General features: G+C 52.6%; 7 protein-coding genes and 1 non-coding gene across 35 annotated transcripts in view; 4 read left to right on the forward strand and 4 right to left on the reverse strand.

Moving 5' to 3' along the window:
• Positions 1-3,987: 3,987 nt before the first annotated feature.
• PPP1R13L (protein phosphatase 1 regulatory subunit 13 like) lies at positions 3,988-29,728 on the reverse strand. Of its 9 annotated transcripts, none has more exons than XM_078360137.1 (14): positions 29,676-29,728; positions 29,067-29,292; positions 22,443-22,518; positions 22,188-22,330; positions 20,705-21,212; positions 20,500-20,598; positions 20,330-20,421; positions 19,547-20,015; positions 15,713-16,173; positions 10,731-10,862; positions 10,516-10,649; positions 10,253-10,419; positions 6,467-6,666; positions 3,988-4,578 (listed from the first exon to the last, which is right to left on the reverse strand). In XM_078360137.1, the coding sequence occupies exons 3-14, from the start codon at positions 22,495-22,497 to the stop codon at positions 4,540-4,542; spliced, it is 2,499 nt and encodes an 832-aa protein (XP_078216263.1). In that variant the 5' UTR covers positions 22,498-22,518; positions 29,067-29,292; positions 29,676-29,728; the 3' UTR covers positions 3,988-4,539. The 9 variants fall into 9 exon arrangements, with proteins under 9 accessions (XP_078216263.1, XP_078216262.1, XP_035142908.1 ...); XM_078360136.1 differs by lacking the exons at positions 29,067-29,292; positions 29,676-29,728 and adding exons at positions 27,387-27,470; positions 28,374-28,485; XM_035287017.3 differs by lacking the exons at positions 29,067-29,292; positions 29,676-29,728 and adding exons at positions 27,387-27,470; positions 28,374-28,485 and having other exon boundaries at positions 22,443-22,521.
• A 298-nt stretch (positions 29,729-30,026) lies between these two features.
• On the forward strand, positions 30,027-32,862 carry POLR1G (RNA polymerase I subunit G). Its single transcript, XM_003735606.5, is given in 4 exon segments — positions 30,027-30,101; positions 30,473-30,614; positions 31,486-32,774; positions 32,777-32,862. Coding segments are annotated over 4 exon segments (1,539 nt in total). The 5' UTR covers positions 30,027-30,079.
• Positions 32,863-32,976: 114 nt separating this feature from the next.
• ERCC1 (ERCC excision repair 1, endonuclease non-catalytic subunit) lies at positions 32,977-74,069 on the reverse strand. Of its 12 annotated transcripts, none has more exons than XM_078360150.1 (10): positions 73,998-74,069; positions 48,594-48,705; positions 45,622-45,837; positions 44,807-44,910; positions 43,453-43,552; positions 40,021-40,097; positions 38,382-38,481; positions 36,562-36,633; positions 35,977-36,045; positions 32,977-33,092 (listed from the first exon to the last, which is right to left on the reverse strand). In XM_078360150.1, the coding sequence occupies exons 2-10, from the start codon at positions 48,696-48,698 to the stop codon at positions 33,039-33,041; spliced, it is 897 nt and encodes a 298-aa protein (XP_078216276.1). In that variant the 5' UTR covers positions 48,699-48,705; positions 73,998-74,069; the 3' UTR covers positions 32,977-33,038. The 12 variants fall into 12 exon arrangements, with proteins under 12 accessions (XP_078216276.1, XP_078216274.1, XP_078216273.1 ...); XM_078360148.1 differs by lacking the exon at positions 73,998-74,069 and adding an exon at positions 49,126-49,229; XM_078360147.1 differs by lacking the exon at positions 73,998-74,069 and adding an exon at positions 48,900-48,980.
• A 14,536-nt stretch (positions 74,070-88,605) lies between these two features.
• On the forward strand, positions 88,606-95,778 carry FOSB (FosB proto-oncogene, AP-1 transcription factor subunit). 4 transcript variants are annotated; one of them, XM_054249628.2, is made up of 5 exons: positions 88,606-89,315; positions 91,249-91,569; positions 91,810-91,917; positions 93,152-93,307; positions 93,448-95,778. In XM_054249628.2, exons 1-5 carry the CDS (start codon positions 89,190-89,192, stop codon positions 93,448-93,450), a joined length of 714 nt encoding a protein of 237 aa, XP_054105603.1. In that variant the 5' UTR covers positions 88,606-89,189; the 3' UTR covers positions 93,451-95,778. The 4 variants fall into 4 exon arrangements, with proteins under 4 accessions (XP_054105603.1, XP_035142925.2, XP_054105602.1 ...); XM_035287034.3 differs by having other exon boundaries at positions 93,152-95,778; XM_054249627.2 differs by having other exon boundaries at positions 91,366-91,569; positions 93,152-95,778.
• Positions 95,779-99,443: 3,665 nt separating this feature from the next.
• On the reverse strand, positions 99,444-99,530 carry TRNASTOP-UCA (transfer RNA opal suppressor (anticodon UCA)). Its single transcript has one exon. It is a non-coding gene; the product is annotated as a tRNA-Sec (tRNA).
• A 4,800-nt stretch (positions 99,531-104,330) lies between these two features.
• Positions 104,331-118,072, reverse strand: RTN2 (reticulon 2). Of its 2 annotated transcripts, XM_003735607.6 has the most exons (10): positions 117,859-118,072; positions 116,178-116,222; positions 115,606-116,088; positions 115,246-115,500; positions 108,552-108,759; positions 107,883-108,021; positions 107,671-107,740; positions 107,503-107,549; positions 105,101-105,159; positions 104,331-104,813 (listed from the first exon to the last, which is right to left on the reverse strand). In XM_003735607.6, exons 1-10 carry the CDS (start codon positions 117,890-117,892, stop codon positions 104,732-104,734), a joined length of 1,422 nt encoding a protein of 473 aa, XP_003735655.4. In that variant the 5' UTR covers positions 117,893-118,072; the 3' UTR covers positions 104,331-104,731. The 2 variants fall into 2 exon arrangements, with proteins under 2 accessions (XP_003735655.4, XP_035140577.2); XM_035284686.3 differs by lacking the exons at positions 115,246-115,500; positions 115,606-116,088; positions 116,178-116,222; positions 117,859-118,072 and adding an exon at positions 113,962-114,041.
• A 1,674-nt stretch (positions 118,073-119,746) lies between these two features.
• PPM1N (protein phosphatase, Mg2+/Mn2+ dependent 1N (putative)) lies at positions 119,747-124,950 on the forward strand. Of its 2 annotated transcripts, none has more exons than XM_002762242.7 (5): positions 119,747-120,693; positions 121,234-121,351; positions 121,723-121,828; positions 121,917-121,977; positions 123,846-124,950. In XM_002762242.7, exons 1-5 carry the CDS (start codon positions 119,758-119,760, stop codon positions 123,912-123,914), a joined length of 1,290 nt encoding a protein of 429 aa, XP_002762288.2. In that variant the 5' UTR covers positions 119,747-119,757; the 3' UTR covers positions 123,915-124,950. The 2 variants fall into 2 exon arrangements, with proteins under 2 accessions (XP_002762288.2, XP_035140578.1); XM_035284687.3 differs by having other exon boundaries at positions 119,747-120,534.
• A 4,822-nt stretch (positions 124,951-129,772) lies between these two features.
• VASP (vasodilator stimulated phosphoprotein) overlaps positions 129,773-136,748 on the forward strand; it is a 20,378-nt gene continuing 13,402 nt past the window's right edge. For all 4 annotated transcript variants that reach the window (XM_035284733.3, XM_035284735.3, XM_035284734.3 and 1 more), the window contains exon 1: positions 129,773-130,070. In XM_035284733.3, coding sequence (XP_035140624.1) covers positions 130,066-130,070 — 5 coding nt within the window. In that variant the 5' untranslated portion in view covers positions 129,773-130,065. The remainder of the gene's footprint in view (positions 130,071-136,748) is intronic.

The raw sequence follows: 136,748 nt of genomic DNA on the forward strand, positions 1-136,748 counted from the left end.
TTGAGTAGAGCCAGAAAACAATGAGAAGAAATCAACCAGCAAGAGGGGATGGATGAGAGAAGTGAGAAAGGTGCTGTGGGGGAGAGACCATCGTACACAAATCTCTAGGCCAGAGGAACGCTGAGGCCTGTGAGCGCTGAAAGGAAGCCTGTGTGGCTGGAGCTCAGAGTTGAGAACAGGGAGCAGAGAAGGGGCAGCTTGAGCGGAGGGCAGGGTCAGATCCAAAATCTCTTTGATATATTTATTTATTTATGAGACTAGGTCTCATGCTGTCACCCAGGCTGGAATGCAGTGGCGCCATCTCAGCTCACGGCAACCTCGGCCTCCCCGGTTCAATTCTCTGGCCTCAGCCTCCCAAGTAGCTGGGATGACAGGTGTGCACCACTACTGCGCAGCTAATTTTTGTGTTTTTAGTAGAGATGAGGTTTCACCATGTTGGCCAGGCTGCTTTTGTACTCCTGACCTCAAATAATCCACCCGCCTCAGCCTCCCAAAGTGTTGGGATTACAGGTGTCAGCCACCGTGCCCGACCATATTTTTGGAGACAGAGTCTTGCTCTGTCTCAGCCTGGAGTGTGGTGGTACGAATTTGGTTCATTGCCACCTCGACCTCCAGGGCTCAAATGATCCTCCCCACCTCAGCCTCCTGAGTAGCTGGGATTACAGGCACAGGACACCATGCCTGGCTAATTTTTAAAAATCTTTTGTAGGCCGGGCGCAGTGGCTCACGCCTATAATCCCAGCACTTTGGGAGGCTGAGGCGGGTGGATCACGAGGTCAAGAGATCGAGACCATCCTGGTCAATGAGGTGAAACACCGTCTCTACTAAAAATACAAAAATTAGCTGGGCATGGTGGTGCACGACTGTAGTCCCAGCTACTCGGGAGGCTGAGGCAGGAGAATTGCTTGAACCCAGGAGGCGGAGGTTGCGATGAGCCAAGATCGAGCCATTGCACTCCAGTCTGGGTAACAACAGCGAAACTCCGTCTCAAAAAAAATCTTTTGTAGAGGTGTGCTCTCTCACTATGTTCTCCAGGCTGCTTGTCCTTAGCTCAAGCAATTCTCCCACCTCAGCCTCCCAAAGTGCTGGATTACAGGCATGAGCCACTGTGCCTGACTTTATTTATTTATTTATTTTTTGAGATGGAGTTTCGCTCTTGTAACCCAGGCTGGAGTGCAATGGCATGATCTCCGCTCACCGCAACCTCCGCCTTCTGGGTTCAAGCGATTCTCCTGCCTCAGCCTCCCGAGTAGCTGGGACTACAGTTGCGCACCACCATGCCCAGCTAATTTTTGTATTTTCAGTAGAGACGGGGTTTCACTTTGTTGACCAGGATGGTCTCGATCTCTTGACCTCATGATCCACCCACCTCGGCCTGCCAAAGTGCTGGGATTATAGGCATGAGCCACTGTGCCCGGCTGACTTTATTTATTTATTTATTTTTAATTTTTATTTTTCTATCTCCTACAAGAAAAAAATATATTTTGTTACTGACAGGGTCTGGCTGTGTTGCCCAGGCCACTTGGGCTCAAGCCATCCTGCTGCCTCAGCCTCCAAAGTGCTGGGATTATCAGCGTGAGCCACCTCATCTGGCCCAGGTCTAAAATCTTCACTGTTGCCTACGAAGTCCTCTCTAACTAGCTTACCCCTCATCACCCCTGTACCATCCCACCCTTGCACTCTAATCTCCTTCTCTCTTTCCCCCAGCTCATTTTGTTTCAGCCCTGCTGGCCTCCTTGCTGTTTCTAAAACACAAGCACATCCCACCTCAGGGCATTTGCACTGGCTATTTTTCTGCCTAGAATGCTGTTTCTGCTGATAGCCAGGTAGCTGATACACTCACCCCACTCAGGCCTTTGCTTAAATGTCAACTTCTCGGCCAGGCACAGTGGCTCATGCCTGTAATCCTAGCATTTTGGGAGGCTGAGGTGGCAGGATCACATGAAGTCAGGAGTTCAAGACTGGCCTGAGCAACATGGTGAAACACCCACAAAAATTAGCCGTAGGTGGTGGTGCGCGCCTGTAACCCCAGCTACTCCACCGGCTGAGACAGAATTGTTTGAACCTGGGAAGCGGAGGTTGCAGTGAGCCAAGATCGCACCACTCCACTCTAGCCTGGGCAACAGAGCAAGATTTCATTTGGAGAAAAAATAAAGAAAAACCACACCCGTGGTCCCAGCTACTCAGGAAGCCAAGGTGGAAGGATGGTTTGAGCTCAGGAGGTGGAGCTGTAATGAGCTGTGATTGTGCCACTGCATTCCAACCTGGGCCGCAGAATAGACTCTGTCTCAAAAGAATTTTTAAAGAGTGAAAACTAAATAAATCTCTGCACTTCATGACTCATCAAGAGAGAGATAAAATGATTCAAATAAAATATATTGCTATGATGACTGGTTCCAAATGGCTAACATTGTTTAGGACCAATTTTTGGTTTGTCAAATTCAAATCCTGTGACTGTGACCTTATATGGCAAAGCGACGCCGTAAGTGTGCTGATTTTAAGGATCTGAAAATGGGAAGATAATCCTGGAGTATCCAGGTCGACCCTAAATCTCGTCTCCGATGTTCTTATAAGAGGGAGATTGGACAGGAAGACAGAGGGGCCATGTGACTTCCGCTTAAGCCCGAGGCTAGCTGCCAGCTTTGAAGGTTGGGGAAGGGTTCCGAGCCAAGGAACGCAAGGAATGCAAAGAATTCGGCTCTAGAAACTAAAAAAGACAAGGAAATGATTCTCCTGTGGAGCCTCCCAGGAGAACACAGTGCAACCTAGCAGGCTGGGCCCTCCCACTCCCACCAACCCCTCCTTTCATTCCTTTGCTCCTCTAGCGATCACCTTTATTCTTTTTTGAGACAAGTCTTGCTCTGTCGCCCAGGCTGGAGTGCAGTGGCATGATTTCAGCTCATGCAACCTCTGCCTCCTGGGTTCAAGAGATTCTCCTGCCTCAGCCTCCCAAGTAGCTGGGACTACAGACACCCACCACCACACCCAGTTAATTTTTGTGGTTTTTAGTAGAGATGAGGTTTCATCATGTTGGCCAGGCTGGTCTCAAACTCCTGGCCTCCAGTGATCCACCAGCCTTGACCTCCCAAAGTGCTGGGGTTACAGGTGTGAGCCACCGAGCCAGGCCTCTTAACCTACAATTGCAACACACACAAGTGAACAGCCCACCACGAGTTAGAACAAGCAGACAACAAACTATAGGGATAGATGCCTCCAAACTTCAGGGGATAGAATCACCAGGCATATACTAGAAACTAGAGGACACAAAAGAAGAATCCGAAACATAAAATAAAGGATTAGACTTGTGTGAAGAGAATCCCTTAGGAAGAAACAAAAAAGAATCCCTTAGAAAGGGCTGCTTTCAGGCCAGGTACGGTGGCTCATGGCCTGTAATCCCAGCACTTTGGAAGGCCAAGGTGGGCGGATCACCTGAGGTCAGGAGTTTGAGACCAGCCTGGTCAACATGATGAAACCCCATCTCTACTGAAAATACAAAAATTAGCAGGGTATGGTGGTGGGTGCCTGTAATCCCAGCTACTCAGGAGGCTGAAGCAGGAGAATTGCTTGAACCTGGGAAGCAGAGATTGCAGTGAGCTGGGATTGTGCTATTGTACCCTAGCCTGGCAACAGAGCAAGATAAAAAAGGATGAAGATGAAGATGAAGATGAAGATGAAGATGAAGATGAAGAAGGAGAAGGATGAGGAGAGGAGGAAGAAGGAAGAAGGAAGAAGAATGAGAAGAAGGAAGAAGAATGAGGAGGAGGAAGAGGAGGGGGAAGAAGAGGAGGAAAGGAGGAGGGAGAGGAGGGGGGAGGGGGAGATGGAGGAGAAGAGGAGGAGGAGGAGGAGGAGGAGGAGGAGGAGGAGGAGGAGGAGGAGGAGGAGAAGGAGAAGGAGAAAGGGCTACTTTCACTGCTTTGCCAAAAATAGTAACCACAATGAGGAGCATGTATTGAGTCAAAACAGAATCAAAGAGAAGAAAGTCAATTTCTGTGCAACCTACTTTTATTTATAAAGGAAAGTTTCCCTATTTTGTTTATAAACAGTAAACCAGTGCTGTATGAAGGCACTTAACTGGGGAGAGGTGGGGCAGGGATCCTGGTGGAAGCCAATGTTTCCCACCTAGACCCTAAGACTGCTGGGACAGCTGGAGGCAGCGGTGACTCCCAGGCATATCCAGGGGTGTGGTCGCCCATCCCAGGCTCTGCTGGGCAGGTGGCTGGCTTGCTGGGGGAGGTGGTGGTGGGGTAGGCATCAGAGGCACCTTGGACGGGATCTGATTTGGCAAAACGGAGTGGTTTCCTGTCCCCAGTGATTTCCAGCCCTTCCTGGATCTCCCAAGGCCAAGGCAGATTCCTAAATTTAAGGCTGGGGTTCTCCTTCTTCCCTGGACTTCCGGGAGAACAGAGAACCGGTGGCGAGGACCACCACCAGCAGGGCGAGGAGTGCAGATAAAAGAAGCAGAAAACGGAGCGGGAGGTCTGCAGCGAAGGCAGGAATGCTTGTTTCTGTCAGGCTCAGAAACCTCCTTCTATCCTGCTAGACTTTATTCCTTTGAGGCTTCACCCTGGGGAAGAGCTGGGGAGACACAGGATCTTCAGACATCAGGAGCTCCCACCTCCCCATCACACACCCAAATCTACCACCTGTCTCAATCTTCTCACCCCTTCCTAAGGGGACTCTCTCAGCATCTCCCAAACTGCTCCAGAATCCAAGTTCTATGTCACCTCCAAGAACCAGATGGAAACTTCCAATCAGAGCCTCCATTGATGACATGGGATATTCCCAGTCTCTCCTACTGCCACAAGGAGAAGCCTACCTCTCTCTAACACCTTGGTTGTCTTTTTGGGTCCCACCTCCATATTAAAAAAAAAAAAAACCCTCAGGGCTGGGCATGGCGGCTCACGACTGTAATCCCAGCACTTTGGGATGCCGAGGTGGGCAGATGACCTGAGCTCAGGAGTTCAAGATAGCCTGGTCAACAAATTTTTTGTCTTTTTGTCTATTAAAAAGACAAAAAATTAGCCTGGCCTGGTGGGGCATGCCTGTAATCCCAGCAACTAGGGAGGCTGAGGCAGGAGAATCACTTGAATCTGGAAGGCAGAGGTTGCAGGGAGCTGAGATCACGCCATCGCACTCCAGCCTGGGCAACAGAGCCGAGGCTGTGTCTCAAAAAACAAAAATCAGCTGGTTGCAGCGGCTCACGCCTGTAATCCCAGCACTTTGGGAGGCCAAGGCAGGTGGATCACCTGAGGTCAGGAGTTCGAGACCAGCCTGGTTAATGTGGTAAAACTCCATCTCTACTAAAAATATAAAAAAATTAGCTGGGCATGGTGGCACGTGCCTGTATTCCCAGCTATTTGGGAGGCTGAGGCAGGAGAACTGCTTGAACCAAGGAGGCAGAGGTTGCTGTGAGCCGAGATTACACCACTGCACTCCAGCCTGGGCAACAAAGTGAGACTCCATCTCAAAAAAAAAAAAAAAAAATCTGGCATGGCAAGGTGGCTCATGCCTGTAATCCCAGCACTTTGGGAGGCAGAGGTGGGTGGACCACCTGAGGTCAGGAGTCCAAGACCACCCTGACCAACATGGAGAAACCCCGTCTGTACTAAATAAATACAAAATTAGCCAGGTGTGGTTAGCAGGCAGGTCACCTGATGTCAGGAGTTCAAAACCAGCCTGGCCAACATGGCAAAATCCCGTCTCTACTAAAAATACAAAAATTAGCTGGGCATGGTGGTGGATGGCTGTAATCCCAGCTACCCGGGAGGCTGAGGCAGGAGAATTGCTTGAGCCTGTGAGGTGGAGGTTGCAGTGAGCAAAGTTGGCGCCACTGCACACCGGCCTGGGCGACAGAGCGAGATTCTGTCTCAGAAAAAAATAAATAAATTATTAAAATAAAAAATAAAATAAAGGCCTCCTCCTCACCTACTCCCCTAACTATAACGAACCCTCCCTTACCCCCATATTACTATTAAATATAATGTAATTTTTTTACATTAAATATCTTTTTTTTTTTTTTTTTTGAGACGGAGTTTCGCTCTTGTTACCCAGGCTGGAGTGCAATGGTGCGATCTCGGCTCCCCGCAACCTCCACCTCCTGGGTTCAGGCAATTCTCCTGCCTCAGCCTCCTGAGTAGCTGGGATTACAGGCACGCGCCACCATGCCCAGCTAATGTTTTATATCTTTAGTAGAGACGGGGTTTCACCATGTTGACCAGGATGGTCTCGATCTCTTGACCTCGTGATCCACCCGCCTCAGCCTCCCAAAGTGCTGGGATTACAGGCACGAGCCACAGCGCCTGGCCCACATTAAATATCTTTTCCTCTCCTCCCATGACCAATAACGGACTTTGCTGACCTCCCTCACCCATTTTGTTCTTCTCGCCCCCTCTTTTTCCTGTGGGATCATCCTATTCTCTAAACAACCGTCAGGAGGTTCCCACGACACCTCCCCTGGGCTCACCCCAAAGTAGTTCCGCGGCACGTAGCCCTCCTGGCCGTGCAGAGAGGCCCACCACCAGTCGGTCTCCTCCGGCCCGTCCCTCCGCAGCACAGTGACCGACTCGCCCTCGCGGAAGGACAGCTCATCCCCGAACTCGGCGCTGTAGTCCCAGAGGGCGTACACCGCCCCACCGTTCATCAGCCCCATACTCTGCTCCACATCTGAAACATGACACAGAAGGGAAGGTGAGAGCCCAGCCCGGGGGCCCAGGAGCAGGGGCCATGTGGGGACCCGGACAGGCCCTGCAATTTGGTGCCTGTCCCAGCAGGGGGCTGAACACCCTGAAACGCTGTGTGTGCCCATGGCTGCAGATGGGAACCGGAGCTGGAGTCAGATGCTGGGACTGGCAGTCTGGAGCATTTCGAGGACACTGGGGGAGGCATCCAGATGGGCCACTCACTCCTGAGACAGTCAGTGGCCCCCATTTCCTTTTCTTTTTTCTTTGTTTCAGACTGAGTCTCACTCTGTTGCCCAGGCTGGAGTGCAGTGGCGTGATCTCGGCTCACTGCAACCTCTGCCTCCCAGGTTCAAGCTATTCTCCTGCCTCAGCCTCCCAAGTAGCTGGAATTACAGGCGCCTGCCACCACACCTGGCTAATTTTTATATTTTTAATAGAGCCAGGGTTTCACAATGTTGGCCAGGCTGGTCTCGAACTCCTGACCTCAGGTGATCTGCCTGCGTCAGCCTCCTACAGTGCTGGGATTACAAGTAGGATTCCTTCTTGTACATTGCTGAATCTCCCTGTCAACCCTAGAGGTCCAGTCTTTTGCCCTGCCCTGGAGCTTAGCTTATGTGGTACAGTCCCTGTGGAAGATTCCACCTTCCTTGAATGATATGGTTCTACTCTCCACCTTTAAGTAGGCTCATCTGCTTCTTTCTTTCTTTCTTTCTTTCTTTCTTTCTTTCTTTCTTTCTTTCTTTCTCTCTCTCTCTCTTTCTTTTCTTTCTTTCTTTCTTTCTTTCCTTTCTTTCTTTTTTTGAGACAAGGTCTCACTCTACCGCTCAGGCTGTGGGAGTGCAGTGGTGAGATCAAGCTCACTGCAGCCTCGATTTTTCAGATTCAAGCAATCCTCCTGCCTCAGACTCTTCCTGAATCTTTATTTTATTATTATTATCAAATATTTTGTAGGTCAGGTGCAGTGGCTCACATCTGTAATCACAGCACTTCAGGAGGCCAAGGCAGGCAGATCACCTGAGGTCAGTTCAAGACCAGCCTGGCTAACACGGTGAAACCCTGTCTCTACTAATAAAACAAAAAAAAAAATTAGCCAGGCGTGGTATCATGTGCCTTGTAATCCCAGCTACTTGGGAGCCTGAGGCAGGAGAATCGCCTTCACCCAGGAGGCAAACATTGCAGTGAGCTATTGTGCCATTGCACTCCAGCCTGGGTAACAGGGTGAGATTCTGTCTGACAAATAAATAAATAAATATAAATTTTTCGTGGAGGTCAGGCATGGTGGCTCGCACCTGTAATCTTAGCACTTTGGAAGGCCAAGGCGGGCAGACTGCCTGAGCTCCGGAGTTCGGGATCAGCCTGGGCAACATGGCAAAACCCTGTCTCTACTAAAAAATATAAAAAATAGCCGGACAGGGTGGTGAGCACCTACAGTCCTAGCTACTCGAGAGGCTGAGGCAGAATTGCTTACACCCAGGAGGCAGAAGTTGCTGAGGTCGCGCCACTGCACTCCAGCTTGGGCGACAGATCGAGACTCTGTCTCAAAAATAATAAATACATGTTTTGTAAAGACAGGGAAGGGAGGTGGTCTCCCTATGTTGCCTTGGCTGAACTCCTAGTCTCAAGCCATCCTAACGTCTAGGCCTCCCAGACTGCTGGGATTACAGGCATGAGCCACTGTGCCGAGTTCATTGCCCCCTTTCTAGATGGTGCTGTCCAACTCCATTGCCTTCCGCCAAGTAATGGAGCCTCCAAAGAGGATGTAATGTCATCTCTCGATGGTAGAACCCACCTGAACCTCCTCCCAATTTCAGCGTGTAATCTCCATCAAGAACTTAGTCCCTGGGCTGGCCAGCCATGTTGGCTCACACCTGTAATCCCAGCACTCTGGGAGGCTGAGAAGGGAGGATCACTTGAGCCCAGGACTTTGAAAACAGCCTGAGCAACATAGGGAAATCCCATCTCTAGGAAAGAAAGAACTTAGCCCCCTTTCTAAAGGGTGCAGTAGGTCACCACGCTCCTCCTCTGCAGGGGACAGTGGTTCAGTTCCCTTCGTTCTAGTTTCTCCTGCTTTCATGCCCAAGTGTGTTGTCCAACTTTTTTTTTTTTTTTGAGACGGAGTTTCGCTCCCGTTACCCAGGCTGGAGTGCAATGGCGTGATCTCAGCTCACTGCAACCTCCGCCTCCTGGGTTCAGACAATTCTCCTGCCTCAGTCTCCTGAGTAGCTGGGATTACAGGCACGCGCCACCATGCCCAGCTAATTTTTTGTATTTTTAGTAGAGATGGGGTTTCACCGTGTTGATCAGGATGGTCTGGATCTCTTGACCTCGTGATCCACCTGCCTCGGCCTCCCACAGTGCTGGGATTACAGGTGTGAGCCACCGCACCCAGCCTTTTTTTTTTTTTTTTTTTGAGACAGGCTGGAGTGCAGTGGCGTGATCTTGGCTCACTGAAACCTCTGCCTCCAGGGTCCAAGTGATTCCCCTGCCTCAACTTCTCGAGTAGCTGGGATTACAGGCGTGCGCCACTACGCCCAGCTAATTTTTTTATTTTTAGTAGAGATGGGGTTTTACCACATTGGTCAGGCTGGTCTTGAACTCCTGACCTCGTGATCTGCCTGCCTCGGCCTCCCAAAGCGCTGTGATGACAGGTGTGAGCCACCGCGCCTGGCCAGTGTTCAATCTTTACTTCACTTTCCCAACCTCACATGTCTGAGGCAGGCAGACCAGGACAACTCACATCTCACAGGTTCCACCTACCCATGACAAAGGTATAATGACCCACACCCTGTCCCATGGTTCCCCCTTCAGGGAATGGTCTGTACCTCTCCAGGTGGTACAGTTCCTGCCTGCCCCAGCTCACTTTAAAGGCAGGCATTCCCCCACTCCTCTCACTCATTTTCTGTTGTAGGTGGCACAGCTCAATGTCCTGTAGCCTGACCAAGCTCACCTTTCAAATATATACTCTGTCTCACCCCCAAGTCCCAGCTCTCACTCCAACTCTGTGAATTTCCTCACCCAAACTGAGATACAACTTGCTCCTCCAGGTGTGAATATACCCTGTGCACAATCCCCCAGGTGCAGCCTACTTTGCCCCTCCCTTCAGGGAACCAGGTGCTGTAACCGGTCCCCTGGAGAGATGGGTACAGCCTCTTGTCTTCCTACAGGCCGCTTTCCAGCAGCTGTAGCCTGCTTACCTACCAGGCCCGTGGCAATACCTCTCCAAGTGCCAGAGCCCACCTGCCCAGAGCTCTACACCAGGTAGATGAAAACGTCCAGCTTCCCACCCCTGCAGATGCCAAAGGTGAGCAAACCAATCTCTACATCCAGGCTCCTCCCCAAAGATGCCCAGTTCTCATGGCACAGCCTCTATCTCCCCTTCTCCCTTAGGGGGGCACAGTCCCCCACCCCTTCAGGCGGTCCATCCCTGCTCCCCCTCCTCCTCTGCAATCCTGCCACCGGGTTGATACGGCCTCCACATCCTCCTCTCCCAAGTGGGGGGTGGTTGCGCCCCTCCCCGCGCCTGCGCACCCACCAGGTAGGCACCCAGGCGCCACAGCCCTGCCTCGCACCTGCCAGGTAGGTGGCGCAGTCAGTATAACCCTCGCGGTACGGATCGCACTTCTCGAAGGCGGTGGCGCCGTCGCTGAGCGTGGTGGCGAAGATCGCAGCGCCATGCTGCACCAGCGCCATGCAGATGACTGTGTCGTTGCACGACGCTGCGCAGTGCAAGGGTGTCCTAGGCGTGGGGGTGGGGGGTTGCGGGGAGCGATGCGTGAGAGGCCCGCGCGTCCGCCCACGGGGGACCCAGCCCACCGCGCGGGTCGGGGCTCACCAGCCGTGGCTGTCGGGGGAGTTGACGTTGGCACCCGCGGTGATGAGGAAGTCCACAATAGAGTAGTTGGCACCGCAGATGGCGTTGTGCAGGGCGGTGATGCCCTCCTCGTTGGGCTGGCTTGGGTCATTCATCTAAGTGCACCGGAGGAGGGGCAAGTCTCAGTCCTGCGGCTGGCATCCTGGCGCACCCACCTCCCGCTCAGCAGCACTCACCTCCTTCACCGCCTGCTGTACCACTTCCAGCTCCCCGCTCAGCGCCGCGTCCAGGAGCAGCACCAGAGGGTTGAGGCGCGCGCGGCGGGCCTTGCGCGGGGAGCCCGCCTTCCGCAGCACCGAGCGCATCTCCTGGGGGACAGGGCGTGGAGTTCAGTAACTTGGAGGGATTGTTAGTATATCCATGACCTAGAGGTGGAAACAGAGGTCCAGGGACCGTGACACCCATCTAAACAGGAGTAGGGCTGGGATTCACTCGGAGTGGTGGGGGAGGAGGTGCCTCCGTCCTCCTCCTAGAGCCTCCAGTTCCCTGCCATAGACAGGGAATCCTGTGATTTGAGAAACTTGAGCCATGACACTTGAGAGAAAGCTGGGGGCCCATGGGATTGGTGGCAAAGTAATTCTGTAAGTTCAAAACAATGATTGTGGAACCAGTTATTCAATTCACACACAAGCTCACGTTTCTTTTGTCAATAATACATGCAATAAGGCACGCCCGGCAAAACGTTTCCAGTTGTGTTAATTCCAGATGTTTGGAATTTGAGTATTGTATTATTCCTTGTGCTTTCTTTTTTTTTTTTTGGTCTCCCTTTGCAGGCTGGAGTGCAGTGCAGTGGCATTAACTTGGCTCATTACAACCTCCACTTCCCAGGTTCAAGCGATTCTCCAGCCTCCGCCTCCAGAGTAGCTGGGATTACAGGTCTGTGCCACCATACCTGTCTGATTTTTGTATTTTTAGTAGAGACAGGTCTCACCATGTCGCCCAGGATGGTCTTGAACTCCTGGGCTCAGGTGATCCACCCATCTCAGCCTCCCAAAGTGCTAAAATTACAGGTGGGAGCCACTGTGCCCAGCCTCATGTACCTTCTTATTTTTAATTTTCCTCCTATAAGATTCATTTATTCTGGTCTGGGCAAGGTGGCTCACTGCTCTGATTCCAGCACTTTGGGAGGCTGAGGTGGGAGGATCACTTGAGCCCAGGAGTTTAAGAACAGCCTAGGCAATACAGTGAGACCCAGTCTCTACAAAAAATAAAAGTATAGCCTGATATGGTGGCATACACCTGTGCTCCCAGCTACTTGGGAGGCTGAGGCAGGAGGACTGCTTGAACGGAATGACATTGCACTGTAGCCTGGGCAACAAGTGAGACCCAGTCTCAAAAGAAAAAAAAAATGCATTTATTTATTCCAAGTGTGTGAATGCATAGCATTTGTGATTCTGGTCTTTGCTCTTTCCAGAGTTCCCGTGATTTTAAGATTCTGGAATTCAGAGATCCCAACAGGCAATGAATCCAAAATTCCCAGATGCTCGATTACACCAACATGTCGTGACTGTAGAAATGCTAGGTTGTGCTATTTCAAACCGCTGAGGGGTCAGGACTCTGCAATCCCGAGATTCTATGATTGAGAACTTTCGTATTTTTCCATTAGAATTTCATTTCAAAAGACTAGAAGGAAATGGCTGGGCACAGTAGCTCATGCCTGTAATCCCAGCACTTTGGAAGGCTCAGGAGGGTGGATCACCTGAGGTCAGGAGTTCAAGACCAGCCCAGCTAACAAGGTGAAACCCCGTCTATACTAAAAATACAAAAATTAGCTGGGCACAGTGGCACACACCTGTAATCCCAGCTACTCAGGAGGCTGAGGCATGAGAATCACTTGAACCCAGGAGGTGGAAGTTACAGTGAGCTGAGGTGGCGCCTCTGCACTCCAGCCTGGACGACAGAGCGACTCCATCTCAAAAAATGACAACAAACTAGAAGGAAATACTCAAAATGTCAGTGATGGTGCTCTGTGAGTGCTGTGATTTTGTCCTTTCTTCTATTTTTATTTATATTCCCCAAGCTCTCTGTGGTGCTGGTGTGTTTCATTACAGTGGAAAGTGTTAATTTAAAATATAATTCTCAGCTGGGCACAGTGGCTCTTGCCTGGTTTGAGACCAGTGTGGGCAACATAGTGAGACCCGTCTCTACAAAAAATGTTAAAAATTATCTGGGATCCAGAACATGTCTGGTCCTAAATTTTAAAAATTAAAAAAAAAAGAGGCCAGAGGCAGTGGCTCAAGCCTATAATCCCAGCACTTTGGGAGGCCGAGGCGGGTGGATCACAAGGTCAAGAGATCGAGACCATCCTGGTCAACATGGTGAAACCCCGTCTCTACTAAAAATACAAAAATTAGCTCGGCATGGTGGCGCGTGCCTGTAATCCCAGCTACTCGAGAGGCTGGGGCAGGAGAATTGCCTGAACCCAGGAGGTGGAGGCTGCAGTGAGCCATGATCTTGCCACTGCACTCCAGCCTGGGCAACAGAGTGAGACTCTGTCTCGATAATAATAATAATAATGCCCAGAACTTAAAGTATAATTTTTTTAAAAAAACCTCCACTACAACATATCAGTGCATGAATTTGTGATTTTATAATTCAAAATATGAACATCTTTAATTGTCAAATTTGGTAACTTCAACAATTGGTAGTAATCATTCCATGATATTATAATTTTTTTTTTTTTAAATGAGATGGAGCCTGACTCTGTCGCCCAGGCTGTAGTACAGTGGCTCAATCGCAGCTTGCTGCAACCTCCACCTCCCTGGGTCAAGCAATTCTACCGCTTCAGCCTCCTGAGTATCTGGGACTACAGGTGCACACTGCCACGCCTAGCTAATTTCTTTTGTATTTTAGTAGAGACAGGGTTTCACCATGTTGCCCAGGCTGGTCTGGAACTCCTGAGCTCAGGCAATCCACCCACCTCGGCCACCCAAAGTGCTAGGATTACAGGCGTGAGCCATCATGCCGGGCAACTCTTTTTTTTTTTTTTGAGATGGAGTTTCGCTCTTGTTACCCAGGCTGGAGTGCAATGGCACGATCTCGGCTCACCACAACCTCCGCCTCCTGGGTTCAGGCAATTCTCCTGCCTCAGCCTCCTGAGTAGCTGGGATTACAGGCACGCGCCACCATGCCCAGATAATTTTTTGTATCTTTAGTAGAGACGGGGTTTCACCATGTTGACCAGGATGGTCTCGATCTCTTGACCTCGTCATCCACCCGCCTCGGCCTCCTAAAGTGCTGGGATTACAGGCATTAGCCACCGCGCCCGGCACTCTTTTTTTTTTTTTTTTAAAGAGATTATTTTATTTTATTTTGACACAGAGTTTCTCTCTGTTGCCCAGGCTGGAGTGCAGTGGTGTAATCTCGGCTCACTGCAACCTCCGCCTCCCAGGTTCACGCAATTCTCTTGCTTCAGCCTCCCAGGTAGGTGGGACTATGGGTGCACACTGCCACGGCCGCACGGCTGGCTAATTTCTTTCTTTCTTTTTTTTTTTTTTTGAGACGGAGTTTCACTCTTGTTACCCAGGCTGGAGTGCAATGGCGCGATCTCGGCTCACTGCAACCTCCGCCTCCTGGGTTCAGGCAATTCTGCCTCAGCTTCCCAAGTAGCTGGGATTACAGGCGCGCACCACAACGCCCAGCTAATTTTTTGTATTTTTAGTAGAGACGGGGTTTCACCATGTTGACCAGGATGGTCTCGATCTCTTGACCTCGTGATCCACCTGCCTCGGCCTCCCAAAGTGCTGGGATTACAGGCGTGAGCCACCGCGTCCAGCCCAGCTAATTTCTTTTGTATCTTAGCAGAGACAGGGTTTCACCATGTTAGCCAGGCTGGTTTCAAACTCCTGACCTCAAGTGATCCACCCTCCTTTGCCTCCCAAAGTGCTGGGATTATAGGCATGTGCCACCATGCTTGGGTAATTTTTGTATTTTTGGTAGAGACAGGGTTTCACCATGTTGGCCAGGGTGGTCTTCAACTCCTGACCTTGTGATCCATTCGCCTCAGCCTCCCAAATTTCTGGGATTACAGGCATGAGCCACCGTGCCCAGCCAAGATTAAATACATTGATATAGTGCATAATACCTGGCACATAACTGTTAACTGCTATTACTATTGTCTCCACTGGAACAGGGGATGGTCTCCCGCTGATCTTGGTCACACCCGGCCTGACACTCACTTTTTAAGAGAGAGCGAGGCCAGGCACAGTGGCTCACGTCTGTAATTCCAGCACTTTGCGAGGCTGAGGGGGATGGATCACTTGAGGTCAGGAGTTTGAGACCAGCCTGGCCAACACGGTGAAATGCCATCTCTACTAAAAATACCAAAATTAGCTGGGCATGGTGGTGCATGCTTGTAATCCCAGCTACTTGGGAAACTAAGGCAGGAGGATCTTGAACCTGGGAGGCAGAGGTTGCAATGAGCTGAGATCAAAACACTGCACTCCAGCCTGGGTGGTGGAGCAAGACTCTGCCTGAAAAAAAAATAGAGGAGAAAGCAGAGCAGACACAAGAGACTGTGTCCAGAGACAGAGAGGGAGAGAAGAGAGGGTGACTTCCCTGAGTCACGCAAAGACTTCAGTCCCAGAATGCACTCATTGTTGTGCCAAGACTCAGTCACGTCCAGGTGTAAGACTCGAGATTGCTAAAGGAATGCCCGGGGCAGGGCACAGGCACAGGTTATTGGAGAGAAGGAGCAGAGAAAATCTCCATGTGGCCAAGACTCCCGCAGGCCCTCCAGATACTCACACACAGCTATGCCTAGATTAAAGACTACATTTCCCAGCATCCCTTGCAGCGGGGCTCCTGGCCAGTGAGAGGGAGCAGAGTCATGTGTGGAACTCCCAGGTTCTGCCTGAAATGGGAAAGGGCACTTTCTCTTCTTCCTTCTCTCTTCCTGGCTGGAGGGCAGACTTAGTGACAGCCATTTAGGACCATGAGGGTAGACACACCCCTGAGAGATGGCAGAGCCCCAGGTAGAGAGAGCCTGGGTCCTGACTCCAGTGAGCTGCCTACAGTCCTGGGCTACAAACTCCTGGACTTTTACTCAAAAGAGGAGAAAACTTCGATCTCATCTAAGCCACTGTATTTGGGGGGCTCTTTGCTACAGCCCCCGAATCCACTTAGCAAACATACCCCGGTTTCCTCCTGTATTACTTACCATGTTCTGTGGATGCTCTGGTGGGCTGCTCTGGGGCGGGGTGGGGGGTGGGATGGGAGCTGGTGGGGCAGGAGCAGGGGGACCTGCCCTGGCCTCAGATCCCTCAGTGATGGGGGACAGCTCTGGCTCCAGCCCCCCAGGCCCTGGCCCCCCATGGCGATGAAAGAGGCGGCTGATGATCTGCTGGTACTGTTTCTTGTGGGTAGGGGGCAAGGCCACGGCAGGGGCCTGCTCCATGGAGCCCCTGCGTTTGAGGGGCCGGGGAATCTCAGCCAGCACCCGGGCCACCTCCTCCAGCTCGGGCACTGACTGTGCCTCGGGTGGCAGTGCTGGCTGCAGCCTCGTGGGGCTGAGGGGCCTTGCAACAGTGCCTTCATCCACATCGCCCGCCTCCAGTGCTGGGGTCAGCAGCCCTTCTATCTCCGGCTCAGGCTCCAGCTCGGTGGGGGGCTTGGGGGGTCCTAGCCGGAACAAGAACCCCATCAGAGAACAGGTCCCCAGGGAGACACCCAAGACTTCCTCTCTACAACTTCCAGGATATATGACCAGTACCTGATTTTCTGTGTGACCTCAGGGAAGTTCCTTGCCCTCTTTGGGCTACACTTTCCTTGGGCTGTGAATAATAAACAATTATGATGCCTCCTATTTATTGAGCAGTTCATATGTGTATGTGCCAGGCACTTTACATGCCTAACTTACTGTAATCTCACTACTGCCTTGTGAGGTAGATAGAGTGTCATCTCCATATTACTGAAAGGGAATCTGGGCCTCAGAGAGGATGAGTCAGTTGCCCGAAGCCATGCAGTTGGGACTTGAACTCAGTTCTGGCTGACTCTAGAATCTACTTCTACCAACCATGGTAGATGTGACTTTCCTCTCCTGACATCTCAGGCCGAAAACTCCAGCAGGAAGTAGAACCCTGGTGTTTAATGATTTCCTCTCTGTCTTATTCACTCTGGCAGTAAAGCAGGTGGAAATAAATATATGCAGTATTGGATGAGTGAAGCGGCTCACGCCTGTGATTTCGGGACTTTGGGAGGCTGAGGCAGCAGATATCTTGAGGTGAGTCTGAGACCAGCCTGCCAACATTGTGAAACCCCGTCTCTACTAAAAATTGTTTAAAAATTAGCTGGGCATGGTGGCACATGCCTGTAATCCCAGCTATTCAGGAGGCTGAGGCACAGGCATAGATTAAACCCAGGAGGCGGAGGTTGCAGTGAGCCGGAAAAAAAAGAAATACACACACACACACACACACGTACACATTATATATATTTATATATAATGTGTATATATACATATAAATAACACACACACATAGCTGGGCACAGTGGGTCATGCCTGTAATCCCAGTACTTTTGGACTGAAATGGGTGGGTCACCTGAGGTCAGGGGTTCACGACCAGCCTGGCCAATGTGACAAAACTCCATCTCTACTAAAAACACGAAAAATTAGTCAGATGTGGTGGCACATGCCTGTAATCCCAGCTACTTGGGAAGCTGAGGCAGGAAAATCGCTTGAACCTAGGAGGTAGAGGTTGCAGTGAGCTGAGGTCGTGCCATTGCACTGCAGCCTGGACAACAAGAAACTTCATCTCAAAACACACATACACGCAGACACACACACACAATTTCATTGAATCCCAATCCCAATTCTATAGGGTAGATATTACTAATCTCTTTTCACAGATGGGAAAACAGAGATTCAGACAAGTTAAGTAATTTATCCTCAGTCACACAGCAAGTCAGCAGTGAAAAGAGACTCAAGCCCATCTACTTAACCTACTGATCTCGCACCCCAAAATATTAATAAATTATTATAAGTAATATGGTAGTTATTTATTTGAGACTGGATCTCACTCTGTCACCAGGCTGGAGTGCAGTGGCGCTATCAGCTCATTGCAGCCCAGGTCTCCCAGGCTCAAATGATCCTCCCACCTCAGACTCCTGAGTGGAGTCTGAGGAGTAGGGGACTACAGGCACCCACTACTATGCCTGGCAGGTTTTTTGTACTTTTATTTTTAGTATTTTTTTTAATTTCCTGGAGTTACTGCTTTGTTCATGAGGTCTGAGATTTTTAGTATTTTGTTTGTTTTTTGAGATGGAGTCTCACTCTTTCACCATGATGGAGTGCAGTGGTGCAATCTGGGCTCACTACAACCTCCATCTCCTGGGTTCAAGTGATACTCCTGCCTCAGCCTCCCGAGTGGCTAGGACTACAGGCTTGCGCCACCATGCCCAGGTAATTTTTGTATTTCTAGTAGAGATGGGGTTTCCCCAGGTTGGCCAGGATGGTCTCAATCTCTTGACCTCGTGATCTACCCAACTCTGTCTACCAAAGCGCTGGCATTGCAGGCATGAGCCACCTGCAATGCCACCGGCCTTGCAAAGACTATTTTATAAAAGTTTCAGTATGTTGCCCAGGCTGGTCTTGAACTCCTGAGCTCAACAGTCCTACCTGTGTTAGCCTCCCAAAGTGGCATAAGATTACAAGCATGAGCCACAGCGCCTGGCTAATATAGTAGCTAGTCATAGCTTCCACTACCTATCAGATCCTATTTATTTACTTATTTTTGAGACAGAGTCTCATTCTGTCACTTGGGCTGGAGTGCAGAGGCACGATCTTGGCTCACTGCAACCTCCGCCTCCCTGGTTCAAGGGAGTCTCCTGCCTCAGCCTCCTGAGTAGCTGGGACTACAGTCGTGAGCCACCATGCCCAGCTAATTTATTTTCCTTTTCGTGTGTGTGTTTTTGGTAGAGATGGGATTTTGCCATGTTGGCCAGGCTGGTCTCAAACTCCTAGCCTCAAGTGCTCTGCTCACCTCGACCTCTCAAAGTGGTGAGATTACAGGTATAAACCGCGGCACCTGGCCCATCAGATGCTATTTTAGGACTCTGTATGCATTTAAGAGTATATGTCAATAAGATAGATCCTATCATTATTTGCCTTTTTTTTTTTTTTTTTTTTTGACACAGAGTCTCTCTCTTGTTACCCAGGCTGGAGTGCAATGGCGCAATCTCGGCTCACCGCAACCTCCGCCTCCTGGGTTCAGGCAATTCTCCTGCCTCAGCCTCCTGAGTAGCTGTGATTACAGACACGCGCCACCGTGCCCAGCTAATTTTTTTTGTATTTTTAGTAGAGACGGGGTTTCACCATGTTGACCAGGATGGTCTCGATCTCTTGACCTCGTGATCCGCCCTCCTCAGCCTCCCAAAGTGCTGGGATTACAGGCTTGAGCCACCGTGCCTGGCCTTTTTTTTTTTTTTTTTGAGACGGAGTCTGGCTCTGTTACCCAGGCTGGAATGCAGTGGTGAGATATTGGCTCATTGCAACATCTACCTCCTGGGTTCAAGGGACTCTCCTGCCTCAGCCTATTGAGTAGCTGGGACTACAGGCACCTGCCACCACACCTGGCTAATTTTTGTATTTTTAGTGAGACAGCGTTTCACCACATTGGCCAGGCTAATGTCAAACTCCTGACCTTGTGATCCACCTGCCTCAGCCTCCCAAAGTCCTGGGATTAGAGGCATGAGCCATGTGCCCAGCCCATTGTTTGCCTTTTACACTCAAGAAAATTGAGGCCCAAAGAGGTTAAGTGACTTGCCCAAGGTCATACAGTGTGGAACCAGGCAGTCTGGCTTCAGGGTCCACACTTAACCTTTGCGCTATCCCCTGGTTCCTACCCAAAATCAAGCTTGCCTGGCCTAGTTTGCTGCAGGACAGTCCCTGGAAAGAGGCACTTGGCTGTGATCTCCCCGCCTCCCCAGGGCTGGGCTGGTCCTCCTGTTTGTTCTCCCTTCACTCAGCCCTCCAGAGCCCTCATTGCTGACTTACCTTCGTTCACAGGGGGCCATGTCTGTTGAGGAGGCTGGGGGGCTGGGGTAGGGGGTTGTGGCTGAGGCTGTGGGGGCAGCTGGGGTTGTGGTTGTGGCTGGGGCTGTGGTTGTGGCTGGGGCTGTGGTTGTGGCTGGGGCTGGGGAGGCAGCTTAGGTGGGGGTGTTCGGGTAAAGAGGGGGGACCCAGGGAGCATGGCGCGGCTGGCCCCTTGCTCCCAGAAGGCATTCTGCAGCTTGAAGATCATGCTGAGGGGGATGGGACGCTGGCGTGGGGCCGCACGGGGCTGAGGGCTGGAGGGGGGCATGGGGATGCGGCTGACGGGCTGCCAGCTGCGAGGCAAAGTGCCCGACGGCCCCGGCCCCGCGGAGCCCAGCGAGCGGCGGTAGCTGCCTGTGTCTGAACGCCGGTCGCTGGCCAGAGGGGAGACCTTGTAATTGCGTGGAAGGGTGGCGCTGGTGAGGTTGTCCTGGGGAAGAGGGAAAGGAGAAGGGGATTGGGTGAGAGACGGAGGGTGGAGGGAAAGTAAGGACAAAACGTGAGAAGAGAGAAGAGGTGAGGGAAGCCCTGGGAGTGAGGGAGACGAAACGGTGAGGAAGGGGCAGAAACCCAGCACAGTGAAGGGAGAGCGTGGGAAAGGGCGCCCAGACCCAGATGGCAGCCACAAGCAGGAGGTGGGAAAGGGCGCCCAGACCCAGATGGCAGCCACAAGCAGGAGACTGGCCGTGACCCTGCTCCCCAACCTTGCCCAGCCCCTCCTCCCCAAGCCTCTCGCCTCCTCACCTTGCCGGTGCCCCCTAGTCCGTCCAGGCTGCTCTCCCTCCAAGGCAACAGCTGCAGGCCCGGCGAGGCGGGCCGTGCAAAGACATCCAGGCCTGTGGGGCCGGTATCGTTAGGGTCTGGGGGGCCACCTCTGCTCCGGGTCCTCCACTCCCGGGGCCTCCACCACTCACGTTCATAGCTAGCTGTCTGCGAAGACTTCTTCTCATACGCCACGTCCAGGTCAGACTCGTTCCAGGCTTTCGGGGGCCGCCGGCGCAGCGTCAGGTCGTCTGGGGAGTTTTCAGTGAAGATGAGACGGGACGGGTGGCAAGCCCTGGATCCCGCCCGCTTCGGCCCGCCAGTCGGCCACCGCCCCCCCCCCGCCCCCGGGTTCACCTTGCGCGCGCAGAGGCGGGGCAAAGGCGCTACCACCCGCGCCTAGCAGGGAGCTCCCGAAGGCAGGCGTGTCGTAGGCGGTGGCAGCGGGGCGCGGTGACGGCCCGCGCTCGGGGAAGAAGGCCTGGGGCCCCTCCGCCAGGGGGCTGCCGCGGGGGGAGCCTGAGCGGCCCAGGAAGTCGAAAGGTGTAGGGGGACCCTGCTGGCGGAGTGGGCCGGGCCCAGGCCGCGGGGAGGGCGCACGGCCAAGAGAGCTGCCTGAGCCATCGAAGGCGCGGGGCCGGGGCGAGGGCGCGCGGTCCAGGCTGCCGTAGGCATCCGGCTGCAGGTAGAGCGGGGTGCGCGGCGACGACGGACGGCCCTTGGGGGACAGTGGTCTGTAGGGGTGCAGGGTTGGGGCACTCTCTGATCGTCCGAACGGGGCGTCTGCGCCTTCGGTGGCCGCCTTCCGGGGGGACCCTCGGCTGCCGAAGGGCTCAGGGATCGGGCTGGAGCTGTACCTGGGCGGCTGTGGGGAGGCCAGGACATTGACAGCTCAAAGGAGACATTCGTGGAAGGGTTGATGTGTGTGTGTGGGGGGGTGTCAAGAGAGGTCACCGGAAGTCAACCTAGAAGAGGCCGACCGGCGATGGAAATCCAGGCAGAGAGCGCAAGTGAGGAATGGTGGGAAGGCAGCCTGAACCAGGGCCGTGGCTAGCCCGGTTACTCTGTATCGCCTTTATGCTGCTTAGCTTAACACCCCTTTCCTCCTGAGGGTCCTGATAGATGTCTACCTCCACTGGTCCCCTCTTCTCTTTTTCTCTTTCTTTCTTTTCTCTCTCTCTTCCTCTTTTTCTCTCCCTTTCCTTCCTTCCTTTCTTCCTTTCCTCCCTTCTTCCTTCCCTCCCTCCCTCCCTCCCTCCCTCCCTCCTTCCTTCCTTCTTTCTTTCTTTCCAGAGTCTTGCTCTGTCACCCAGGCTGGAGCACAGTGGCATGATCTCAGTTCATTGCAACCTCCGCCTCCCGGGTTCAAGCAATTCTCCTGCCTCAGCCTCCTGAGTAGCTGGGACTACAGGTGCCACCACCACACCTGGCTAATTTTTGTAATTTCAGTAGAGATGGGGTTTCACCATGTTAGCTAGGATGGTCTCCATCTCCTGACCTCAAATGATCCGCCTGCCTCAGCCTCCCAAAGTGCTGAGATAACAGGCGTGAACCACTGTGCCTGGCGAAATTTTTTTAAAAAGTATTTGTAGAGGCTGGTCTCGAACTCTTAGGCTCAAGCAATTCTCTTGCCTTGGCCTTCCAAAGTGCTGGGAGTCCAGGCCTGAGCTATCCCACTCCAAAGTGCTGGGATTCCAGGCCTGTCCCCTTTTTTTCAAGTTCCCTTGAAGAGCCCACAGCCTGCATAACTGCATGGGGCAGTCTTGTCTGAAATCCAGGTCTCTGATGTGGGGCGCAGAGAGAAGCTGGCTTTGGAGGTCAAGGTGGGGGACCGGCTTACCCTAGAAGGGGCTCCGGCCTGCAAGCCAGGAGGCGCGGGAGAGTCTGACCACAGCGACTCCAGCTGCTTGGTCAGTTCATCCACCTTGGCCGCCGCCGTATCCAGCTCCATCTGCTTCAGATCCATGTGCTTCATGGCCAGCGCTGGGGAGTCGGAAGTGGAGGTAAGTACCAGGCTTCCTGGCAGGGGCCAGCCTCAACATCCCCCGCCGCCTAGGGCCCCCATCCGCCAGCCCCGCCCCCTACCCCAGCTCACACTGGAAGTTCAGGTCCAGAAAGTCCCGCGCGCTCTGGAATGCCTCGCTGTCCATGGTGCCAGCCGGAGCGGGCGCCTGCTTGGTGGGAGGGAGGGAGCTGGCTAAGACCCCGCCCCTCTAGACCCCGCCCTCAGGGAGCCGGGCACCCTCGGGAGCTGGACAACGCCTTTACTTGGTTCCTCCCCCAGGAAGCCCTATACCCTTCACCTGGCTGGGAAGTCCAAACTCCGCCAGAGCCAAGTCCATGTGCCATGGAGAAGTCCAAACCCGGTCTAAAGACTCCGGAAGATTCACTGTCTCTCTTTTTCTCTCTTTTTACCTGGTCTAAAGGCTCTGGATAATTTACTTCTCTCTCTTTTTTTTTTTTTAAGACGGAGTCTCTCGCTCTGTCGCCCAGGCTGGAGTGCAGTGCTGCGATCTTGGCTCACTGTAACCTCTGCCTCCTGGGTTCAAGGGATTCTCCTGCCTCAGCCTTCCGAGTAGCTAAAACTACAAGTGTGCGCCACCACACCCGGCTAATTTTTGCATTTTTAGTAGACACGGGGTTTCACCATGTTGGCCAGGCTGGTCCTGAATTCCTGACCTCAGGTGATTCACCCACCTCAGCCTCCCAATGTTCTGGGATTACAGGCGTGAGCCACCACGCCCGGCCGTGTCCATCTCTTTATCTCGGTCCTAAGAAGACCTGAATCATTCCTTCAATAATCATCTATTAATCACCCACAATGTGCCAGGAGACACAGGATGAAATCACTATGAGCTACTGAGTGTTTACTAGGGGCCAGGTGGCACTGTGCTAGATCTGTGTGTGTTTTTTTTTTTTTTTTTTTGCTTGTTTGTTCGTTTTGTTTTTGAGATGGAGTCTCACTCTGTCACCAGGCTGGAGTGCAATGACACGATCTCAGCTCACTGCAACCTTCCACTCTCTGGTTCAAGCGATTCTCCTGTCTCAGCCTCCCGAATAGCTGGGATTACACCCATGCACCACCCTGCCCGGCTAATCTTTGTATTTTTAGTAGAGACGGGGTTTCACTATGTTGGCCAGGATGGTCTCCATCTCCTGACCTCGTGATCCGCCCTTGTTAGCCTCCCAAAGTGCTGGGATTACCGCGCCCGGCCGTGTTTTTGTTTTGTTTTTTAATAATAAATCCTGCTGTCTGCTGTGTACTAGACCCCATGCCTACTGCTTGGGGTATAAGACAGTAAAAACAATAACCAGCCAGGTGCAGTGGCTCACACCTGTTACCCCAGCACTTTGCAAGGCCGGGGCAGACAGGTTGCTTGAGGCCACGAGTTAGGGACCAGCCTGGCCAACACGGTGAAATCCCATCTCTACAAAAAATACAAAAGTTAGCTGGGCATGGTGGCATGTGTCTGTAATCCCAGCTGCTCAGGAAGCTGAGGCACAAGCCAGATCTGGGCGCGGTGACTCACTCCCAGCACTCTGGGAGGCCGAGGTGGGCAGATCACCTGAGGTGGGAAGTCTGAGACCAGCCTGACTAACATGGTGAAACCCTGTCTTTACTAAAAATACAAAATTAGCAGGGTGTAGTGGCACACACCTGTAATCCCAGCTACTTGGGAGGCTGAGGCAGAAGAATGACTTGAATGGGGGAGGCAGAGGTTGCAGTGAGCCGAGATCGCACCATTGGACTCTAGCCGGGGCAACAAGAGCAAAACTCCGTCTCAAAAAAAAAAAAAAAAAAAAAGTATGTCTCAGAAACATGTATTCAAGGTCACCCTGCAAGAAGTCGGTAGTAATGGGTTTCACACCTGGGTCCAAGTTATTCTGGGTCATCTCCACCAGATTAGAGGGGTCCCAGAGGGAAGTGACTGCTCAGCTTCCTCTCCCTAGGGTCCCCATCCAGTAGAGGTCTGGCTCTCACTGATCCATCGTTAGCAAGAGGAAAAGGGAAGCGGCTGGGGCGGAGGGGTAGCTGTGGTCACTGGCCCAGTGGGAGGGAGCTAGGCCACCAGGAACCAGTCAGGCCGGCACCATCCCTATCCCATGCTAGCCACCACGCCCGCCAGCTCTTCCACCTCCCTGCTGCATCCACCGCTTAGCTCTGGCGGTACAGGCAGCCAGGCAGGCTGGGGCATGCTGATACCCGCCTCTGTTTGGAAAGTTGAAGGAGCAAAACCTGTTCGGGCTGGTGGCTCATTTGGATGAACAGGGAGTGTGTGACCTTGGGTGTTGAGTCCTCTCTACTCCTTGGGCCTCAGTCTCCCCAATAGTGAAAGAAGGCAAATCAGTTTTTTTTTTTTTTTTTGAGATAGGGTCTCACTCTGTCACCCAGGCTGCAATTGTGACCCATTGCTGCCTCTCAACCTCCCAACTCAACTGATCCTCCCACCTCAGCCTCCTGAGTCACTGAGACTGCAGGTACAGGCTTGCACCACCACAGCCGGCTATTTTTTAAAAATTTTTCTGTAGAGCCAGGGGTCTCACTTTGTTGCTCAGGCTGGTCTTGAACTTCTGGACTCAAGCAATCTTCCTGCCTCAGCCTCGCAAAGTGCTGAGATCACAGGCAGGAGCCAACACACCTGGCCAAACCAGCTATTCTGAGAGGTCCCTTTAATCTATGAGCCCTAGACTCTGAAACTGTAAGAACTTTAGCAGTGTAACTAAAGTTCTACAGAGCCTAAATCCCTCAACTAAAGAGTCTATTGTTGGAAAGTTCTGAGTCCAAGAGTCTACCTTTGGAACATTCTAGAATTCTCCAATTTGTCTAACCCAGAATTCTGTCTTTCTGCATCACATTCTACCTATCCCAGGATTGCACCGCTCTGGAAATCTAGATGGATGGTATAGTGGGGCCGGTAAAAGCCTGGGTAACAAGTCAGACTTTAAGATGTTAAAGCTGAGGGCCGGGTGTGGTAGCTTCTGCCTGTGATCCTTCACTTTGGGAGGCTGAGGTGTGAGGATCGCTTGAGGCCAGGAGTTTAAGAACAACCTGGACAATACAGTGAGGCTCTGTTTCTTAAACAACAACAAAAAAATCAAATCTGGCAGCACCACTATCCAACCCTGAAAATAGTACCTCAGTTTTTTAATCTGTAAAATGGGGATAAATAACAGTTCACTTCATGGAACTATTGTAAGAATCCACCTGGTCAGAAGGTGCAGGAAGAATTCAGGGCTCTGAGAATTAAGGACTTTAGGAAGAAGAGACTACAGAAATCAAAACTCGAGCATTTAGAATTTCGGAGATACACAACAAATACTTTGTTAAGTGTTAAAACAGATAAATGGCTCCCTACTCCTAGCCTCATGCCACCCTCCCCGTCTCAATCGCCCAAAGTGTTGGGATCACAGGCGTGAGCTACGGCGCCACGATCCTCAAATTTCCAAGATTCTCAGATTCCATGCTGACACCCTCTGGCTCTAAGGAAATGCCAACCCCGGGTGTGGGACTGTTCTGGGAACAGGCGGTCGGAACGTCGTGGCCGCCAGGGGGCGCCCAGTTCACGCCCCGAACCCCTCCGGGTGGGCGGACTGCGCCTGAGCTCAGGCCCGGGGAATGCGCAGCGGGCCCGGGCAGGTGCCTCACATCCCGCGGCGAGGGAGCGGGGCCGGGCGGGGTACAAGGGCGGGGCGCGGGGGTGGCGCGGACCGGGTGTCTTTTCCCAGGCCTCTGCCCCTGACCTCCGCCTCTGAGTCCTCTCCCCTGGTCTCCTCCCTCCGCTGCACCCCTGGCTCTGCTTCCCTGGCCTCCTCTGCACCCCAGCCAGGTTCTTTAGGGCAAAGGATCCTGTGGACTTCCTGGAGGAGTCATCTTTAGTAGCAACCGTGTCAGAGAGCCAGACTGAGCTGGGAACACCCAGGTCGAGCTTCGACAGCCCTTTCCGGTCACATTGAATCTGGGAGAGGCTCCCCTGTCTCGGGGACTCGGTTTCCTCCTTTGTGGCCGTCTATGGAATGCGCTAAGGCTGTTCCCGCTCCAAGCCTCTACCTGGGCTTTTTATTTAGCTTCTCGGTGCCTCAGTTTCCTCATGTGTACCATAGGAAGAATACCTTCACCTCAAAGGGGTATGAGGATTGAGTGACATAATTTATAAGCGGTAATTAGAATAATGCAGTGCGTGAAATACAGTTCACACATACAGGATCGTCATTACCAGATGTCCTTGGCTGTTCATTATCATAACACAGGGTCTGGCAGCAGAGCGAGAGGTCAAGGCTCAACGTGATTTTTTTTCTTTCTGCCCTAAACGGGCCCTTTCAACTGTTTCTGAGATCCTAAAAGTCCTGAGTTCTGACACCCAGGGCCTCAACTTCCTGAGCCCTTGCTTCTCAGTCCTAAATTCTCCCTATACATTCCTGAGTTCACTCAGTGATCACCCTCTGTCACTTAGGGACGGGTCAGGGATGTGTGTGTGGGGGGGGGCGGGGAACCAGACGGATGGGGAGGGCAGGGGGTGGGCAGAGCCCTGGAAGATTCCAGACAGAAGCTGGCAAAAGCCCAGGGTGTGGGCAATATCCACTCTCCAGCCTCCGTTTCTCCACTCATAAGGAGGAGTCCTTCCCTGGGGTCAGCAAACTTCATTCAAAGCGAGAACTCTCCATCGCTGGAGACTCCTCTAGACAATGACAGCCTTCCCAGCTACCTACCAGCCCTGGCCTTGGCACACCCAGAGCCCTGTCTTGGCAGCCACGGTTATTATTTTTAATTTCATTTCAGGCTATCATCAAATGTCCTTCAAGCCCAGACACTGGGAAGCACCCTTCTCTCATCAGATGCCTGCCTCCCCCATTCTGTTTTTAATCCCCGCTCTTAGGACGCATGGGGGTGGAGAGAAGGGGGAGACAGAGGGAGGTGCCTGGTCCTGCCCTCCCCCAGCCTCAAGGACAGACAGACACCTCCAGAATTAGCCTCTGTCCCTCCCTTATCTCCCACAATACCTCAGGTCAGACAGATGGGAGCGGAGGTGACATTTCTCACCTCAGGGTCAGAGCAAGGATCCCAGAGGCAGAAGGTTAGGCAGAAAATCTGGCGGAGGTGGATGGAATCCCGTCCCCCAGAGAGCTGCAGAAAAAGGAGGAGGCTGAATCCTGACCGCACAAACTCTGCTGCCTGTGTGAGCTCCAAGCCTCAGTTTACCCCTTCCTCTCCGACTAATGGTTAAATGCCAAGCTATGTAAACTTCCCAGAATCCAGCTACCGCTTTCCAGAATTCTGCCCGAGGTTCTGGAACTACCTCTGCAAACCCAGCTGTTTCCCATCAATATAAGGCAATAGGGGAGCCCACCTCCGCCAGGGGGTGCCCTGGGGCGGATGTCCCTTCTCTGGTTAGGCAGGTCTGACGCCCAGGTTAATGACATGTTGGGGTTCGCTCAGCGGCACAGAGGAGGTTGGAGACCTGCCTCGGTTTTCCCTCCTCCCCCGCCCCCATCCAGGAGCCGGAATGTCGGGGGAGAGCCGGGACACAGCCTCCGGAGGGACCCTGGGTACCAGTCCTTCTCCACTTCAGGAACCCAGGCTCCACTATCCCTGTCCCACCCTTAATTCTGCTCAGAGACCTGGAAGATAGGTCAAGACAGCAGCTTGAGGGTGGTAGGGTGGTCACCCATTCCTGAGCCCCACCAGTCTGAGCCTCCCATTTCTGACCAAGACTCGGGGATTCGAACTCCTATACTACCCGAAAACTCGGCTTCCTAGAGCCCCACAGTTCAAGGGACTCAAGAATCCCAGCTCCGGCGTCTCCCCGGGATGAAGGGGTCGAATCCCTCCATTCCGATAATTCAAGCATCCGAACCCGCCTTCTTCCCTCCAGTAAAACAGGCATCAGAGTTTCGTCCTAAGCATCCAGGCGTCTGCGCACCCCAAATTCCGCCCTGGGACCTGGCGTCCGAGTCCCTCCCAATTCTCCCAGGGACGCGGGTGTTGGGCTCTTTCAGGGCCTCTGGTCCCCAGGAGGGTGAAACTCACGGATCCGGGGCAGATCCTGGCACCGGGGGGCTTCCTCCGGCTCGGGCTCCGGCTTTGGGGAGCGGAGAACGGGGCGGGGCAGGAGCCGGGAACAGGTTAGACGACGTGACTCGGGCTGGAGGGAGGCGGGTCCCTGAGGGGAGGTGTGAGCCGAGGTCGCCTCGAGCACCTTGGGACTTGTAGTCCCGGAGGGGCAGGACGTAGACCGAGAAGATCCTATTTGGATTCACCCAGAGTCCATTTCACAGACAAGTAGGGCGAGTCCCAGAAGCCAACAGCGACCTGGCCACGGAGATACAGAAGAGCCGAGACGCCTGCCTCACTGTGGCTGCAGTAGACTGATTCCTGAGCCCTTGCCCCACCCCTTCAGATGCAGTTTTCCCTGTCCTGATCAGTTTTCTCTCCGGTCTCTGAGCCTGAATCTCCCCGTCGATAAAAAGTGCGGGTTGGAGCTTTACAGGATCCCAGCAAAAGTTCAGTCTTAGTTTAGACTTCAATCCCCAGCAGCCTCCGCGACCGACGTCGGGCGAGTCTCCCCCTCTGGTCCTCTGGGAATTGTAGTCCCGGAGCCTGCAGGGGCTGCACCCGAGTGTCGCTCTCGCCCACGCGAAGGAAACCGTCTGGAGATCCCCAGTGGGGGAAACATTTCCCCTTCCCCTTGGCCCTCCCTCCGCTCTGGAAAGCCTCTCCTACCTGGGGAGAAGGGGTGGCCCAATTCTGGAGTAGGATCCTAAATCTTAGCAGAGGGGGCGGGAAGCAGCGCTGACACACCGGCCAGGAATGCAGTCGGGTCACCCTGTCTAGCCATCGTCCCAACCGCCGTGGCTCCAACCGCCGCCCCACGCAGGGCGGCTCCAGTGGGAAGGGGCGTGGGTGCTTCCCCCAAATCTGAGTCCACGTGCCGCTGTTTACACGCGCCCTGGGGCAGGGAGGAGTCCCTGATCAGGTCCCTTCCTGAAAGTCATTGAGGTTTCCCACGCACAAGACTAAACTCCTGAGGGCATCTACAAGTCCCATTTGATCCACAAGCGCTACCTCGTGCCCTACACCACCCCACGCGTGTCGGGCTCCCAGGTCCGAAGCTCCGCCCTCGAGAACCACAAGCTCCTCCCCCTGTGTTTCCCGCTACCCCGGAGTCCAGAAGCCCCGCCCCAGGCTGGAACTTCGTGCCTTCCGGAAGAATTGCTCTCATTTCTCTATTTTCCCGCTTCTCCCAGTCAAGTTTTGAATTTCTGAGGCATCTGGGCCTCTCCAGAAGGGATATAAAAGAGAAAACACAGCCCTGCTAACTAGGATTCTTACCTGTCTCTTTAAGAATTTCAGACCAATCGACCTTCCTGTCTCTTTAAGACTTCGGAAAAGCAGCGTGACTGCCCCTTTAAGGAGGCGTTGCAACAAACCATATTGGACAGACGGTGGGGGGACCTGTCAGGACCTGACGGGCCTCGAGCTCCAGAGAAACAGCGAAATCAGCGGCTTTCAGGAATAAATTTCTCTAAAAAAGACTTCTTCCTCGGTTTTCCGCCCTGCACAATTGGAAAATTTCCCAGTTTTTCCTGCAGAACGGAGGTCGAGCGATGCCTCCCCCCGCGCTCTCGCACCAGTTGGGCTCTCCCGGATGAGGCCCTACCCCTTTGGATCCACGTGGTCTGCAACAGGTTCGGAGCATCCCGGGCTGCCGGGTCGTCTGTGGTGTGGGTCCCGGGATGGAGGAGCCCCAGGCCGGTGGTGAGCGTGCAGGTCGACGGGGTTCGGAGGGTGCGCTGGTGGGAGGAGAAAGGGGCGCCTGGGAGGGTTCGGGTGGAAAAGGAGGCGTCCTCTGGGAGCAGGACTTGCGGAGAGCCTGCATCTCCCAGTGGACGAACGGCAGTTCGGACGGAAAGGTGTCTTGCGGGGGGCTACCGGTGGAGAGTCGGGCGCCCCCTGGGATTGCATCGTTGGCGTTGAGGTCGCCCGGGGGGGTCAGATGGGCAGAGAAGAGAAACCGGGTTGAGGGGATTGGAGCGCTCACGGCGTTAAGACCAGTGGACCCATGGGTGCGTCCTGCAAGATTGGACCAACAAGGAGGTGTCAGATCCCCATTTCCCCTTCTGCTGCAGGTGCTGCTCGGTTCTCTTGTCCCTCCAACTTTACCGCGACGCCCCCAGCCTCAGAATCCCCTCGTTTCTCTTTGGAGGCGCTCACGGGTCCAGATACAGAGCTGTGGCTTATTCAGGCCCCTGCAGACTTTGCCCCAGACTGGTGAGTGGTCTTGTTGATGGAAAAGAGGGTCCCGATCCAGGCCAGAAGAGCGGGTTCTTTAATTTGTCATAGGAAAAAATTCAAGACGAGTCACAGAGCACAGTGAAAACAAGTTCAGTGGAAACTACTCCTTTACAGAGTAGGGTGTCCTCAGAAAGCAGAAGAAACCCACAGCCCTTTGTTAAGTGTCTCTACCTATAAGAAACTATAATTAAACTTGGGAGTGTGCAGATAAGCTCACTAAAGGTAGGGGTTATTGGTGTTATCCATGACCATTAATCCTGCAACCTAAGCTTGCTCATTTGTTATCTTTAAGTAACGTGGGCTGCATTCTTAGGACATTTGGACATTCTGCAGGTTTGGTGGGATATGTTTTATATGGCCATAAATATTCTGTAACTATAATTGGTGGTCAGTTTGGGATGTGGTTATTTTCAGGCCATCAGCATGAACTTTGTAAATGCCTAACTACTCACTTTAAGATTGAGTCATTCTAGTCATGTTTTATTAAAAACCAGAGGCAGGTCGGGCACAGTGGCTCATGCCTGTAATCTCAGCACTTTGGGAGACTGAGGCAGGTGGATCACTCGAGGTCAGGAATTTAAGACCAGCCTGGCCAACGTGGTGAAATCCTGTGTCTATTAAAAATACAAAAATTTGCCAGATGTGGTGGCAGGCGCTTGGGAGGTTGAGGCAGGAGAATGGCTTGGACTCAGGAGGTGGAGGTTGCAGTGAGCTGAGATTGTGCCACTGCACTCCATCCTGGGTGACAGAGCAAGATTCTGTCTCAAAACGAAACAAAAAAAGAACAAAAAAAAGTTTGCCTCTCCTCTTCCACCTAAGCCTTTTTCCTCCCTGATTCTCTCTGTAGCTTCAATGGGCGGCATGTGCCTCTCTCTGGCTCCCAGATCGTCAAGGGCAAGTTGGCAGGCAAGCGGCACCGCTATCGCGTCCTCAGCAGCTGTCCCCAGGCTGGAGAAGCAACCCTGCTGGCCCCCTCAACAGAGGCAGGAGGTGAACTCACCTGTGCCCCAGCCCCCCAGGGCAGCCTAAGGATCCTTGAGGGTCCCCAGCAATCCCTGTCAGGGAGCCCTCTGCAGCCCATTCCAGCCAGCCCCCCACCACAGATCCCCCCTGGCCTGAGGCCTCGGTTCTGTGCCTTTGGGGGTAACCCACCAGTCACAGGGCGTAGGTCAGCCTTGATCCCCAGTTCGCTCACCTCTGGGAGGAAGAAAAAGGAGATGCAGGTGACAGAGGCCCCAGTCACTCAGGAGGCAGTGAATGGGCACGGGACCCTGGAGGTGGACATGGCTTTGGGGTCCCCAGAAATGGATGTGCGGAAGAAGAAGAAGAAGAAGAATCGGCAGCTGGAAGACCCAGAGGTGGCAGGGCCTGTGGAGACAGAGCCCACAGCAGAGACTTCGCAGCCTCTGGGAGTGCTGTTCCCATCTACCACCAAGAAGAGGAAGAAGAAGCCCAAAGGGACAGAAACCTTTGAGCCAGAAGAAAAGACAGCAGAGCTGGAATGGATTAACACTGAGCTTCTGGAAGAGACAGCCCTGTCCCCGACCAAAAAGAGAAAGAGGCAAAAGGGGACGAAAGGAATGGAGCCAGAGGAGAGGGTGACAGTTGACTCTCAGCTGCAGGTGAAGGTAGAGCCACTGGAGGAGGCCGTCCCTCTGCCACCTACGAAGAAGAGGAAGAAAGAAAAGGGACAGACGACAATGATGGAGCCGGGGATGGAGGCAACGGAGCCAGCGGAGCCAGAGAAGAGCCCTCTGAAGCTCCCAGGGGGGATGACGGAGCCTCAACGGCCAGATGGGGCTGAGCCTCAGGCCCAGGCAGCTCTGGCAGCTCCCAAGAAGAAGAGGAAGAAAGAACAACGGCAAAATGCCACAGTGGAGCCAGAGCCAGAGGTGGTGGAGCCTGAGCTGCCGGATGAGCCTCAGGCAGCTCCCACATCCAGCAAGAAGAAGAAGAAGAAGAAAGAGAGAGGTCATACGGTCACTGAGCCAAGGACTGAGCTGACTGAGCCACCAGAGCCTGAGCTGCCAGGGGAGGGAGAGCCTGAGGCCAGGGCAGCTCCGGAATCCACCAAGAAGAGGAAGAATCGGAGTCGGGAAAGCCACGTGCCAGAGACAGTGCCCCAGGAGGAGACGCCGGGCCACGGCTGAACTCAGAGTCTGGGGAGGAGGCTCCTGCAGGCCGGGACAAGAAGCTGAAGCAGCAGCAGCCGCAGCCTGTGTAGTCTCCCCCAGGGAAACTGAGGAAGTAAAGAAAGCTGAAGATGCCCACCTGGACCACGAGAAGGTAACAGCCCAAGAACCCTGCCCCAGAGATGGCACCAGCACAGCCAGCAGGAGCCTGGCCTGGGAAGACGCTTTATTATTACACTGGGGTCTCCTCTGCAGCTGCGGTCATCGGTCATCTGGGCACTTTCAAGAAGGGCTCATGCAGGACATCAAACAGCCTCCGGGCCTGGGTGGGAGGGAAAGAAACGAGGAAGCTGTTATTAAAGGATTCTTGGGTGAATCCAGAGCGGGGCTGTGGTTCTTTTTTCTTTCCCATACCCTCAAACATTTATCCATTGAGTTACAAACAATCCAGTTACATTCTTTTCAGCTATTTATTTTTTCTTTTTTGAGTCAGAGTCTCGCTCTGTCACCCAGGCTGGAGTGCAGTGGTGTGACCTCGGCTCACTGCAGCCTCCGCCTCCCAGGTTCAAATGATTCTTCCACCTCAGCCTCCTGAGTAGTTGGGACTATAGTCGTGCACCAGCACTAATTTTTGTATTTTTAGTAGAGATGGGGTTTCACCGTATTGGCCAGGCTGATCTCGAACTCCTGACCTCATGATCCACCTACCTTGGCCTCCCAAAGTGCTGGGATTACAGGTGTGAACCACCGCGCCTAGCCAAGTTATCTTAAAATGTAGTTGTTGATTATGGTCACCTACCTGGTTGTGCTATCGAACAGTATGTCTTGCTTTTTGTGGTACCATTAACCTTCCCACCTCCCTGCTAGCCCTTCACTACCCTCCCCAGCCTCCAGGAACCACCCTACTCTAGCTCCGTGAGTTCAGTTGTTTTGATTGTCAGATACACAACTAAGTGAGAACAAGCAATGTTTGTCTTTCTGTGCCTGGCTTGTTTCACTTAACATAATAATCTCCAGTTCATTATGTTGCAAATGACAGGATCTCATTTTTTTTTTTTTGAAATGGGTCTCGCTCGCTCACCCAGGCTGGAGTATAGTGGCATGATCTTCGCTTACTGCAACCTTCAAGCGATTCTCCTGCCTCAGCCTCCCAAGTAGCTGGGATGACAGGTCCCCAGGCCTGGCTAATTTTTGTATTTTTAGTAGAGACGGGGTTTCACCACCTTGGCCAGGCTGCTCTCGAACTCCTGGCCTCAAGTGACCTGCCCGCCTCAGCCTCCCAAAGTGCTGGGATTACAGGCGTGAACCACCATGCCTGACCAGGATCTTGTTCTTTTTTATGGCTGCAGTGTACTCCATTGTGTCTATGTACCACATTTTCTTTGCCTGGTCACCTGCGGATGGACAAAGGTTGCTTCCAAATCCGCAACCAACGTAGGAGTGTGGGCGTCTCTTCAGTACACTGGTTTCCTTTCTTTTGGGGATATACCCAGCAGTTGCTGGATCACGTGGAAGCTCAATGTTCAATCTTTTGAGGCGCCTCTAACTGTTCTCCACAGTGGTTGTACTAATTTACTTTCCCACCAAAAGTATACGAGGGTTCCCGTTTCTTCACGTTCTCGCCACATTTGTTATTGCCTCTCCTTTGGATAAAAGCCATTTTAATGGGGCTGAGATGGTATCTCGTTGTTGTGTTTTTTGTTTTTTTAGACGTAGTTTCACTCTTGTTGCCCAGGCTGGAGTGCAGTGGTGCGATCTCGGCTCACTGCAACCTCCATCTCCCAGTTTGAAGCGATTCTCCTGTCTCAGCCTCCCAAGTAGCTGGGATTACAGGTGCCCACCACCATACCCGGCTAATTTTTGTATTTTTAGACGAGGTTTTGCCAGGTTGGCCAGGCTGATCTTGAACTCCTGAGCTCAAGTGATTGGCCCACCTCAGCCTCCTAAAGTGCTGGGATTACAGGCATGAGCCTCTGCGTCCAGCCTCATTGTAGTTTTTGATTTGTATTTCTCGATGATCGGTGATGTTGAGCAACTTCTCATATGCCTGCTGCCCATTTGTATATCTTTTGAGAAATGCTAATTCAAATCCTTTGCTCACTTTTTGATCGGATTATTATTTTTTTTTCCTATAGAGTTGTTAGAACTCCTTCTATCTTCTGGTTATTGATTCCTTGTTAGATGGTTAGTGTGCAAATCGTTTCTCCCATTCTGCGTGTTGTCTCTTCACTTTGTGGATTGTTTCCTTTGCTGTGCAGAAGCTTTTTATTCTTTTTTTTTTTTTGAGACAGAGTCTCACTATTGTTGCCCAGGCTGGAATGCAGTGGTGTGATCTCGGCTCACTGCAACCTCCATCTCCTGGGTTCAAGCAATTCCCCTTCCTCAGCCTCCTGAGTAGCTGGGATTACAGGCATGTGCCACCACACCTGGCTAATTTTTTGTATTTTTAGTAGAGATAGGTTTTCACCACGTTGGCCAAGCTGGTCTTGAACTCCTGACCTCAAGTGATCCACCTGCCTCAGGCTCCCAACAAGCTGGGATTATAGACGTGAGCCACCGTGCCCGGCCTAGAAGCTTTGTAATTCGATGTGGTCCCATTTGTCCATTTTTGCTTTGGTTGCCTGTGCTTCTGGGGCATTACTCAAGAAATCTCTGCCCAGTTCGATGTCCTGGAAAGCTTCCCCAGTGTTTTCTTATAGAAGTTTCATGGTTTAAGGCCTTAGATTTAAGTCTTTAATCCATTTTGATTTGATTTTTGTATATGGCGAAAGATAGGGGGTCTAGTTTCATTCTTCTGCATTGGATTGCTTCTGCCTGGAGACGTGGTTACTCTGTCACCCAGGCTGGAGTGCAGTAATGTGATTATAGCTCACTGCAGCCTCAACCTCCTGGGCTCAAGTGATCCTCCCACCTCAGCCTCCCCAGTAGCTGAGACTACAGGCACATAGCAAGCACATGGCACCATGCCCAGCTAGTTTTTTTATTTTTAGTAAAGATGAGATGTCCACTTGCCCATGCTGGTCTCCAGCTTCTGGCCTCAAGCAATCCTCCCGCCTTAGCCTCCCAAAGTGTTGGGATTACAGGTATAAGCCACAGTGCCTGGCCTTTGGTTCTTTTTTCATCTTAAAACTTTGGGGTCTCAGGTTGTGTTTATTTGGGGCTCCCTCCTTCCTCCAGCTCCTTGGGTTCTTTCCCAGAGCTCTTACCTTCTGAGGGCCCAGTCCTGGGCATAAGGCCAGATCTTCTCTCGACGCAGCAATGAGCTGTTCCAGAGACTGGAAGATGAAAGCCAGGGGTCAGGACAGCTGAGCACAAAAGCCTCTCCTGGCCAGGTGCGGTGGCTCACACCTGTAATCCCAGCACTTTGGGAGGCTGAGGCAGGTGGATCATGAGGTTAGGAGTTCAAAACCAGTCTGGCCAACATGCTGAAATCCCATCTCTACTAAAAATACAAAAATTAGCCAGGCATGTTGGCGTGTGCCTATAGTCCCAGCTACTTGGGAGGGTGAGGCAGGAGAATCGCTTGGACCTGGGAGGCGGAGGTTGCAGTGAGCCAAGATCACGCCACTGCAGTCCAGCCTGGGCAACAGAATGAGACTCCATCTTAAAAAAAAAGTTTCCCCTATCCCAGCTGAGGAGGGGCCTCAGATACTCCCCAGGGGAGGTGAAAGCCTGTGGGAGGGCAGGACAGGCCAAGGCATGGGCAGGGAGATGGAAGGAAATAGAAGAGAGGTTTCCCAGAAAAGGCAAGAGGACAGAAATGCCTGTGGAGCAGGGGGGCCATTCCTTACCCCAAATGTGGTCAGGAGGGTCTGGCTGTCCGTTTTGTTGACTGACTTCACGGTGGTAAGACATTCAGTCACCTGGAAGGGGGAGGAGGCAGGAGTGTCTCAGGAGAGGAAAGGCCAGTGAGACTGAGCCTGTGAGGGCAGGGCTGGGTCACAGCTGTGTCCCCAGACTGTCTGGTATGCAGGAGGCACTCAATAAATGCTCTTTTTCCCAACTGACTAAAAAGTCATCCCAGGCTGAGGATGGTGGCTCAGGCCTAATAATCCCAGCACTTTTGGAGGCAGAGGCAGGAGGATCACCTGAACTCAGGAGTTGGAGACCAGCCTGGCCAATACGGTGAAACCCCCATCTCTACTAAAAATACAAAACAATTAGCCAGGCATGGTGGTGTCCCCTTGTAGTCCCAGCTACTTGGGAGGCTGAGGCAGGAGAATCACTTGAACCCGTTCACTTGTGCTGAACGGAGATCATGCCACTGTACTCCAGCCTGGGTGACAGAGCAAGACTCTGTCTCACTGAAAATAAAAGGCCGGGCTTGGTGGCCGGTGCCTGTACTCCCAGCATTTTGGGAGGCTGAGGCAGGTGGACCATGTGGATCATGAGGACGAGATCCAGACCATCCTGGCCAACATGGTGAGACTCCATCTCTACAAAAAAAATACAAAAATTGGCCAGGCACGGTGGCACGCACCTGTAATCCCAGCTACTCGGGAGGCTGAGGCAGGAGAATCGCTTGAAAGGAAGGCAGAGGTTGCAGTGAGCCTAGATCACCACTGCACTCCAGCCTGGGTGACAGAGCAAGACTCCGTCTCAAGAAGAAAAAAAAAAAGAGCTTTAGGTGCAGGAGGCTGTGTGATCTTTTCCCACAGTCCCCAGGACAGGGCTAAATGGCAGACCCCTCACCATCCCTGCATCGCTGGAGTCCAGATTCAACAACGCAGTCAGTAAACACTGAGTGCTGGGTGCTGCTGGAGACACAGCGGGGATGAAGACAGCCCCAAGCTGCCCTTCGGGGGCTCCCAGGCTGGTTGGGGAGATAAATCAGTTTCAAACAATGATGGCCCAAAGGGACAGGGCTGGATGGGGGAGCCCAGCAGGAAAACTTAATTTGGCCTGGGGATCAGAGAGGGCTTCCTGGAGGTGGTAGTATCAGAGCTGAGATGTGAAAGATGGAATTAGGCAGGGAAGGCTTGGCGTGGGTGGCTCATGCCTGTAATCCCAGCACTCTGCAAGGCTGATATAGGCAGATCATGAGGTCAGGAAATTGAGACCACCCTGGCCAACATGGTGAAACCCTGTCTCTACTACAAATACAAAAATTAGCTGAGTGTGGTGGTGGGCGCCTGTAATTCCAGCTACTCAGGAGGCTGAGGCAGGAGAATTGCTTGAACACGGGAGGCAGAGATTTCAGTGAGCTGAGATCGCGCCACTGCACTCCAGCCTGGAGACAGAGCCAGGTTCTGTCTCAAAAATAAAAAATAAAAAGAAGGGGCAAGTGCTTGGAGGAGTGAGCTAGGCCTGGGAGAAGTGAAGTATGAAGTGGGGGCCACGGGGCTTCTGAGCCAGATGGGGCCTTGTTGAGTCTGATGAGAAGCTTGGGCTTTCCCTCAGGGCACTGGGGAGCCATGGAGGGCTTTGAGCTGGGGAGGGCAGCAGCATATTTGTGCTCCAGAAAACCCCTCTAGCTGCAGTTTGGGTGGGATGGAACAGGGGAGAAGAGGCCCGGGGAGAAATGGGCAGTGCCTTAAGATTGGAACTGAAGCTCAACCACCAGGGAGCTGTGGGGAGGCCCAGGCAAGGATGGGAGGTGAGCTGGCCTCACCCGGGAGACGAAGTCCTGCTCTAGCTTCTCCATCAGGAGGTCCGCTGGTTTCTGCTCATAGGCCTTGTAGGTCTCCAGGTACCGCCCAGCTTCCTCAGGGCTGGATAACAGGATACAGGACAGCCGGGAGGTAAGTTACCAGATTTTAGATTTGCCTCATTGTGGTCAGTTCTAAGAACTAGCGATGCTATAAATCAAGTTTCCAGCCTTGCCCCCTGCCAAATGCAACCTGATAGTAACCCCTGCTGGGCGCCTCTTGGCATCTTTTTTGATTAAGGGCCAGCTCTTGGGAGCCTGACTCCACTTCTGCCTGGGTGACCCTGAGCCAGCGGTTTGCTCTCTGGGCCTCAGTTTCCTCACCGTAAAGTGAGGTGGCCAGGCATAGTGGCTCATGCTTGTAATCCCAGCACTTTGGGAGGCTGAGGCAGGAGGATCACTTGAGCTCAGGAATTGGAGACCAGCTGGGACAAGATAGCAAGATATTGTCTCTACAAAAAATTAAAAATTGCTAGGCGGGGCTGGGCACAGTGGCTCACGCCCGTAATCCCAGCACTTTGGGAGGCCGAGGCAGGGGGATCACCTGAGATCAGGAGTTTGAGGCCAGTATGACCAACATGGAGAAACCCAGTCTCTACTAAAAATACAAAATTAACCAGGTGTGGCGGCGCATGCCTGTAATCTCAGCTACTTGGGAGGCTGAGGCAGGAGAATCGCTGGGAGGCGGAGGTTGCGGTGAGCTGAGATGGCGCCATTAGACTCCAGCCTGGCCAACAAGAGCAAAACTCAGTCTCAAAAAAAAGAAAAAAAATTAAAAATTGGCCAGGTGTGGTGTCTCAAACCTTTAGTCTCAGCTGCTTAGGAGGCTGTGGCAGGAAGATTGCCTGAGCCTGGTAAGTTGAGGCTTCAGGAACCTGTGGTGGTGCCACTGCACTCCAGCCTCGGCAACAGAGCAAGACCCTGTCTCAAAAAAATAATAAAGTGGGAGGATGGTATGATTGTGAAGATCAGAGAATACTCTGCAGTGCTCTGTAAGTGCTCAAAGCCGTGCCTGGCACTGCTGAAGAATGTTAGCTATTTTGGAAGGGAAGTAAGCACACAAAGTGTGTGTACTGGGTTTGACAAGAGGAAAATCAGAACCACTGCTTCTTTTCCCACTGCAGCAAGAAGCCAACCTCATGAAATGTTCAGCTTCCTGCCGGGCGTGGTGGCTCATGCATGTAATCCCAGCACTTTGAGAGGCTGAGGCAGGAGGATCACCTGAGTTCAGGACTTCGAGACCAGCCTGGTCTACACGGCGAAACCTCATCTCTACTAAAAATACAAAGCATTAGCTGGGCATGGTGGTGGACACCTGTAATTCCAGCTATTTGGGAGGCTGAGGCAGGAGAATCCCTTGAACCCTGGAGGCAGGGCCAAGATCACACCACTGCACTCCAGCCTGGGGGACAGAGTGAGACTATCAAAAAAAAAAAATATTAAGACTTTGTTTTACAGATGAGGAAACTGAAGGCCAGAGAGAGGCAGTCCCTGCAACAGGCCCACAGAGGAAGGAGGAGGGAAGGGCTGGGCAGGCTGGGATGGGGGAGTAGGGACCAATCCCAGGTAGAGCCTGAATCAGGCGGAGAAGCCCCCAGCTCACCTCCAGGCGAGGATCAGCGTACAGTCGGCCAGGATGCACATCTTAGCCAGCTCCTTGAGGGCCTGCTGGGGATCTTTCTGGAGGAGAAAATCAGAATTAGAAACCTAAAAGCCGGCTGGGTGTGGTGGCTCATGCCTGTAATCCAAGCACTTTGGAGGCTAAGGCGGGTGGATCACCTGAGGTTGGGAGTTCAAGACCACCCTGACCAATATGGTGAAACCCTGTCTTTAAAAATTAAAAAAAAAAAAAAAAAAGAAACCTAAAAGCCAGGAATTACAAAAATTAGCTGGGCGTGGTGGCAGGCACCTGTAATCCCAGCTACTCATGAGGCCGAGGCAGGAGAATCACTTAAACCTGGGAGGCGGAGGTTGCTGTGAACTGAGATTGCACCACTGCACTCTAGCCTGGGCAACAGAGGGAGACTCTGTCTCAAAAATAAATAAAGGAATTACAAAAGCCTGAAAACTCAGTAGCTCAGGATGCAAAGAGCCTTTCACCCAGTTGTCACTCTCAAGCTCCTACTGGGTGCCCAGCCTGTGCTGGGCAGTGCCAGCATCCAGCAGTGGCTGAGAGAGCCCTGACTCTGCCCTCCTGGGGCACACAGTCTGATGAGCAGGACAGACCTCTCCCCAGACATTAATGACCTGGAATGGCCAGAGCTGAGATGTGGGAACCAGAGCAGGGCCTGAGCCTACCTGGGGGATCAGGGAGGGCTTCTTGGGAGGAGGGGACATCTGAGCTGAGACCCAAAGGAGGATGAGGAGGAGGAAAGGATGAAAAGAAGAGCAGAAAAGGGAACTCCAGACATAGAGAACAGCATGGGTAAAGGATGGAAGGGGAAAGAGGGCTTGGGAAAATGCAGTGCTCTCCATATGGGAGAGAGGATGTGAGATTCCATGACAAGCACGGAATCTTAGAGATGGGCCTGGAGAAATGGGTAGAGGTCAGAGGTCACACAGGGCCCCATGGGTCATGGAGGAGAGCAGAACTTCCCATGAGAATTTTAGGATTTTTTTTTTTTTTGAGACAGAGTCTCACTGTTACCCAGCCTGGAGTGCAATGGTGTGATCTCAGCATACTGCCACCTCTGCCCCCTGGGTTCAAGCAATTCTCCTGCCTCAGCCTCCCAAGTAGCTGGGGCTGCAGGCACATACCACCACACCCAGCTAAATTTTGTATTTTTAGTAGAGATGGGGTTTCTCCAGGTTGGCCTGGCCAGACTGGTCTCGAACTCCTGATCTCAGGTGATCTGCCCACCTTGACCTCCCAAAGTGTTGGGATTACAGGTGTGAGCCACTGCACCCAGCTGAGTTTTTTTTTTTTTTTTTTTTTTAATTTTTAGAGACAGGGTCTTGCTATGTCACCCATTCTGATCTTGAACTCCTGGCCTCAAGCAATCCTCTTCCATGGGGTCGGGTGAAGTGGCTCACCCAACCTGAGGCAGGAGGATCACTTAAGGCCAAGAGTTCAAGACTAGTCTGAGCAACATAGTGAAGACCCCATGTCTACAAAATACAAAAAACACCTGGATATGGTGGTGTGTACCTATAGTCCCAGCTACTTAGGAGACTGAGGCAGGAGGATTACTTGAGCCCAGAAGCTCAAGACTGCACTGAGCTATGTCTGGACCACTGTGCTCTAGCCTGAGCAACAGAGCAAGACCCGGTGTCCAAAAAAAAAAAAGAGAGAGAGAGAGGCCAGGTGCGGTGGCTCACTGCTATAATCCCAGCACTTTGAGAGGCAGAGGTGGGTGGATCACTTAAGGTCAGGAGTTTGAGACCAGCCTGGCCGAAATGGTGAAACCCTGTCTCTACTAAAAATTCAAAAATTGGCCAGGCGCTGTGGCTCATACCTGTAATCCCAGAACTTTTGGAGGTCCTTGGGAGCCAAGGAGGGCAGATCACCTGAGGTCAGGAGTTGGAGACCAGCTTGGCCAGCATGATAAAGCCGTATCTCTACTAAAAATACAAAAATTTATCTGGGCATGGTGGTGCACACCTGTAATCCCAGATACTTGGGAGGCTGAGTCAGGAGAATCACTTGAGCCCAGGAGGCAGAGGTTGCAGTGAGACAGCACTACTGCACTCTGGCCTGAGCGATAGAGCGAAACTCTGCTTCATTGAATAAATAAATAAATAATACAAAATATAGTCAGGCGTTGGTGTCGTGTACCTGTAATCCCAGTTGCTCAGGAGGCTGAGGCAGGAGGATGGTCTGAACCAAGGAGGCAGAGGTTGCAGTGTGCCAAGATGGAGCCATGGCACTCCAGCCTGGGTGACAGAGTAAGACTCCGTCTTAAAAAAAAAAAAAAGAGAGAGAGAGAGATGGCCAGGGCAATGACTCACATCTGTAATCCCAGCACTTTGAGAGGCTGAGGCAGGTGGATCACCTGAGGTCGGGAGTTCAAGACCAGCCTGGCCAACATGGTGAAACCCCATCTCTACTAAAAATACAAAAATTAGCTAGGCATGGTCACACATACCTGTAATCCCAGCTACTTGGGAGGCTGAGGCAGGAGAATTGCTAGAACCTGAGAGGCAGAGGTTGCAGTGAGCCAAAATCTCGCCATTGCACTCCACCCTGGGTGACAAGAGTGAAACTGTACCTCAAAAAAAAAGAGGCCGGGCACAGTGGCTCAAGCCTGTAATCCCTGCACTTCGGGAGGCTGAGGCAGGCAGATTGTCTCAGGTCAGGAGATTGAGACCAGCCTGACCAACATGGTGAAACCCTGTCTCTACTAAAAATACAAAAATTAGCTGGGTGTGGTGGGTGCCTGTAATCCCAGCTACCTGGGAGACTGAGGCAGGAGAATCGCTTGAATTCAGGAGGCGGAGGTTGCAGTTGAGCTGAGATCTCAAAAAAATAAAGGGATATTGGCCGGCACGGTGGCTCACGCCTATAATCCCAGCACTTTGGGAGGCCGAGGTGGGTGGATCACGAGGTCAAGAGATTGAGACCATCCTGGTCAACAAGGTAAAACCCCGTCTCTACTAAAAATACAAAAATTAGCTGGGCATGGTGGTGTGTGCCTGTAATCCCAGCTGCTCGGGAGGCTGAGGCAGGAGAATTGCTTGAACCCAGGAGGCGGAGGTTGCAGTGAGCCGAGATCGCGCCATTGCACTCCAGCCTGGGTAACAACAGCGAAACTGTCTCAAAAAAATAAAATAAAGGGATATTTAGGTGGCAGGGGTCTGGGACTAATAGAAGGGGATGTGGGGAAAGAGGAAATAGGTAGTTTTGCCCTCCCGCCTCCTTGCCAACACACATGGTGACCCATGTCAATCTCAGATGTGAAAAACGTTCCTCGCTGAGGTTTCAGCTGCATTTCTTCTTGGAAGGGATTCAACAGTCCACTGCACAACCTCGAGGCCCAGCCCTCCCCACTTCACACATGGGGACGGTGAGGCCAGCTGGGGAGTGACCCCTGCTTACCACATCCACCTGGATGAGCAGGACCCGAAGAGCGAAGTTCTTCCCCAGGTTCTGCAGCCGCTCATGGATGTAGTCCGGGTGCAGGTTGTGGTAGCGGAGGCTGGTGGGGGCAGGGAGCGGGATTTGGGAGGTCTCAGTCTCTTCCAGACCCCCAAAGCCCTTTTGCCCTCTCGCTGGAATGCTAAGGGCTCGGAGTATGGCACAGGGGACAGAGGGGACCTGAGGCCCACAGAGGGTAAGTGACTTGCTACAGGTCACTCTTCCAGGAAGATGCTCCAAAGGGATTGGCAGCCAGGGCCACACGGCCGCAATGAACCAGAAGGCCAGGCCCCTAGCTTCTTCATGAAGAGGTGAGCCTCCAGGGGAGAACAGGCACCAGGGGCCATGGAGAGTGTGGTCCGGGGGCGCTCATGGCTCATGGTAGGAAGCAGGGCTCACCACCAGCCCATCGGCTCTGGCCTTGGAGGGCTAAGCTGAGGGCTTCATGACCCAGGGAACTGGGCCAGCTCTGACCAGCACTCTGCAGCTCTCACAGCCTGTGGGGAGCACAGGGACTCACAGGTTCACTTCCTCTGTCTAGCCCTGTTTGCAGAGGGGCCCTTGGGTTGGAGGGGGAAGTTGTTTAACGAGGGTAGAGATGGGAGAAATCCTGCCTCTTGTCAACATCAGTCAAGGATGTCTGGGACGTCAGTGGCCCAGCCCCTCCTCCCTCTGACCCAGGAGTCCAGGTCCCCAGCCCCTCCTGCCTCAGACCCAGGAGTCCAGGTCCCCAGCCCCTCCTGCCTCAGACCCAGGAGTCCAGGCCCCAGCGCCTCCTCCCTCAGACCCAGGAGTCCAGGCCCCAGCCCCTCCTGCCTCAGACCCAGGAGTCCAGGCCCCAGCCCCTCCTGCCTCAGACCCAGGAGTCCAGGCCCCAGCCCCTCCTGCCTCAGACCCAGGAGTCCAGGCCCCAGCCCCTCCTGCCTCAGACCCAGGAGTCCAGGCCCCAGCCCCTCCTCCCTCAGACCCAGGAGTCCAGGCCCCAGCCCCTCCTCCCTCTGACCCAGGAGTCCAGGCCCCAGCCCCTCTTCCCTCAGACCCAGGAGTCTAGGCCCCCAGCCCCTCCTCCTTCAGACCCAGGAGTCCAGGCCCCAGCCCCTCCTCCCTCAGACCCAGGAGTCCAGGGTCTGGACTTGTTATACCGGGCACCTCCAGGCCAAGAACCCTTCCCTCCACACAAGGTCCCACCAAGGCCCAGCGCCTGCAGGACCATGCCCAGAGGTTTCTCATACAACAGTCCAGAAAGTTGGAACATGACCCTCCGAGGCCAGTGGGGCGCCCTTTCTGAAGGCTGGGGTGGAGCTGCAGAGCTCACCTGAGGAACAGGGCACAGGTGCTCTGGCCCAGCACATAGTCAGGGATTACATCGCCAAATTCCCAGGGCACATTGCGTACGAACTTCAGTACGGGATTGCCCCTCTGGGGAGGGAAGAAGGGCAGAAGCCATCAATAGGAATGACTCTTGGCAACCACAGGGCCCTCCTCCCCCTCTTCTGGAACCTCTACCCTCCTCCCTCCTCTTCCCATACCTCCTCCCTCCTCCCACCTGTGCCCCGGTCTTTTCCAGCTTCACTCTCCTCCTTCCAACCCTGGACAGTCCCTGGTCCTCTGACCCAGGCTCCTCCCCTCCCTTCCCACCGGTGCTAGGCCTTTCCTAAAGGGTCCCTGGTCTGTGTCCAGTTCAGCCCTCTCTCCCAGCCCCAATCTGTGTGTTCTGTGGTCCTGAACACTTCCTGCCCCCATGCCCGGCTAATCTTTGTATTTTTAGTAAAGACAGTGTTTCACCATGTTGGCCAGGCTGGTCTCAAACTCCTGACCTCAGGTGATCTGCTGGCCTAGGCCTCCCAAAGTGCTGGGATTACAGGCGTGAGCCACCACACCTGGCCTCATTCAGTACATTTTGAATAAATTAACGAACCTGGGGTCAGGAAACAGCTGCACCAACACAGCCACAGCCCCAGCAAGAAGAGCTGGGACACTCTCAACCCACACACCACTGTTGAATGAATGAATGAATGAATGGTGAGAACAAAGTGGCTTGAAAATACACCTCCTTCCACCGGAGTCATCCCTAGAACAGCGTTTCCCACTGGAAACCTCAAGGCCCCCCTTCTCTGTCTCCCTCCTCACCTGCCGAGGGCTCACAATGATGCTGTTGGATTTTGCCCCTGGTTTCAGGGCCTGGTTGCAGGTCTCTCCTGCCAGTGTCTCTGACCCTGTGGGACACGAAGCCTCAGGCCCTCCTGGAGGCCGTGACATGACATATTCAGCATAGGTCTGAGGGGCCGCCTGAGCCGAGGTGTCCACAGTGGGAAGGCTCTTTGTGGATTTGAATAAAGGCTTGGCCTGTAGGGAGAAATGGGGTTTGGAGGGGACTGGTTGGGATGAGCGGGGGACATCTGAAGCCCTGTGAGTCCCTCTCCCTTTTTTTTTTTTTTTTCTCGAGACAAGAGTCTCACTCTGTTGCCCAGGCTGGAGTGCTGTGGCACAATCTTGGCTCAGTGCAACTTCCGCCTCCCAGATTCAAGTGATTCTCCTGCCTCGGCCTCCAAGTAGCTGGGACTACAGGCGCGAGCCACCACCCAGGCTAATTTTTGTATTTTTAGTAGAAACGGGGTTTCACCTTGTTGGTCAGGCTGGTCTCAAACTCCTGACCTCAAGTGATCTGCTCACCTCGAGTAGCTGAGACTAACTATAGGCATGCGCCATCACGCCTGGCTAATTTTTGTATTTTTTGTAGAGACAGGATTTCACCATGTTGTCCAGGCTGATCTCAAACTCTTGACCTCAGGCGATCCACCTGCCTCAGCCTCCCACAGTGCTGGGGTTATAGGCATGAGCCACCGCACCTGACCCCTGTCCCTCTTTAGGGCTTCCCATCCTCCTTCCTCCTAATGTCCCTTCCAGAGGGCTGAGAGCTCAAAATCTGACTCCAGCCACTTCTCTCCACCTCCTCAGCCTCCACTCTGGTCCCAGCCACCAAGGTTTCACCCTTGGACCACTGAAGTCACCTCCTCACCAGCTCCTTGCCTATACCTTCGTCCCCTGGAAGTCTCTCCCTACACTAAGTCCTCATGTCCCTCCTCTGATCAGAGCTGGCGGGTGGCTCCTGGCTCAGAGGGAAAGCCAAAGCTGTCCCCATGACCCACAAGGCTCTAGATCTGTCCCCGCTCCTTGCCTCAGGGACCACACCCTCTGCCACTTCCCCCTTGCTTTCTCTGCTCCAGCCCCACTGGACTTCGTGCTGCCCTTGAATGTGGCAGGCTTCCTGTGACCTCAGGGCTTCTGCACTGGCTCTTCCCTCCACCCTAGATGTCTTCCTGGCTCACCTCTTTCATGTCTCTGCCAATATGTCACCTCCTCAGGGCCCTCCCTTGACCTTCCTATCTAAAGTAGGAAAGGACCGGGCATGGTGGCTCACACTTGGGAGGCTGAGGTGGGCTGACCACTTGAGGTCAGAAGTTCGAGACCAGCCTGGCCAACATGGTAAAACCCCATCTCTACTAAAAATACAAAAATTAGCCGGGCATGGTGACATGTGCCTGTGGTCCCAGCTACTTCGGAGGCTGAGGCAGGAGATGCTTGAACCCGGGAAGCAGAGGTTGCAGTGAGCCAAGATCACGCCACTGCACTACAGCCTGGGTGACAAAGCCAGACTCCGTCTCAATAAATAAATAAATAAATAAATAAATAAAGTAGGAAGGTCCTCTCCCCCATCATGCCCTATATCGTTAGCTTACTTTCCTTTTCTTCATAGCCAATACCCATCGCCAATTGATTGTTTTCCCTTGGAAAGGAGATTTCTTTTTTTTTTTTTTTTTTGAGACAAAGTCCTGCTCTGTCTCCCAGGCTGGAGTGCTGTGGCCAGATCTCAGCTCACCGCAACCTCTGCCTCCCAGGTTCAAGCAATTATCCTGCCTCAGCCTCCCAAGTTGCTGATATTACAGGCGCCTGCCACCACACCTGGCTAATTTTTTTCTTTCTTTCTTTTTTTTTTTAAATAGAGACAGGGTTTCACCATGTTGGCCAGACTGGTCTCCAACTCCTGACCTCAAGCAGCCCACCCGCCTCAGCCTCCCAAAGTGCTGGGATTACAGGCGTGAGCCACTGCGCTCTGCCAATTTTTGTATTTTTAGGAGATGCAGGGTTTCACAATGTTGAAATGATGAAATCTTGGCTCACTGCAAACTCTGCCTCCCAGGTTCAAGCAATCCTCCTGCCTCAGCCTCCCAAGTAGCTGGGACTACAGGCATACACCACCATGGCTGGCCAATTTTTATATTTTTAGTAGAGACAGGGTTTCACCATGTTGGCCAGGCTGGTCTCAAACTCCTGACCTCAAATGATCCACCCGACACCGCCTCCCAAAGTGTTGGGATTGCAGCCATGAGCCACGGCTTCGGGCCTTTAAGATTTCAATATTGCCAGGTCCTTTCATTTACCAGAATATGTGTAAAGTACAGTTTCGTTTTTTAATTGCAAAACCTGACAATTTTTTTTTTTTTTTTTTTTGAGACGGAGTTTCGATGTTGTTACCCAGACTGGAGTGCAATGGCAGGATCTCGGCTCACCGCAACCTCCACCTCCTGGGTTCAAGCAATTCTCCTGCCTCAGCCTCCCGAGTAGCTGGGACTGCAGGAGCGCACCACCATGCCCAGCTAATTTTTGTATTTTTAGTAGAGACGGGGTTTCACCATGTTGACCAAGATAGTCTCGATCTCTTGACCTCGTGATTCACCCGCCTCGGCTTCCCAAAGTGCTGGGATTATAGGCGTGAGCCACCGCGCCTGGCCAAAACCTGACAATTTTCAAACACGAGCAATAAATTCATGTCTTGAAAAATCAGGGTGCTGGCCTTGTAAAATACATCAGGGGCTACCTGCTGAATGTCAGTTTCTGGCCGCCGCCTTAGCCCTCTCTTAGAACCACTTCCATTTCACAGATGGGGAAGGTGGGACCTATGGAAGGCCAAGGACTGTTTTCCCAAGTCAACCGTGGCCCTCAAATTCACTAACCCACTCCCTGGTCCCACAGGGCCCATCCTATCCTCTTCCTCCTAACACCCCCCAACCTCCCAGGGGCCCCGCATCTCCTTGTCCTACCACTGCAGGAGGGACCGCATCCTCGTCGAGGGGTATCACAAATTTCTTCCTTGCTGGCGGCCCTGCGGGTTGGGGCACTCCCTCCTTGTCCTTCCCAGGGTCCATTTGGAGCCTGAAACGGAAGGTGCCAGGAGCGAGTGAGCCATCAGCATCTGCGTTCTCATCCCCTACCAGGAACCCCCACTCACAGCTGTCCCCGACAAAACTCCCAGAGCTCCTTAGCGCCAAGCCCCAAACACTCAGCGCCCGAGGCTCTATAAAGTCCCTCCCCTTCGACATACACCTTCGGCTCGCCCCGCCCCTTACAAGTCCACAAGTCCCATCGCTCCGCCCCTCGCCCCCACCGTCCACCGCCTTCCGTTCGCCCGGCCCCCAGGGCTAGCATCTGGACGCCCTCCCAACGCCTGGCCTTGTCCATCTCTCAGACTCAGCAATGATTCGCTTCCGCGGCTGCCAATCACCACCCGCGGTCTCCGCCTCCCGCCCTTCTTGTCCTGGACTCGCGGGTTCCGCACCGCGAGGCCTCCCTCACCTGAGGTTCTTGGAGCCTTAGGGGAAAGACTGGAGGAGGATCGAGGCGGCCCACCGCCAGCTCGGCCAGCGCGGCCCAGGGCTCGCCGCACTTCCGGCCTCTCTGGCCCCACTCCCCAGGAGAGTAGAGCATACAGCAGGGCGATCCCTGTGCAACTCTCTATGGTCCTGGAGGACCGCGGAGGTCGTGGGAGAAGAGAGGTGTAACTTAGAGGGTGTGGCTCCCAAACTGTTCAGTTCTAAAGTCTTTATTGAGCGCTTCTGTGTGCCCAGGCCCCGGGCAGGGCTCAGTAGAGAAGAGATCGCAGGAGATCCAACTTGGTCCCTTCTCTCAGTACTGAGAGGCTTAAGTTTGAATCCCAACTCAGCCATTGACTTGACCTCAGTTTCCCCATTCATTCATTTACTCCACACCTATTCCCCCCACGCGCTTCCTCTGTTCCCGATCCTGTGCGAGTCCGTGCCAGTGACACAGCAGTGACCAAGGACAGCCCCGTGTAGTCCTCCCGGAGCTTAAGGTTTAGTTTAGGGACACAAGACATCACAAACCGTATTGACCTACAATGGGTAGGTCTGGGATGGAAGATCCCGGGAGAGCCGTGGGAAGGAGGTCAGGGAGAGCGCCTGACTCAGCCCCGGGGTCCGGAAGGGCTTCCTGGAGGAAGGGACATCTGAGCAGGGGGGCCTGGCTGATGAGTTAGTATTAGTCACTTCCTGAAAGGATAGTATCACACTGTTCTGACTTGCAACTCTCTGATTACTCAGGAAATGGAACGCTTTTGTGAATGTATTGGTCTTATAAATTATGTCTTCTGTGATTTGCTTGCTGATATTCCTTGTCCATTTTTAAAATGGGTTGTGTGCCTTTTTTATTACTACTAATTTGTAGGAGCACTTTATGGATTCTGATTCTAATCCTTAGTTCCATATATTGCAAACATTTCCTCCTAGTTTGTACTTCGGGTTTTAAAGTTTAGTTATTTTTGGCACAGAAGTTATTTGTGTTTATGTGAAACTATTTACCAATCTATTCCGTTCTGACTTTTGTTTTGGTGTGTTGTTTAAGAGCACTGCCATAATCCAGGGTCATAATGATACATTCTATAGTTCCTTTTATCTATGTAAAAGATAAAAGCCTGGTGTTGTCTTCCTGGAGCTTACGGTTCCATGAGGGATGTAGACATGTTCCCAAACCGTGATGATCTAGAATGAGCAGGTCATCTATCTTTAATCTGTGTAAGATTTATTTATTTATATATTTTTGAGACGGAGTTTTGCTCTTATTGCCCAGGCTGGAGTGCCATGGCACGGTCTGGGCTCACTGAAACCTCCGCCTCCTGAATTCAAGCGATTCTCCTGCCTCAGTCTCCCATGTGGCTGAGATTCCAAGTGCGACACCACCACACCCAGCGAACTTTTGTATTTTTATTAGAGATGGAGTTTCACCATGTTGGCCAGGCTGGTCTCAAACTGCTGGCCTCAGGTGATCTGCCCGCCTCAGCCTCCCAAAGTGCTGGATTACAAGCGTGAGCCACCGTGCCTGGCCAAGATTTTTTGTTGAAAGTGTACCGAGGGGCCGGGTGCGGTGGCTCACGCCTGCAATACCAACACTTTGGGAGGCCAAGGCGGGTGGATCACAAGGTCAGGCGATCAAGACCATCCTGGCCAACATGGTGAAACCCCTTCTCTACTAAAAATACAAAAAAATTGGCTGGGTGTGGTGGCACGCACCTGTAGTCCCAGCTACTCGGGAGGCTAAGGCAGGAGAATCGCTTGAACCCAGGAGGCAGAGGTTGCAGTGAGCTGAGATCACGCCATTGCACTCCAGCCTGGATGAGAGTGCGAGACTCCGTCTCAAGAAAAAAAAAAATTGCACCTAGGTAGTGGTTTATGAGTTGTCTCAAGAAAAAAAAATGCACCTAGGTAGTGGTTTATGAGTGATAGAACCAACTGTCTCAAGTTGACCACAGGTAGATCTTTTCTACACTATTCTGAAATTCTGCCTTTATCCCAGAGCAAATTCCCATAGACACACAAGCCTATTTCTGACATTTCTGTGTTGTTAATTGATCTTATCATTTGTTCTTTCCTGCACGTGAGTGACCATCCCTCTGTCTCCTTCACGTCAATCTTGCATCTATGGATGTGTGTCTCTGTGTCTACATTTTGCCACTTTACTTATTATATGTATATATTTTTTGCCATGCATGGTGGAACATGCCTATAATCAATCTTAGCACTGTGGAAGGCCAAGGCTGGTGGATCACCCGCGGTCGGGAGTTCGAGACCAGCCTGACCAACATGGTGAAACCCTATCTCTACTAAAAACACAAAATTAACTGGATGTGGTGGCGTGTGCCTATAATCCCAGCTACTCAGGAGGCTGAGGCAGGAGAATTGCTTGAACCTGGGAGGTAGACGTTGTGGTGAGCTGAGATTGTGCCATTGTACTCCAGCCTGGGAAACAAGAGTGAAATTCCAGCTCAATTTTTAAAAACATTTTTTTTTTAGATAGGGTCTGCATCTATTGTCCAGATCTATTGCCCAGAGCCTTGCTCATCTGCAAATGCCTTTTTCTTTTCACCCTAACAATTGAAATCCAGAATCCTAGGCTGGGCACCGTGGCTCACACCTTTAATCCCAGCACTTTAGGAGACCAAGGTGGGCAGATCACTTGAGCTCAGGAGTTTGAGACCAGCCTGGACAACATAGTAAAACCCCATCTCTACAAAAAAAAAATACAAAAATTGGCTGGGCAGGGTGGCTCATGCCTGTAATTCCAGCACTTTGGGAAGCCGAGGCAGGAGAATCGCTTGAACCACAAGGCAGAGGTTGCAGTGAGAAGAGAGCAAGCTACTGCCCTCCAGCCTGGGTGACAGAGCCTGACTCCATCTCAAAAATAAAAATAAAAAAATTGCTAGGCATGGTGGCATGCACCTGTAGTCCCAGATACTTGGGAGGCTGAGACAGGAGAATCACTTGAGCCCAGGAGTTTGAGGTTGCAGGAACTATGATCATGCTACTGTACTCCAGCCTGGGCAAAAGAGGCTCTGTCTCAAAAAAACAAGTGCAGATTGCTACATAGTATGAAGATAAAACACAGTCTGTGAAGCAGGTGATGGGGAGGGGAGCCATACAGCTGCAGAAAGAGGGGCTCTATGCATAATAGTTACGATCAGCTAAATACAGATCAGACACTTGTTATGGAGTAAGGCCTTGCAGCAGCCCTCCCTCTAGGCATCATTACCCCATTTGACCCATGAGGGAACTGAAGCCCTGGGTGAGAAGGAGCATGGAAATACGCCTCTGTAGGCCAGGCACGGAGGCTCACACCTGTTATCCTAGCACTCATGAGGTCAGGAGTTCAAGAGTAGCCTGGCTAAGATAGTGAAATCCCCTCTACCAAAAAATACAGAAAAATTAGCCGGGCATGGTGGCCGGCCCCTATAATCCCAGCAACTAGGGAGTCTTAGGCAGAGAATTGCTTGAACCCAGGAGGTGGAGGTTGCAGTGAGCCAAGATCACACCACTGCACTTCAGCCTGAGTGACAGAGTGAGACTCTGTCTTGAAAGAAAAAAGAAAAAAGAAAGAAGGAAAGAAAGGAGGGAGGGAAGGAGGAAGGAGGAAGGAAGGAAGGAGGGAGGGAGGGAGGGAGTGAGGGAGGGAAGGAAGGAATGAGGGAAGGAAAAGGCCTCTGTATCCAAGGCCATACAGCGTTTCTTGAAGTAGGTCATCCCAAGTAGAAGGGCTTGTGACTCAGTTCTCCCTTTGGGGAATGGAATTACCAGACTTAACCCTGCAACTCTTGCGTTTTCCGCCATGGGGCGATGGTGCACCACAAGAGGACTGAAGTGTTGGGGAGCCGGGGCCGCCGAGCCAGAACCCAGCGGTGGCAAGACCCCCTAAATCCCGGCCCCTTCTCCGCTCCCACTGATTTCCTTGCCGCAGCAGTGCTGCAAAGGGCCCACCACCTGCGATCAGTGGAATTCTGAACCTGTCTACGTTAGTTAAGACCGAGGGTGGGGGTGGGAAGTTGCCCTCGGTTCTACCTTATTTCCAAGTTGGATGTTGGATTTCTACCCTCAGATTTTCTATTTTTCTTTACTTTTTTTTTTGAGGCCGAGTCTTTCTCTATCACCCAGGCTGGAGCTCAGTGGTGTGATCACAGCTCACTGCAGCCTCAACCTCCCGGGTTCAGGTGATCCTCCCACATCAGCCTCCCAAGTAGCTGGAACCACAGGCGCGTGCCACCACGCCTGGCCAACTTTTGTTTTTTTTGTTTTTTGTAGAGGTCCGGGGTGGGGGTGGGGGTCTCACTATGTTGCTCAGGCTGGTCTCGAACTCCTGGGCAACAGCGATCCTCCCTTCTTGGCCTCCTAAATTGCCGGGATAACTGGCGTGAGCCACCACGTCCGGCCTAGGCTGTTTCAAAACTAAACCTTGGAATCCCGGATTAGAATTTCTCCGGCTCCCAGAGTTGCGCGTTCGAATCCCCACGCCGTATCCACGCTCCGATTCCGCCTCTTTCTTCCAAACGCCCCAAGTTCCAAACTTCAGCGGTAACTCCAGTTTCCTGGGCCACTCCCCGGCTCCGGCCCCTGCTCCTGTCCCCAACCTTCCCCTCCTCTCAACTTCCAGCTCTTTGTGCGCTCTGGAACGGGTGGGGTGGGGACGGAGACTGTAAGGGCCGGAACCTCACCGCTAATTCCGCCCGAGGGGACCTGAACCCGGAGTCGAGAGCGGCCCGGCCGAAGGCTCTGGAAGCGGGCACCGCCGGGGGGCGCAGTGACCAGGCTGGCGTCCCCGCCCGCCTCTAAACTTAGCCGCGGTGACGCGCGGCCCGGCGATCGCGGCGGGGCCGGGGACGCAGGGGGGCCCGAATGGAGGGGGGGCGGCTCGGCTCCGCGAGCCTCTATTTATAGCGCCCGGAGCCCGAAATAGCGCCGAGCGGAGCGGCCGGGATGACGCGGGAGCCTCCGGGGGCTGACTCACCCGGCCCCAAGCGGAGGCCCCCGGATGGGGGGCAGTGGAGGGGCCTGGACCCTACTCCGCGTCCTCCTGGGCACCTCTTCTGCTGGGACATCCCAAGTCTCCGCTGGAGAGGCTGCGGATGGATGTACAGCAAAAGGGAAGATCTGCAGCATGAGAGAATGAGGTTGGATCAAAAGTGGGACTTCCACCAAAAAAGAATCCAGAACCCAGCCAGGCGCGGTGGCTCACGCCTGTAATCCCAGCACTCTGGGAGGCGGAGGCGAGCACATTACCTGAGGTCAGGAGTTTGAGACCAGCCTGGCCAACATGGTCTCTACGAAAAATACAAAAATTAGTCGGGCGTGGTGTCAGGCGCCTGTGATCCCAGCTACTTGGGAGGCTGAGGCATGAGAATTGCTAGAACCCGGAAGATGGAGGTTGCAGTGAGCCGAGATCGTTCCACTGCACAATAGCCTGGGCAAAAAGAGCGAAACTCTGTCAAAAAAGAAAGAAAGAAAGAAAAGAACAAAAAGAGCCAAGGACCTATTTATACAAAAAGAGAAAGAGGGAAAGAGGGGAGGAGAACAGGGATGTTTTGGAGGCAAAGGAATGGACTCCCTGACCCTGGGCAGTTGCTATTCCAGAGGACATGCTGTTCTCCACGTGCCACGATCTCTTGCACACTGTTCCCATTCCCTAATGTCCTTCTTTGCCTTATCACCCTTGAGAAACTCGTGTACCTTCAGGACCTGGTGCCCGGGGCAATTTTTTTGTTTGTTTGTTTGTGAGACAGAGTCTCACTCTGTCACCCAGGCTGGAGTTCAGTGGCTCGATCTTGGCTCACTGCAACCTCTGCCTCTTGGGTTCAAGCGATTCTACTGCCTCAGCCTCCTTAGTAGCTGGGACCACAGGTGCAGGCCACCACACCCAGCTAATTTTTTATTTTTAGTGGAGGTGGGGTTTCCCCATGTTGGCCAGGCTGGTCTCAAACTCCTGACCTCAAGTGATATGCCTGCCTCGGCCTCCCAAAGTGCTGGGATTACAGGCATGAGCGACCTCATCTGGCCGGGACAATTCCTCACATTAAAAACTCCGTGACCCACTGAACTGGGGGCCCCATAAGGGCAGGGTCAAGGCCATCTCGGTCATCACCTTGTCCCTAGCACTGCCCAGTACAGGACGGGCCTCAGGAGAAATTAACTGCATGAATAAAAGGTACTGGCAATAAAATAAAATGACATTTCCCAAATTGTAATAGCAAATGTTTACTGCATGCTCTGCCTGGCAGGCATATTTCTGAGCCTTCTCTCCGGTGCACCTCGCTACAGCCCTGCAGGGGTGTGCTTTTATTAATTTTATCACCACTATCCCTGTGTTAGAGACGAAGACAGAGAGGCTTAAAGGGGTAAAAGGTAAAAGTACGGGAGCTCACTGCTTGCAGTCAGAGCTGTCTCTCTCTCTCTCTCTCTCTCTCTCCTCTCTTTTTGAGGTGGGGTTTCACTCTTGTTGCCCAGACTGGAGTGCAATGGCTTGATCTTGGCTCACCTTAACCTGTCTCCTGGATTCATGCAATTCTGCCTCAGACTCCCAGGTAGCTGGGATTACAGGCATGAACCACCACGCCCAGCTAATTTTGTATTTTTTAGAACAGATAGGGTTTCTCCATGTTGGTCAGGCTGGTCTCCAACTCCAGACCTCAGGTGATCTGCCCACCTGAGCCTCCCAAAATGCTGGGTTTACAGGAATGAGACACCTGCGCCCAGCCTAGAGATTTCTCTTAAACCTGGGTCACCTTGGCTCCAAAGGTGTTCGGTTTTCAGAATACGCACACCTGGGCCCTGTGGAACCAAAAGCTAGGGAGTGAGTCTCAGCCTGCAGCCCAAAGGACCTTACGGTGTTCCCCAGCACCCCTTCAGGGGATTCTACAAGTTCAAAATTATCATAAGCAGCGCACCGTGGCTCACGCCTATAATCCCAGCACTTTGGGAGGCTGAGGCGGTTGGATCACTTAAGGTCAGGAGTTCAAGACCAGCCTGGCAAGCACGGTGAAACCCCATCTCTACTAAAAATACAAAAAAATTAGCCAGGTGTGGTGGTGGGCACCTACTATTCCAGCTACTTGGGAGGATGAGGCAGGAGAATCAGGAGACAAAGTTTGCAGTGAGCCGAGATCGCATCACTATACTCCAGCCTGGGCAACAGAGCAAGATCCTGTCTCAAAAAAATCATAATAATATTGACATAATATATGATATATAATAATAAAATACTTATGGGGGGGCGGGGTCTCAGTCTTGCCCAGGCTGAAGTGCAGTGATCTCGGCTCACTGCAACCTCCACCTCCCATGTTCAAGCGATTCTCCTGCCTCAGCCTCCCGAGTAGCTGGGACTACAGACATGTGCCACCATGCCTGGCTAAGTTTTTGTATTTTTAGTAGAGACGGGGTTCCGCCATATTGGCCAGTGCAACTTCCACGATATCGCAACAGAGCAAACGCAGACACACACGTGAGGACCCAGCTGTCTCTCTACTGTTAAGCCTGACGTGAATGTGATTTGCAAAAATTAAAACAGTGCCCTTACTTACTAAATTTTTGTTTCAGGTTGGGCATGGTGGCACACGCCTATAATCCCAGGACTTTGGGAGGTCGGGGTGGGAGAATGACTTGGGCCCGGGAGTTCAAGACCAGCCTGACCAACATGGAGAAACTTCATTGCTACTAAAAATACAAAAATTAGCCAGGCTTGGTGGTGCATGCACCTGTAATCCCAGCTTCTCGAGAGGCTGAGGCAGGAGAATCACTTGAACTCGTGAAGGGGAGGTTGTGATGAGCCAAGATCGCACCATTGCACTTTAGCCTGGGTGATAAGATCGAAACTCCATCTTAAAAAAAAAAAAAAAAAAAAAAAAAAAAGGGTGGGCGTGGTGGCTCACACCTGTAATCCAAGCACTTTGGAGGCCAAGGCGGGCGGATCACCTGAGGTCGGGAGTTCAAGACCAGCCTGACCAACACGGTGAAACCCTAATTTTTGTATTTTTAGTATGAATCAACAAATATTTCTAAAATTTCTCAGTTTTAATTTCCGATACACTAAATATTGATAGAAATCATACACATCAACAAAAACTCTTTGGGGTACTCAATACTTTTTAAAATTTGAGATAGGGTCTCACTCTGTTGCCCATGCTGGAGTTCAGTGGTGCAATCATGGCTCACTGCATGCTTGAACTCCCGGGCTAAACCAGTCTTCCTACCTCAGCCTCCCAAATAGCTAAGACTACAGGTGCACACCACCACTCCTGGCTGCTTTTTGTTTTTTTTTTCTTAGAGATGGGGTGTTGCTATGTTGCCCAGGTAGAGGCCTTCAATTATTAGGAATGTAAGGGGGCCAGGTGCCATGGCTCACGCCTGTAATCCCAGCACTTTGGAAGGCCAAGGTGGGCAGATCACTTGATGTCAGGAGTTCGAGATCAGCCTGGCCTACATGGTGAAACCCCCATCTCTACCCAAATCACAAAAATTAGCTGGGCACGGTGTCGGGCGCCTGTAATCCCAGCTGCTCAGGGGGCTGAGGCAGGAGAATCGCTTGAACCCAGTAGACAGAGGTTGTGGTGAGCCAAGATTGCACCACTGCACTCCAGCCTGGGTGACAGGGTGAGACTCTGTCTTAAAAAAAAAAAAAAAAACAATGAACTAATAATCATACAAACTTGATAAGTGCCACGAAGGACAAGAATGTGGAACATCATTTTAACTGTGAAGGAGAGGGAGACTGGATGGGAGGGTAGGGAGGTTTCTCTGTCAATGGAGCATTTAAGAGGAGACCCGTCCAGGCAGAGTGGCTCACACCTGTAATCCCAGCACTTTGGGAGGCTGGGGCTGGCAAATCGCTTGAGCCCAGGAGTTCAAGACCAGCCCAGGTAACATGGTAAAACACCTTGTCTCTCCAAAAAATACAAAAAAATTTCCATGGGCCAGGAGAAGTTGCTCACGCCTGTAATCCCAGCACTTGGGGAGGCTGAGGTAGGTGGATCACAAGGTCAGGAGTGCGAGACTAGCCTGACCAACATGGTGAAACCCCTCTCTACTAAAAACACAAAACAAATTAGCTGGGTGTGGTGGCGCATGCCTGTAATCCCAGCTACTCAGAAGGCTGAGGCAGGAGAGTTGCTTGAACCCGGGAGACAAGGTTGCAGTGAGCTGAGATTGCACCGCTGCACTCCAGGCTGGGTGACAGAGCGAGACTCTGCCTCAAAAAAAAAAAAAGTTGGTTTCATAGAAACAGAGTTTAAAGGTGTTCACTAGAGGCTGGTGAAGTGGGAGAGGGTTGAGGAAAGAGATGTTGATCAGAGGGTGCAAAGTTTTCCAGTGAGACTGGGAAAATTATTTCAGTGATCTATTGCACACCATGGTAACCATGGTTAATAATAATGTATTGTGTATTTCAAAGCCATTAAAACAGACTTTAACTTTTTTTTTTTTTTTGGTAGAAATGGGGTTTCACCATGTTGGCCAGGCTGGCGAATTCCCGATCTCAGGTGATGCACCAGCCTCAGCCTCCGAAAATGCTGGGATTACAGGCATGAGCCACCACGCCCGGCCGAGTTTACCTTTTTAAAATTTTATTTATTTTTGAGATGGAGTTTTGCTGTTGTTACCCAGACTGGAGTGCAATGGCGCGATCTCGGCTCACTGCAACCTCCACCTCCTGGGTTCAAGCAATTCTCCTGCCTCAGCCTCCCGAGTAGCTGGGACTACAGGCATGCCACCATGCCCAGCTAATTTTTGTATTTTTTGTAGAGATGGGGTTTCACCATGTTGACCAGGATGGTCTCGATCTCTTGACCTCGTGATCCACCCGTCTCAGCCTCCCAACGTGCTGGGATTACAGGCGTGAGCCACCACGCCCGACCTTAAATTTTTAAATATTACTTTTTATCTTTTGTCAGTACATGTTCTCATCTGACTTTTTAATTTTTATTTTTGTGTTTTTTGTAGAGATGGCATCTCACTATGTTGCCCAGGTTGGTCTCAAAATCCTCGATTCCATCCATCCTCCTGCCTCAGCCTCCCAAATGACTGCATTTATAGGCATGAGTCACTGCATACGGCCCTGACATCTTGATTTCAATTTCTTTGGATATAACCCAGAAGTGGGATTCTTGGATCCATATGCGTAATTTTATTTTTTATGTGTTTGTTTATTTATTTAAGACAGCCTCACTCTGTCACCCAGGCTGGAGTGCAGTGGTGCGATCTCGACCCACTGCAACCTCTGCCCCCTGGGCCCAAGTGATCCTCCTATCTCAGCCTTCTGAGTAGCTGGGACTACAGGCATGAACCACCACACCCCAATAATTATTTTGTATTTTATTTGTAGAGACGGGGTTTTGCCATATTGCCCTGGTTTGTTTATTTTACTTTTTAGAGGAGTCTCACTATATTGCCCAGGCTGGTCTCAAACTCCTGGGCTCAAGTGATCTGCCTGCCTCAGCCTCCCAAAGTGCTGGGATTACAGGTATGAGTGACCATACTCTGCCCTAAATTTTATATTTAATTTTATAATTGACATATAATAATTGGGCATACTTACAGGGTACAAAGTGATATTCTGATACATGCATACAATGTGTAAGAATCAATTCATGGTAAGGCCTGGCGCAGTGGCTCACGCCTATAATCCCAGCATTTTGGGAGGCTGAGGCAGGTGGATCACAGGGTCAAGAGATTGAGACCATTCTGGTCAACGTGGTGAAACCCCGTCTCTACTAAAAATACAAAAATTAGCTGGGCATGGTGGTGCCTGCCCATAATCCCAGCTACTCGGGAGGTTTAGGCAGAATTGTTTGAACCAGGAGGCGGAGGTTGTGGTGAGCTGAGATCACACCATTGCACTCCAGCCTGGGTAACGGGCAAAACTCCGTCTAAAAAAAAAAAAGAAGAATCAATTCAGGGTAATTAGCATATCCATTACCTCAAATATTTATCATTGCTTTGTGATGGAAACATTGAAAATTATCTCCTCCAGCTGTTTGAAAATATACAATAAATTGGGCCGCGTGTGGTTCACACCTGTAATTCCAGCACTTTGGGAGGCGGAGACAGGCAGATCACCTGAGGTCAGGAGTTCGAGACCAGCCTGGCCAACACGGGGAAACCTCATGGCTACTAAAAATACAACATTTGCTGAATGTGATGGCCCATGCCTGTAATCCCAGACACTCAGGAGACTGAGGCAGGAGAATCACTTGAATCTGGGAGGTGGAGGTTGCAGTGAGCCGAGATGGGGCCATTGCACTCCAAACTTGGCGATAGAGATTCCATCTAAAAAAATGTGTGTGTGTAAATTATAGTCATCCTGCAGTGCTATAGAACACGAGAAGTTATTCCTTTTATCTGACTGTAGTTTGGTATCTTTTAACCGGCCTCTCTCTATTCTTCCTCCCCCAACCCCATCTCTACTAAAAATACAAAATGAGCCAGGCTTTGTAGCTCGTGCCTGTAATCCCAGCTACTTGGGAGGCTAAGGCAGGAGAATCTCTTGAACCCAGGAGGTGTAGGTTACAGTGAGCCGAGATCGCGCCACTGCACTCCAGCCTGGGCGACAGAGCAAGACTCTGTCTCAAAATGAAGAAAAATAAAACAAAACAAGCAAACGAATAGCACCTCGTTTTTCGGGAGGCAGTGAGTTCCGCATTTAGGAAGCGTTCAATCTGAAGTTGAAATGATGGTACCTTGCGATTCATGCTGCAAGCCTCAATCCAGTTCCTCTCCCTGCCTCAGTTTCCTCATTTATAAAATGGGTGTGGACTCAGTAAGGTCAGATTAAAAATAATAATAATAGGACAGGCGCGGTGGCACAAGCCTGTAATCCCAGCACTTTGGGAGGCCGAGGCAGGTGGATCACGAGGTCAAGAGATCGAGACCATCCTGGTCAACAAGGTGAAACCCCGTCTTTACTAAAAATACAAAAAATTAGCTGCGCATGGTGGCGCGTGCCTGTAATCCCAGCTACTCAGGAGGCTGAGGCAGGAGAATTGCCTGAACCCAGGAGGCGGAGGTTGCGGTGAGCCGAGATCGCGCCATTGCACTCCAGCCTGGGTAACTAAAGCGAAACTCTGTCTCAAAAAAAAAAAAAAAAAAAAAAGTTGAGACGGACTCAGGCCCAGCTCCTGCCTGCGATCCCCGCGGGAGCCACCAGGGGGCGCGGCGCCCCTGCCCAAAACTCCGCCGTCGGCTCTGAACCTCGGCGGACGCGTCCGGACGCTCCTGGAAAGTTCTGTGCCCCGCCAGCTCGCAGGCGCCCGGGAGCCCGGGAGGCGGGTGCGCACGCGGGGTGTCCAGGGCGCCCCTTATCCGGGCCCCCTCGCCGTGCCGTGGGGCGGGCCGACGGCAGTGACTCAGGCGCGCGCGCCTCCCTGGGGCCTTCCGTGGTCGCGAGGGGGCGCGCACGGCCTCGGGAACCCGCGCGGCGCCGCGTCCATTTTTACCCCAGCGCCGCTAAAAATAGTCGCCGCGCTCCGAGCCGAGCCCGAAATAGCGGCCCCCAGATAAGGCAGGACGACTCAGCGCTTCCGGGGAGCGGAAGGGGGAGCGCGCGGGGGGAGCGGTGCTGGGCGCAGCCCGGCCGAGCAGGCACCACTGTCCCCAGCGCACCCCCACTCTGTCCTGGTGGTCACACTAGCCCCAGGCTGCGACCTCCACCCCGCCGCTAGCCTGGCTGCATTGCTGCGCTCCCCACATTGTATTCCACATCCCTGCCCCCCATCCTCAGCTTCACCTCCATTCCTCACCATAGTTCTTCCTTGCTCCCCCGCCCCCCAGCGATGTCCCCCACTGGTACTCATCCCCAGACCCCAGCCTGCCCTACTCCTGTCCTTATTCCCCCTGTGCACCCTCATCGCCAATCTCCCGCCCTACTGAATCTGCCCCTTCCCACATCTGTCCTCAAGGCCAGCCTCTATGGGGGCAGGGCAGGGCGGGAGGGTCACAGGGAGTCAGGAGACCTGCGGGCTGAGGGCTGAGGGCTGGGGGTCAGGATCTGATTTCTTGGTTTGTTTCTACAGTGGGCAGGGGTAGGCTTAGGTCTGGGGGTTGAACATGGGATATTTAAGTCTGACCTGGTCTCAGCTGAGGCGAGGCATGGCAGGCATCTGGGCTCATTCTGTGACCAGGGTTGGGGCTCAGGCTAGGGACTGACCAAATGTGAGGTCACTGTGTCACCAGAGTTAGGGCTCATCCTTGAGCTGTCGCTTTATTTACCTACCTCCACTAATTTTTTTTTTTTTTTTTTTTTTTAAGTTTCAGACAAGGCCCAGGCTGGAGTGCAGCGCTGGGATCTTAGCTCACTGCAGCCTTGAACGCCCGGGTTCAAGAGATCCTCCCACCTCAGTCTTTAGTACCTGGGACTACAGGTGTGTACCACCACACCTGGCTAATTTTTTGTTTGTTTGTTTTCTGAGACGAAGTTTCGCTCTTGTTGCCCAGGCTGGAGTGCAATGACAAAATCTCAGCTCACCGCAAACTCTGCCTCCCCAGTTCAAGCGATTCTCCTTCCTCAGCCTTCCTTCGTAGCTGGGATTACAGGCACAGGCCACTACACCCAGCTAATTTTGTATTTTTAGTAGAGACAGAGTTTCTCCATGTTGGTCAGGCTGGTCTTAAATTCCCAACCTCAGGTGATCCGCCTGCCTCAGCCTCCCAAAGTGCTGGGATTACAGGTGTGAGACCCCGCGCCTGGCCCAGCTGGCTAATTTTTAATTTTTTTTATAGAGATGGAATCGCCATGCCTTGCCTGCCTTGCCCAGGCTGGTCTTGAACTCCTGGCCTCAAGCGATGCTCTGGCTTCCACCTAGGAAGGCACTGAAATGACAGGCAGAGATACTGAGCCCACCTCTACTAAGATTGTTTCCTCCTTTGCAAGCCAGTGGTTGGACATGACAGCTCCAGGCAGGCCCTGGGAACAGCCAGAACTCTGTTCTCTCTGGGCCTAGGTCTTTGCTTTGCACTTAGATCCCTGAGGGCCTCCCCATTTCCATATCCTGAGATTCCAGTGCCTACTCCAAGAATCAGCATCGGGCCTCAAGAACCGACATTGCATGTTCTGGAGGTTCAAAGGCAGCACACTGACTTCCCTGAGGGTGACAGAAGTCAGAAGGAGCGTGTAAGGTCTTGGGCCTGGCCCTGCAGTGGGTGGGAGAGATACCCAGTTGAAGCCCAGGTCTCCACCCAGGTAGCAGGGTGGATGGTGGGATCATCTGTGAGATGAAGTGTGGGTGGAAGATACCTAGATACATTTTAGAGTCAGTTGCCAGGCGTGGTAACTCATGCCTGTAATCCCAGCACTTTGGGAGGTTGAGGCAGGTAGATCATAGGTCAGGAGTTCAAGACGAGCCTGGCCGGCATGGCGAAACCCCATCTCTACTAAAAATACAACGCGTTAGCTGGGCATGGTGATGCTTGCCTATAATCCCAGCCACTCAGGAGGTTGTCAGGAGACTTACTTGAAACCAGGAGGCAGAGGTTGCAGTGAGCCAAGATCATGCCACTGTACTCCAGCCTGGGCGATAGAGCAAGATTCTGTCTCAAAAGAAAAAAAAAAAAGAAACGTTTTAAGAGTCAGTCCAGAGATGGTAATTTTAAAATAACTTCTAAAGTTTTCAAGTAGCTGCGATTACAGGTGCATGCAACAAGACTGGCTAATATTTGTATCTTTTGTAGAGACAAGGTTTCACTATGTTGGCCAGGCTGGTTTTGAACTCCTGACCTCAAGTGATCCACCTACCTTGGCCTCCCAAAGTGCTGGGATTTCAGGCGTAAGCCAACGTGCCCAGCCTAATTTTTTTTTTTTTTTTTTTTTTTTAATTTTGAAAGCCCTTTTGAGGCCTGGTTCAGTGGCTCCCTCCTGTAATCCCACGAAGCACTTTGAGAGGTTGAGGTGAGTGGATTGCTTGAGCCCAGCCTGGACTTTATAGTGGAATCTCATCTCTGCAAAAAAAAAAAAAAAAAAAGTTTTAAAATTAGCCACGTTGTTGTGGCATGCACCTGTGGTCTCACCTACTTGGGAGGCTGAGGTGGGAGGAATGGTGGAGCCCAGGAGGTGGAGGTTGTAGTGAGCCCAGATAACACCACTGCACTCCAGCCTCGGCAACAGAGTGAGACCCTGTCTCAAAAAGAAAAAAAAAAATTATTGGTAACTACAAAAGTATATTCCTTGGAAAAGTAAATTTCCCTCCCACTCTGATCCTCACTTCTCAACATTAGCTTTTTTTTTTTTTTTTTGAGACAAGTCTTGCCTCTTTGCCCAGGCTGGAGTGCAGTGGCACGATCTTGGCTCACTGCAACCTCTGCCTCCCCAGTTTAAGCAATTCTCTGCCTCAGCCTCCCGCGTAGGTGGGATTACAGGCACCCACCACCATGCTTGGCTTTGTATTTTAGTAGAGACAGGGTTTCACCATCTTGGCCAGGTTGGTCTCAAACTCCTGATCTCGTGATTCACCTGCCTCGGCCTCCCAATGTGCTGAGATTACAGGCATGAGCCACAGTGCCCAGCCAATATTAACTATTTTTTATGTATCTTGGCCAATAGATTCTGAGCTCTCACAATGTCCCTGGCCTGTGCAAAGCCCATCACATAAATGAAGTGGCTGGAATCACTCAGCACTCAGCGAGTGGGCCAGGCACCATTGCTATGTCCATTTTAGAGATGAGAAAACTGAGGCTTGGAGAGGTGCAAGGATGTGTCCTTTTGAGGGCCTTGCTCTGAAGGCTTTCAAAGTTGAGGCAAGGAAGTGGATGAGATCAGAGAGGCAAGGTTCAGGCCGGGACACAAATCCCAGGAAGCCTGACAGGTGTGGGGAGTCAAGGAAGGCTGCCTGGAAGAAGAGTAAGGGTAGCCAGGGAGGCATCTTCCAGAACCTTCTGATGGAGGGCTTGGATGGAAGTAGATAACTCTGGTAGGCAAGGGAACCACCAGCAGCAGGGCGTGGCCCCTCCTCAGACCCACAGGACCCCAGAGGTATGTACAGGAGGAGAAGCAGGCTGCTCGATGACATCTCAGGGACATAACTCAGTCACAGCACAGCCGGCTTAGTTATGACGTCTAAGAGATTTACCAACTGCCTTAAGACCAGCATCCCTAGTCATGCCCCGCGGGGGGGATGAAGATAGGAGGAAGTGACATGCCATCTCGGGAGGGAGGGGCGATGCAATCACACACAGACCAGGGATTCAGGAGCTGAGGGATGTGTAGTGCCCTCTGTACTAGGGAGGGGTCTCCCAGCTGCCTCGGTGTGAGGGTCCATCTTATTGATCTGTCTAGTGAAGGAAGCCGGGCTCCAAGAAGGTATGGCTGGAGTCGGTCACAGCAGTTTGGATGGGGTCCACCCAGGCGCTGCTAGGATCAGTCACTGCTGTGTCCCCATCACCTAAGGCAGTAACTGGGACACAGCCGCACTCCATCCATCTTTACTAAATGAATAAAAAGGGTCAGCACTGTCTGGGACTCAGTTTACCCTCATGGCCATTGGCCTGCTTAAACCAAGGACCTCCCTAAGAACACCACTCCCCCACCCTGGGTCCCAGATCCCAGATCTCCAGAGAGTAAGAAAACGGGTTCGCGCCTTTGGTGGACTCCGCCCACCTGTGACGTCACGAGTCGCTCCCCCTGGATCCCGACCCAGGCCTCTCCCTTGGGATGGGGGTGGAGAGGAACCCAGGAGTCCAGACTCGGGCCCCTCCCCGGGAGCAGGCGGGGCTGGCAGGGTTACACAACCCGTCGTGGCTTCCCGAGGGAAGTCGCCGGACGTCCTGGCGGGGTCGGGGACAATGGGCGAGGAGCGCCCCTCCCGCGGGAACCTGGAAGTGGCAGGGGGCTCCCCCTCTTCTGATTCACCCTTGTTTCCGGGCCGGTTCAGCCTCCTCCCTGGGGATCCTATCTTCTCCCAACTCTACCCTCCTGGGGCCCTGCCGTTCGGCCCTTTGTCCGAACAGGCAAACCTCTCTCCTCTACACCCTCACCCCGCTTTCAGACCTCTCCAGCGCCCCCCGAAACTCTCTACCCTCACACTCATTGCTTGCAATTCCCGAATCCCCTAAACTTCCAGTGTTCGGGTCCTTCCTTCACTCATCCATACCGGGCCCCTCTTCCCGGCCCCCAAACTACCCCGACTGTGCTGCTCACCCCTCCCAATTCCCTCCCCGGGCTCCCCGAGCTTTTCCCAATATCCCCTCCGCTTCCCTCCAACTGACCCCAGTACACTTTCTTGTCCCCCCCAATCCCAGCCTCCCCCAGTTCCCTCCAGTCTTCTCGAACTGCCCCAACGTCCCTACTTCATCTCCCCAAATTCCGTTCCCCGTTTCTCCCCCTCCCCCAGCCAGTCGCCTCGGCCCCCACCCCAGGGCCCCTCCTCGCCCCTAGGTTCAGGGCCGGCCCGCACCCCTCCCAGGCGCGCTCCCACGCCGGGCGCGGGTTCCCAGGCCGCCCCCCCGCGGTGGCCCAGAGACCCAGTTTGCTGCGGCAAAACATTGGTCTCCGGGCAACAGGCCCCGCCCCGCCCCAGGGCCGCCAGCTGCGGCTAGGCGGTCAGGAGGCCACCGGACCCGGACGCTGCACCCAGGCCGCCGCGCTGAAACCCCGGCCTTGGGCTCCAGAGGGTTCAGGGCGCAGAAACCCGGAGACCGAGGCGCAGCAACGCGGAGATACAGAGATCAAGACCCCGGAGCAAGAACTTCGGAGACAGGCGTGGAGGCTGAAGCCACAGGGAGCTGTCGGGGCGCAGGGATATAAGGAGAGACCACGAGACAGATCGAACAAGGACCGGGGCCCAGAAATAAGCACAGAAATAGTGTAGTTACACACAGGCAACACCGAGGCCGGCAGGAACGCCCCTGATGGCTGAATAATCTATCTCTAGTCCTCAGGACCTTTGCACTCCATTCCAGGGACTTCCCCTCTCTCACTCTCAGTTTCTGGATTTGTAAAATGGGTACATTAATACGCAGCGCTTAGCAAATCGGGCTGTTCTGACGATATCGTGAATTCGCAGACCCAGAGCTTGTAGCCCAGTTCCTGGCATGTACACTCATCATTCATTCATTCCACAGATTTTTGTTGTTGTTATTGTTGTTTGAGAGGAGTTTTGCTCTGTCACCCAGGCTGGAGTGGTGCCATCTCGGCTCACTGCAACCTCTGCCTCCCAAGTTCAAACAATCCTCCCACCTCAGCCTCCCAGGTAGCTAGGATTACAAGCCTGCGCCACCACACCCAGCTATTTATTGTATTTTTAGTGGAGATGGGGTTTCACCATGTTGGTCAGGCTGGTCTCGAACTCCTGACTTCAAGTGATCTGCTCACCTCTGCCTCCCCAAAGTGCTGGGATTACAGTTGTGAGCCACTGCGCCCAGCCCAATCAACAGATATTTATTGAGCATCTGCTATATGCCAGGCACTGGTAAGCACTGTGAGAATGCAGTATTGAACAAGACAAAGCTCTCTGTCCTGGGAGCTTACTCTTTGGAAGTCGAGCGGGAGATGACCAACAACCAGTTAACAAATGAGCAAATTAAACAAATCGTATAGTACATTGGAAAGTAGTAAGTGCTGGGGAAAGCAGAGACAGAGGGCTGGGGGTTGCTATTTTAAATGGGATGGTCAGGAAAGGCCTACATGAGAAAGATGTTTGAGCAGAGACTAGAGGTTGGTGCGGAGAAGCCAACCATGCAGGTATCTGGGCCAAGAGCATCACAACCCAATCAGAGGGAGCCAACAGCGATGCAAAGGGGGCACGGGGGAACGGGTCGGCGTGTTGGAGGAGCAGGGAGGAGGCCAGTACGGGTGGACAGAGAGAACATGGGGAGGACAGTGGCAGCAGAGGAGGTCAGAGAGACCAAGGGCTGGTTCTGCAGGGCCTGATGGGCCAAGGTGAGGTCTTTAACTTTTACAGAGTGAGTCGGGAGCTATGGGAAGGTTTTGAGCAAAAGAGGGATGTGAACTGTTTTTCATTTCATTTATTTATTTATTTTGAGACAGAGTTTCTTTCTTGTTGCTCAGACTGGAGTGCAATGGTGTAGTCTCGACTCATTGCAACCTCTGCCTCCATCTCCCAAGTAGTTAGGATTACAGGCACCCGCCACTATGCCCAGCTACGTTTTTTTGTTTTTGTTTTTGTTTTTGTTTTTGCATTTTTAGCAGAGACAGGGGTTCACCACGTCAGCCAAACTGGTCTTGCACTCCTGATCCCAGGTGATCCGCCCACCTCAGCCTCCCAAAATGCTGAGATTACAGGCCACCACTTCTGGCTTGTTCTTGATTTTAACAGGGTCCTTCTGGCTGTAGGGGGGAACAGACTTTGCAGGACAAGTGTGGAGTCAGGGAGGCCCGTCACTGTCATGATCCAGGCAAGTCCAGTGGTGACTTGGACTAGGAGGTAGCAGGGATGGGTTTTGGAGGTCCTTAGAGCGACAAAATTTGCTGATAAACACGTTCATAGCAAGCGTTCAGTAGATGGCAGCACTTACCATTAAGTTAGGTGGTACTCACCACATCCCCATAAAGCTTATCATCCCTATTTTACAGATGCAGAAACTGAGGCCCAAAGAGGTCACTTAACTCATCCAAGGTCTCATGGCTCAGTCTAGCTCCAAAGATGGTACCCCTTTATTAAGACGGCTATTCCCAAGCCCACACACCGGAACATAACACTCTCAACATCTAGAGCTGCATCTAACCTTGTACTCATCCATGTGGGCCCCAGAACTCCTGGAACTGTGTCCTCATCAGCCACACCCAGCTGGTGTAGAAAGTAAGGGCCGGGCTGGGCGTGATGGCTCACACTTGTAATCCCAGCACTTTGGGAGGCTTAGGCAGGCAGATCACGAGGTCAGGAGTTTGACACCAGCCTGGCCACTGTGGTGAAACCCCATCTCTACTAAAAATACAAAAATCAGCCTCACATGGTGGCGAGCACCTGTAGTTCCAGCTACTCAGGAGGCTGAGGCAGGAGAATCGCTTGAATCAGGGAGGCAGAGGTTGCACTGAGCTTCGATTGGGCCATCACACTCCAGCCTGAGTGATAGGGCGAGACTCCGTCTCAAAAAACAACAAAAAGAAAGTAGGGGCCAGAGAGAATGCGGGCCCAGGACACTTGCTTAGAGGCAAGTTGGCACAGGCAGAGAGGATCCACCCAGAACCTCCCAGCCCAGCATCTGGCTCCCACACCCAATCACAGCATAGCCTGGGCCTGGCACACCCCAGTGCTATGTGCGGCAACATGTTAAACACAGCCAAGCATCCACACGGAGATGTGGCCTTCTGCTCTGGGAATGCATTTTTCGGGCAGTGTGCGGAAAACACAAAATTTGTATTTTTTTTTTTTGAGACAGAGTTTCGCTCTTGTTACCCAGGCTGGAGTGCAGTGGCATGATCTCAGCTCACTGCAACCTCTGCCTCCTGGGTTCAAGCAATTCTCCTGCCTCAGCCTCCTGAGTAGCTGGAACTACAGGCACACACCACCAGGCCTGGGTAATTTTGTTTTTTTTGGTAGAAATGGGGTTTCATCATGTTGCCCAGGCTGGTCTTGAACTCCTGATCTCAGGTAATCCACCCACCTCAGCCTCCCAAAGTGCTGGGATTACAGGCGTGAGCCACCACACCCAGCCTCTATCTCTCTATGTCTCTGTGTCTTTCTGTTTTCTTTTCTTTTCTCTATCTCTGACTTTTGTCTCACATTGACCTAGCTCTGTCTTTCTCACGCCTCCACATTCAGGATCCTCTAACTGCTGCAGAATGACTCTTGTCCCTGGCCCTGTGTCTCCATAGGACCTCACCTATTATGTGCCATCAGAACCTGGCTTCTGGGCAGGCGTGTCCAACCCCAGGCTGGCAGTTCTGGCTGGTTGCTCAGAATCTAGGGAGTAACTCACATACCATGATCTCCTGACTCCCTGGGCCTCTTTCTCTGAGATTCGTTTTTTGTTTTTTTTTTTTCCTTTTTTCTTTTTTTAAGACAGAGTCTTGCTGTGTCACCCAGGCTGGAGTGCAGTGTGGCACGATCTCGGATCACTGCAACCTCCATCTCCCAGGTTCAAGCCATTCTCTTGCCTCAGCCTCCCAAGTAGCTGGGATTACAGGTGCAGGCCACCATGCCCGGATAATTTTTGTATATTTAGTAGAGACTGGGTTTCACCATGTGGGCCAGACTGGTCTCGAACTCCTGGCCTTAGGTGATCCGCCCACCTCAGCCTCCCAAAGTGTTGGGATTACAGGCGTGAGCCACTGGGACCGGTCGTCTTTCTCTGAGATTCTGACCCACAGCTTGTGGGTGTGGAAATCAAGAAACCCACCATTAAAATGCCCCCCAGTGATTGGGACCTCTGCCTGTTTGTACTGGTTACTGCATCTGATTTTACAGACAGGGAAGAGCGCAGACAAGAGAGTGGATGGCTCACCCCAACATCACACTGCAATCAGGTGGGGGGCTTGGTGCTGCTCAGATTCTCCTAAGAACGTTTGGAAACAAGTTGATGGAGAGTTAAGTAGTAAAGAACAATCACTAGCAGAGACAGAGACCTAGAAAGAGACTCAGGGGGACCAGGCACAGTGGCTCACTCCTGTAATCTCAGCACATTGGGAGGCTGAGGCGGGTGGATCATGAGGTCAAGAGATCGAGACCATCCTGGCCAACATGGTGAAACCCTGTCTCTACTAAAAATACAAAAAAATTAGCTAGACGTGGTGATGCTTGCCTGTAATCCCAGCTACTCGGGAGGCTGAATCGGGAGGCTGACCAGGAGAATTGCTTGAAACCGGAAAACAAAGTTGCAGTGAGCTGGGATCGTGCCACTGCACTCCAGCCTGGTGATAGAGTTAGACTCTGTCCCCATCCCACCCCCCAAAAAAGAAAGGGACTCAGGGGAATAAAAGCAGAAAGTGACAAAGATACATAGAGATGCTCAGACAGAGACAGAGAGACCAGAGAGATAAGAGTTCAGAAAAAATTGTAGAGAGAGGCTGGGCACAATGGCTCACACCTGTGATCCCAGCACTTTGAGAGGCTGAGGTGGGAGGATCTCTTGAGTCCAGGAGTTTGAGACCAGCCTGAACAACATAATAAGACCCCATCTTTATTTTTAAAATGTTTTCATTAATAAGAAAAAATGCAGAGAGAAATGAACACATATTAAGGATCAGAGACTGAGAAAGATGAAAAGCTATTTGGGGGTCTAGAGAGACCCCCCCCCCAGGAGGGATGTCTTTTCTTTTGAAGGAGACAACTGTCTCCTTGGCCCAAGCTATAATCGGCCCTACTTCCTAGAAGCAGCCAGTGCCATGGTTTAGCAATCTCAGCCTTACCAAGCCAGGTCTCCTCCCCAGGCTTGATATGTAGGATGCACATTAAATACATTTATATAACCTGTCCTCTGTGCAGAACCAAGGAGCTTTACATAACGTAGCCCTGTGAGTCATGCGGCAGACACGGGGCACTGACCTGACATGCCCAGTGAGAGGGGACCCCTCGCCCAGGACCTTCACCTGGAAGTGACTGTAAAGTAAAAGGATCATGCATTTCACTGAGGAGGAAGCAGAGGGTCAGAGAGGGCAAGGCACTTGCTTAGGGTCACACAGCCAGGATTCAGCACGACAGGGATTCCAACCACGTTAGTGACTTTTTTTTTTTTGAAACGGAGTTTCCCTGTTGTTACGCAGACTGCAGTGCAATGGCATGATCTCGGCTCACTGCAACCTCCGCTTTCTGGGTTCAAGTAATTCTCCTGCCTCAGCCTCCTGAGTAGCTGGGACTACAGGCATGCGCCACCATGCCCAGCTAATTTTTGTATTTTTAGTAGAGACGGGGTTTTACCTTGTTGACCAGGATGGTCTCGATCTCTTGACCTTGTGATCCACCCGCCTCGGCCTCCCAAAGTGCTGGGATTATAGGCATGAGCCACCGCGCCCGGCCTGCTAGTGGCTTATCACATGCTCCTTTACAGAGTGGAGGAAACAATAATAGAAACACCTCTAGTAATCCAACGACTTCGTGTATTGAGTGCACCCGGCTGCAGTAAGCACTTTACAAACACCATCTTATTTATTGCAAAACCCAGTGAGGGGCTGGACGCTGTGGCTCACGCCTGGAGCCCCAGCACTTTGGGAGGCTGAGGCAGGAAGATCACCTGAGCCAAGGAGTTCAAAACCAGCCTGGGCAACATAGTGAGACCCCCGCCTCTAAAAACAAAAAATAATATAAGTAAATAAATAAATTAGCCGGGCATGGTGGCCAGTGCCTGTAGTCTCAGCTACTCGGTAGGCTGAGGCGGAAAGATTGCTTGAGCCCAGAAGTGAGGCTGTAGTGAGCTGTGATCTTGCCATTGCACTCTAGCCTGGGTAACAGAATGAGACCTTGTCTCAAACAGAACAAAACGGCCCAGCGAGTTAGGAACATAATCTAGTTATTAAATAACATAATTAAACCTATTTTATAGGGAGCGCTTATTATGTACTAAATACTTTACAGGATTTCATGGCCACAGTTCTAGAAGTGGGTGATGTTATCACCTGCATTTCAGGAAGGAAAGAGGCTCAGAGGAAATCATAGGTCAAGGTTCTAGAGTGGGTAACTGAACTCAGGTCTTGCTAACCCTTTATCTCTACCACCTACTCCCATGTGTCGGAGTCCACAGGCGCGACTGCGCACATGTGCAATAAGTATTGCGCTAACATCTCAAAACACTTAGTTGAAATACCCAGAGCCTTCTCTTTTTTCTTCCTCAGGGAGGCTAACCCAGCCTCCAGTCCCCTAAACCTTCATGAGCCAGGGAAGGAACCCTCTTCTTTCCCTGCATTGCCTAGGTTCCGCCACGCGGCCGGCCGAGGTGGATGCCTGTAAAATGCTCCTGCTCCTTTATTAAGCGAATGAACAGTCGAGGCCGGGCGCTGTGGCTCACGCCTGTAGTCCCAGCACTTTGGTAGGCCAAGGCGAGTGGATCACCTAAGTCAGGAGTTCGAGACCAACCTGACCAACATGGCGGAACCCCGTCTCTACTAAAAATATAAAAATTAGCCGGGCGTGGTGGTGAGTGCCTGAAATCCCAACTACTCAGGAGGCTGAGGCAGGAGAATCGCTGGAACCCGGGAGGCGGAGGTTGCAGCAGTGAGCCGAGATCGCGCCATTGTACTCCAGCCTGGCGGCGGAGCGGGACTCCGTCTCAAAAAAAAAAAAAAAAAAAAAGAGAGCGAGAATGAACAGTCGGCCGGCGTTGCCCGGCAGCGCCGCGCTGGTTGCTTGGCAACGTCAACAAACGACGCGGCCGCCGTCTCCGTGCGCCCCCCCACGCCCGCGCAGACGCGGTGACGCGCCGGACTGTGGAACGCCGTCGCCTAGCAACGCGCGGGCTGTTTGTCCCGGGCTGAGTGGCGCGGCCGCACAGGGCGCAGCCAGGACCGGCCCGGGCGGACAGACCGGCCTGCCGGGAGCCCGGGGCGGGGGGTGGAGGGGACTGCGGTGATGGACGCGGGGGAGAACCGGGTCCCCAAATTACCGGTTTCCCTGTAGACAGCCGCCGTCTGTTGTCGCCCGCTCCTCCGGTCTGCCCCGGGACCGCCTCCGCTCGGGGAATCTGTCCGTCTGCGCCCCCTCCTCCCCGGCATGTCCGTCTGTCCAGCGCCTCCGACTCTGTGGCTGTCTCATATCCCCCCAAACCCTCACAACCAAAATAGAGACAAGTGCACACTTCTCTGGCCTGCCGCTTCTGCCTTGGACTGCCGGGTTTCCCGGTGCACTGTTGGGGCTGGGGTCCCCACCAGGGGGACAGACAGACAAGGGGAGACAACCTGTTCACACCCGAGCCACAGCCCCGGAGCTCCCTTCCATCCCTTTCCCGGCTCCCCTGGGGTTCTCTTGCCTGTCTTTCCCGAGCCTCTTTCAAGAGACAGGCAGTCCGCGGTCCTTCCATCCTGTGTCCGGGAAGCTGTCCACAGCTGGGAGGTTCTAACAACTCATCCCCAGCACACACTCCCAACACCCCCCATCCAGCAGCTTCATGTGACCAGGGCTGGGGCGAATCTCCTAGCAGAGGGAAGAAATTGAGTGTGTGACAGGGCGAATGGATGTGTCCATAGGTGAGCAACAGCCGGTGACAATGTGCACATCTGCTATTTTCTGTGTGAGAGCAAGACTGCAGGACTCAGCGAGCGGTTTCTGCAGTTTGCGTTTGTGTATCTGGGCATATGGGAGTTCTCAGCCCTGCTGACTCTGTAGATTGCATGTGTATGGAGTTATGAGTCTCTGCACGTGGTCATCTATGTGACAATGCCTGTGTAAGTACCCACGGATGTGCACGGTTTTGCCTCCAGCCGTGCATTTCTGGTTCCGTGTGTGTTTCTGATTTTTTCATTTGTTTTTCAGAGATGGGGGTCTGGCTATGTTGCTCAGGCTGGTCTTAAAGTCCTGGGTTCAAGTGATCCTCCTGCCTCAGCCTCCCGAGTAGTGGGGACTACAGGCAAGCGCCACCACACTCAGGTAATTTTCTAATTTTTTTGTAGAGACAGGATCTTGCTGTGTTGCCCAGGCTGGTCTCCAACTCCTAGCCTCAAGTGATCCTCCCACCTTGGCCTCCCACCACAGTGCTGGGATTACAGGCATGGGCCACCGTGCCTAGGCTTGTGTGTTTCTGGACCTCTGTGTTAATGCAAGTACATGCGTGTGCGTGCAGACGATTTCCCAGAGCTCCCTCCACAGCATGCATCACAATGTCTGATTATTTATTTGTTCTTTTGTTGACTCTCCATCTCCCCCAATGGACTGTGCGCCCTGTGAGGGAAGGACCCAGGGCTGTTGCGGTCACTGCCAGGTCCCCAACACCACCCTGTGCAAAGAAGGTGCTCAGCAATTCCTTGTTGAGTAAATGAATTGCATCCATGTTGAGTGCACACATCCATGTAACCCTGCAGGTGGTTCTGTGATACTGGGTCTTCTGTGTGTGCCTAGCAGCTGCCTCAGTCATAGCATAGGAGAGTCTCTACAGCCATGCCATGCTATGTAGCTCTAATTTTCGGCACCCCCCACAGTGCATGGCACAGATCAGGGCCTCATGGACTGGGAGGCCAGGTGCACTGGCTCACACCTGCGATCCCAGCACTTTGGGAGGCTAAGGCAGGAGGATCACTTAAGATTGGGGGTTCAAGACCAGCCTGGGTAACATGGTGAGACCCTGTCTCTACAAATAATACACACATTAGGCCTGGTGCAGTGGCTCACGTCTGTAATCCCAGTACTTTGGGGGACCAAGGTGGGTGGATCACCTGAGGTCAGGAGTTCGAGACCAGCCTGGCCAACATGATGAAACCCCGTCTCTACTAAAAATACAACAAATTAGCTAGGCGTGGTGGCGGGTGCCTGTAATCCCAGCCAGTCAGAAGGCTGAGGCAGGAGAATTGTTTAAACCTGGGAGGTGGAGGTTGCAGTGACCCGAGATCGCACCACTGCACTTCAGCCTGGGCCACAAGAGTGAAACTCCATCTCAAACAACAACAACAACAAAACAAAAATTAGCCAGGCATGGTGGTGCGTGCCTGTAGTCCCAGCTACTTGGCTGGCTGAGGTGGAAGGATCATTTGAGACCAGGAAGCCAAGGCTGCAGTGAGCTGTGATTACACCACTGTATTCCAGCCTGGGCAACACAATGAGACCCTGTCTCAAAAATAAATAAATAAAAATCTGTGGACGTGACTCTCTCTCTCTCTCTCTCTCTCTCTCTCTCTCTCTCTCTCTCTCTCTCTCTCTCTCTCCTCCCTCCCTCCTCTCTCTCTCTCTCTCCTTTTTTCTTTCTTTGATAGACTGTTACCCAGGCTGGAGTGCAGTGGTGAAATCCTGGCTCACTGCAACCTTTGCCTCTGGAATTCTCCTGCCTCAGCCTTCCAGATTCTCCTGCCTCAGCCTCCTGAGTAGCTGGGATTATAGGAACGTATACCATGCCTGGCTAATTTTTTTGTATTTTTGCAAAATATGAAATACTGGGAAAGTGGAGAATCAAAGACAGATGAAAGAGCAGGTGCCGAAGCAGGCAGACTGAGGGTCAGACTCCAGAAAGGACTTCCTCCAAGGACTATTTTGGGGCTGGGGACTGTAAGAAATGAGGTATTTGGAGAGCTGCCTGGAGGAAGAGAAACCAGCCTGAGTTTCACAGCCTAGTGGAATTTGGAGGGGGGCAATAATAGCAATAACAATAGGGTAGGCATGGTGGCTCATGTCAGTAATCCCAGCGCTTTGGGAGGCCGAGGAGGGTGGAATACCTGAGTCCAGAAGTTTAAGACCAGCCTGGCCAACATGGTGAAACCCTGTCTTTACTGAAAATGCAAAAAAAAAAAAAAAAAAATAGCCGGGCGTGGTGGCGCGTGCCTGTAATTCCAGCTACTCGGGAGGTTGAGGCAGGAGAACAGAATGAACCTGGGGATGGGGATGGAGGCTGCAGTGAGCTGAGGTGGTGCCATTGCACTCCAGCCTGGGTGACAGAGTGAGACTTTGTCTCAGAAAACAAACAAACAAACAAAACACAATAATAAGCGGGCGCGGTGGCTCACACCTGTCATCCCAGCACTTTGGGAGGCTGAGGTGGGCGAATCACTAGGTTAGGAGTTTGAGGCCACACTGGCCAACATGGTGAAACGCCATCTCTACTAAAAATACAAAAAACAAAAACAAAAAAAACCCAACAATAATAATGCCCTAGGTGCAGATACTGGTAAGGGCTTTGTGAGGAATTTTTTTTTTTTTTTTTTTAGACAGAGTCTTGCTCTGTCACCAGGCACCAGGCTGGAGTGCAATGGCGCGATCTCGGCTCACTGCAACCTCCGCTTCCTGGGTTCAAGCAATTCTCCTGCCTCAGCCTCCCGAGAAGCTGGGAACACAGGCGCGCACCACCACACCCAGCTAATTTTTGTATTTTTTTAGTAGAGAGGGGGTTTCACCATAGTCTCGATCTCTGGACCTCATGATCTGCCTGCCTCGGCCTCCCAAAGTGCTGGGATTACAGGCATGAGCCACCACGCCCAGCCATCTTTTTCTTTATTATTTTTTTTAGACAGCTCTGGCTCTGTCACCCAGGCTGGAGCACAGTGGTGTGATGATGGCCCTTTGCAGCCTTGACCTCCTGGGCTCAAGCGATCCTCTTGCCTTAGTAGCTGGGACTACAGGCTTATTTTTTGTAGAGGTGTGGTCTCACTATGTTGTCCAGGCTGGTCTCAAACTTCTGGGCTCAAGCCATCCTCCTGCCTCGGCCTCCCTCCCGAAATGCTGGGATTACAGGAGTGAGCCACCATGTCCAGGATTTGAGGACATTTTTATTTTTGTCTGTCTTCTTTCCTGCTCTGTCCCTAGCACCTAGAGTGCATGACTGGGGTGTGTGTACGTGTGTGTGTGTGTGTGTGTGTGTGTGTGTAGGGGTGCTGATGCAATCTTTGAATGGCTGAATGAATGAATGTCATCCCACAACCACTTGGGAGTCCTGGTCTTAGGGGAAGGCTGGACTGAGGCCCTGGCCTCTGAGATCCCTCCTGTGCCAGACCCCCAGCCCTGCTGTTCCCACAGCTCTATGATGAAGAGGGCGTGGAGGGGGCCTGGGAAAGGAGTGTCGGGCAGCCAGCCGTCTGCCCGCCCTGGACAGCAGCCCAGAGTGTCTGCAGGAGGGAGAGAGTAGTCCAGGAGACTGAGTCACGCCGGGAGAAACCCCAGCCACATACCTGGCCGCTGACATCATCCGGCCAGGGCAACCCCGGCAGCCTAGACAAGCCGACTGAATCACAGGCGGAATTCAGCCACCCTGGGCACGTGGCCTGCTATGACCCCCTCCAACACCCCCGAGTGGCCGTCTGGCTGTGGGGGCTGGGCCGGCCACATAAGGGTCAGTGAGGGGGCATGGGCCCTGAGTCAGGGACAGGGTGGCTACAGCCAGAGACCACCCAGCCGCAGGAGTCCACGTGGGGCAGGAAAGAGAAAGTTTAGGAAGGAGCCCCTGTCGGGAGGCCCTGGCGGGTGAGGAGGAAGCACGTGTGAGTGTGACGGGGAGGCTGCGGCTTGTGGGCAGCGGCTGGGTGACCCACAGGGGTGGGTTGGGGTCTGAGTGTTTGCGCAGAGAATCACCAAGTCGTAAGAGACTTGGTCGCAAGAGTCAGTCAGAGAACAATGGAATCACTAATGTGCTTACACACGCAGGGGGGCACAGCACACTCAACACCCGGCCCTGGGGAGGCCCTGACTCCACCCACCCCAGGTCTGCTGAGCCTCACTGCCCACGAGCCTGCTGGTCGGGCAAGTTCCCTGAGGGACTGAGGCCTAAGGGACAGTTTCCTCATCTCTTGAGTGGGGGTAATAACAATCGTTATTAGGCCAGGCACAGTGACTCATGAGACAGAGGTGGGAGGATCCCTTTGAGGCCAGAAGTTCAAGACCAGCTTGGACATCAGAGCAAGACCCCTTCTCTGCAAAGAAAAATTTAAAATTAGCTGGATGTGGTGGTGTGCGGCTGCAGTCCCAGCTACTCAGGAGGCTGCGGCGGGAGGACTGCTTTAGTGCTGGAGTTTGAGATGGCAGTGAGCTATTAACTGTACCACTGTGCACCAGCCTGGACAACAGAGCAAGATCCTATCCCCACCAAAAAATCACTATTATAGTAATAGCTTATGTTTATGGGGAACTTACTTTATAAAGACGGGTCTTCACCATGTTGGTCAGGCTGGTCTTGAACTCCTGCCCTCAGGTGATCCACCCGCCTTGGCCTCCAAAGTGCTGGGATTACAGGCACGAGCCACCACGCCTGGCCCATTTTGCTTTCTTAAATAATGGAGATGACATCTCACTATGTTGCCCAGGCTGGTCTCAAACTCCTGCGCTCAAGTGATCCTTTCACTCTTTTGGTGGCTCACACCTGTAATCCCAACACTTCGGGAGGTCAAGGTGGGTGGATCACTGCAGCCCAAGAGTTCGAGACCAGCCTGGGCAGCATAGTGAGATCCCATCTCTACAAAAAAATTAAAAAATTAGCTGGGCATGGTGGCTCATGCCTGTAGTCCCAGCTACTAAGGAGGCTAAGGTGGGAGGATCACTTTAGCCTGGGAGGTGGAAGTTGCAGTGAGCTGAGATCGTGCCATTGCACTCCACCCTGGGTGACAGAACAAGACCTTGTCTCAAAAAAAAAAAAAAAAAGAGAGAGAGAAAGAAAAAAGAAAGTCATCTGCATCTGTATGTGTGGCACCTGGTATGTACATAGACGGTGAGCTTCCGCGAGTGGCTCTGTTGTGAGTCTTAGTACTAAGCATATTATTTTCTTTTTTGTTGATTTTTTTTCTTTTTTTTTTGAGACAGAGTCTCTCTATCGCCCAGGCTGGAGTACATTGGTGGGATCTTGGCTCACTGCAACCTCCGCCTCCCAGGTTCAAGAGATACTCCTGCCTCAGCCTCCCAAATAGCAGGGATTACAGGTGCCCATCACCATGCCCAGCTAATTTTTGTAATTTTAGTAGAGACAGGGTTTCATCATGTTGGTCAGGCTGGTCTCGAACTCCAGGCCTCAGGTGATCCACCGGCCTAGGCCTCCCAGAGTGCTGGGATTCTAGGCGTGAGCCACCGTGCCTGGCCAAGCACATATTATTTTTATCCCTAAGTCCAACTAGGAAGGCCTCCGAAAAGTCACCCTCACCACCTTGGTCCACTTCTACTTCTTACCTCCCTTAGTCCTTCCTGCTGTCTCTCCTTTGGTTATATATGTCTGTAGTAGGGAGAGAGTGTTTCAGGGACTTCCTCCTCATTCGTAACTCTTCAGAACTACATGATGATTGTCTAGATCTGCCTCCACCAGGAAGTTCTCCTGGCTTACTCCAGCCTCTTGCCACTCAATGCCTGCAGTGGTTGTAGTCAGTGGTTGGGGGTGGGTGAGAGACAGTCCCCACAGTGACCATCACCCCTAGCCAGAGCCTGGAACAAGTCTGCAACTGAGGGTGGCTCTCTGCTTAGCTCTGTGTCTGCACCTGTGTGTGTCTGCCTTACTCTGTACATGCCCATATATGTTAATCCCATATGTGTGTGTGTAGTTGTGAGTGTGGAAGAGACTACATGGCAGTGGAAGCTGGGTGTGTGATTCTGTGTATGTGTGTGCCTGGAGTGCCTTGTTCTGTAGATTTCAATGGGACTTTAGGAGCTCTTAGTACCAGTGTGAGTGAACCTTCACACACATGCCTGTATGGATATCTAAGAAATTCTTCACATAGGCCGGGAGCAGTGGCTCAGGCCTGTAGCATTAGCACTTCGGGAGGCCCAGGCGGGTGGATCACTTAAGTTCAGGAATTCTCGAACAGCCTGGGCAACATAGAGAGACCTCGTCTACAAAAAATACGAAAATTAGCTGGGCATGGCAAAGGGCACCTGTAGTCCCAGATACTATTTGGGGGGCTGAGGCAGGGGGATCCCTTAAGCCTGGGAGGTGGAGGCTGCAGAGAGCTGACGCTGCACCACCGCACTCCAGCCTGGGCGACAGAGGGAGACCCTGTCTCAAAAAAAAAAAGAAAAGAAAGAAAGAAATTCTTCAAATCCACAGCTCTGAGGATATCGTTGTGACAGTGGTGGTCCCAGCTCTACTCATTTGTGTGTGTGTGTGTGTGTGTGTAGCTCTGTGTCTATGTAGACAAAGGCGTGTGTCATTGTGTTTGGGGTGTAAACACCTGTGCTGTGTATGCACAACTGCACATGCTTTGCTCTATGTGTGTGACTGTGTGTTCAAATAGTCATTGTGCCACTGGGCACGGTGGCTCATGCCTGTTATCCCAGCACTTTGGGAGGCCTAGGCAGGAGGATCATTTGAGCCCAGAAGGTGGAGACTGCAGTGAGCCAAGATTGCGCCACTGCACTCCAGCCTAGGCGACAGAGCAAGACTTTGTCTCAAAACAAAAGCAAAAACAAAAATAAACAGTCATCAGGTGCCTACGCAGACAAAGGTGAAAGGCGTGTGCCTGTTGAGATCTGTAAATTGGTGTGTACCTCAGGGTGTGTAGGTGGACATCTCAGCCTGTCTATGTATGTATCTGTCTCCGTCTTCATGGCAGAAGAGAGGCCCAGATATGTTTCTGAGAGTCTGTTAGAGTTACGAATGAATAAATGAATGAATGGTGAAGATCCATTTACTCAGCAAACATTTATTCCTTTTTTTATTTTTTGAGACAGAGTCTCACTCGGTCACCCAGGATGGAGTGCAGTGGCCTGGTCTCAGTTCACTGCAGCCTCCGTCTGCCTCCTGGATTCAAGAGATTCTCATGCCTCAGCACCAAGTACCTGGGATTACAGGTGTGTGCCACTGCACCCAGCTAATTTTTGTGTATTTAGTAGAGATGAAACTCCACGGATGTCTCCTCCAGGAGGTTCTTGGGCTTGCTCCATGCGGGGCGGCTTAGCCGCCCGGTCACACTCACTATTCAATGCTGAGCACCAAGGAGGCAGCCCTTACTCCATCAGCCTGGATCTGCCCTTGCAGAGGTCAGAAGCACCACAGTCCCACACACGCCTGCAGTGCGTGCACACTCATGAACACGCCCCTCCCCTCCTCTGGAGCCTCAGAAACCCGCAGACCTAGCTTCTCCCAGCGGGTGGCCCTGGTCCCTGGAGCCAAAGTTTCCGCACCACCAGGGGGCTTGCTGAAAATGCCAGAAGATGGCTGGCTGAGGTGGTTCACACCTATAATCCCAACAGTTTGGGAGGATGAGGCAGGCGGATCATTTGAGGTCAGGAGTTTGAGACCAGCTTGGCCAACATGGTGAAACCCTGTCTCTACTAAAAATACAAAAAAATTAGCCGGGCATGGTAGCACATGCCTGTAATCCCAGCTACTCGGGAGGATGAGGCAAGAGAATCGCTTGAACCCATGAGGGGGAGGTTGCAGTGAACCAAGATTGTATCATTGCACTCCAGCCTAGGCAACAGAGCAAGACTCCATCTTAAAAATAACAACAGGCTGGGTGCCGTGGCTCACCCATGTAATCCCAGCACTTTCGGAGGCCAAGGTGGGTGGATCACCTGAGGTCACGAGTTTGAGATTAGCCTGGCCAACATGGCAAAACCTCGTCTTTACTAAAAAAATATGAAAATTAGCCAGGTGTGGCAGCGCATACCTGTAATCCCAGCTACTTCAGAGGCTGAGGTAGGAGAATCACTTGAACTCGGGTGGCGGAGGTTGCAGTGAGCCGAGATTGTGCCATTGCACTCCAGCCTGGGCAAGAAGAGCAAAACTCCATCTTAAAATAAAATATCTCGGAACAGTTTACAGCTATGTTCAGGCAAAAAAATAATAATAAAAATAAAATAAAAATTAAAAAATAAAATAATACACTAGGCGCAGTGGCTCACCCCTGTAATCCCTGCACTTTGGAAGGCTGAGGTGGGCGGATCACCTGAGGTTGGGAGTTCAAGACCAGCCTGACCAACATGGAGAAACCCCGTCTCTACTAAAAATACAAAATTAGCTGGGGTGGTGGCGGAAGCCTGTAATCCCAGCTCCTCAGGAGGCTAAGGGAGGAGAATCACTTGAACCCAGGAGGTGGAGGTTGCAGTGAGCCGAGATTGCACCGTTGCATTACAGCCTGGGCAACAAGAGCAAAACTCCATTTAAAATAAATACATGCATATTAAAAATAAATAAAAGAAAAAAGATAACGGCAGCAGATCTGCCGGCTCTCCAGGCAATTTGTGGTCACCGCGAATTGAGAAGCGCTGCTCTCTGGCTTAACCCCCCTGTACCTCAGCTTCCTTTTCTGTTCATGGAGATCAAAACAGGATCCATGGGGGACTGACGCGCATGAGGACTAACTGAGATGATGGGTGTGAAAGCGCTAAGCACAGCTTCTTAAGTGCTTGCTTTCAGCAGCTCCTCTTCCTCCTTTCTGTTTTTTTATTTTTATTCTTTTGGGGGTGGGGAGCGGGGTCTCATGCTGTTGCTCAGTCTGGTGTGCAGTGGTACAGTCATATCTTACTGCATTCTCAATCACTCAGGGCTCAAGTGATGCCCCTGCCTCAGCCTCCCAAGTAGCTGGGACTACAGGCGTGTACCATCATGCCCAGCTAATTTTTAAATTTCTTGTAGAGATGGGGTCTCACTATGTTGCCCAGGCTGGTCTTGAACTCCTGGCCTCCAGTGAGCCTCCTGCCTAGGCCTCCGAAAGTTCTGGGATTACAGGAGTGAGCCACCACACCCAGCCCTCCTCCTCCTCTGTATTACTAAATTTCAGAACTGGAAAGGAATTTCATAGACCACTGTCACTCAACCTTGCCCTACAGATGGGGAAACTGAGGAACAGATGAACAGGGCTTTGGCCAAAGGAAGATGAGAAGACCGTGCTGTGGCTGGCCTTCACAGACCCTGCCTGGAGCTGTTTACAGGATACTCGGAGGAAGGCCAGAGTGGGCACTGTCACCCACCTCCACCCTGGTGGGGGCAGAAGGCTAAGGCTTCCCAGGCTCCCCCACCCATCTCTCCTAAGCAGAGCTGAGCCCTTGGAAGCCAGAGCGGAGATCCAACCCTCTCCTCATGCTCAAGTCCTCCTCCTCCTGGAAGCTCTCCTTTCAAGAGGAGCTTTTTATTTCATTTCATTTCATTTCATTTTATTTATTTATTTTTTAATTGCATTTTAGGTTTTGGGGTACATGTGCAGAACGTGCAAAATAGTTGCATAGGTACACACAGGGCAGTGTGTTTTGCTGCCTTCCTGCCCTTCACCCACATTTGGCATTTCTCCCCAGGCTATCCCTCCCCAGCTTGCCCCCCCATTTTTTTTTTTTTTGAGACAGAGCCTTGCTCTGTCACCCAGGCTGGAGTGCAGTGGCACGATGTTGCTCACTGCAACCTCTGCCTCCCAGGTTCAAGCAATTCTACTGTCTCAGCCTCCTGAATAGCTGGGACCACAGGCATGCACCACCATGCCCAGCTAATTTTTTTGTATTTTACTAGAGATGGGGTTTCACTATGTTGGCCAGGATGGTCTCAATCTCTTGACCTCGTGATCCACTCACCTTGGCTCCCAAAGTGCTGGGATTACAGGTGTGAGCCATTGCACCTGGCCTTATTATTATTATTATTTTTCAGACAGGGTCTTACTTTGTCACCCAGGCTGGAGTGCAGAGGCATGATCATGGCTCACTGCAGCCTCACCCTCCCAGGCTCAAGCGATCCTCTCACCTCAGCCTCCCAAATAGCTGGGACTACAGACACACGCCACCACACCCAGCTAGTTTTTGTATTATTAGAAGACATGGGGTCTTGCCATTGTTGTCCAGGCTGGCCTCGAAGTCCTGGGCTCAAGGGATCTGCCCACCTGGGCCTCCCAGAGTGCTGAGATTATAGGCATGAGCCACCACGCCTGGCAAGGATTGAGCCTTATGGAGAAGAACTTGACTAACCCACCCCATGCTCTCTGAGCAGGTATGTGTCATGTCTGTGAGTGCGGGTGTGTGTGTGTACGTGTGTCTCCAGGGCCAACTTCTCTCCTAGGCCCAGGGGCACAGTGCCTAGGGCTCATGATAAATTTAAGTGACCTACAGATATGGGTCAGGAGGGTATACATGTATAAAGGTCAGGAAGACTTTTTGTTTGTTTGGTTTTTGAGACGGAGTCTCTCTGTTACCAAGCTGGAGTGCAGTGGTGTGATCTCGGCTCACTGCAACCTTTGCCTCCTAGGTTAAAGCAATTCTCCTGCCTCAGCCTCCCAAGTCGCTGGGACTACAGGCACACACCACCATGCCCAGCTAATTTTTGTATTTTTAGTAGAGTCGGGGTTTCACCATGTTGGCCAGGATGGTCTCAATCTCTTGACCTCATGATCCGTCCACCTGGGCCTCCCAAAGTGCTTCGATTACAAGGGTGAGCCACTGCACCCGGCCAAGACTTTGTTTTAGTAAAAAAACCAGCACCTACAATCTATCAGGAGCCTTAAGAAATCTTTCCACCAGTCTCATGAGGTGGGATATAGTGCCCCCCCGCCATTTTTTTTAATAAAAATATTAGGCCAGGCACGGTGGCTCACACCTGTAATCCCAGCATTCTGGGAGGCTGAGGCGGGTGGATCACTTGAGGTCAGGAGTTTGATACCAGCCTGGCCAACAGGGTGAAACCCCGTCTCTACTAAAAATGCAAAAATCAGCCAGGTGTGGTGGAACATGCCTATAATCCCAGCTACTGGGGAAACTGAGGCAGGAGAATTGCTTAAACCGGAGGTTGCAGTGAGTCAAGATCACATCATCGCACTCCAGCCTGGGTTAAAAAGTGAGACTCGTCCTTAAAAGAAAAAAAAGATTAGCTGAGCATAGTAGTATGCACCTATAGTGTTAGCTACTTCGGAGGCTGAGGCAGGAGGATCGCTTGAGGCCAGGAGTTCGAGGTTACAGTAAACTGTGATTGCATCACTGCACTCTAGCCTGAATGACAGAGCAAGATTCTATCTCAAATAATAATAATAGTTCGAAGCACAGACTTTGAAGCCTGACACCCTGCAGGGTGTTATTCCAGCTTTGCTACTTGCTTGCTGTGTGACTCTGGGTGAATGACTTCACATCTCTGGGCCTCCGTTTCCCTTCCTGTAAAGTGAGCATTTGTACCTCACAGGAGTGTTGTAGGAATTAAATAAATTAATATAAGCTCTTGGGAAGAATTAGCTCTTGTTATGGTTGTGTGAAGATCTTTACACAAGTCCATCTGCAGGATGTGTGGTTGTTGGTCTGTGTGTGTATATGTGTATGTATATGTATGTGTGTATGTCTGTGTGTGTATATGTGTGTATATGTCTGTGTGTGTATATGTGTGTATGTGTGTGTATATGTGTGTGTGTTGCTCTCTTGATCTCTGAGTGGTGTATGTGTTTCAGTGTGTGAGATCATATGTGCATCTGTAGTAAAGGTCTAGGGGTCTCTGTGTGTTTTGGGGGTCTGTCCCTGTCCCTGTTTAGCTGTACACCTGAATCTTATGTCTTCTTGTGTGTGTAGGGATGTGTGTTGTGTGTGCTGGTAACCATATTACAGTGTGTTTCCACATGCTGGCATGTGTCTGTGAAGCTGTTTCTATGTGGCTCTGGGTGAACGTCTGAGTGCCCATGTGTGACCTGGTGGGTGGCTGTGTGGATGTCTGTGTCGCCTGTGTTGGGTGTGAGTCTCTGGCCAGCCAGGGTTGGTATTTGTCTGTTTCTTTATTCCATGGAGGAGGAGATGAGGGGCTTGGATGAGACAGGAGAATGAGGGGTCACTCCCTGTCTGATGCTGGGGCCGAGTCACTGCCTACTAGTGGCTGCTGTGTCATCCCCCAGTCTCTGTCCCTCCCTCCTGGCTGGTGACAGACAGAGGCGGTATGGGGGAACAGGGTAGGGGGTGGACTTGAGGCTGGACTTTTGTCTGGAAACTTGAACCTCCACCTATGCCCCCCATGTCTCTCTAGCCTTACTGTTGGGGCAGGGAATCAGGACTCCCCTAAAAATTAAGAACCATCACCCTGGCTCTGCCACAGACTTGCTGTGTGACCCTGAGACAGGCCCTGACCCTCTCTGAACCTGTGAAACCCAATGTTTTAAAAGGGCTTCTTCCTCTGTGCCGAGGGTTGGGCCAGCTGTGCACTGGGAGGGAAGTGCTGGGGTCTCTGAGGTTTGTGAAGTAGCCGGTGGCACTCTTCCCAGTGGGTGCTTAAGAGTTGGGGGCTGTGGTCTCAGAAATATCCAAGTCAGTCCAGGTGTGGTGGCTCATGCCTGTAATCCCAGCACTTTGGGAGGCCGAGGTGGCTCATGCCTGTAATCCCAGCACTTTGGGAGGCCGAGGCAGGAGGATCATCCAAGGTTGGGAGTTTGAGACCAGCCTGGCCAACATGGAGAAACCCCCATGTCTACTAAAAACACAAAAATTAGCCAGGTGTGGTGGTGTGCACCTGTAATCCCAGCTACTCAGGAGGCTGAGGCAGGAGAATTACCTGAACCTGGGAGGCTGGAGGTTGCAGTGAGTCAAGATCGTGCCACTGCACTCCAGTCTGGGTAACAGAGTGAGACTCAGTCAAAAATAAATAAGTAAATAAAATAAAAAACCGAAGTCAGGCTCTTGAACCCCATTTGCTACCTAGGTTGGCTCAGGTAGTCAGCTCTGCCTTCTGAGTGTAGATTAAAAGAATGCACGCGAAGAGCAGTCAGACGGAGTTTGTAAAGCTTAGAAAGACCTGACAAGTGGCAGCTACTATTATCACCATTATCATTTAAACAATCCCCAGACACAGGTTTTTCAGGGAGTTTCATCCAACAAGGCAGTCCTCAGAAATCAGAAAAGAAATGGAAACGGTAGGAACTCTGGAGTCTGCCAACTCTGGGTTTGAATATCTTGTGATGGGATCTTGTGCAAGTCATTTAACCTCTCTGAGTATCTTTTTTTTTTCTTTTATAAAGTGAAGATTTTTCTCTTTTAACCTTCCAGAGCTGTTTTAAGGATTACAAATCTTGTTCTGAAAGGCGTAGCACAGGAGCTGTGCTTGCCAAGTGCCAAATACAAGGCATTCATTATTATTATTATTATTACTATTGCAATTAATAACAATATCTCCATCCCCCTTACACATTCTTTGTCTCCGGGGGAATTAAAAGGTAGAAAAAGAGGCTCCCAACACCATCAGAAGAGAGGCTTCCCCCTTAGTTTCATTCCCCATCCCCTCCAAACCCACAAGCCTCTCAAACGCTGGAGCTGGGAGGCCAGCGGGGTCCAAGATACAAATCCTTTGTCCAGCCGCGAAGACTAAAGCTAAAGCTCACAGAGGGAAAACATTTCCCAACTCGCAAAGCGGATCAAGATAGAAACTGGGACGAGCCTTGGAGTCCCACCACTACCTCCACTTTCACCTGGGCATCACAGCCCGCTCGGGACTCAGTTTCCCCACCTACGTGACCACACCACACTAACCAGCGTCTCCTTTTAGAGATCTCTTCTTCTCGAATGGGGGCGCTGCACCAGCCGTAGAACAGGGTGGGTGGGGGAGCCAGAAGTGAGAGGGACGTGCAGGCTGGGGTCTTCCCCGCCCGGGTCAGCGGGGACCCTCCCGGGCTAGTCTAAGCGCCTATTAATACCAGCCCCCGGGGCGGCGTGGCACTGCGCAGGCGCGGGCGGGGCGCCGGGTGCGCGCTAGCGAGCGAGGGATTCCCTCTGACGTCATTGCTAGGATACCAAACAAACACTCCGCCGCGCCGGCCGAGCTCCTTATATGGCTAATTGCGTCACAGGAACTCCGGAGGGGCGGGGCCGGGATCCCCTCCCGCCGAGTGGCCCGGAACGCAGCCCCCGAGACCCCCAGGGTCCCAAGGGTCGTGCGAGTGACCAGATCGAGTCCAGAACAGACCTCTCGCTGGAAGGTGAGGGATTCGATTTGGCGGGGCCGGAGATTTCGGGAAGTTTGTCCAGCAAGGGGCGGGTGACGTAAGCAGGGGGGCGGGTCCCGGCAAATAAATACAGGCTGGCGGGTCTGCTTCATTCATAAGACTGAGAGCTACGGCCACGGCAGGAACACGCGGAGCCAGGACTTGGAAACTTGATTATTGTGGTTCTTCTTGGGGGTTATGACATTTCGTTAATTCTTTTTTCCGGAGAGAAAGTTTTTGGAAAGATTCTTCTAGATATTTCTTTTCTTTTGGAGGACGGACTTACTTTTTTAGTTTTCTTTATAACTCCCCTCCCCCAGTGGGACCCGCCGGACGCGCAGAGGAGACCGTAGCTGAAGGTGATTCTGTACAGCGGGACATCATTTTCTGCCTCTGGGGGAGCAACCCCTCCCTCGCCCCCGGGTCCTACCGAGCCTGCACTTTCAGGAGGTACAGCGGCATCCTGTGGGGATCTGGGCACCGCAGAGAGACTGCACAGAAACTTTGCCGTTGTTGGAACGGGACGCTGCTCCTTCCCCGAGCTTCCCCTGACAGCGTACTTTGAGGACTCGCTCGGCTCACGCGGGACTTCCACGGCTCACCCCGGACTCGCATCTTACTTCCCCAACCCGGCCATAGCCTTGGCTTCCCGGCGACCTCAGCGTGGTCACAGGGCCCCCCCTGTGCCCAGGGAAATGTTTCAGGCTTTTCCCGGAGACTACGACTCCGGCTCCCGGTGCAGCTCCTCACCCTCTGCCGAGTCTCAGTATCTGTCATCGGTGGACTCCTTCGGCAGTCCACCCACCGCCGCCGCCTCCCAGGTAAGTTTTTAATAATAGGGGTGCTGCTTTGTAGGTTTTATTTTTTAAGTCTTTGTAGGTTTTATTTTTTAAGTCAAGGGTGAAAAGAATAACCCCCAATCCCCACATAAAGACGCGTCAGAAACCTAGATCTGAGATGGAAAAGGCTCACAGCGCACTTCACAAACTGCAAACAGTCGGGAGATGTTTGCAGTTGGTTGTGTGAGTGGAGCGCAGGGAGGGAACGAACGCGGCAGGCAGAGTAGGCTTTGGAGCTGGGGAAGGGGGATGCACCGCTCAGTGCAACGTGGATGCGGTAGTGGGGCTGAGAACTTTGAGCCGGCCCCAGGGACTGTCCCCTGCTCGGGTTCCTGACCTGAAGCTAGCGCAGTTAGGCAGGTGGGGGAAATCCCGGAGAAGCTTCCAGTAGCCTCCTTTCCTTTCCTCCTCCTTCGGAGCGCCCACTCTGGTGCCGGGGCGCCCTCCACCCATTGGGAAGAGGGGCCTCGAACCCTCGGTCTCGCTGCCTCCGCCTCCTGCGCGGAGACGTAACGGGGGACCCGTGCGTAACGGCTGACGCGCTGGAATCCTCCGTCTGACGCGGGGCACGCACGGCGCGCGGCGCCCCCTTCGTCCGCCCCGCCCCTGACGTCCCGGGAGCGTTCTATTTTGGAACGCCGGGGCCACGTTGCTAAGGGAGGGGGTAGCCCGGCGTTTCTATTGGTCGCCGGGGCGCGGGCCTTGGCCAATCAGCTTTCCCTTCCTATTTGTAGCGTGCATTTTCCTCCCCCCTCTCTGTCCCCGGAACCCATGGTTCTTTGGCGGCTGGGTCTCTTTTCGGCACCTCTAGAAAGGCAGAGCGAGGGGATCCCTGTCGTGACAAGGGCGGCTTTCTGCGATCCAATGTATCTGCGAGGCCCTTGCGGGGATCGGGTCCCTGGGCTCTCAGGAGCAGGGAGTGTCTGTGTGCCGGCATTTCTTGGGGAGATGCGGTGGCTGTCACCCTCTTCTCCAGGCACACAGAGACACGTTCCCACTCCGTCTGCTCCAGATGCCCAGTCCCTGCGGTACGTCCCAAGACCGGACTAGAACCGCAAACCAAAGGGCAACCAGCCAGGTGGTCTCCAGGAGCTCCGCCCCCTCTGGGTTCCCAGGACGCTGATTGGCCGGCGAGCCAGCCCATCCCTCACCACGCCCCCCGAGAGAGTAGTTAAGCCTTCAGAGCAGTTCCAGGAGTCCATTTACGGGAGGGGGGAGATGAGCGCTGCTGAGGCTTGGGGGCTCAGGTCTCGAACCATCCCCCTCCGCGACAATCTAAGGGAGCCCCCGTGGTTACTTTTCTCTACCTGTCGGTTCACCCTACCCCGTCACTCGTCAGTTTCACTCTGAGAAGAGACAGTAACTTGAAACGTCGTTCTAAACTCCTAGGCCCGTCCCCCAAACATCCTTTTTACTGGGACCCCCGCCCCTGCATGGGACCTCGCGCATTGGGGTGTGTGTGTGTGTGAGTGAGTGAAGAGAAGGCTTGGCCTAAGGCCTCTCCTTCTCCCTCCCCTTGTCTCTGGGGTGGGGGTGGGGTGTTGTGGCTGTGTGTGTGGCTGTGGCTCCGTCCCGGGGGTTCTGTCACCCGGCTGTGTCCAGCCTCCTCTCCACCCCCCACACCTAAGAGTCACCAAGCCGGGGTGTGATTCACCACCCGCTGGAACCATGCAACCTTTCCCCGAGGAAGAAGGAGGAGGTAGAAGCCAGTTGAGCAGAAATCCTCTCATTAACCACTGCGTCACGGTGTAGTGGAAGGGTGGGTGTTGTGGCTTTTTCCCTGTGACACACACATCCACACTCGCTCACCCTGTGCTCACTCACGGGGTCGGTGTGTGTTATGTGTGTTGGGTGTGTGTGTGTCGGTGTCTTTGTTTGTGTGTCTACGCCTGTGTGTGTATGTGTCACCCCGTAGGAGTGCGCCGGTCTCGGGGAAATGCCCGGTTCCTTCGTGCCCACGGTCACCGCGATCACAACCAGCCAGGATCTCCAGTGGCTTGTGCAACCCACCCTCATCTCTTCCATGGCCCAGTCCCAGGGGCAGCCACTGGCCTCCCAGCCCCCGGTCGTTGACCCCTACGACATGCCGGGAACCAGCTACTCCACACCAGGCATAAGTGGCTACAGCAGTGGCGGAGCAAGTGGCAGTGGCGGGCCTTCCACCAGCGGAACCACCAGTGGGCCTGGGCCTGCCCGCCCAGCTCGAGCCCGGCCTAGGAGACCCCGAGAGGAGACGGTGAGTAAGGGGCACCAGGACTTGGCCTGGGTAGGGGGAAGCAAGAGAGGCAGGAAGTTTCTCATGAATGAAGGGGGCTCCATTAAGGCCTCCGTGTTACAGAAACCCCAAGATCCTTGCTACATGAGCGAGGACCGGAGGCTGGTGTTTTGGCTACTAGGGGTTCTGAAAGTAGAGGTTTGGAATGGGTGGAGGAGCACTGTATCCCCAAATCTAATGGCCTCCATTTCCCCAACTCAGCTCACCCCAGAGGAAGAGGAGAAGCGAAGGGTGCGCCGGGAACGAAATAAACTAGCAGCAGCTAAATGCAGGAACCGGCGGAGGGAGCTGACCGACCGACTCCAGGCGGTGAGGACAGGCCCTGGGGTGGGAGAGGGGGTGGTGACGGGAGCTCTCTCCCCATTCTCTGACCACCTCTCCACCTGTCCCCTTATCCTGGGTTGAGAACTACACATTCCACATGTGGAACTCGGTACTGATGTGGCCAGATGGGGTAGCCCCAGGCATGAAAACAGACCCCCACGTACTTAAATCCACTCCTGCCCTCCCATTTCTTGACCCCGTGCCCTAGTTTCCTAGCCTTCATTTCATCCCGAGGGGCCACATAGGGCTCTTGAGGAAAGGGGAGCCCCTCTCATTTCTCCCATCCGGTCTTTGGCAAGTAACAACCCATTTTGCCTCAGTTTCTCCATCTCTGCAAACCCTCATCAAATCTCCCAGGCTCCTTCTACCCTTAACATTCTGGAGAGCCTGTGAAATGAAATTACTCCACCTCTTGCCCTAGATACCCACAGTTCTCCTGGTGCTGGTGGCATCCCCCAAAACCCACTCCCTTCCTACATCCACCCGCAGTCTGAGAGTTCCTGCGGTATGCCTGCAGAGTGAGCTGTTACTTCTTGAGGGAATAAGGGAATTGTCAACTTTCCTGCTCTTCCCGGGGAGGTAGAGAGGGAGGGGTAATAGGGGACGCATTAAAATCACATAAGGGTGGCTCATGCCTGTGATCCCAGCACTTTGAGAGGCCAAGGCAGGAGGATCGCTTGAGTCCAGGAGTTCGATACTAGCCTGGGCAACATAGGGAGACCTTGTCCCTAACCCCCCTCCCAAAAAAATTAGCTGGGTGTGGCAGTGCACACCACTGTGGTCCCAGCTACTTTGGAGGCTATAGTGGGAGGATCCCTGGAGCCCAGGAGGTCCAGGCTGCAGTGAGCCATGATTGCACCACTGCCCTCTAGCCTGGGGGGCAGACCGAGACTCTGTCTCAAAATCAAAACAAAACCAACCACATAACGATTGTTCATTCATTCAACAAACCTCTGCATACCAGAGACTTCCCCATAAACCTGGCCCCTTCCCTACTATCCTTTGGACGGACGGGGGAGACTGAGGCTCCTAGAAGGCAAGACCCTTGCCCCAAATCCCATGGCCACCAGGATTCCATCTCAGGGGGGTGTTTGCTCTCAGCCAGGGGCTGCCTTCCAGCAGCAAATCCAGGGGAGCCATGACCCGAGTTTCCCGGTCACTGACATGCTTTTTTCTCCTTCTTTTCCTCTCTTCGGTGACCTGGCCTCCCCGGCCTCAGGAGACAGATCAGTTGGAGGAAGAAAAAGCAGAACTGGAGTCGGAGATCGCCGAGCTCCAAAAGGAGAAGGAACGTCTGGAGTTTGTGCTGGTGGCCCACAAACCAGGCTGCAAGATCCCCTACGAAGAGGGGCCTGGGCCGGGCCCGCTGGCGGAGGTGAGAGATTTGCCGGGCTCAGCACCGGCTAAGGAAGATGGCTTCAGCTGGCTGCTGCCGCCCCCGCCACCACCGCCCCTGCCCTTCCAGACCAGCCAAGACGCACCCCCCAACCTGACAGCTTCTCTCTTTACACACAGTGAAGTTCAAGTCCTCGGCGACCCCTTCCCCGTTGTTAACCCTTCGTACACTTCTTCGTTTGTCCTCACCTGCCCGGAGGTCTCCGCGTTCCCCGGCGCCCAGCGCACCAGCGGCAGTGACCAGCCTTCCGATCCCCTGAACTCGCCCTCCCTCCTTGCTCTGTGAACTCTTTAGACACACAAAACAAACAAACACACGAGGGAGAGAGACTTGGAAGAGAAGGAGGAGGAGGAGGAGGAGAGAGAGGGGAAGAGACAAAGTGGGCGTGCGGCCTCCTTGGCTCCTCCGTCTGACCCTCTGCGGCCGCTGCGCCATGCCATCGGACACGAGGATTCGTTGTATTTTGTCCAGCCTCTTGTTTCTGTGCCCCGGCGAGGCCGGAGAGCTGGTGACTTTGGGGGCAGGGGGTGGGAAGGGGATGGACACCCCCAGCTGCCTGTTGGCTCTCTGACGTCAACCTAAGCTCTGGGGATGGGTGGGGAGGGAGGTGGGGTGACGCCCACCTTCGGGCAGTCCTGTGTGAGGATGAGGGGACGGGGTGGGAGGTGGGCTGAGGGGGCGGGCTGCAGTCCTCTCCAGAGAGGCTCAACAAGGAAAAATGCCACCCCTACGCAGCGTCTCCTATACCCACCCTTTTAGGGGGGGCATAGGTTGGTTTCCCGTGTACTCCCGACTTTAGCTTATTTATCTCACATTTCCATGGGGTTAGATCCTCTTTCCCTCTGGGCAGAATTGAGCCCCCCCTTAAAGGGAATTCGATGCCCCCCTAGAATAATTGTACCCCGACCAGACTTCTTTTGAAATGTGAACGTCCTTCCCTGACTGTCTAGCCACGACCTCCCAGGAAAACTGGCTCCGATTGGAATCTCTGGCCTCCTAAGGCTCCCCACCCCGAAATCAGCCCCCAGCCCTGTTTCTGATGACAGTGTTATCCCAAGCCCCTGGCCCCTGCCAGCCGACCCTCCTGGCCTTCCTCGTTGGGCGGCTCTGATTTCAGGCAGCAGGGGGTGCTGTGATGCCGTCCTGCTGGAGTGATTTATACTGTGAAATGAGTTGGCCAGATTGTGGGGTGCAGCTGTGTGGGGCAGCACCCCTCTGGAGGAATAATGTACCCCACTCCCTAAAGTCTCTCCTCAGTTTCCTCTCCATCCCCCTTCTCCCTCCCCTCAACAGTGAGTTAGACTCAAGGGGGGTGACAGAACTGAGAAGGGATGACAGTCCTCCGTCTATGTGGCCTCTCTCTCTCTCCTCAGGACCCTCAGCCCTAAGCCCTGGCCTTTTTCTTCAAGGCTCCTGACCCATCCCCAGCCAAGGACGCCACCTTCTCCCATCCCTTGGCCCCCAACATCCTCTCTAGGAAGGGAGCAAGGGGGTGTGACATTTTTCCGGAGAAGATTTCAGGGCTGAGGCTTTAGTACCCCTAAACCCCTAATATTTTTGGACTGGCAAACTCATGGGGCTGGAATCTCACGATCCCATGCCCAAGTCCCCCCAGCCCCAACCCTGGTTTTAGCTCTTCCACCCCGCCGTTCCCTGCGCTTCATCTCATGAGGATTTGTTTATGAGGCAAATTTATATTTTTTAATATCGGGAGGGTGGGCCACGCCACCCTCCATCCGTGCTGCATGAAAAACATTCCACGTGCCCCTTGTCACGAGTCTCCCATCCCGATTCCAGACCCATTCCGTAGCTATTTATCCCTTTCCTGGTTTCTGAAAGGCAATTATATCTATTATGTATAAATAAATATATTATATATGGATGTGTGCGCGTGAGTGTGCGCGTGCGCGTGAGTGTGTGAGCGCTTCTGCAACCTCGGCCTTTGTCCTGTTGGCCCTTAAAGCGAGCCATTGACTTGGAAACTGCTTCTAGAAAACTGGCTCAGCCTGTCTCGGGCTGACCCTTTTCTGATCGTCCCAGCCCCTCTGATCGTTCCTGACGGTCTCTCTCCCTCCATCTTTTCTCCCTGTCTATGTTCATCTGACCATTTCCACTTGCCTCCTTTGTGACTGTCCCTGCGGATGCCCCAGCTGTTGTCTGGCTCTGGGTTCACTGGGACATGAGATTTTACTTTCTGTGAGTAAGCCCGAGGGATCGTAGATTTTTATAATCTGTGAGAATTCTGGGTGCGAGTGTGAGAATGTGAGCAGGGCCTGCCCCTGCCAATCACAATTCAATGAATCCCTGGCCCCCCCACCCCCTGCTGTATTTGTGGTTCTCTTTTTGTATTTTGCACCTGACCCCAGAGGGAGGCTGGGGCAGACTGGCGATGGGCCGTCCCCTCTCCCTTGGTTCTGCACTGTTGCCAATAAAAAGCTCTTAAAAATGCATTCGCCAGGGTGCAGTGTTTATTTCCTCCTGATGCCCCCTGCCCGACTTCCTTTTAGTAAGAAGGGGTGAGGTTAGGTTGTTGGAAGGACTACACACACACACAGATCACACACACATGCATACACACAGACACACACACCCATGCAGGAACTCCTGCTAGTTAATGGGGCTACAGCAGACTGAAAGGAAGGTAGATAGTCAGAAGGACTTCCTGTACACACAGGCAGTGCCTTCCAGGCACGGTGGCTCACACCTGTAATCCCAGCACTTTGGGAGGCCAAGAAGGGCAGATCACTGGAGTTTGAGACCTGCCTGGCCAAGATGGTGAAACCCTGTCTCTACGAAATTTACAAAAATTAGCCTGGTGTGGTGGTGCACATCTGTAATCCCAGCTACTTGGGAGGTTGAGGCAGGGGAATTGCTTTAACCTGGAGGCAGAGGTTGCAGTGAGCTGAGATCGTGCCACTGCACTGCATCCTGGGCAACAGAGTGAAACTCTGTCTCAAAAAAAAAGTAAGGGGGTAGAAGTGTAGCCTGCAGGTGTGGGGTGACAGAGGTCTCCTGGTGATGGAGCTTGTATATTCAATGGGTTAAAAGCAGACACTAAGGAGATAAACTACACACAAAAGAAGCTTAATGGGCTGGGCACAGTGGCTTGCACCTGTAATACCAGCTCTTCGGGAGGGCAAGGTGGGAGGACAAGGTAGGAGGCCAGCCAGGGCAACATAGTGAGACCCGCCCCCCCATCCGAAACCCATCTCACTTTTAGAAGAAAAAAAAAAAAGAAGAGGATCTTGAGAAAATTGCATAGCAAACTGCTAAAGACCACTCAGGCTAAGAATGGGGAGTCACCTTGTTTTTTTTGTTGTTGTTGCTATTTAACAAATTACAACTACAAAAACTGCAATCACTACACTGAAGATGTGTTTCCATATGACCACTATTGGGCCAACCCAAGACCGACCAAAGCAAATATATTGTCTTTTTTTGTTGTTGTTCAAAGACAGAGCGGAGCCATCCCCATTGCAAAATCCAAGCCCTCTCTCATTTGCATAACAGCAAGTCCTCTGGGAATTGAGGTGGGGGTACAGCGGTCGCTCAGACGCGTCGGTAAATGAATAAGCAAGGGCAGCTGTCATGGTGGAATTCCATTTATTAATGCATTCAAAAAAATGTGCTAGGCACCTACCCAACTGTGCCGGGCAGTGTTGTAGACACTGCAGGGACTGAGTGTCAGGTTCTGCCCTCCTGGGGCTCACAGTCCACTGGGGGATACACACACCATTCCAGTCAGGGACAACCTAATGTGGATGGGGTTGGGGGAGCCCACGGGGCTAGGGAAGCAGGGCAGGGACACACCTAACTTGGACTGGGAGTCGGGAAAAACTTTCTGGAGGAGAAGCCAGCTGAGCTGAGTCCTAGAGGATAAATAGAGAGTATAGAAAGAACTAGAAAAAGGCTGAGACCAAGAAAATAGCACAGGCAAAGATCTGTTGATAGGGAGAAGGCTTGATACAGTGAGAACATTAGAGGGCTGGGTGCTGTGCTCACTCCTGTAATCCCAGCATTTGGGAGGCCAAGGTGGGTGGATCACCTGAGGTCAGACGTTCAAGACCAGCGTAGCCAACATGGCGAAACCCTGTCTCTACTAAAAAATACAAAAAATTAACCAGGCATGGTGGAAGGCACCCGTGATCCCAGCTACTCAGGAGGCTGAGGCAGGAGAATGGCTTGAACGCAGAAGGCTGATGTTGCCGTGAGCCGAGATAGTGCCACTACACTCCAGCCTGGGCAACAGAGTGAGACTCCATCTCAAAAAAAAAAAGAGAAAACTTAGAGATTCATGAGGACTGGAGCCACAGATGTAGAAACAGGGGTTAGTAGAGATCAGATTCTGCAGGTATTATGATGACATTCCCAGCTAAGGAGTTTAGATCTCTTCAGAACACTGGGGAGCCATGGCTGGTTTTGAACATGAGAGGGGCAGGAGCAGGTTTGTGATTTAGGAAAGACCCCTCTGGTCCCAGACTGAGGGTGACTACAGGGTGACTGGAAGGGAGAGGAGTGAGACTGAGCAGGAGACCAGGGAGGAAGTGGGGTGGGGACCCCGAGGGGGAAGGGATGAGGAGGAGTCTAGAACAGGGCCAGGGACATGGGACAGAGAGGAGGGGACAGATTCAGCAGACATTGAAGAGGCAAGATAGTTGGGGCTTGGTGAGCAGCAGGCTTGGGAAGGAAAATACAAAGCATGGGCCAAGTGGTCTGAGTGAGGCTGGGAGTAGTGCCATGCACCTGTAGTCCCAGCTACTCAGGAGGCTGAGGTGGGAGGATTGCTCGAGCCAGGGAGTTCCAGGCTGTAGTAAGCCATGATCATATTGCTTCACTTCACCTTGGGTGACAGAACGAGACCCTGCCCACCCCCTACCCCCTTGCAAAAAAAAGAAAAGAAAACACTGCCTATGAGTTAGCCTTGCTCTACAAGGGCAATTTTTTGGTTTCTTTTTGCTTTTGTTTTTGTTCCAGAAAGAGTCTTGCTCTGTTGCTCAGGCTGGAGTGCAGTGGCATGATCTTGGCTGATTGTAACCTCTATCTCCCAGGTTCAAGAGATTCTCCTGCCTCAACCTCCTGAGCGTCTGGGATCACATACCCACACCACCACCCCCAGCTAATTTTTGTATTTTTAGTAGAGACGGGGGTTTCACTATGTTGGTCAGGATGGTCTCAATCTCCTGATCTTGTGATCCACCCACCTCAGCCTCCCAAAGTGCTGGGATTACAGGCATGAGCCACTGCACCGGCTTCAGTAAAACAACAACAACAACAACAACTAAAACAGAAACAGAAAAGAAAAAAGACTGGGTTGCCTTGGACAAGAGACTTCATCTCCCTGAGCCTCCATTTCCTCCTCTGTAGAATGGGGCTGTTATGATGGGGCTGTTTTGAGGAGTTGCAAGGCTTGTACCTACCTACACTAAGTGCAGAGTGAAGGTGCAACTATCATTACCCCCATCATCTTGATTGGGGTCACCCAGATCCCTCGATATCCCATAATACTCCCCCTCTCATCCTTCAAGTGTCTGCTCTAATGTTCCCGTGACACCTTATGAGCTCAGTCCTCCTTATGAGAGGGCCTCTCTGTTCTGTTTCTTTTGTAGCTCTTATCCTCTTTGTGGTTGTTAATCAAACGTGTAATTACATGATGCTTAATGTTTGTCGCTCTTACTGGGTGAGTAAGAGCACCAGGAGACCAAGGCCAGGGCTGTCACCACCGCTGTGTCCTCAGCAAATGTTTTTCTGATGAGTGACTGACAGATGAACAAATGAGCAAGTATTTGATTAATAAGTGCATGCGTGATTAACTAAATGGGTGAGCAAATGACTGAATGAGTAAGCAACTGAAAGGGAGAAATCGAGGGTAATTTCCAAACTGCCAATATCCCAGAACTGTGTAGATGAGTTTTTCTCCATCTTTTGGAGCGGTTTTTGATACTCCGGAGGGGGAAATAAGTAAAGATAGTCAGAGATCGGAGTGGCAGAGAATAGTTTGCGATGAGGAGGGCTGCAGCGACCTCTCCAGGTGCAGGCTGGAGGAGCGCGTCCCGAGCAATCAGTAAAACAAAGTCGGGTTTGAGAAAGACGGCGCAGCTAAAAGGGTAGTAACGGTCGCCCGAAAGGTGGAATTGAACCACTCTGTCGCTAGACAGCTACAGGTTTGAAGCCTGCACCCCAGACCACTGAGGATCATCCGGGCGAAGGCTGTGTTTCCAGAGAAGCTATATAAGGATCAAAAATGCTTACCTTTTAGAGTTACGGTCGTACTCCTTGAGGGAAGTGAGAGATGGTTGGCTTCAAGGGTTATAAATTCTCCCTACTCATTTATCATGACGGATGTCCTTATAAAATGTTCCCTTCGCTTCGCATAGCATGAATCATCCTCGCTCACAAAACCGTCTCATTTACATAGCGCCACGCATTCTGGGAAGCAGCGGCTGAGCACCTGGCAAGCTGTTAAAGGGCCCAGGACCCCCTTTTCCCAAGATGAAAAGTCAGCTTTTTAAGAGGAGAGATTCATGATTCGGCATTCAGAATCGCCTTCTCGGAAAATTCCGAATTCTCCTTCTGCGGAGGAGTGAGTGGGTTCCTGTTAGAGTCTGATTCACCCTGGCCCCGAAGGCTCTGGGCAGGTGGCTATAGGGCTGGTGCGACACCTGCTGTTCTTTTGTGGAATTGCGTGGCTCGATAGAGCTCCGCGTTCATTCAAACGTTTATTGAGCGTCTACGGAGTTCCAGGGTCCGTCCTCCGTGCTGGTGATAACAGACATCGTATCTCGATTGAGTTTAAACACTCGACATAATCGATTTCTGGACTTCTTTTTATGGTTGGGGAAACAGACAGGCTCAGAAACGGATAGTACCATGTCCCAGTTAAAACAGCTCATCCACTTAGGGAACTCGAACTTGTGTTATAATTTTTATTACAAAAATGTGATTCTTTTTTCTTAAATTGTATATGTTTAGGAGGTACAAGTGCCGATTTCTACATGCATATGTTGATTGCATCGTGGTGAAATCTGGGCTTTTAGTGTACTCACCACGAAAAATTCTTCAATCTTCTAAGTCAGTGATTCTTCAGCAAAATACCATTCTCCTGCGTGAAACTCTCCCATGACTTCCATTTCAGAGTAAAAGTCAAAGTTCTCACCCTGCTTGACAAATCCCTGTAATCCAGCCCCTATGACCCCTCTGATCCTGACTCACAAACTCCTCTTCCCTCATATTCTTGGCTGCCAGCATACAGATGTCTTGCTGCACGCATCGAGCGTGCTACCTTCACAGAGATTTCGTGCTTGCTGATTCCTTAGCCTGGATCTCCCCACTCTTCACATGTTTCCATGGCTCACCGCCTCCCTTCACTCTGTCATCTAATCAAATATCAGCACTCAGTGTGGCCTTCCCTGACGACCCAGTTTAAAATAGAGAGTGGTCGGGCAAGGTGACTCACGCCTGTAATCCCAGCACTTTGGGAGGTCGAGACGGGCGAATTACCTGAGGTCAGGAGTTCGAAACCAGCCTGGCCAATGTGGTGAAACCCGGTCTCTACCAAGTGTACAAAAATTAGCCGGGAGTGGTGTTTCATGCCTGTAATCCCAGCTACTCAGGAACTTGAGACAGGAGAATTGCTTGAACCCGGGAGGCGGAGGCTGCATTGAGCCAAGATCACGCCATTGCACTCCAGCCTTGGTGACAAGAGGGAAACTTGCTCTAAAAACAACAACAACAAAAAAAGCGAGCTGTGCCACTCTATCCCCTTAACCTGCTACATGTTTCCCCAACACTCTCATCACCACAGGCCATTTTCTGTGTCTATTATTTGCTTAGCGTCTGTCTGTTTCTGCTAGAATATCGGTACCATGAAACTATGCAGTTTGGTTTTGTTTGTTTGTTTTTTGAGACAGAGTCTCACTCTGTCACCCAGGCTGGAGTACAGTGGCGTGATCTCAGCTCACTGCAACCTCCGTTTCCCGGGTTCAAGTGATTCTCCTGCCTCAGCTTCCCGAGTAGCTGGGACTACAGGCACCCACCACCAAAACCCAGCTCGGTTTTGTATGTTTAATAGAGACGAGGTTTCACCATGTTGGCCAGGCTGGTCTCGAACTCCCGACCTCAGGTGATCCTCCCACCTCAGCCTCCCAAGCACTTTTGTTTTTGACCATTGCTGTATCCCTAGTGCCTAAAAAGTGCTTGAGAACATAGCAGATATTCAGTAAATGTCTGTGGAATGAATAAAGGAATATTATCACTATCCTTTTCTTTCTTCTTCTTCTTCCAGACAGAATCTTACTTTGTCTCCCAGGCTGGAATGCAGTGGCACGAAAATGGTTCACTGCAGCCTCGACCGCCTGGACTCAAGCGATCCTCCTGCCTTGGCCTCCCAAAGTGCTAAGGTTACAGCTGTGAGCCACAGCACCTGGCCTCACTATCCTTCTTTGAGCCTCAGTTTCTTCATTTGTATAACCAGACTAGTACAACTGATCTCACTGGAGAAATCATAATATAAACGTCTGACACTGGATGAGGCAACTGGGAGGAGCTCAGTAAAGGCTGTTTCTGCTGGGTGCGGTGGCTCTCACCTGTAATCCCAGCACTTTGGGAGGCTGAGGCGGGTGGATCACTGGAGATTATAAGTTCAAGATCAGCCTGGCCAACATGATGTAACACCATCACAAGGAAAAATACAAAAATTAGCCAGGCATGGTTTTTTTTGCACATTTTAAATGTCTGTAATCCCAGCTACTCGGGAGGCTGAGGGAGGAGAATCCCTTGAACCCAGGAGGTTGAGGTTGTAGTGAGCCGAGATTGCACCACTGCACTCCAGCCTGGGCAACAGAGCGAGACTCCATCTCAACAATAAAGAAATAAGGCTGTTTCACCAGGTGCAGTGGCTCACGTCTGTAATGCCAGAACTTTGGGAGGCCGAGTCAGGCAGGTTACAAGGTCAGGAGATCCAGACCATCCTGGCTAACAGTGAAACCCTGTCTCTACTAAAAATACAAAAAATTAGCCTGGCATGGTGGCTAACTTTTTGTATTTTAGCAGAGATAGGGTTTCACCATGTCAGCCAGGATGGTCTCGATCTCTGACCTCCTGATCTGGCCGCCTTGGCCTCCCAGAGTGCTGGGATTACAGGCGTGAGCCACCAGGCCAGGCTGGAAAACAATATTATAACTGCTTACTGTGCATTTATTATATGCCAGGCCCCATGCCAAGGACTTTACTTGTAGGTATAGTTATCATTGACAGTTTTCTTTTTTAATATTTTTGTAGAGATGAGGTCGTGCTATGTTGCCTAGGCTTGTCTTGAACTCGTGGCCTTAAGTGATTCTCCCACTTTGGCCTTCCAAAGTGCTAGGACTGCAGGTGTGAACCACCGTGCCTGGCCTAATGTCAGTATTCCATTAGAGGAAACTGAGGCTTTGAGAGGTCAAGTCATGTGCTCAAGGTCACACAGCCGAGGGGTGGTGGGGCCAGGATTCAAAGCCAGGTCTGTGGATCTTTAGACCTCCATCTCTTCCCAGTGCCCCAACCATCCCTTTGCTTCCCCCTTTCCCAGCTTAGATTTCTTTTCTCTTTTCTTTTCTTTTCTTTTCTTTTTTGATGGAGTCTCGTTCTGTCACATGATCCTGGCTCACTGCAACCTCTGCCTCCTGGGTTGAAGTGATTCTCCTGCCTCAGCCTCCAGAATAGCTGGGATTACAGGTGCCTGCCACCACACCCGGCTAATTTTTGTATTTTTAGTACAGACAGGGATTCATCGTGTTGGTCAGGGTGGTCTGGAACTCCTGACCTCAGTGATCTGCCCACCTTGGCCTCCCAATCAAAGTGCTGGGATTACAGGCATGAGCCGCCATGCCAATCCTGTAGATTTTTAGAGACAGGGTCTCCCTCTCGTTCAGGTTGAAGTGCAGTGGCTTGATCACAGCTCTCTGTATCCCCGAACTCCTAGGCTCTAGCAGTTCTCTTATCTCAGCCTCCGGAGTAGCTGGGAGTACAGGCGTGCATGACCATGCCCAGCTAATTTTTTATTTTTTTGCAGAGAATGGGGGGTCTCACTATGTTGCTCAGGGTGGCCTCAAACTTTTGGACTCAAGCAATCCTCCCACATTGCTTTGCAAAGTGTTGGGATTACAGATGTGAGTTTTGAAACTGGAAGTTCAGGGAGGCCCTGCATTTGTTTCCGAGGCAATCAGGATGGAGAGAAGTGGGTGGATGAGAGAAGACTGGGAGGCAGAAGAGACACAGCATCATGACTGATTATTTGTGGGAGGCGAGTATGTGGAAGTCCAGAGCCACACCCGGGTGTCTGGCCTGGTAAACAACATGGGTGGTGAGGACACCTCTTAGTTGGAAATCAGATAGGATGAGGAAGAGGTTTGGTTAGATTGAGCGGGGAAGGGGCATCCAGAAGTCGATGGACACATAGGAGGTGGCTACGCAGTAGGCAGGGTGTGGGATCCATTAGTGATGTCTGCCTTGAGCACAGGGATCGGAAGTGGCTGCCAAGGCTTGGCTAACCTTGGAATGGGTGGTCCGTCAGCCTCTTCCCCTCAATCATTTCTTTTTTGTTGAGACAGAGTCTCGCTTTGTTGCCCAGGCTGGAGTGCAGTGGTGCAATCTTGGCCCACTGCAACCTCCACCTCCCAGGTTCAAGCAATTCTCATGCCTCAGCCTCCTGAGTGGCTGAGATTACAGGTGTGCACCACCACATCAGCTACTTTTTCTGTTTTTAGCAGAGATGGGGTTTCACCATGTTGGCGAGACTAGTCTCAAACTTCTGGCCTCAAGTGATCGGCCCTCCTTGGCCTCCCAAAGTGGTGGGATTACAGGCATGAGCCGCCGCGCCGGGTCTCCCCACAGTCATTTCATAACTTACAGATGGCAGAGGGCGCTTCCTCCCCAGAGATGGGGAAGGTTCTTCTGCAGTGTCACTTAAGTGCATTTCAGTGCAGCAAGGTGAAAGCTGGAGGGCTCTGGAAGCACAGGAGGCCTCGGGTTTTCCACAGGAGTCTTTATTACAGTGTAAATCCAAGCTCAGGCCTCCCCTGGGCCCCATGCAAAGCCCCGGCTTGGGGCTAGTGGCGTCCAGGAGACACCAACGCCTCACGGCGTCTCCAGCGGCGGGTCACGGAAATGCAGGGCGGTGCCCTGTCCGGGTAACTACAAGTCCCAGCAGGCCCCGCGGCCAAGGTGCCGCGTCTTTCCTGGACTCCTGAAGAAGAGCCTCTTGGGAAATGTAGTCCTGGCCGCCCAGGCAATTAGCGCAGATTCCCTAGTGGGAGTGATCGTGACACCCACAGGGAAAAGGCTCGGGTCGAGGAGGGGGTCGGGAAATGGAGGGGGGGCAGAGGGCTGCTGGGGGTGGGGGTAGGCGTCCCGCGGGTAGAGACACCGTTCTCATTCGGCTTTGGCTTTGGATCCGGAGACTGCGGCTGCTGCGGATGCCAGGGCTCCGGTCCCTGGGATTTTAGCTCGGATCCTGAAGGAGAAACAGGTGGGATCACGAGGTGGGGCAAGAGAAGTGGGGTGGGCACCTGGGGACTACGGGGAAAGCTGGGTGGGAAACTGCCAGAAAGCCCAAAGCCCGCTCCTGCTCACCACCTAGTGGCCTGCATTGGAATTACCTCCTCAACCTTCTCAAGGGGACATTACTCCAGAAGATTGGGCGTAGCGAGAGTAGAAAGGAAGGGCTCCCGAGCTCCCGAGTTCCCGAGCTCCCGAGCTCCCCACCTCCCCCTCCCATCCACCTCCGGCCCATGCTCTTACTTAGCTTTGATGTGGCTCAACTGATTGGTCACCAAGCCCACATACTGGTCGATCTGAGCCTGCGGAGACCAAAAAATGGTGAAAGAAGGGATTGGAGGGGGTTCTGCTCTAGCTCACATAGGAGACTGCTTCCTCCCCAGCCTCCAAATCAGGAGTTGTGAGGGGTGGCCCACCACGCCACCCTTGGCTCTAAACTTCATGGAATACACTAGATGCCAGAGATGCCAGTTGTAGGGTCAGTCAGCTGGGCCGTGTGGAGAGTGATGTCAGGTGGAACTCACAAGTATCTGGCAGTGAGGCTGTGTCCTGGGCACGATGGTTAATCTTTGAGTGAGTTTGCATGTGTGTCGAACAGACCGAATTGCCATTGGTTGACAAGTCTCTGAGTGGATTGATTTGTATATTTTTTATTTTATTATTTTTTTTTATTTCTTTGAAGACAGGGTCTTGCTTTGTCACCCAGCCTGGAGTTCAGTGGCACGATCTTGGTTCACTGCAGCCTCAGCCTCCCGGGTTCAAGCAACTCTCCTGTCTCAGCCTCCCAAATAGCTGGGATTACAGGTGTGCGCCAACATGCCAAGCTAATTACAGACAAGATTGCACCACTGCACTCCAGCCTGGGCGACACAGTGAGATTCTGTCTCAGAAAAAAAAATAGTTTTACCATCTTGGCCAGGCTGGTCTCGATCTATTGACCTCAAGTGATCTGCCTGCCTCCACCTCCCAAAGTGCTAGGATTACAGGCATAAGATATTTAGCCTTTTTTTTTTTTTTTTTTTTTTTTTTACATGGGGTTTCACCATATTGGTCAGGCTGGTCTCGAACTCCTGACCTCAGGTGATCCGCCCACCTCAGCCTCCCAAAGTGCTGAGATTACAGGCGTGAGCCACCATGCCCGGCACCTTTTTTTTTTTTTTTTTTTAAGATAGGTCCTTGCAGGCTGGCCTTGGGGTCTCACCGTTGTAATCCCAGCTTTGAGAGGCTGACCAGGCAGGCGGATCATGAGGTCAAGAGATCAAGACCAGCCAGGCCAACATTGTGAAACCCAGTCTCTACTAAAAAATATAAAAATCAGCTGGGCATGGTGGCACGTGCCTGTAGTCCCAGCTACTCTGGCAGCTGAGGCAGGAGAGTCACTTGAACCCAGAAGGTGGAGGTTGCAGTGAGCCAAGATGGGTGGATCACTTGAGGTCAGGAGTTTGAGCCCAGCCCGGCCAACATAGTGAAACCCCATCTCTCTAAAAATACAAAAATGAGCGGGGCATGGTGGCCATGTGCCCGTAATCCTAGCTACTTGGAGGTTGAGGCAGGAGACTCTCTTGAGCCCAGGAGGTGGAGGTTGTAGTGAGCTGAGATCCTGCCACTGCACTCCAGCCTGGGTAACAAAGACTTTGTCTCAAAAAAAAAAAAAAAAAAAAAAAAGCCAGGTGCGGTGGCTCACGCCTGTAATCCCAGCACTTTGGGAGTCCAAGGTGGGCGGATCAAGAGGTCAGGAGATAAAGACCATCCTGGCCAACATGGTGAGACCCCATCTCTACTAAAAAAATACAAAAATTTCTGGCCAGGCAAGGTGGCTCAAGCCTGTAATCTCAGCACTTTGGGAGGCCGAGGCGGGTGGATCACGAGGTCAAGAGATCGAGACCATCCTGGTCAACATGGTGAAACCCCGTCTCTACTAAAAATACAAAAAATTAGCTGGGCATAATGGCTCATGCCTGTAATCCCAGCTACTCGGGAGGCTGAGGCAGGAGAATTGCCTGAACCCAGGAGGCGGAGGTTGCAGTGAGCCGAGATCGCGCCATTGCACTCCAGCCTGGGTAACAAGAGCGAAACTCCATCTCAAAAAAAAAAAAAAAAAATTAGCTGGGTGTAGTGGCACATGCCTGTAGTCACAGCTACTTGGGAGGCTGAGGCAGGAGAATCGCTTGAACCGGAATGTGGAGGTCGAAGTGGGCTGAGACTGTGCCACTGCACTTCAGCCTGGGCAACAGAGCAAGACTCTGTCTCAAAACAAAAACAAAACCAAAAAACCTGTCTTGGCTGATGCTGATGAGACATGTTAGTTAGGCTCTCGCCATATTGAGAAGGTGCTGATGAGACATGTTAGTTAGGCTCTCGCTGTATTGAGAAGGTGCTGATGAGACATGTTAGGCTCTCGCCGTATTGAGAAGGTGCCGATGAGACATGTTAGGCTCTCGCCATATTGAGAAGGTGCCGATGAGACATGTTAGGCTCTCGCTGTATTGAGAAGGTGCTGATGAGACATGTTAGTTAGGCTCTCGCTGTATTGAGAAGGTGCTGAAGCCAGGATACCTGTGTCAATGAGACCCTGGTTCTGGAAGGAGACAGTCAGACCCCCCATGTTTAGCTGGGGTGCTGACAGCTGAGGGTGCCACACTCACCTGGTGCTGCCGGTACAGCAGGGGGATGGTGAATAGACCGATCACTCCTGTGGGCACAGAGATGGCGGGCGTCAGGGTGCTCCCGAGAGATGAACAGTTCCATCTGGAGATCCATCCCCCACCAGACTCCAACTCCCCACCTTGCCCCTCATGGCCTTCCTAGCTCACCCAGAATGAGAAGAGTCAAACCATTGAAGATGGCACCCACGAAGGTCAAGATGTAGAAGAGGAGGGCCAGCTGGGGGTGAAGGTCAGGGTCAGCAGAGCCCACCGGGCACTCCCTCCCAGGCTGTGAATTTACCCAGCCATTGCCCTCCCACCCCCTAGCAGGGCAGAGGTGAATGGGGGGAGCCCTGGAGGGACTGAGAGCTCCAGGCCACCTTGAGGGAATCCACGAGGTCTTCTACCAAGAAGAAATGCCGCAGCTGCGTGGCTGCCGAGACCACGCGGGAGGTGATCTGCTGGGACAAGCGTTCCGTCTGCTCCCGAGTCAGGGTTAGGTCCACATCCAGGTAGGCCCTGCGGGGACAAAGGAGTCTGGAGTGTGGGGTGACTCAGTGGGTGACTGGCTCAGATTGGTGCAGGGATGGCTGACAGAAGGGCGATGAATGGGGGTCGGGAGACCAGAGTTAGGACTGAGGGGCATCTCAGACAAATCACATGCAGAGGGCTAAGGTCAGGGTCTGGGTCAGGGATGCAGGATGAAAGGCACCAGGTTCGAATTAGATTAGGACTGAAGTGCAGGTTAGAGGACTGGGATGAAGAACAATCAAGATGGGTCAGGGGCCGGGTGGGAGGTATGCCTGATCTGAGGTCATACGTCATGCTCTAGGGTCAGGGGCCGGGTGGGAGGTGTGCCTGATCTGAGGTCATACGTCATGCTCTAGGGTCAGGGGCCGGGTGGGAGGTATGCCTGATCTGAGGTCATACGTCATGCTCTAGGGTCAGGGGCCGGGTGGGAGGTATGCCTGATCTGAGGTCATAGGTCATGCTCTAGGGTCAGGGGTCCTGAGGTCCAGGGGCTCAGGGCAGGGGCCAGGGGTTCTCACTGGAAAGGGTTGGCTCCATCCCCCCGGTGCACGGCCTGTAGCACTTTGCGGTAAACCCTGAGAGAGATGGTGCCGCAGAGCAGCAGCAGAGCCACGTGCGCAGCTACAGACACGATGCTGAAGTGCAGGAGGCAGAGGAGGGAGACCATGAGGCCTGTGAAGACCACGCCTGACGTCCTTGTGTCCTTCCAGTACAGCAGGTCCGCCACTATGGAGGGGCGTGGGCATCAGGGCTTGGGCCTGACCTGGCTGGTCTCTTCACTTCCCTTTCCCTGTCCTACAGCTGAAAAATGACTTCTCAACACACCTGTTTGAGCATAACCTGATTTCCTTTTTTTTTTTTTGAGATGGAGACTCACTCTGTCACCCAGGCTAGAGTACAGTGGTGAGATCTCGGCTCACTGCAACCTCCACCCCCGGGTCAAGTGATTCTTCTGCCCCAGCCTTCCTAGTAGCGGGGATTACAGGTGCCTGCCACCACGCCCGGCTAATTTTTGTGTTTTTTTTTAGTAGAGATGGGGTTTCACCATCTTGACCAGGCTGGTCTTGAACTGCTAACCTTGTGATCCACCTGCCTCAGCCTCCCAAAGTGCTGGGATTACAGATGTGTGCCACTGTGCCTGACTTTTTTTTTTTTTTTTTTTTTTTTGAGATATAGGGTCTCACTCTGTCACCCAGGTTGGAGTGCAGTGGTACAATCATAGCTCACTGCAGCCTTGACCTCCTGTGCTCAAGCGATCCTCCCACCTCAGTCTCCTCTGTAGCTGGGACTACAGGTGTCTGCCACCATGCTTAGCTAATTTTTGTTTTTGTTTTGTCTTTAGAGGTGAGGGTCTCTCTGTGTTGCCCAGGCTGGTCTCAAACTCCTGGCCTCAAGTTATCCTCCTGTATCAGCCTTCCAAAGTGCTGGGATTATAGTTGTGAGGCACAGCACCCAGCCTGATTTTCAAATTTTTAGTGGCCTTTTTTTCCATGCTTACCTCCCTTTTTCTTTCCCTAGAAAACCCAAGTTAACCATCTAGCAAGTCCCCTAATCTTACTCCTCGCCATATAGTTATGTGTGGACACAGAAATACATCTTGGTCATTTCTTATGAAAAACAGAATTATGCTGGGGGTGCTGGCTCACACCTGTAATCCCAGCAGTTTGGGAGGCCAAGGCAGGCAGATCACTTGAGGTCAGGAGTTCAAGACCAGCCTGGCCAACGTGGTGAAACCCTGTGTTGACTAAAAATACAAAAATTAGCCAGGCATGGTGGTGTGTGCCTGTATTCCCAGCTACTTGAGAGGCTGAGGCAGAAGAATCGCTTGAACCTGGGAAGTGGAGGTTGCAGTGAGCTGAGATCATGCCACAGCACTCCAGCCTGGGCGACAAAGCGAGACTTTGTCTCAAAAAACAGAAAGAAAAATGGAATCGTACACACACTTTTCCGCATCATACATACTTCACTCTTCTTTTCCTCCTAATCAACTGAAATAGCTCCCTCTCCCCTTTTTTTACAAAGACGGGGTCTCCCTCTGTCGCCAGGCTGGATGTAGTGGCGTGATCATAATTCACTGCAGCCTCGAACTTCTGCACTCAAGTCATCGTCCACCTCTGGCCTCCCAAAGCACTGGGATTACCGGTGTGAGCCACCATCCCCGATTACCTCTTCATTCATTCATTCCTATTTTTATTTTGGACAGAGTCTCACTCTGTTGCCCAGGCTGGAGTGCCATGGTGCCTTGGTTCACTGCAACCTCAGCCTCCTGGGTCCAAGCTATCCTCCCACCTCAGCCTCCTAAGAAGCATGCCACTGCGCCTAGCTATTTTTTTTTATTTTTAGTAGAGATGGGGTTTTGCCACGTTTGCCAAGTTCGTTTCAAACACCTGGCTTCAAGCAATCCACCCTCCTGCCTTAGCCTCCCAAAGTGCTGGGATTACAGACATGCACCACCAGGCCTGGCCTTAATTCATTCTCTTTTTTTTTGAGACGGAATCTTGCTCTGTCACCCAGGCTGGAGTGCAGTGGTGCAATCTCAGCCCACTGCAACCTCTGCCTCCCAGGTTCAAGCGATTTTCCGGTCTCAGCCTTCTGAGTAGCTGGGACTACAGGCGCCTGCTACCACACCTGGCTAATTTTTTGTATTTTTAGTAGAGACGAGGTTTCACCATGTTAGCTAGGATGGTGTTGATATCCTGATCTGGTGATCTGCCCGCCGGGGCCTCCCAAAGTGCTGGGATTACAGGCGTGAGCCACCGCACCCGGCCTTAATTCATTCTTTTAAAGAGCTGCATAGTATTCCTCGGTGTAGCTGTACTATCACTCATTTTACTTAACCATGTATCTATTGTTTCCTAACCCCTTCACCGCAACCAGGACTGCAAGCAACATCCTTCAACAAATATTCTCACCTCCTAGAGCAACTATTTCTGAGATAGATTCCCAGGGTGGAATTGCTGGGTGGACTGGTTATGGTTTTTTTTTTTTTTTTTTTGAGATGGAGTCTTGCTTTATCACCCAGGCGGGAGTGCAATGGCACAATCTTGGCTCACTGCAACCTCCACCTCTCAGGTTCAAGCAATTCTCCTGCCTTAGACTCCCAAGTAACTGAGATTACAGGCGCACACCCCCACACACGGCTACTTTTTTATGTTTTGGTAGAGATGGGGTTTCACCATTTTGCCCAGGTTGGTCTCAAACTTCTGACCTCCTGTGATCCTCCTGCCTCAGTCTACCAAAGTGTTGGGATTACAGGCATGAGCCACCACACCCAGCCTTGTATTTTATTTATTTATTTATTTATTTATTTATTTATGAGACAGAGTTTCGCTCTTGTTACCCGGGCTGGAGTACAATGGTGTGATCTCAGCTCACCACAACTTCCATCTCTCAGGTTCAAGCAATTCTCCTGCCTCAGCCTCCCAAGTAGCTGGGATTACAGGCATGTGCCACCACGCCCGGCTAATTTTTTGTATTTTAGTAGAGACGGGGTTTCACTGTGTTAGCCAGTATGGTCTCGATCTCCTGAGCTCGTGATCTGCAATCCCACCCCAAGTGCTGGGATTATAGGCATGAGCCACTGCGCCCGGCCATATTTTTTAAGTTTTAGAGACAGGGTCTCACTTTGTCACCCTGGCTGGAGTGCAGTGGCATGATCATGGCTCACTGCAGCCTCTATCTCCCAGACTCCAACAGTCCTCCCACCTCAGCCTCCTAGCAACCGGGACTACAGGTGGTACCACCATATCTGGCTAATTTTTTTTGATGGGGGGACAGTCTTCCTCTGTCACCCAGTCTGGAGTGCAGTGGTACAATCTCAGCTCACTGTAACCTCTGCCTTCTAGTTCAAGAGATTCTCATGCCTCAGCCTCCCAAGTAGCTGGGATTACAGGCATTAGCCACCATGCCCAGACAGACTAATTTTTAAATATTCTGTAGAGAAAGGGTCTCACTATGTTGCCCAGGTTGAATTCCTGGCTTCAAGTGATCCTTTGCCTCGGCCTCCCAAAGTGTTGGGATTACAGGCATGAGCCACCGTGTCCAGTCAGATGTATATTTTAATGTTATAAATTTTGAAACACTGCTAACTAGTAAGACCGTAACAGTTCTTATTTCCACAAGAAGCAAGAGAAAGATCTTTTTTCCAGCCAGGCACAGTGGCTCACACCTGTGATCCCAGAATTTTGGGAGGCCAAGGCAGGCAGATCATAAGGTCAGGAGTTCAAGACCAGCCTGGCCAATATGGTGAAACCCCATCTCTACTAAAAATACAAAAAAAAAAAAAAAAATAGCCAAGCATGGTGGCAGGCACCTATAGTCCCAGCTACTCAGGAGGCTAAGGCAGGAGAATTGCTTGATCCTGGCAGGCGGAGGTTGCAGTGAGGTGAGATTGTGCCACTGCACTCCAGCCTGGGCGACAGAGCAAGACTCCCTTTAAAAAAAAAAAAAAAAGCCGGCCATGTCGGCTCAGGCCTGTAATTCCAGCATCTCAGAGGCTGAGGCGGACAGTCACCTGAGGTCAGGAGTTCGAGACCAGCCTGACCAACATGCGGAAACCCTGTCTCTACTAAAAATACAAACATTAGCTGGGTGTGGTGGCACATGTTCCACCTACTATTCCGGCTACTTGGGAGGCTGAGGCAGCAGAATGTCTTGCACCCAGGAGGCAGAGGCTGCAGTGAGACATGCAGAGATCGTGCCATTGCACTCCAGCCTGGGCAAGAAGATCAAAACACTGTCTTAAAAAAAATTTAAAAAGATATTTTCCCAGCATCCTGCCCTGGAATGGGTTATTCTTTTTAACTTTTGCCAGTCTGTCAGGTGTAAAGTGATATCCCCTTGATACCCTTAGCAACACGTGTTTCTAAGTCTTCAATGTATTAATAACTCCATACCCCTTTCCAGGCCCTAACTCAGATTTCTAACCCTTTTCTGAGACCCTTAAACACGTCTCCTAAACCCAGCCTGAGCCCTGACCAGTGATCTTTGTGCCTCAACTTTCCTCTCATCCCATTACAGGCTCACACCTGTAATCCCAACACTTTGGGAGGCCGAGGTGGGAGGATCACCTGAGGCCAGGCATTCCAGACCAGCCTGGACATGAGACCTCGTCTCTAAAAAAATAAAATAAAATAAGAAAATTAGCAGAGCATGGTGGTCTGCACCTGTAGTAGTCCCAATTACTTGGGAGGCCGAGGCGGGAGAGTCACTTGAGCCCAGGAGTTCCAGGTTGCAATGAGCTAAGATCCCGCCTACAGCTTGGGCACTACAGCTTGGGCAACAGAGGGAGACTTCGTCACTTAAAAATAAAAGGAACTTTAGAAGTCTGCGTTCCGTTGAGCCCTAAAAAGCCGGAGCTTGGTACCTTTCTATTTCTTTGCAGATCCCCTCCATCCTCCCACCCTCCCTCCAATCCAGCTGACCTCTCGACGGTCCCTGTTAGAAGCGCATCCCTCACTTCCATATCCTTCCAATGCATCTCCTCTCATTTACCTCTAAATAGGGCAGCCCCCCTTCCTCCCAAAGCAGGGGACCCCCAGGCAGGCTCCTAGTGGCCGGCCCAAGTGAGTGGGGGAGGGACCAGGTCGCCTGAGGCGGGGGCTAAGTTTAGGCACGCTGGGGGGAGGGGGCCTCCCCGCAGCAGCTGTTCTGGCCCGTCTGGCCGCTGAGTGACAGCACTGCCTGGGCCCGAGGCTGGGGGAGGGGGACCTCCCTGCTCCTGGGCCCCAAAGTGCTGGCGCGGAGGAGAAGGGACCCCAGGCTTCCTCCAGGTCCTCCTTAGACTGCCCCTCGGCCCGCTAGCCCCTGCCTGCAGCACTGGGGAATCAGACCGATAATAAACATGCCCCAGATGTGCGGGGGCTAAGGGTGAGTCTGGACAGCGTTCCGCCGACCTCAGTCCCCGTCCAGCCCGTCCCGCAAGCCCACCTTTACTCCCCATCTCGGCTCCGAGTGAGAGGCTGGGGACACCGCTGCTTCTCAGGGATTTTGCCCACTTCAGTAGAACCCGGAGGACAGGAGTAGGGAGGCGGGGCCCCTTTGGACTCAGCCAATGGTTGTCCATAGAGGTGGGGACAATTCCAAAAATGGAACCGTGTTGTAAACAGCCAAAAGCAGTGGTGTCTTTACCCACTCCCTAGCTGTTCCTGGAGGCGGAGCATATTTTATAGTAAGGCTGGGTCATTTTACAACTGGCTAATAGATGTGGTCAGAAGAGGGTTTCTGTTTGTTTTTGAGACGGAGTTTCGGAGTTTCGCTCTTGTTGCCCAGGCTGGAGTGCAGTGGCGTGATCTTGGCTCACGCAACCTCCGCCTCCCGGGTTCATGCCATTCTCCTGCCTCAGACTCCCGAGTAGCTGAGATTACAGACATGTGCCACCACACCTGGCTAATTTTGTATTTTTAGTGGAGAGGGGGTTTCTCCATGTTGGTCAGGCTGGTCTCGAACTCCTGACCTCAGGTGATCCACCCGCCTCGGCCTCCCAAAGTGCTGGGATTACAGGCATGAGCCACCCCATCCGGCTGTTTGTTTTTTCAAATAGGGGTGGAGTCTCTCTGTGTTGCCCAGACTGGTCTTGCACTCCTGGTTTCAAGGGATCCTCCCACCTCGGCTTCCCAAAGTATTAGGATTACAGGCATGAGCCACTGTGCCCGGCCAAAAAGAATAGTTTTTTAAAAGCACACAGTTTAGTTATAAATATTCTGCGGTCACATCTAAATAAGGAGAGAAGTGTTATTTCTTCAGGGATTTGGCCTGTCCAAAATCAGCCACTAGGAGGAGCACTCCAGAAGAGGGAGAATTATTTTATTTTTATTTTTTGAAACGGTGTCTCACTCTTGTCACCCAGGCTGGAGTGCAGTGGCGCGATCTCTGCTCACTGCAACCTCCGCCTTCCTGATTCAAGCGATTCTCCTGCCTCGGCCTCCCGAGTAGACGGGATTTCACCATGTTGGCCAGGCTGATCTCAAACTCCTCACCTCAAGTGATCCGCCCACCTCGGGCTTCTAAAATGCTGGGATTACAGGTGTGAGCCAACTTGCCTGTCCGGGGAAATTTTTTAAAAGGGCAGAGTTTATCACATCTAGCCAATAGCAATACCTCCTCCCTTCTCCACTATTTGCTGTTCCTTGAGGGATTTGCCCCTTTAATTCAAAATCCTCTCACTCTTTGCCTCCTGGGGTCCAATGCAGCATCTTCATACATGTTGCTTACCTAGAAGGCGTGGCTCCACCGTGAATTCTGATTGGTCCGTGCTATCGAGACACTGTCCCTTTATTGGCTCTCGTTCCAGTGGCCCTCGCTGCTTTTCTTCCTCTTCCAGCAAGGGCTCTTCAGGCCCAGAGTTCGAATCTCGCGATCGGGATGGAGATGGAGTTCCTGCCTGGGGTGTCCCAGAGCCCGGACTGAGCTGGGGAATCAAGACCTCTGGCGGCGAGGGCTGAGCAAGTTGGAGTCGTAGGTCCAGATCTGGCACGGTAGAAAGAGAAGGCTGTGAACTTTCTTCTTGGAGGTGCCCTGAGAAGAAACCACCCACCCCTCTTGACTTCAGTCCCAGCACCTCCGACATCTCACCTTCCCCAGCTTCTCCCGCCTCCAATCCATCAGGTTCTTCAGGTTCTTCGTCTTCCAGCGGAGTAGAGCTGCTGGTGGAAGAGTCCTCCCCGGATCCCACTCCCCGGGCTGCCACCCAGCCCAGCTGGTCCAACCGAAGCCTCAGGTCTTCCAGAGGGCGCTCGGATGGAGGGGCAGTGTCAGGGTCACCCCGGCGTCCAGGCTCCGGGGATTGGCTCAGGCTGGGGATGCTCTCCAAGCTGTCGCCCAGGCTGGGCTGAGGGTGCTGGTCTCGTGGTTCCGAGACTGAGCGGCCCTGGGGTCGGGGGCGGCGGGCAGTTGAATCCCTGCGACCTCCAGAACCCACTACGCCTTCAAAGGCGATGTAGGAGAAGGTCAGCTCCCGGGGGGTGCCCCAGTCCTGCGACGTAGTCTCCTCCTCGTCATCCTCTGAGAATTCCCGGGCTGTGTGCAGCTCCCGAAAATCGGAGTCGTCGTTCCCTCCTGCAGCAGGTGAGGGAGAACCTTGTTTCTCTCAGCAGACCCCTGAGCTGCCCACCCCTGAACCCCTTCACAAGCTCTCCTCCACTTACCTTCTGTGGAATCAGGGGTTGATGAGGCTGTAGACGGAGCTTCTTCTGCGAGAGGGAAAGAATCGAAGACTCTTAGAAGCTTAGACTGTCCGAATCACAGAAGTGTGCCAGTCCTGGAATCTTAGAATATTTGAATCACGGGACTTTTAGAAAATTCTGCACACAGACTGTAAAACCTAGCATCACTGCCTGATGAAACTTAGAGTCTTAGAAGTCCAAATCCGGGAATCTTAGAGTCTTCAAAGTCTTAGGAGGTTTCAATTCACTCATTCGTTCAACAACCATTTATTGAGCACCACTACGTGCCAGGCACTGTTCTAGGTCCTGGATATACAGCTGTGAACAAAACAGACAAAATCCCTGCCCTCCTAGAGCTGACACTCTTTGGGAGAGACAAACAATAAACAAGTGAATATATGATGTTAGGTGCAGATGAGCCTACGGTGCCAAGTAAAGAAAGGTAGGGGAAGATAAAGTGAAGAAGGTGAAGCTGTGTGTCTCTCATAGGGTGATCAGGAAGGCTTCTCTGCTAAGACGACGTTTGGGCAGAGATCTGAAAGAAGTGAGGAAGCCCTGCAGATGTTCAGGGAAGTCTTCCAGGTAGAGAAGGAAGCCAATGCAAAGGCCCTGAATCAGGCATCATGCTTGGCATCTTTGAGGAACAGAGAGGTGTGAAGATGTGATTGGAGAGGAGTGAATGAGGAGGAGAGGGGTGGGAGGTGAGGGCAGAGAGGTAAGAGGGGTGGAGAGAGACAGATGAGATAGTCCTCGCTTTGTAAGCCGAAATAAGGACAAGATCTTAGCATGTTGAGATGATATTCGAAAATGCTGAAATCACCAATTCTTAGAATTTTAGCATCTGGACACCCAAGACATGGAAGTGGCTAGATCTAAGGGTGTTGAAATCCCCAGTTGTCAGAACCCCCATGTGTGGGACAGAGAACGGTAGACATGAACTGTTAGAACTGTGAGCTCAGAGATTGTGAGGATCAGGCCACCCCACTTAGAGCTAGTTCAGCGCTTCGCACATAGATGATGCTCAATGCGGTTTGGAAATTGAAATCTGACGCCCTGTGCTCTCACCTCGTTTCCTCAGCTGGGGAATGGGAGGCCTGGAGTGGTGCCAGTCTTTCCCAGGATTACCATTAATAAGTGGTAAATCCCGCTAAGGACCCATCAGTCCTTGCCCCCAGCCCACCGATGGCTATTTTCCCGGGACAGGGGGTTGGACAGTTTGGGCAAGGTCGGGGCTGCCTCTTGGGCAGAAAATGGGGATGGGATGAGAAGACGAGCGATGGGGAGTCAGACCCCTGTTTTCCATCCTGGCTTTACCCTCCGTTCAATCCCTCCCCGCCAGCTGCGGCCAGCACCAGAGCCAGGGGACAGCTCCCCACGCACGTCCTCGTTCCCGGGCGGGGCCGGGCGGTATATCCCAGAGCGCAACGCGCCCCCCGCCTGCCCTCTCAGTGCCCCCCCACCTCCGCCCTGTTTCGTCCAGGTCCTCCGGGTCAGGCTGTCCCCGTCACCGCCAAAGCGGGGGGGAAGGGGAGAGCTTCCTTTGTCTCCTTTGCCTCCTCCCCCCAATCCCGGCTCTCCCGCGGGCAAGCGCCGAGGGGACACCAGGGAGTACCCCACCCGGACCTCTGGGGCCCACACCAGGCCCGAGCCTCCCTCTACTCACTGCAGTGGGCGAAGACCGGCAGGACCTGCCCCATGGCCCCCCTCGGGCCTGCATCGGGACCCCCGCCCACTCCGGCTGCGCCGCCCTGGGCCCGGGGTCGCAGGCGCTCATCTCCGCCGCGCCCACGACGCCGCTGCCATCCTCGCCGCCTCCTCCTCCCGGGCTGCTCCAGCCGCCGCCGCCGCCGCCGCCGCCGCCGCCCTGTGCTCGGCTCGGCGGGGGCGGGCGGGGCCGCGGTGGGGAAAGCACTGCAGCGAGCGGCCGGGGGCGTGGCCAGAGGAGGGAAGGGGCGGGGAAAGAGGGCGGGCGAGGGGCGGGGAAACGACGAGGAGCAGTCAGAGGGGAGTGGCCTACTTACTAAAGGGGCGGAGCCACGAGGGTGGGCTATGGGATCAGGAAAAAATGGAAAGAGGCCTGAAGGGCGGGGCCTAGACCGCAGAGGGCGCAGCCTTTAGGGGAAGAGGGGCGGAGGCCTGGAGTCAGACGTGGGACCTGGGAGAGGATGGTGAAGGAGCCTTGGCAGAGAGGATGGGAGGGCGGAGCTAGGGGTGCCATTGAAGGGGGGTGGAAAGATTCTAATGCTCTGAGGTAGGGTAGGAGCCTGGATTTGCAGAGGGATCGAAAAAGGGGGCCGATAGAAACGATTCAGAAACTTTTGAAGCACGCGTAGGAGCTCAAACATTATGCGGGGCTAAAGCAACTGGGAATTATTCAAATATGACTAGGTGGGGTCGGAACTCCAGGCGATGCCAGGTCTGCGAAAATTAGACAGGTCTGGAGCTGTGTGCTTGAATCCTGGATGGGTGGAGCCCGGAAGAGAAAATAACCGAAGCCCCAGAGAGGAAGAGTCGAACTAAAAAAAGTAAAGAAAAAACAAATATATATAGCTTTTTGAGACAGGGTCTCGCTCTGTCGCCTAGGCTGGATGGAGTGCAATGGTGTGATCACGGCCTCGACCTTCCGGGCTCAGGTGATCCTCCCACCTAAGCCATCCGAGTAGTTGGCATCACAGGCGCGTTCCACCACGCCCGGTTAAATTTTAATTTTTATAGACACAGGGTCTCGCTATGTTTCCCAGGCTGGTCTCAAACTCCTGGGCTTAAGCGATCTGCCTGCCTCGGCCTCCCTAGGTGATGGGGTTACAGGCATGAGCCACGCGACCGGCCAAGTATAGTATTTACAGGTTTTGAGGCTGGGGACTGTACCACTGAGGTGAGAGGAGCTTGGACTGCGTGTTGTGTAGAGAACACAGATTCGCCGGGCGCGGTGGCTCAAGCCTGTAATCCCAGCACTTTGGGAGGCCGAGGCGGGTGGACTGCGAGGTCAAAAGATCTAGACCATCCTGGTCAACATGGTGAAACCCCGTCTCTACTAAAAATACAAAAAATTAGCTGGGCATAGTGGCGCGTGCCTGTAATCCCAGCTACTCAGGAGGCTGAGGCAGGAGAATTGCCTGAACCCAGGAGGCGGAGTTGCGGTGAGCCGAGATCGCGCCATTGCACTCCAACCGGAGTTAACAAGCACGAAACTCCGTCTCAAAAAAACAAAACAAAACAAAAAAAGAACACAGATTCTCGAGTTAATTTCCCTGGAACACCGGTTACTTCTGTGACTCCGTTTCTTCTTCCATCTGTAAACTGGAGATGATGATGTATAACTGTGTGACACATGATGAGTGCTACTTATCAGTTTGCTACTGGTACAGTATTATCTTTTTTTTTTTCCCTAATTTGTAGGTACAGGAGAGAGGAGACCCAGAAGTGAAATTCCTTCTAGTAACCCGCCTAAAGTGCAGGTCAAAGGACAGGAAGGAGATTTAGGTGATTTAAAATCTCACAGCAGAGGGGATTAATGGAGCAGGTGTACAGGGTGGAGCCCTCCTGATCCCAGGGCTGTAGGATGGCGGCCCTGGCCCGTCAGCTGCAGAGTCTCCTCTGGACCACTTGCAAGAAAAAAGAGAGGGAGGAGGAGGCGGAGGAGGAAGAGGAGAAGGAGTGGGGGCGCAGGGCCCCCGATGGGTCTCGGTCTCTGCTGACAGCGCCGCGGCGCGCCCAGCGGCCGCACGGGGGTGCCGCGGCGTCGTGGGGCCTGCGCTTTGGGGCGAGCGCAGCGCAGGGCTGGCGCGCGCACATGGAGGACGCTCACTGCACTTGGCTTTCGTTACCTGGTCTGCCCCCAGGCTGGGCCTTCTTTGCCATCCTCGACGGCCACGGTGGGGCTCGAGCTGCCCGCTTCGGTGCACGCCACTTGCCAGGCCATGTGCTCGAGGAGCTGGGCCCGGAGCCTGGCGAGCCCGAGGGCGTGCGCGAGGCGCTGCGCCGAGCCTTCTTGAGCGCCGACGAGCGCCTGCGCTCCCTCTGGCCCCGCGTGGAAACGGGCGGCTCCACGGCCGTGGCATTACTGGTCTCCCCGCGGTTCCTGTACCTGGCGCACTGCGGTGACTCCCGCGCCGTGCTGAGCCGCGCCGGCGCCGTGGCCTTCAGCACCGAGGACCACCGGCCCCTTCGACCTCGGGAACGCGAGCGCATCCACGCCGCGGGTGGCACCATCCGCCGCCGGCGCGTCGAGGGCTCTTTGGCGGTGTCGCGAGCGTTGGGCGACTTTGCCTACAAGCAGGCTCCGGGGAGGCCCCCCGAGCTACAACTCGTTTCTGCGGAGCCTGAGGTGGCCGCATTGGTACGCCAGGCGGAGGACGAGTTCATGCTCCTGGCCTCTGATGGCGTCTGGGACACTATGTCTGGTGCTGCCCTGGCGGGACTGGTGGCTTCGCGTCTCCGCCTGGGCCTGGCCCCAGAGCTTCTCTGCGCGCAGTTGTTGGACACGTGTCTGTGCAAGGTCCTGGGGGTGGGGCGTAGTATCTTTGAGGCTTGGTGCTTCAGAGGGAGAGAGCCTCGGGTTTTGGGGGAGGAGGGCTTTGATGGAGAGGCAAGAGCAAAGCTAGAGGAGGGGGTGGGTCTCAAGCGGAGGGCGTGGCCTGAAGTGGGCAGGGTCAAAATACAGGGGGCGGAGCCTGAAGTATGCTTTGAGGCACCAGCCAAGAGTTAGTGGAAAGGGTTTAAGAGAAAGGGCATGGGCTTTTGGAATGGAGCGGTTCTAGGTCGTAGGAGCGGGGCCTGAAATATGATTAGTACTGGAAGGTGGAAGAGCAGGTGAACATCAGAACGGGCGGAGCTGTAGGGAAAGGGCACTGTTCTCTCAATAAGGAGGGCCTAGGATAGGACATAGTTAGGTCCCAGTAGGAGAGGACTAGCAGGTGGGTGAGACGAGACAAATGGGCATAACCAGATTGCAGTGGGGGACTTGAACCTGGGGATTGCTGGTAAGCTCTGCCTTCGGCTCTCCCCCATCGGTCTCCGTTTTCTCCACCGGCTTCAGGGCAGCCTGGACAACATGACCTGCATCCTGGTCTGCTTCACGGGGGCTCCTAGGCCTTCTGAGGAGGCGATCAGGAGGGAGCTAGCACTGGACGAAGCCCTGGGCCGTAGAATCGCTGGTGAGCAGGCTCGGGGGCCCAGCTGGAGGGGTGGTTGGCCCTCGTGGGCTCTTCCATAATTTTTTTTTTTGAGATAGAATCTCGATCTGTCACCCAGGCTGGAGTGCAGTGGCAATCTGGGCTCACTGCAATCTCCGTCTTCCTGGGTTCAAGCAATTCTCCGGCCTCAGCCTCCAAGTAGCTAGGATTACAGGCATGTACCACCACACCCAGCTAATTTTTATATTTTGAGTAGAGATGGGGTTTCACTATGTTGTCCAGGCTGGGTCTCGAACTCCTGGCCTCAAGTGATCCGCCCGCCTCGGTCTCCCAAAGTGCTGGGATACAGGTGTGCACCACTGTGCCCAGCCTAACTCTTAACTCTTTTTCAGAACTGTGTGCCTCTGCTCAGGAGCTCCCAAGCCTGAACACAGTTTTCAGGACTCTGGCCTTAGAGGACATCCCAGATTTACCTCCCGGGGGAGGGCTGGACTGCAAGTAAGTTGGGGTGAGGAAGGGTGGGGTGGAATGGCGGTGGGGTGGGAGGAGGAGGGTCCCCTCCTGAGGGCCTTCATATGTTCTCCAGGGCCACTGTCATCGCTGAAGCTTATTCTAAGTTCTGCCAGCTCTCAGAAGAGTGCAGAGAGGTAAGAATCTGTGTTCTCTGATGTTTCTCTTAGGAGAGGAGCCCCCCTACCCCTCTTAGTGACAGGGATATTGAAGCCAGTGACGATAAGAGATTTGCCTGATATATTTTCTTCCTCTTTCCTCTTTTTTCTTTCCTTCCTTCCTTCCTTCCTTTTCTTCCTTTTCTCTCTTTTTTTTAAATGCAGCCTTGCTCTGTCGTCCAGGCTGGAGTGCAGTGGCACAATCTCAGCTCACTGCAACCTCCACCTCCTAGGTTCAAGTGATTTTCCTGCTTTAGCTTCCTGAGTAGCTGGGATTACAGGCACATGCCACCACACCCAGCTGATTTTTGTATTTTTAGTAGAGACAGGGTTTCATCATGTTGGTCAGGCTGGTCTTGAACTCCTGACTTTGTGATCCACCCACCTCGGCCTCCCAACGTGCTGGGATTACAGGCATGAGCCACCGCACCCAGCTTCTTTTCTTTTTTTCTCTCTTTTTTTTTGAGACAGGGTCTTGCAATGTTGCCCAGGCTGGTCTCAAACTCCTGGGCTCAAGGGATCCTCCTGCCTTGGCCTCGCAAAGTGCTGAGATTACACGGCAACCCAGCCAGTTTGCTATATTAATACATTCCAACTCCTGGCCCTGAAGCATTGTGCAAGGCATGATGAGGGAGACACAGATGCAGAGAAGATACTGTGATTCCCCTCCAAGAAATGTGGGCCCTGCAATGCCCACATTGCCACATCATCCTGAGGGCCTCCCACATCCAAGAATAAGGTAGAAACATTCAGGGAATGCTAATGACTAATTCTAACGCCCGGATGCACAGCAGATACCATCAGGACATATATGAGTATGGTCCAGGTCTTAGATGAGAGAAGCTGGAATGGGGCCCAGATAGCTAAGGAGATTTTGGAGATATCCAAAGAGGTGGTGGTGGAAAACGGCATGGAGTGGGATCAAGGAAGAAATGTGAGGAAGCTGGGTTTAGAGCCCCAAGGCCTTTTTTATTTTTTTGAGATGGAGTTTTGCTCCTGTTGCCCAGGCTGGAGTCCAATGGCGCAATCTGCAACCTCCGCCTCCCAGGTTCATGCGATTCTCTTGCCTCAGCCGCCTAAGTAGTGGAATTACAGGCACGTGCCACCACGCCTGGCTAATTTTGTATTTTTAGAAGAGACTAGGTTTCACCATGTTGGCCAGGCTGGTCTCAAACTCCTGACCTCAGGTGATTCACCAGCCTCGGCCTCCCAAAGTGCTGGGATTACAGGCGTAAGCCACTAGGCCTGGCTGAGCCCCAAGGCCTTTGCATGGCAGAAAAGGGAGTTTGATTATTATCATGTGGATGAGGGAGGATTGCTGATAATTTCTCAGCAGCTGAAGGAGGTATTTGTCAGTTTTCTTTTGAGTTGTGAGCAATGGCCACAGAAACCCAATTCAAGCTGGTAAAGCAAAACAGGGAATTTACTGGGCCATGTAACTGAAGTATTCAGAGCCTGAAGGCATGGCTGCATCCAGCTGACAGACTGCGTCATCATGCATGGGCTCTTCTTTTTATTTTCTTCGAGTTGGATTCATCCTCTTTCAGGGTCTTCTCTTGAGGTAGCTGAGACATGCAGCTCCAGGCTCATCGCCCAGCAACCTAACCTCCCGAGTGGAGAGAGTCTGCCAATTTCCTGGGAGTTGCAGGAGTGGTCCTTCGGAGCTGGTTCTCATTGGCCACACCAGGTCACATGCCTGATCAGTCACTGTGTCTCTGATTGGCCAGGTTGGGGGTTGGGGTCCACTCCACTCAAACCGTAATGGATTGTGAGATGGGTAGGGTGGTCCCTCAAAGGAAAGGGAAGACAGAATTTCCAATGACCTTCTCCCACATTATGTGTTACAGAAGGGGCAGGATGGGGCTGGGAAGCCCACCGCCACGGATTTGGGCTCTGCCTTGGACATGGAGGCCTGACAGCTGTTGTCCTTTAGGGATCCTTTGCTCCACTGGGGCCTCAACAGAACGAAAGAAGAAAACGGACCCCTTCCACAGCCACATGTGCCGGCGGAAGGAAGGCAGGCCAGTGTAGGAACCCAACATGCTTATTTCTCCTTCTCTTACTTCCCTCTCACAGATAAGTCTTACGAGAGGGGAAATTCCACCATCACCCAGACTAAAAAGAAAAAGCCCCAAACGAAAAAGAAAATAAAAAGCAACAAAAAATTCCCCAACCAAATGTTTTTGAAATATTCAGAGCTGAACAGATTCTGAGAGATCTCCTAGTCCAATAACCTCTTTCCTTCTTATTATTCATCTGTTTTTGAGGGGAAGTAGAGTTTTGATTATTAAATTGTATTTACATAAGTGATTCCAAATACATTTTCTTGTAAACAAACAAACAAACGTGACTTGCCTAGTCTGTTAGCAAATACGTTATTTGGCACCTGCTGTGTGCCAGGCCTCAGCCTCACAGCCATGAATCAGGCTGACCCACCAGGAGATCCTTGCCCCACTGGGGCTGACCTCCTGGTCAAGAGACACAGCAAACAAGGGAATCAATAAATAAAGTTGTCGCCGGGCGCAGTGGCTCACACCTGTAATCCCAGCACTTTGGGAGGCCAAGGTGGGTGGATCACCTGAGGTCAGGAGTTCAAGACCAACCTGGCTATCATGGTGAAACCCCATCTTTAAATAAATAAATAAATAAAGTCGTCTCGCCAGGCACAGTGGCTCACACTTGTAATCTCAGCACTTGGGGAGGATGAAGTGGGAGGATCCCTTGAGCCCAAGAGTTTGAGACCAGCCTGGGCAACATAGCAAGACCCAATCTGTAATTAGTAATAAAAAAATTAAAAAGTCATCTTGGAGACTGATGAGCGTCAGGAAGAAACTAAAACAGGAGGATGTGGTGAGAAAATCACTACTTTGCTTGTTTTTTTAAAAAATTTTTAATTTGTTCAATTCACATAGTTTTGAATGGGTAATAAATTCACTTGGTTTGAAATGCAAAGAGTGCAAGATGGCATACAATGAAGTTTTTCTCCATCCCCCTCGCACTTCAGCCACTCAGTTTTCCAGGGTGGGGGAGATGGCTTTTGAAACGGGGGATCAGGGAAGGTCTCTGAGGAGGGGACAACTGACCAGAGACCTGACAGAGAAGAGTCAGCTCTGCAAATATTCCAATGGGTGTTCTAAGGGAGAGGGAATAGCCAGTGTGAAGGTTTAGAAGCAGGATACAATTTGGCTTTTTTTTTGAGACAGAGTTTTCACTCTTGTTGCCCAGGCTGGAGTGCAATGGTGCAATCTCGGCTCACTGCAACCCCTGCCTCCCGGGTTCAAACGATTCTTCTGCCTCAGCCTCCCAAGTAGCTGGGATTACAGGAACGTGCCACCACATCTGGCTAATTCTTTTGTATTTACTAGAGATGGAGTTTGACCGTGTTGGTCAGGTTGGTCTTGAACTCCTGACCTCAGGTTATCCGCCTGCCTTGACCTCCCAAAGTGCTGGGATTACAGGCATGAGCCATGGTGTCTGGTCAAATTTGGCATTTTCAAGACAGACTTGAGACCTTTAGCTTGGTGTGGTGGCTCATGCCTGTAATCCAAGCACTTTGGGAGGTCAAGGCAGCTTGATTCCAGGAATTGGAGACCAGCCTGGGCAACATGGCAAAACTCCATCTTTACAAAAAAAAAAACAAAAAAAAACTCTGTGACCACCAAATTCCCTAGAATCCCACACTCTATCTGACTGGTAATCTTTGCAATGAGTTTAAAGTGGACTTCTTACACCTGTTAATATATGATATTTTTGGGTGTTTCCTTGATATTTTTCATTCCCTTTGTATCTTTTGCAACTTTTTTGGGGGGGGGTGCGGAGTCTCACTCTGTCGCCCAAGCTAGAGTGCAGTGGCTTGATCTTGGTTCACTGCAACCTTTGTATTTTTATTTTTATTTATTTATTTATTTATTTATTTTTGAGGCGGAGTCTCGCTGTTGTTACCCAGGCTGGAGTGCAATGGCGCGATCTCGGCTCACCGCACCCTCTGCCTTCTGGGTTCAAGCAATTCTCCTGCCTCAGCCTCCTGAGTAGCTGGGACTACAGGCGGGCACCACCATGCCAGCTAATTTTTTTTGTATTTTTAACAGAGACGGGGTTTCACCATCTTGGCCAGGCTGGTCTTGATCTCTTGACCTCGTGATCCACCCGCCTTGGCCTCCCAAAGTGCTGGGATTACAGGCATGAGCCACCTCGCCCGGCCATATTTTGCAACTTTTTACCCACTTAATGGATAAAAAGTCATTCTGTCATCCATGTCATTTACACACTTCATGCCACCTGCTTTTTTTTTTTTTTTTTCAGATGCAGTTTTGCTCTTGTTGCCCAGGCTGGAGTGCAATGGCACACTCTTGGCTCACTACAACCTCCGCCTCCTGGGTTCAAGTGATTCGCCTGCCTCAGCCTCCCAAAGTGCTGGGATTACAGGTGTGACCCACTGCGCCTGGCCAGTGCCACCTGTTTTTTAAGAGACAAGGTCTAGGTCTCCATCCCAAGCTGGAGTACAATGTCACAATCACAGTTCACTGCAGCCTCAAACTCCTGGGCTCAAGAAGTCTTCCTACCTCATCCTCCCCTGGGACCACAGATGGATGATACCATACCCAGTCAATTTTTTTTTTAAGAGATGAGGATCTCCCTATGTTGTCCAGGCTGGTCTCAAACTCCTGACCTCAAGTGATCCTCCTGCCTTGGCTTCTCAAAAAACCAAAGCACTGGGATTACAGGCTCGACCCACCTCACCCAGTCCATACTTCCTTCTCTGTAGTTGCTGCTCACTCGGCGCTTCAGAAAAGGGATGTCCAAGGGTTTCACTATCCCCATCTTCATCTTTCTTTCTTTCTTTCTTTTTTATTTTTTTTGAGACAGAGTCTTGCTCTGTCACCCAGGCTGGAGTGCAATGTCTCAATCTTGACTCACTGCAACCTTTGCCTCCTGAGTTCAAGTGATCCTCCCACCTCAGCCCCCTTTGTAGCTGAGATTACAGGCGTGTGCCACCACACCTGGTTTTTTTTGTTTTTGAGATGGAGTTTTGCTCTTTTGCCCAGGCTGGAGTCAAGTGACATGATCTCAGCTCACTGCAACTTCTGCCCCCCGGGTTCAAGCGATTCTCTTGCCTCAGCCTCCCGAGTAGGTGAGATTACAGGTACCCACCACCATTCCTGGCTAATTTTTTATGTTTTTAGTAGAGATGGTGTTTCGTCATATTGGCCAGCCTGGTCTCGAACTCCTGACCTCAAGTGATCTGCCCGCCTCAGCTTCCCAAACTGCTGGGATTACAGGCATACGACACTGTGCCTGGCCAATTTTTAATTTTTTTTTAGTAGAAAGAGGGCCTCACCATGTTCAAACCAGGCTAGTCTCGAACTCCTGACCTCAAATGATCCACCCTCCTCGGCCTCCCAAAGTGCTGGGATTACAGGCATGAGCCACCGTGCCTGGCCTCCCCTGTCCTCTTGATGGACATCCAAGCTATTTCCAATTTCTTGCTCTCACATTACTGCTGCCATAAAGATCCTTATGTACATATGCAAGAGTTCTCTAGCGCAGGGGTCTTACTACCTGTTTCATTCAGCACTTAAGAAGCTTTTTACATTTTTAAAGGATTGTAAGAAAAACAAAACAAAAACAAGCGTGTGTAAACCAGACCCTATTGTCTAGCATATCTAAAAGATTTTCTATTTAGGCTTTTACAGAAAACGTTTCTTGGCTGGGCGTGGTGACTCACACCTCCAATCCCAGCACTTTGGGAAGCCAAGCCAGACGGATCACTTTAGCCCAGGAATTTGAGACCAGCCTGGGTAACATAGTGAAACCCTGCCTCTACAATAATTAGCGGGGCATAGCGGTGGGCACCTATGGTCCCAGCTACTCAGTGGGCTGAGGTTGGAGGATCGCATGAGCCCTGGTTACGCCACTGTGTTCGGCCCAGGCAACAAAGAGATCCTGTCTCAAGCAAACAAGCAAAACACCACGTTTGCTGCCTGTTGCTGTATTGTAGGTGGCGCCCAGAAGTGCCACCCCTCCTATTTCACAGATGGGAAATCTGAGACCCAGAGAGGAGAAAGCAGTCACCCAAGGTCACACAGAACTGGGGTTCTCATTCAAATGAATAAAAGTTTGTTGAGCTGCTGTTCAGGGCTTGGCTGGGGTGAGTGAAGTCCAGCACTTGATTAAGTCAACTGGGTTCAGGGCTCACGCTTGTAATCCTAGCACTTTGGGAGACTGAGGCAGGCAGACCACCTGGGGTTATAAGTTTGAGACCAGCTTGGCCAACATGGTGACACCCCATCTTGCCTGTAATTCTAGCTAGTCAGGAGGCTGAGGCAGGAGAATCGCTTGAACCTACGAGGGGGAGGTTGCAGTGAGCCAAGATCGCGCCACTGCACTCCAGCCTGGGTGACAGAGGGAGACTACGCGTCAAAAAAAAAAACAAAAAACTCAGTCTACCCCTTCACCTAGACAACTCAGCCTGACGAGACTCACTGAGAAACAATGGTAACCTTCGGGGATCAGGGTTCAAGATCTCCCGGGGGAGGGGAATTTAAGTCAGGGCTTGGCCTGGAAGGACGAAGCCTGCCCAGGTGAAGGAGGTCAGGGCAATATCTGGACAGAGGCTGGAAAGGTGGATTCTCTCACCTACTCAGCTGGCCCTGAGAATTGTTAGTTTTACACTCAGACCTAGGCGGCTTTCCGTGTTCTGGCAGCTCAGGCAAGAGGGCCATAGACCAGATTCGTTTCCTGTTCCCAGGCCTCAGTTTACCCATGTGCAAACGTGGAACTAACTGGTTTCCCAGGGCTCGGGCGCCCCACCCGGGCCAGGTGGCGCTCTACCCAAGGGGCGCGACCACGCCAGTGACGTCACTCGGGGCGGGGCCGGCCAGACCCGCTGCGGAAGCCTCGGAGGGTGTCTGGGCTCGGCCGGGAGCCGGCGTGTGGGGGCGGGGGCTCCCGGGAGGGTCTGCTCACCTCCGGGTCCTCCTGACGGGTGGGATGATCCTGCTGTCCACCGCAGGACAAACTGAGTCAGAGCGCGGCGTGCGTGGGTCGGGGGTTTTACACACCGAAGAACCAGGCGTCTCCTGCCCACCCAGGGCGAATGCCAGGCCCCCCACTCCGGCACTCCCCGCCGGTCCCCACTTCCACCCCCACCCCACCCCCGACCCTGCGGCTGTGAGTCAGCGGCCGACCGCGCCCCCTTGGCCCACTTCCTCCTCACCTTCCCGGGGCGGGAGGGGTGGGGCGAGAGGGGTGGGGCCCTATTCCCCCCACCTCCCGCCCGGGTGCGGATGCGGGGCTAGCCCCTTAGTAACCTTAGTAACCCCTCCGAAATTGACAGGAGAGACACTGGGGAGGAGCGGGTTCCAAAGACGGGATTTCAGGGAGAAAATGTGACCACTTGCTTAGCAGGAGGGTCCTCCTCGCCCCCCAAAATTGAGCGGAGTACGGGATGGAGAAATCGATGGGGAGAGAAATCGTACCCCTTCCGAGAGTCGAGACGCTCCTGAGAATTCCCAACGTGGGAGAGAACTAGGGAGCAAGGCAGGTCCCCTTCCCCTCCACCAAGCTTGCCCCTCCATGTGGGGGTGACTCCCAGGGTGCACCCCTAGGCTACAACGTCGGGGACTAGAGCGAGATCGCGGAAGCCGAGGGTGCCTAGTTGCCCTTTTAAGCGCCCTCCACCCCCTCGCCAGGAGGAGCGTGCGGCCTCTTTAAGGCGCGGGGCATTGTGGGTGCTGGGAGTGGAATTTTGGAACGAAATGTAACGAAGAGAAGTACAGTAGTAAGAGTAACAGTGCAGCCGCCGCCGGCACGGGGGGCGCGCTGGGGAGGGGACGCCGCACCCCCTTTCTGCCGCAGAGACTTCTCCTCAGACCGCCTGAGGGAAGCGGTGCCCGGAGACCCGCCCCGGCCCGGTCCACGTTCTGCCCAGGAAGCCGGACTCTATGGGGCGGGACCCTGGGGGAGCTTGAGCCGAGCCCGGAGCCAGACCTGAACCCCTGAACCTCCGGCCAAGGGCGCCCCGGGAGCAGCCAGCCCGTGGGCGCACCGCCCGCCCGCCGAGCAGCCATGAGGTGAGCCGGACCTGCCCCCGGACCCGTCCCCGCCCGGGCGGGCTGCGCGCCCCGCCTTTGTCCCCCTCCCCCCCCCACGCTCCGGGCTGGAATTTGGGGACAGATCCTTGGGAGCCTCGGATTTGGGCTGAATCCTATTGGAGGAGCTCCATAACCATCGATCACTTCTCCACGACTCGCAGGGTGGTGGCGGTGAGGTTCTCCTGGGAGTCCTCAGATTTGGGGGCGCTCGGAGGACTCCCGAATTGTTAAAGACTTTTAGAGGACCTCAAAGTTGGCAGCGCCTTCCCGCAGGGATGCCAGGATTGAGGCATGGCTCAGACTCTCCTCCCCCTCCCCCCAAACTTTAGCTCGAGGTCCGGGAAGGATTGTGGGGGGGCCCGTTTGGGAGACCATAGGACTTGGAAGAGAGACTGAGACTCAGACCCTGGGTGTGCGGGGCCCCCGTGTACGTGGTGCTGGAAAAAAGTCTCCCCAAGTGGGACCGCGCTCCTTAACTTCGGGGGTATTTCTTAATCTCCTGAATTTTGGGGGCCACTTAGGTCTTCCTGTAGAGAAGGCTGGTGTGAACCGATCCAGGGACCCAGACGCAGCCTCCGGAGTCTGGTGGGACTCCCCTCCCCCGTCGCCCCGCACACAATCTGCTTAGTCGGCCGTGCCTAGGACCGAGCGGGTGCTGGAAGCAGAGGGCGGCTCCCCGCCCAGGGCCAGAAGGGCGGCCCTGCTCCCCCACCTGCGCAGCCCTGGGGAGGGAGGGGGCGCGGCAACTGGGGGAAGGGGGCCTTTGTCTTCCTGACTCACCTGTCGAGACAGCTGGTGTGGGGGGCGGGCACCGATCGCTGTGGGCCGGCTGCTTTCCCCACCACGGTCCCTCCCCCTTTGCTCACCGCCCCCCCCATCCATCCGGAGCCTTGGGGTTGGAGGAGGGGGAGCTGGAAAGCTTCAAGGTCATAGCCCTTTTCCCCAGGGACCCAGGCTTCCCAGATAATTCCAGCTATCTTCCCAGGAATTTAATCCTGAGGGTGGCGGCCCCAGAGACCCAGGGATTTGGTCTGGCTGGGGCCTCCCCCGAACTCCTGGGCTCACCTGAGGGCGGCGCCAGTGCGGGCAGGGGGACCCAACCATCCCCCCGTTTTCCCCTCCTCTGGCCCCCCCATAATCTCTCCCAAGGGGCCAGAGCCTGACAATACTATCTCCCTTCCTCCACTCTCTCTGGGACTTCCTGCCCCCAAGCCCCCAGCCGGAGCAAGGAGGCCCCGGGGGACGGCTGGGGATTAACCCCGTGGTGTCCACATCCTCCTCATTTCCTGCACTCCTGCCCTTTGACATCGGGGCGGCGTGGCATTCCTTTTTATGACCACTAAAGAATCCCCCTCCCCGTTTCTTCCTTCTGATGTGAAAGGCATGGTTGGAAAATTTGGAGCAAGGAGGACACCCACAGATACCCTCAAGACTTCCTGCCTGTCCACTCCCCATTATAGCTACATCCCTTCCAAGTCCGCCCTGGAGCGGGGTCAGTTTAGGGAGCGACGCTCTCTTCCTTCGCCCTCTTCCTCCGGGACTCTTCTCTCCCCTTGCCCCCCCCAGCCCCGCCCCTGCATTCCCCCCCCCCCCCGCCGCGTTTCCGGTCCCAGGCTCGGTGGAAGGCGGATGGCGGATGTCCGAGTTAGTGCTGCCTCACTCACTGCAACCGTAAAAGGGCAGGAGCCGCGTCTGGGCCGGCCCCCTGCCCTCCCCACTACCACCACCAGCCCTGGAGGCCCTGGCCCTCCCACAAGGCCCACCTCTTGCTGTGGCCGTGGCCAAGCATCCCGCCTTGTGGGGGTGCTGGGGTAGGGAGGGGTGCAGAAGTGAGCAGATGCCTGTCCCACCAGAAAGCCACTCTCACCTTTCCAGGGGGTCTCTCCTGCAGGTGATCACATCCCATTTCCCCTGGACTGTGCCCCTTCTCAACGACTGCCAGGATTCAAAACCCATGTCCCCATTACCCAGCTGGGGAAACTGAGGCTCAAAGAGAAAAAGACATGGCCAAGATCTCTCAGAAATTCCTAGGCAGTGTAGGAGGGGTGGAGGAGCCTGGGTCCTCTAATTTCTGGCTGGCTTGGCTGGGGACAGTCCTGGGGGCAGTTAGAAGCGAGGATGTGAACATGGAAAATTACAAGATGTAGTTCTTTTCCTCTCAGTTTGACAAATATTTGTTGAGTGCTGGCTGAGTCTGGGACCAGAGCTGGGTGCTGGGAAGACAGGGAAGTGGGGCAGAGGTCTAGAATCTCAGGGCAGAAGGGACTTGGGGAGAATTGGGGTCTATTTCTTGCTTCTTCCAATAATAGCTATTGTTATATTTTTTAAAAGAGACCATTTGATCAAGCATCTATTATGTGCGAGGCGCTTTTTTGCCTGAGAATTTCTTTTTTTTTTTTTTTAAGGCAGGGTTTTTGCTCTTGTTGCCCAGGCTGGAGTGCGATGGCATGATCTCAGCTCACGTCAACCTCCGTCTCCTGGGTTCAAGCAGTTCTCCTGCCTCAGCCTTCCAAGTAGCTGGCCTACAGGCACCTGCCACCACACCTGGCTAATTTTTGTATTTTTAGTAGAGACGTGTTTCACCATGTTGGCCAGGATGGTCTCAAACTCTCGACCTCATGTGATTCACCCTCGTTGACCTCCCAAAGTGCTGGGATTACAGGCATGAGCCACCGCACCGGGCCCCTCAGAGCAATTCTAACGATACTATTACAACCTTGTAGCCTTCCCACCCTGGCACCCAGTTTATAGATAGGAAAACTGAGGTACAGGAAGCTAGGCAAGGTGCCTATGAAAGTCACACAGGGCCAGCCGCCGGGGCTTATGCTTGTAATCCTAACACTTTGGGAGGCCAAGGCAGGAGGATTGCTTGAATTCAGGAGTTTGAGAATAGCCTGGACCACATGGTGTAACCCTGTCTCTACAAAATATACAAAATTTAGCTGGGTATGGTGGCATTTGCCTGTAGCTCCAGCTACTCTGGAGGCTAAGGAGAGAGAATCTCTTGAGCTGGGGAGGTTGAGGCCTCAATGAGCCGTATTTGTGCCACTGCACTCCAGTCTAGGTGACAAAGTGAGACCCTGTCTCAAAACAAAACAAAACAGAAATACAGGTAACATGGTGTTCTCAGCGAAGAAAAGAAAAAAAAAAGGAACTTACTTTCATTGTGAAAACTCTTAAGCTAATTCAGATAAGCCAAACAAAACCAAGCCAGAACATTTATCTTGCTGTTCACTTAGGGAAAACTGAGGCCCACCAGGAGGAAGGGACAAGAGTATCGCACACGGGCCCGAGACTCTAGATCTGCGTCCCTACTTAGGGTCACTCGGAAGGTTTGTTGTTTGGAAGGGTAGTATCTATGTATCACAAGTTTTATGGCATAAGGAGGGTATGGGGTAAGTCTTGGCTTCAGGGGGCAGTGAAGGGAAGACCAAGACTCTAGTCTGGAAGTTCTGTGAAAACTGGATTCACCATGCTTGATTACCTCTGGTGATGGGAAGCTCTCTCCCTCAGGTGGAGCGTGTACCAAGTTACAGGTCCTGCGTTTAGGGCTCTTCGTCCATTCTCTCTTTTAGTCCTTACAATGAACCCAGTGCATTGTTGTTTCCAGGGCTGGAAACTGAGGCTCAGAGAGGCAAAGCCACATAACAAGGAGGCAGCTTGAGTATCTTTCATCCACCAGGTACTAGAGTTTTGCAAAATGTGGGAACTTGCAGGGAGGAGCCAGTCCTCGGCTGGCTGGAAAATTAGGGCGCTCTCATGTCCAATGGAAGGTTCTAGACTTCAGGAGAACGCTGGGAACGGGCAGACTGTTTCCATCTCACAGCCTCGGTCCCCCATTTCCTGGCTTTGAGATTTTCTGTTCCAGCTTTTGTGTTGGTTACAGTTTTATTTATTAACTTAATTAGTGAATTCGGTTCGTATAGATAATTTAAACCCATGATAAGAAATAATAAGCAGTTTGAAAGGGTAAATCGTGGCTTGGTGTGGTGACTCATGCTTGTAATCCCAGCACTTTGGGAGGCCAAGGCAGGCAGATCACCTGAGGTCAGGAGTTCGAGATCAGCAAACGCTTAAACCCTGTCTCTGCTAAAAATACAAACATTACCCTGGCATGGTGGCACACACTTGTAATCCCAGCTACTCAGGAGGCTGAGGCAGGAGAATTGCTTGAACCTGGGAGGTGGAGGCTGCAGTGAGCCAAGATCAAGTCACTGCCAGCCTGGGCACAGAGTGAGACTTTGTCTCAAAAAAGATAAATGGTGGGTGGGGGCGCAGTGGCTCACGCCTGTAATCCCAGCACTTTGGGAGGCCAAAGTGGGCAGATCACAATGTCAATAGTTCGAGACCAGCCTGGCCAATATGGTGAAATGCCCGTCTCTACTAAAAATACAAACAAATTAGCTGGGCGTGGTGGTGCATGCCTGTAATCCTAGCTACTTGGGAGGCTGAGGCAGGAGAATTCCTTGAACCCAGGAGTCAGATGTTGCAGTGAACTGAGATCACACCACGGCACTCCAGCCTGGGCGACAGAGAGAGACTCTGTCTCAAAAAAATAAAAAGAAAGATAAATGGTGCAAAATATTCATTTCCTCCCTGCCCAGTCCCCGAGTTCCCCTCATTGGAGGCAGCCACAGTTAGTGTCTTGTGAAGCAGTCTCTGCATATATCAATACTCTGGGTGCAGATGTACTTATGTGCTTCTCACCTTTTTGTTTTTTGAGACTGAGTCTTGCTCTGTTACCCAGGCTGGAGTTCAGTGGTGCAACCTCAGCTCACTGCAACCTCTGCCTCTTGGGTTCAAGCCATTCTCCTGCCTCAGCCTCCTGAGTAGCTGGGATTACAGGCATGTGCCACTACACTTGGCTAATTTTTGTATTTTTAGTAGAGACTGGGTTTCACCATATCCATCAGGTGGGTCAAGAACTCCTGGCCTACCTTTTCTTTTTTTAAGCCTCTGATCAACCCTACCTTGTACCTTGCCTTTTAAAGATTTCAACTTAGCTCTGTTTCTTCATCTTTAAATGAGGTTAAGAACTCGTAGGAACTTGGTTTCAACTATGAACCCCTCTGCTTACTTGCTGTGTGATCTGGGGTGAGTGGCTGCAGTTCCCCCTTGTCAAAAGGGTGAGCATCAGAGCCTATCCCATGAGGCTACAGAGCCGCGGAGCATGGAACTGGAGTCTGCACCAAGAACAGTGTCTGGGACTTGGAGAAATGTTAGGTGCCCTTGGTAAAAATTTGCATTTGTAGTTTTTTGAGATGTAGTCTTGCCCTGTCACCCAGGCTGGAGTGCAATGGCACCATCTCAGCTCACTGCAACCTCCTCTTCTGGGTTCAAGCCATTCTTTTGCCTCAGTCTCCTGAGTAGCTAGGAGTACAGGCGTGCACCACCACAACCAACTAATTTTTGTATTTTTAGTGGAGGTGAGGTTTCATCGTGTTAGCCAGGCTGGTCTCAAACCGCTGTGCCTCCCAAAGAGCTGGGATTACAGGTGTGAGCCATTGTGCCCAGCTGAGAGTCTCTCTGTCACCCAGGCTGGAGTGCAAGTGGCCTGAACATGGCTCACTGCAGCCTCATTCTCCTGGGCTCAAGCGATCCTCCTGCCTTAGCCTCCTGAGTGGCTGAGACTACAGGCACACACCACCACGCCCAGCTAATTTTAAAATTTCTTGTAGAGACAGAGGTCTCACCATCTTGCCCAAGCCAGTCTTTTTTTTTTCTTTTTTTGAGACAGAGTCTCACTGTGTTACCCAGGCTGGAGTGCAATAGCACAATCTTGGCTCACCGCAACCTCCGCCTTCTGGGTTCAAGCAATTCTCCTGCCTCAGCCTCCCGAGTAGCTGGGACTACAGGTGCGCACCACCGTGCCCAGCTAATTTTTGTATTTTTAGTAGAGACGGGGTTTCACCTTGTTGATCAAGCTGGTCTCAATCTCCTGACCTCGTGATCCACCTGCCTCGGCCTCCCAAAGTGCTGGGATTAAAGGTGTGAGCCACCGTGCCTGGCCTTCTTTTCTTTTTTTGACACAGAGTCTTGCTCTGTTGCCCAGGCTGGAGTGTAGTGCAGTGGTGCAATCTTGGCTCACTGCAGCCTTCACCTAGTGGGTTCAAGAGATTCTCCTGCCTCAGCCTCTAGAGTAACTGGGATTACAGGCATAAGCCACCATGCTTGGCTAATTTTTATATTTTTAGTAGACATGGGTTTCACCATGTTGATCAGGCTAGTCTCGAACTCTTGTTCTCAAGAAATCTGCCTGCTTCTGCCTCCCAAAGTGTTGGGATTACAGGCATGAGCCACTGCACCCAGCCTTCCCAAGCCAGTCTCAAACTCTTGGGCTCAAGTGATTCTCCTGCCTCAGCCTCCCAAAGTGCTGGGATTACAGGCTTGAGCCACCTCCCCTGGCCAAAGTTTGCCTTTTTTAGAGATGGAGGCTTGTCTGCTGCCCAGGCCAGAGTGCAGTGGCACGATCTTGGCTCACTGCAGCCTCTGCCTCCCAGGTTCAAGCAATTCTCTTGCCTCAGCCTCCTGAGTAGCTGGGATTACAGGCACCCCCCACCACGCCCGGCTAATTTTGTATTTTTAGTAGAGACGGGGTTTCACCATCCTGGTCAGCCTGGTTTTGAACTCCTGTCCTCATGATCCACCCGCCTCGGC

This window comes from Callithrix jacchus, chromosome 22 (genome assembly GCF_049354715.1).
Source record: "Callithrix jacchus isolate 240 chromosome 22, calJac240_pri, whole genome shotgun sequence".
In the NCBI taxonomy this organism is placed as follows: Eukaryota; Metazoa; Chordata; class Mammalia; order Primates; family Cebidae; genus Callithrix; species Callithrix jacchus.

What these genes read in the sequence shown, in the direction of transcription:
- PPP1R13L (XM_035287020.3), bottom strand. Translation starts at nt 22,497, where the DNA reads ATGGACAGCGAGGCATTCCAGAGCGCGCGGGACTTTCTGGACCTGAAC. An exon ending in GCAGACAGCTAGCTATGAAC is followed by an intron (nt 20,422 to 20,499) that starts GTGAGTGGTGGA and finishes CCGGCCCCACAG; the next exon opens with GCCTGGATGTCTTTGCACGG. An exon ending in CAGAGCATCCACAGAACATG is followed by an intron (nt 10,863 to 15,712) that starts GTAAGTAATACA and finishes CCTGTCCCCCAG; the next exon opens with GAGATGCGCTCGGTGCTGCG.
- ERCC1 (XM_035287030.3), bottom strand. Translation starts at nt 48,978, where the DNA reads ATGCTAGCCCTGGGGGCCGGGCGAACGGAAGGCGGTGGACGGTGGGGG. An exon ending in ACCTGTGCCCTGTTCCTCAG is followed by an intron (nt 43,553 to 44,806) that starts GTGAGCTCTGCA and finishes TGCCCCCACCAG; the next exon opens with CCTCCGCTACCACAACCTGC. An exon ending in ACGCTGATCCTCGCCTGGAG is followed by an intron (nt 38,482 to 40,020) that starts GTGAGCTGGGGG and finishes CCTGTTATCCAG; the next exon opens with CCCTGAGGAAGCTGGGCGGT.
- FOSB (XM_035287034.3), top strand. Translation starts at nt 89,190, where the DNA reads ATGTTTCAGGCTTTTCCCGGAGACTACGACTCCGGCTCCCGGTGCAGC. An exon ending in GGAGACCCCGAGAGGAGACG is followed by an intron (nt 91,570 to 91,809) that starts GTGAGTAAGGGG and finishes TCCCCAACTCAG; the next exon opens with CTCACCCCAGAGGAAGAGGA. An exon ending in TGACCGACCGACTCCAGGCG is followed by an intron (nt 91,918 to 93,151) that starts GTGAGGACAGGC and finishes CCCCGGCCTCAG; the next exon opens with GAGACAGATCAGTTGGAGGA.
- RTN2 (XM_003735607.6), bottom strand. Translation starts at nt 117,892, where the DNA reads ATGGGGCAGGTCCTGCCGGTCTTCGCCCACTGCA. An exon ending in GCCGGTCTTCGCCCACTGCA is followed by an intron (nt 116,223 to 117,858) that starts GTGAGTAGAGGG and finishes TCCCTCTCGCAG; the next exon opens with AAGAAGCTCCGTCTACAGCC. An exon ending in TTTGACTCTTCTCATTCTGG is followed by an intron (nt 107,550 to 107,670) that starts GTGAGCTAGGAA and finishes CTGTGCCCACAG; the next exon opens with GAGTGATCGGTCTATTCACC.
- PPM1N (XM_002762242.7), top strand. Translation starts at nt 119,758, where the DNA reads ATGGCGGCCCTGGCCCGTCAGCTGCAGAGTCTCCTCTGGACCACTTGC. An exon ending in CCTGGGCCGTAGAATCGCTG is followed by an intron (nt 121,352 to 121,722) that starts GTGAGCAGGCTC and finishes ACTCTTTTTCAG; the next exon opens with AACTGTGTGCCTCTGCTCAG. An exon ending in GGGGGAGGGCTGGACTGCAA is followed by an intron (nt 121,829 to 121,916) that starts GTAAGTTGGGGT and finishes TATGTTCTCCAG; the next exon opens with GGCCACTGTCATCGCTGAAG.